At 33.6% G+C, this 144,179-nt stretch overlaps 5 protein-coding genes across 24 annotated transcripts in view; 2 read left to right on the top strand and 3 right to left on the bottom strand.

The window, feature by feature from the left end:
• LOC136276432 (neurogenic locus notch homolog protein 2-like) overlaps nt 1–44,477 on the bottom strand; it is an 85,141-nt gene extending 40,664 nt beyond the window's left edge. The window contains exons 1-15 of the mRNA XM_066088366.1: nt 44,335–44,477; nt 42,854–43,170; nt 29,766–29,915; nt 29,303–29,444; nt 17,494–17,664; nt 16,988–17,130; nt 16,650–16,814; nt 14,242–14,285; nt 13,801–13,832; nt 13,619–13,719; nt 11,878–12,045; nt 10,696–10,742; nt 10,096–10,209; nt 8,042–8,164; nt 7,130–7,240 (exon numbers count right to left, since the gene is read on the bottom strand). Of these exons, the coding sequence (XP_065944438.1) occupies nt 7,130–7,240; nt 8,042–8,164; nt 10,096–10,209; nt 10,696–10,742; nt 11,878–12,045; nt 13,619–13,719; nt 13,801–13,832; nt 14,242–14,285; nt 16,650–16,814; nt 16,988–17,130; nt 17,494–17,664; nt 29,303–29,444; nt 29,766–29,915; nt 42,854–43,170; nt 44,335–44,457 (1,951 nt within the window). The 5' untranslated portion in view covers nt 44,458–44,477. The remainder of the gene's footprint in view (nt 1–7,129; nt 7,241–8,041; nt 8,165–10,095; nt 10,210–10,695; nt 10,743–11,877; nt 12,046–13,618; nt 13,720–13,800; nt 13,833–14,241; nt 14,286–16,649; nt 16,815–16,987; nt 17,131–17,493; nt 17,665–29,302; nt 29,445–29,765; nt 29,916–42,853; nt 43,171–44,334) is intronic.
• A 12,532-nt stretch (nt 44,478–57,009) lies between these two features.
• Nucleotides 57,010–66,135, bottom strand: LOC105340612 (DDB1- and CUL4-associated factor 5). The gene is made up of 9 exons (XM_011446756.4): nt 65,777–66,135; nt 64,394–64,537; nt 63,975–64,011; nt 63,654–63,793; nt 62,038–62,170; nt 61,651–61,864; nt 61,194–61,260; nt 60,551–60,669; nt 57,010–59,808 (listed from the first exon to the last, which is right to left on the bottom strand). Exons 1-9 carry the CDS (start codon nt 65,973–65,975, stop codon nt 58,654–58,656), a joined length of 2,208 nt encoding a protein of 735 aa, XP_011445058.3. The 5' UTR covers nt 65,976–66,135; the 3' UTR covers nt 57,010–58,653.
• Nucleotides 66,136–66,228: 93 nt separating this feature from the next.
• LOC105340613 (vam6/Vps39-like protein) lies at nt 66,229–79,324 on the top strand. Its single transcript, XM_011446757.4, has 26 exons — nt 66,229–66,420; nt 66,900–66,965; nt 67,272–67,339; nt 67,450–67,492; nt 67,906–68,000; nt 68,277–68,348; nt 68,518–68,556; nt 68,687–68,779; nt 68,984–69,167; nt 69,469–69,589; nt 69,841–69,958; nt 70,384–70,513; nt 71,136–71,278; nt 71,477–71,611; nt 71,791–71,932; nt 72,059–72,145; nt 72,354–72,427; nt 72,720–72,818; nt 73,001–73,118; nt 73,316–73,441; nt 74,236–74,338; nt 74,428–74,473; nt 75,647–75,796; nt 76,205–76,339; nt 77,916–78,007; nt 78,139–79,324. The coding sequence occupies exons 1-26, from the start codon at nt 66,348–66,350 to the stop codon at nt 78,218–78,220; spliced, it is 2,634 nt and encodes an 877-aa protein (XP_011445059.3). The 5' UTR covers nt 66,229–66,347; the 3' UTR covers nt 78,221–79,324.
• A 156-nt stretch (nt 79,325–79,480) lies between these two features.
• LOC105340614 (spectrin beta chain) lies at nt 79,481–107,852 on the top strand. Of its 12 annotated transcripts, none has more exons than XM_066087357.1 (50): nt 79,481–79,636; nt 82,752–82,901; nt 84,400–84,551; nt 84,888–85,061; nt 85,243–85,415; nt 88,922–89,037; nt 89,412–89,524; nt 89,728–89,915; nt 90,101–90,283; nt 90,388–90,645; nt 90,759–90,897; nt 91,014–91,179; nt 91,322–91,566; nt 92,924–93,124; nt 93,254–93,370; nt 93,468–93,710; nt 93,828–94,030; nt 94,165–94,261; nt 94,345–94,473; nt 94,589–94,705; nt 94,815–95,090; nt 95,215–95,304; nt 95,455–95,532; nt 95,896–95,922; nt 97,294–97,466; nt 97,564–97,654; nt 97,889–98,035; nt 98,169–98,435; nt 98,541–98,671; nt 98,838–99,024; nt 99,167–99,367; nt 99,643–99,851; nt 99,975–100,179; nt 100,301–100,564; nt 100,653–100,763; nt 100,893–101,137; nt 101,235–101,373; nt 101,488–101,572; nt 101,820–101,911; nt 102,000–102,104; nt 102,202–102,311; nt 102,438–102,550; nt 102,943–102,990; nt 103,926–104,072; nt 104,367–104,504; nt 105,249–105,350; nt 105,654–105,747; nt 105,842–105,917; nt 106,122–106,268; nt 106,503–107,852. In XM_066087357.1, exons 2-50 carry the CDS (start codon nt 82,781–82,783, stop codon nt 106,656–106,658), a joined length of 7,389 nt encoding a protein of 2,462 aa, XP_065943429.1. In that variant the 5' UTR covers nt 79,481–79,636; nt 82,752–82,780; the 3' UTR covers nt 106,659–107,852. The 12 variants fall into 12 exon arrangements, with proteins under 12 accessions (XP_065943429.1, XP_065943432.1, XP_065943433.1 ...); XM_066087358.1 differs by lacking the exon at nt 79,481–79,636 and adding an exon at nt 81,200–81,471; XM_066087359.1 differs by lacking the exon at nt 79,481–79,636 and adding an exon at nt 82,356–82,377.
• A 1,229-nt stretch (nt 107,853–109,081) lies between these two features.
• Nucleotides 109,082–143,867, bottom strand: LOC105340616 (apoptosis-stimulating of p53 protein 2). 9 transcript variants are annotated; one of them, XM_066087349.1, is made up of 12 exons: nt 143,734–143,867; nt 142,278–142,484; nt 134,734–134,875; nt 133,222–133,626; nt 127,584–127,642; nt 116,359–116,632; nt 114,568–114,752; nt 112,264–113,964; nt 111,859–111,992; nt 111,436–111,602; nt 110,470–110,669; nt 109,082–110,264 (listed from the first exon to the last, which is right to left on the bottom strand). In XM_066087349.1, the coding sequence occupies exons 2-12, from the start codon at nt 142,278–142,280 to the stop codon at nt 110,220–110,222; spliced, it is 3,315 nt and encodes a 1,104-aa protein (XP_065943421.1). In that variant the 5' UTR covers nt 142,281–142,484; nt 143,734–143,867; the 3' UTR covers nt 109,082–110,219. The 9 variants fall into 9 exon arrangements, with proteins under 9 accessions (XP_065943421.1, XP_034324007.2, XP_065943422.1 ...); XM_034468116.2 differs by lacking the exons at nt 142,278–142,484; nt 143,734–143,867 and adding an exon at nt 139,493–140,498; XM_066087350.1 differs by lacking the exons at nt 142,278–142,484; nt 143,734–143,867 and adding an exon at nt 139,012–139,029.
• Nucleotides 143,868–144,179: the final 312 nt, after the last annotated feature.

The raw sequence follows: 144,179 nt of genomic DNA, 5'->3' as shown, positions 1-144,179 counted from the left end.
CGAAGTTGCAAAGGCGAAGAAGCAATATTAGTATCACTTCTTCGCCTTCGCAACTTAGCACTTTCGTCTTCGCATCTTCGCGCTTCGCCGTCGCATCTTCTATATTTTTCATATTGTTCATGAATTATACTTGCATTGATGATTTCCACAATACAAACTGCTGGGTATACAAGTTCATCACCCAGAATTAATGATGAAACCAAAATTATGAAAAGTTTACTCCACTGTTAGGCATTATAACCAAGCTGAAGTTAGTAGGCACTGACAGCAGCCATTACGCCAGTAGATGTTAACGACCAATAAGGAAAATCGTCAAAGTACTGAGAGTACTCGTACAGAAAATTTATTTTACTTTATCCTCGGCATACTTTAGTTTAGTTAATATCAAGATGATTAATGCTTCAATAGTTTGTATGAGCATTGGTAACTTTGGATATAATAAAGATCGTGTGATCAAAATCAAGCGGGATATAAACCCCTAACATATGGGCCATAACCTCTTATCTACGTTTTTAGAAACAATCTTTTCTTATTATAATCGATCAGTGTTTATTATCTATTTAGATTTACTATAGTCAGGTACTCTTCACAAATTTGCTTTAAAAGAATAAAGTCTATTCATGATCACAAAACAACATTACAACAAATGTTTAGAATATTGATGTTCATGTATTACGTAGAAGAAAACAAAACTAACGCAGAATGATTTTTTTAAAAATCACTTTCCCCAAGAAATGTAAATAAGAAGTATTTTTATTCCTACGTTACCTGCCCCTTAGTCTTTTTCCATAAAGATATATACATGTATAATTCTTCGATTGACAATTCATTCGCTTTATTTGCGTCATTTCCCGCCGTATGTCGACGAGAGAAGTAACGTAACTGTTAACAATCATTTGTGGCAATGTCAGAGTGTTTTGTGTGTGCTTGCTACGGATATCAAAAACTATATACAGCGATTTATTTACAAGTTCGGTGTTTATAAATTCAAAATCAGTTGAACAGAGTGAAAAATTAAGTAATTTCAAAGTCATTTCTTGGATACGGGGTAACCAATTTCTATTCATGTTTACGGGGGGGGGGGGCATTTTTTATGAGGGTCATTTTTCTTCATGTTTAACATGAAGAAAAATAACCCCTGGGTCTTTATTCTTCAGAAAAATCCAATTATTCTTCAGCTAGGGGGGTCATTATTCTACGTAGAAAAATGACCCCCGGTCTTTATTCTACGGGGGTCATTATTCTTCATTACACCGGCTTTAGATTTGCTTCTGTGTGCCTACATGCACATCATCGTGTAAACAGATTTAGAGAAGGGGTGGGAGTGAGGGGTCAAGACCCCCCCCCCCACCCCCTTCCCCATGAAAATTTATTTATATCAATAATAAAATTACCAAAAATACATCTTGGACCCCAATGCTCTTACAGACATGTAAACTATCTAACCCATTACGCTTCAATGTTAGGTAACATTATTTTGGGAGTAAATTTTATTTATACTTTGTTTATTTCAATAGGAAGTATACATCACAATATGCAGGTGTCATTTACCACCATAAAACTGTTATTTACCTAATAAAATAGTGCAAGGGGTTTTGAAGAATATGTGACAAAAATACATGCATGTACGTTACAAATAACTGATCTTTGTCTGAAATTACGTACACAACACAGGTCTGCAGGTCTCATTAGCGGGTATTAGTTTTACCCAGCTCTTCGATTAGATGGATTTCACGTGATGCATATATACTATTACTTATTAGGTTAGTTACTGACTCACTACGGAAATATATTGGGTTGATCAATCTCATAGATGGCGAGGCGAAGCCGAGCCGTCTATGAGATTGATCAACCCAATATATTTCCGTAGTGAGTCAGTAACTAACCTAATAAGTGTTTTGTTTTCCCGAGGACTATCAAGCGACATATTTATTCACAATTAGTGATGATCTACGCAAAGCCATGTACAAGATGCCTAACATCTCGTCCAATTTAACTCATTTAAAATCTTCAAAATGTTCAATCTCACCTTTCAAATACTCTTTAAAAATCTTTGCTTCACCCATGTTTACTTACAATGTTTTGTTGCTACTCAATTTTAAATGATTTCTCCCTTTCCTCTGCAGAAATTTGAGCAAATTTCGACGCTGCCATTTTGATCTGCACCAAACAAAACAATGTGACGTCAATATATTCTAAGGGCAACTACTCTAATTTTAAAGAATTTCAAAGGGCAATTACTCCAAATACTTTAAGAACTTATGGCATGCGGTTTATGTATTAAATACTATGAAATGTCGAAATGAGTAAACGAAACTTCGGCCAATGACGGCCATATTGCCTAATATTATTTCTCACCGAACAAATATAGAGATATATGAGGCAATCACGTGCTATGTTTAAACCAATGAAAGTGTGACATTTCAGTCCAAGGGAAAACAAATGTATGTGTTTTACATATGCAGAAAAGGATTAGTTAACATACATTAACATTTCTTTTCTGATGATCATCTAAAGGAATTCATTATGTTTTAATTGTAGTAGCACAATATAATGAGATGGCACTTCTAAATAAGTGATCTCCCTTTGACTGAATACTTTATCATCATCTTTTAATATTCAAATAAGCTGATCATCGTTACCTATCATATCTCATTTGTAAAGTTTCTTTCATTTTAATTGCAAGAGTTATTTTTTTCATTTGTCAGACTAACACTATTGAGTTGACCCCATATTGACCCTGTATAGACAATTTCGTATTAAATTTGTGTTTTACATGTAAGTAAGGGTAGATACTTATCATTTGTATATGAGTTATAATAGTAAGGAAGGAGAATTTCTTTCGTAATGTATTATAATGCATCAAATACAATGTAGGCCATGACTTTATGGGACTGTTATGACCTAATGAAACAGGAAAATACAAAATATCTTCTAATGCCATTATGATGCATCAAATGGTGTAAAGTACATGACCCCAAGGTGTTGTCTTTAACCCCCCCCCCCCCCCCCCCCCTTTATGATTAGGAAATGATGATACACTGTATAATTTGTTAACTTCTGAGATCCTCATCCCTAAACCATATAATTTATTCTTGCTCTTTGTGTCATTGTGCATCAAATTGTATATAGGTTATGCCCCCTTGGAGACACCCTAACATTCTAGAACTAGAAATAATGAAGTATTTCATCTTATTCATATGTAGTGCTTGGTCCATGTGGGTAATTTCTAGTCTAATGATGACACTGCTTTGTTTCGGAGACTTTACATGTCCAAGACCAACTTTGCTGTTGATATCGACGATATCGACACCAAAATGACGATATCAACATCGATATCGAATTTTGAAAAATGCTTATCCATTTATGATGTCGATATCGACGATATCGTACACAACTTGACGATATCGACATCAATATCGACATACACTGATGAAGATGCAAAATCAATTTTATTGTCGATATTGACGATATCGTACATAAAATGACGATATCGACATCGATATCGACACTAATAAGTTTGAAGGCTAACTATTTATAGGCGATATCGTTAACAGAATGACGATATCCTAATCAATGGCGATCTTTATAATTGCATTTAAACAAATATAATAATATTATTTAAAATGACAATATCAACCTCAATATTGACTCAAATGAAATCTTTTAAAATCATCGGTATTAAAAATTAATCAATAACAATGAGAATAACGTCTAAATGATGGGTTTTAAGGTTTGTAAAATTATAAAATTGTGATCGTCTAGATAGTCAAATCTAAAGATAAGCATGATACAGTTTCCCCACGTACTTGATTACATTCTGCACAAAAGCAAATTAATACCGATACAGGTTTTGTTGTGTACATATGTCAATGTCAATGTGTACATATGTCAATATCGTTACGATATCGTCGATATCGACGTCAAAATATGGTGAGTTGCAGTTATATACTTAAAATATGGACAACTTTAGTTGTAAACAAAAGAAAATACATTTTGATACGGTATCGTCGATATCGACGGTAAATATGGACAGATTGAGTTTTGTACCTATACAAATCGATATCGATACAATATTGTCGATATCAACGATATCAACGTTAAATATGGATAGCTGTAGTTGTGTACATATGCAACTCGATATCGATACGATATCGTCGATATCGACATGAATATGGACAAATTCAGTTGAGGACAAAGAAAATCGATATCAATACGATATCGTCGATATCGACTATATCGGCGTTGAATATGGATGATAAATTTGGACATCTGTAGTTTTGTACATATGCATTTAAGTTCTATTATATTGAAATCAGTGAATCGATATCGATACAATATCGTCGATATCATCGATATCGATACTACATCGTGTCTTGGACATAACTCAAATACGCGAATACCTATGCATATAACATTTTGTTTTTAAATCTTAAAAACCGAATTAAGCAATTTCCAAAATGTTAATGTGCATAAGGAGAGAAAAAGCAATCAAGAAATGATATAAAATTTGCTACTGTACACATGTAAGAATTAATCTTTAGCACCAGGTTTGATTGATGGGTGGGGGTTGATGTGGAGTATAAACATTTATAATTTGAATCATTTATTGTTATTAAATTTAACTTATCAATGAATATTAGTTATTGATCCCAAGGTATGAATATAACTTCTGATCATATCTCAATAGATCATTTGTCAATTATGCAAGGTGTAATGTAATTTTTTTAAGAATAACATTTTTTACTAGTTTATAAAACTTATTAGACCCCAAATTATATTTTGATTTTAATAGATCATTCGAAAATTAAGGGGGGGGGGCAACAGTTTATATTTGAGTTTGTTTGAGGGTGGGGGTTCCAAGTCATACATTTGACAATTTTTTAATGTAAATAAGCCATAATACAGTCATGAACATGTATACTACATGATAGGATAGAACAAAACACAAACTAATACATGTATATATACATAGGAAGTATTACAAAACATAGATGATTGATCTACATCTGGGTTTGGGTTCTTAAACTGAATCATATATCATGTACATATATTATTGTTTCTTTGTTCAAGGCATTTCAGATGGTATGTAGGTCATGATCCCGAGTGCTCTTCCTGAAATTATCAAATATCATAAAAACCATTGAGATCCCCACCTTAATCCAAAGATATTATTCCTCCTTAGATCATGGCGCATCAGATCATTATGGCATGTAAGTCATGACCCTAAGGGGTCATCCTGACCCCCTTAAAATCAGAAATGGTCAATTATCTTTAAATTATTGATGTTTGATGATCCAATCTCTATTTATTCTTCATTATTAAGCCTCCCGAATGAAATTTGAAGACTGTTTGTTTTTGTACGGTTCTTATTACATGTATTATTATTCTTCGTCTTCTTCTTTTTCTTCTTTCCCGCTCTGAAGTTGTTTCTCTGAGATGGCTGAACAGAATTGTACAAAACTCTAGGATACGATAGGCCTGCATATCTTATTGTACACCCTGGTTTGATTTTTCTTATTTGGGGTTAGACAACCACTTTTTTTTGGGGGGGGGGGGGTCAAAAGGGTGTGGGGTCTAACATTAAACCTTGTAAGAAGACTCTATTGTAAATGGTAAATTGAAAACGGACAAAGATAATAATATAGGGTTTTCATAATCATATATTGACTGTTACTGGCAATTTATAGGGTTTATTAGATCTGACCTCTGGGGTCATCCCCACCCCAAGGAAATGGAAATTACCATATATATCAGAAACTGTTATAATCATGACCCCTACACCATTTATAATCTTGTTTCTTATGTCACGGGGCATCAACTGGTATGTAGGTAATGGGCCCTGCGGGTGGTCCTGACCCCCCTCAAACAGCAAATCCCTTAATATCTTCAAAACAGTAAAGATCCCCACCCTTAAACCATATATATTCTTGTTTCTTGTGTCAATGGGCATCAATCAGTATGTATGTCTTGGGCCCCGGGGTTGGTCGTGACCCCCCTCGAACAGGAAGTGCACGAATATCTCGAAAACGGTTGAGATCCCCACCCCTTAACCATATATATCCTTGATCCTTAAAGAGCATCAAACGGTATGTAGGTAATAGGCCTCAGGGTTAAATTTAATTTTTCAAAACCGTAATGCACATCAATAGAACAGTCCCTATCATATCCAAAGATATGATGTGTCGTGTGTCTATCCATTAAATCATAAGAGGAGTTCTAGAATCTATGGGTTTTTTTTAGTAATAAACGTCAATTTTCTGCTACTATTTGACTCTCTGGATGAAATTTTAATCTGCACATCTATAGAACAGTCCTTATCATATCCCAAGATATGGTGTGTCTATCCATTAAATCATAAGAGGAGATTTGGGATCTATGTTGGGTTTTTTTAGTAATAAACGTCAATTTTCTGCTACTTTTTGACTCTCTGGATGAAATTTAAATTTTTAAAACCTTATTGCACATCACTATGACAGCCTCTATTATGTCCCAAGAGATGACGTAGCTACTCCAAAAGTTGAAAGAGGAGTTCTGGGAACCATACCTTTTTTTGCACACAAAAAAAACGTCATTTTTTGTTGCCCAGTGATCTCCTTAATAAAAAAAAAATTCTGGAACCTGATCACACTTCAATAAGACACCCCAAATCATATTCTAGAAGATCATTTGGCTACTGCCAAAAAATTATGTTTTTGAAACCAGGTTTTTTTTGTAAAAAAAAAAGAAGTCATTTTTCAGCCATTAAATGACCGCCAGGACAAAATTGAAAATTCCGAAACCTTATTGCGCATCTATAGGATACCCTAAAACATATTCCAAGAGATGATTTATGTAATTTTGAAAGTGTAGGAGAAGTTCGAAAAAGAGGGTTTTTTGTAAATAAAAAAAAGAAAAAAAAAAGTCATTTTTTACCAATTATTTGACCCCCCAGGACTACCAGTGAATTTTTGAAACCTTTTTACAAATCAACGTGACACCCCAAATCAAACTCCAAGAGTTCAGTTTGCTGGTTTATAAAATGTAAGAGCAGTTTGAGAAATTAAAACATGACAGACGGACGGACGGACGGAACAAAATACCCGAACTTTCTTTAGAAAGTGCGGGTATAAATATTGTTATAACTTACTAGTATTACAAAATTCCCCTGTATATCCATCCGTACAGTTACACAATGGTGTATCATCGTCTATACAGATGCCGTGCTGTCCACAAGGATGTGTAAGGCATTTGTCAACCTCTGTAATATAATTTGATTGTTTTGATTTATCATTTAAAAAGTTCTACAATTGACTAATCAAACGTTTTGTTATCAAATATCAAATGTTTTGTAAATAAGGCCACCTTTGCAATTTATTGTTTGCGCTGTCGGTCTAGTAGAGGAAACTTTGTATCAGTAGAAAAATAGATTAAATTCAAAGTTCGTGATAATGGAACAGAAACAAGATACGCAAAAAGTTAGATTGATTCAAAATTACGCTCTGATTATTCATAGAAATAACTTTAAGAACTTTTCATCAGTCGATCAACAAAACCAATCACTTTCAAAGTTGGAATAAAGTAACGAAATAATTATTTTTCTTTATTATGTTAACATTTGATTTTAAAAATATTCTTATCTACTATGCAAAACATTTAGTCATATATAAAGTACATTGTATAAGAAACGTTCCTGTTAATATTTTTCCGATAAAAAGTCATATTATATAACCCTCTTCCTAAGTTAAGAATAAATGCTGTGAAAAAGACACAAAAACAAGACACATACAGAGTATCATTTCTATAAATCTATTGTAACAAACTTTTACCCTAATCATGTTTAAATTTGATGTTTATTTTTAAGTTAATTTTTTGTTATCTTTTTTATCTGGCAATAATAATTAAGTAAATTTGAAGAAAAAATGACATAATTTGTTAAGTAAGATTTAGTGGCCCATTTTTTATAAAAATGCAAATTATAGAATAGCATTACAGAAAAAAACGTGTTTTAAGAGTATGTGCGATTGTAATAGCATTTCAGATATAGATACGTAATACTCACTGTTTTCACATCTGATGCCGGTATAAGAAGGGATACACAAACAGAAAAAAGGTCCATGTCCTCTACTTATACATGTTCCGTTGTTTAGACAGGTATTTTGGTGTTGACATGCATTGGGTGGCGCTAAAATGAGAAACATGCTTTTTAGAGGTTTTTATTTCTTCCAGCATGTATAATGAAGTGTGACTAATAGATTATTTAGAAGATAGAATTTGTATCTGGTATCATTTTTTTTATAAAGCCCTTACGATACTTGAGCATAACAACACATCTCATATTCAAATGGCAACGCTCAAATGTACCAGAGATATCATTTACAAATAGATAAATACATCAAAACAATGCTTGATGGCGTTATAACTGCTCGCGCTAGAAACTACGTTTGATTTATATCTTCTACAATTTATTGTTATTTATTAAACAGATTAGTCTCAATTTTCTGGGTTTTTTTTTTATAATAGCGCAACAACGCGGGTAGGTTAAGGCATCTCCGAGTTTAATGACCGTCAAAATTATGATCAATTTAAAAAGTGTTTATTTTAATGAAAACAGTGCGGAATATTAATACCAAGTGAATGTGTTCCCAAGATATTATTTTTCTACTTCGAAATCGACTCGATCTTTGAAGCTGCCGTGCCAAGGTATCACGTGACAGTTAAAAATAGATAACTTTTTTACCTTAACAAAAAATCAAAAAGTGTAACACTACCCCGAAGTTCATTGTATGTTTGCTACAATAATCCGATCGGCAATTAGTTCATGTTTATTAGTATTACTGCTATAATACTATTTTTAATCGCATAAAATAAATATTGTAAATAATTATCGGAAACCCTCTCAACTTCTTTAATCTTATTGAAAATACTATGCATTTTTTTATTTACAGCAACAAAGCACGGGATTCTAGCAGCACTTTACAAGTAGTTTAGGTCATATACCGTTGATATTTACCAAAGTCATCTTTCATAATATCCGGGGTACTGGGTGTTACACATTTGCCTTTTTTTGTACACATTGACAGAGGAAAATCGAAGATATATTCAGTTAGAAGATTTTCTAGTGATATTTTATGCCTGTAGTTTTTATAATTTAAACCAGAGATAAAGTTAAAATCGACATGTTTCTGAGTAAAATATGACATCATGCTGCTTATTGTGACGTCATATCGATCAGAAGAATTTGATCGCTGAGAGTTGCCTTATCATACCCGCGAAATTGATTAAATTTAATTTCAACATAATAAATACACATATAAACTAACCTCAAAGAGTTAACGCTTTTTATAAACCAATTAATAAATCAACAAATGCATAATCGAGAATCACTTTATTTAACAAGCTATTTAAATGGGAAAATATATATGGCCTGTTCACATTGCCATTGGACTTAACTAACTATTCAAACACTATTCTTCTAGCGTCATCCAAAAATTCAAAAGAACATGTTTTTACAACATGTATCTTAAATGAGATACGCTATGATTGTTATAAACATTACCAAGTCTGCGTTGTTCTCCAAGTGGGCAAATGTTGCTTACCATTTTTTGCAATGGTAACTATTCTGTTAACCATGGTTGGTGTATCCTCAATGTTTAATTAAAAAAAACTAGCTCATTGAATCAAGAAAAAAACCAAATAAAACGGTTGCTAAACCAAAACAATCTTTTCACCAATTTTGTTTGGATTTGTGATTTAAAAAGTGTTATTCAGTGCATAAATCACAACATAATAACTTCTTTCTCTGAACTTGTCGTAAAAATTACTTGTGGTTCAATATTTGTGTTAATAACATTTACATGTTCGAGATCCTCCTTTACAAATTACAGAAAAATATTTCACCTCTACCTGCATACCATTAATTTTTTTCAAAAGAAACACGCCTTTTTTATCCAACACTTTAAACATCAATGTAAAGATAAGGTTTATATTCATAAAGTTCGTTTAAGAAATAAGTGTAATAGCTAATTGTAAACACCCCTTTGTAAATGAATTTTCATAACATGATTCTTTTTGAAAAAAAATATACTAGTATGCAATTTTTCTTCAAATACAAACCTCTTTGGCATCTATTGCCTGTATATCCCTTATTACAGTGGCAGAAAAAGTCATTGTGATCTTTAGATGAAAAACATATTCCAGCATTGCCACAAGGATTGGCCTCGCATGGATCTAAAATGTCATCAGAAAATTATTTCAGCGGAAGAAGAAAACCATGTCCGCAGCTGTCACCCACGATGAAATCACATTATAACCTTATCATGTGATATCACACAAAATATATATATATGTTGTTGTGAGCGACGGCTGTGGACTCATTTTCCTCTTCAAAAAACTAAGAGAAAATGTGACATTTTTATCATTTTTTCGCCAAATCTTAGATATGTGCCAAAATGAAGTCAAAATTTCTTTTTAAAAACAAGATAAAAGTGTATAACTTGATACTTTATGTACACACATATCCAAGATGGTATTTTTGTGTTTTTATGAGAGTTAAACAATATTTGAATTTTATGGGCAAAAATTGAAAAAAAACGTTTCCTTCTCCTTCACATGAAAACTAAATATATGTGGGTATTCATAAATATCAAATCATTCTTTAGAAAAATTTATAAATGTATGTACAAGTTGTCGTATAGTCGTAAAGTGACCACTTACCTTTCTTCAGTACATTAACCAATAGACACTGCACTGTGCTCGAATCCCTAAAAGGATTTAATTAGCCATGACAATGCAAATTCAATATCAATAAATTCACATTCCTTATAAAGCTTGCCTGACTTTGGCAACCTTAATTGTTCTTAGTTGTGTTCCTAAGAAATGAAATAAACTTGTCCTTAGACAATAAAATGTAATAGTAAACAATATAACAACAAATCACACTTATGTAAAAACCATGACTGAGGCAGGTACTTCTTTTTTTAAAATACACACAAAAACAAGAGTCACGTGGTTAGTATTGTTAAAAAAAATTAACGTGAGGGCTTATAATTATTGAGACGACAGTCAACAGGTGGTAACTTACCAGGGATGAGGTATTGGTATTTGTAATGGTAATTGAGTGTAATTAATTACAAATTTTGATGTAATTGAAAGTAATGTGTAATTAACCATTTGAAAAAGTGGATATACATGCAAAGGAAAACATTTTCAGATCACATTTTGCATGCAGGAAATACTTTGATTAAGACATGATAGGTGTGGGTTAGGGGATATGGCTTTTAAATGTTTATTGAATATCAAGGTGATATGGGACACCTCCACATTGTGACTTCCTTCGTTTTGAAAAAAAGCAATAAAACCGAATTTATATTTTTTTTCTTCTGAAATTAGTTACATATCAGATTAGTTAGAAATTCTAAACCACTTAAAGTATTTAAACATGACATAATTTGAAAACACATTAAGGACGTACAGGTACCTCCTTAAATGTTCATGTGTTGTAGCTAAATCATGGTTTTAGCAAATTTTGATGACAAATGTAATTTGTAATTTAATTAATTACATCTGCAAATTAATTGTAATTTAATGAATAACATTTAAAAACTCTTTTAATGGTTATGGTAATTTAATTAATAACTTTCCATTTTTTGTAATTGACACACTCTCTGTAACTTACACATTTGCTTACATGTACAACATTTTTCTTCATTTATGCACAGCACGCTACTTTATGATAGCAAAACCTCCAGTTTTGTTAGTTTGAAATATTTTTCCCCAGCTGATACTAATTTGTTGCACTCTATTTATACAGGCATTATGCACAAACCAAAAAATTAAGTAAGGCAATTATTTTAACAAAATTCAAATCAATTCATTTTTATTTCAAATAAAACGTACGCATCTGTAGACTCAAAGCAGATTTTACGCACTCCGCCCGAATGTTCTTTCAATTGAATTTGGACCATTTTTGCTCCTGGTCTGTAGGTACTATTAACAGGCATCATTGCACCAATTATGGCCGCCGAAGGGGCGTCCGTTGACTGAATGCTGATGTTTGTTATTCCTCTAAAAGCAAAGCATGAACAAACATGTCAATAGTAGGGTGCCACGGTGACCACCTACATAGGCAGTGCTTACTAAATTCGTCCCTACGAATGATCGTATATTTCTTTAACAAAAACATAATTGTTAAATACAAAAAGTACAAAGTCAAATATATTACAGGAAAAAAATAACTGGCGAAGGTTTACGAGCAATACTAAATGTACCTAACTGTATAGGAAGTAAACACAACGTGATTCAACAAAATCACAATAAATACATATATTTACATTCTACTGTGTTTTTCCATTAAATTCCGTGATGGTTAAATGCCTCTAAATGCAACACCTATTCACTGCGTATGAATTTACGAGTAATTTACATAAGTAGTTCTCAAACAGTGATTTCTATGTTATCGGTTAAAAAATGTATTTCATTAATGTTGTCAAAACACCATGTTTTATAATTATTCGACAAAAAAGTTTACTTTATTGTAAAAAGCAACATTTCAAGAGTTATTTATCATGGATTATATTTTCATGCTCGTCGATCTCATCTCAACAGTCTATGTGAAAACCAGTTTAAACCGGTTTTACAAAACAGCTGTTCTTGCTGTTACTTATTCACTCCCTCCGTGATCTGCACTTAATATCGATTTATTTAAGTAAACAATTGATTTCTTCAGTAACGGAATGTAAATATAAGCATTAAATGATTTATTTTTGACGTCGTCGTGTCAATAACTGCCGTCAGGTGAACAGACAAATTATCATAACGCGCTAACGCGCGTTATTCAATTTGTCTGCTCACCTGACGGCAGTTATTGACACGACGACGTCAAAAATAAATCATTTAATGCTATAATAACATGTATATGATCCTCTAGTCTAATCATCAGCAGCAAAAATGATTTTTGATTAATGATCTATATCCTTAAAGTGTCTCACTACACCTTGAAATATTTTCTCAAATCAGCAGAAAATTGCTTGATTGTGTTAGATATCATAATGGATAAGAAGTATTTAAGACAAATAGCCAAAAATGTTCAATTTTGGATAAAAAAAAACATTACACTTCCGACAAATTTGATTCAGTAAAAATGAAAGAAAGTTCCAGGCGGATTCGAACTCATGATCTGCGGTTCAGAAGCCAAATACTTTAGCCAGTGAGCTACGACGATATACAACTTAATCGAACGATATAAACAGTTAAACAAAACATTTAAATTGACATCTTGTGACGTAGTGTCTTAAAAAGTGTAAGTCTGGGTGTACTGAGGTACCTTTAAAGGAGCATAGTCACGATTTTTTATCTTCTAATTCATTTTAAACATTGATAAACAGTTTCTAGAGCTTGTCGCGTTCATTTTAGGTCTAAACCTAGATTTTTTGTCAATATTAAAGGTAAACAAAAACAAGACCTGAGCATTGTTTACATAACAAAGAATTTTAAGCTCTGTATCTCGCTTATATCTCGACGGCTGACACCCAAGTTGTGGTTGACTTTTAGAAATGCTTAACTAAAGCATTGCACATATCAAAAACGAGGGGGGGGGGGGGTAAACAAAATCGTTGCCATGCCCCTTGAAAGGTCTTACCCCTTTGTCGATGACGCTGCATAAATCGGTAATTTGCAAAAGGAGTGCTCTGGAAAAACAATTTCTCCAGGCTGAGGGAAAAAGACGAAGTATGGCCGTGCCTACAAAATTAAAAATCAGAATTCGTTATGCATGTAATCAAAATATTAGTAAACACATAAAATGATAAATTTTGCGATTACCTGAAGAGGAAATGTCGTGTATGGAATGAACGCTACAATTTATCAAACATTTTTGTTAGTTATGTGTCTATATATATATATATATATATATATATATATATAGATAAAAATTAAATAAGAAAACACGAAAAACGTTCAATATAGCTTAAGCGCTTTCATTTTAAAATCTTCAGAAGCTATATAATGGTAACATAGTTAATTTTTATCTATAACTCGCCGACCACTGTGGATTTTATTGTGTTTCAATATATATATATATATATATATATATATATATATATATATATATATATATATATATATATATATATATATATATATATATATATATATATATACAATGTTGATTTTATTAAGTTAACTTCTTAAATGCAAATAAAGATTTAAAAAAAAAAAATACAGAATAGCATTCTCAATTTATATCTTACTATAAAAACGTACGTTTTATGAGGATCGTAAAACAGTGAAGATCAATGGATTCAAATCTAAACAAAAAATGAAAACAATATGTTTAAAAAGAGAGAGAATCTTTGAATCTTAACAGTCACGTGATCTAAAACACTTTTGTATCTAAACAGAAATCGTAAGACTTTAAAAATCGTTGCTTAGTTTTTGGTCAAGGTAGCAAGGGACAGTTTCATCTAAGGTACGCATCGCCATTTGAGTAAAAATGAGAGAAACTGTATTTTTGAATCTGTATGTACGATGAAAATTAGTGAATTGATTATAGATGATGATTTGATGGAAGCAGGGTCATTCATGTATTTTGATGTGGAGCATGTAGGTCCCATAGTGTTATAAGGGGGTGCTTTGGAGTCAGCCAAGAAACGATGGCTGTTGACAGATTTGCTCACTTTTTATGTAAAAAGGAAGTAGGGCAGACGGTAAGTGAAAAGTGCCAAATAGACATGGATTGTAGGTGGGGCGGTACACATTCGTAAGGGGGGATATTTTAAACTAAAGATTGCACCCTGTCCCGGTGGTCATCTCTCTGCAGCAAGCGCGGTAGGGTGGGATTTTAAATGGGGCAAAATGAGTAAAATTTTGACAGTCCACAGTGGGATCAAACAGATGTTTTATCTGAACAGAAAAGACGTTCTTGGTGTTATTTTGGTGAATTTCTACTCTTACTGCCCTTCCTTAAGTTCAAGAGGTAGTTACAATGTAGGTAGTTACAAGTCATTTTTTCCAGATGCAAATAATGAATTTCCCACACCACAGCGGTAAAGGGGTTACCCCCACCCCACAATTTCATGCATTGAAACAAACTGTCCTCTGCTACCTAATGTTCATTACTATGTAACCTTTTGGTGTTATATTTAGTCATGTGATATTGGGATGGGATGACAGTTTTTGCGGTATGAGAGTAAAAGAATCATCAGTTTATTAATACAATTACATTATTGACTAGCATATCTGATAATTTGTCATCCCCTTATGTGACGTGGTTATACACAATGTAAGACAGAAAAAGGCACCACTGCTATCTGGCACTGGACAAGCCGATCTCTGAACTTACTCCAGTGAAAATATATATGACATTTAAATTTAGCTCACAAGGTCAAGGCTAGGAAAGCGGTTGATTTAATTGGGCACGATTTATACAGTTTTAGCTAGAGATATCTTGTGTATCAATTACATTAATTTCATTTTTTTACCCAAATTTTCTAATTTTGACTTGTGAAATATTAGCAGAGAATAGATGAATATCTTTGCTATGCAAAAAGTATTCTCCTAGATTCCCGTGTAAAAAATTAAATGCATTATTGTGATCGATAAGGGCATACCTTACACTTCAACCACTTAACCATCGGTCTTTTTATTTCAGAAAATAGGTGAGGAAACGCTTATCATACCAATGCAATCATTTGTTTGGTGGGTGTCCAAATATAGAGAAATAATTTCTGAAATGATGTAGTAAATAGTTTTACAGCATGATCAAAAGATATGTCTTGGAGAAGAATCTCTAACTCAAGGTCAAGAATTTACTATATATGGACTTCTAAATTGAGTCATATATAGACGTTTTTAACTTTTCAAACTTTGGCATCCCCATTGAGCGCTTCCATATCAAGATTAGCTATATAACAAATATGGTGATTAGATTGGATAGATTGATGAACTGTGAAATATTTGAAACAAGAGAAAGTGTCAAATGAATACATTCAATAATTATTTTTTATAATGGCGTTTTAAAAGCAAACATAAATTAGAGGAAATGCTTTTATAACGTTTACTTCGCCTACAAAAATCATAAAGACTGTTTTCGATTACTTATAGCATATTAGATAAGGGTGCAAAATTGACATTTAGCAAATATTTATCATCTGTAAGTGTATTGTAATATTTTATGATTTTAACACAATCAAACGATTAAAAAAAAAAAAATTATCACGTAAGATCATATTTTTTTTATGTCTGCAATTTATTGAATTATTTGATCAACCATCAACCATGTAACAAAACAATACAACGAACTATTATCGAGTCGAATTCACTAAGCATAACTATTGTGTCCATTCAAAAAACGTTTTTATTTCTTTAAAAGGAGAAAAAATGTATTCTTAAGATATTTTGATAGATATTATTAAATATTCTACCTTTAAGTAGTTCTTAGACTTAATATGTTACAAACATGTTAATTAACTTAAAATATATTAACTTTATTCTTGGTGTCTTAAAGCTATTGACGAAAAGCAAGACATTTACCTTAAGAATAAATCATGAAAACTCTAACACCTGTTGGAAAGAGGTTTTTTTTGTCGAGCCCTAGCGGCAGTTAAAAAGCCGACATAATAAAGATCCTTTGCTTCAGAGAGCAACTACATTAGTAAAAACTTAGCACCAACCCTTCATTATCTTCCACTCTAGCACACAGAATATCTGTTCCTATATCTGCCTCGACAGGAATCCAAGACACTGTGATTTTTGCTGTACGGTCACTGGTGAACTTGATATCAGTGTGATTCGCTTTCTTTCCTCCTATTCTTGTCACGTCAAAAAGCTCTATTTTTCTATATTGGTAGAAATATGAGTTTGTGAATTTCAAACAAATAAATTCATATTACCTGTATTCATTTCATCGTCTAAGATTTTGTGTGTACGTTTATTTACCTTGCTTTATTAATGTAAGCAAAAAATAGCTTATCATAGTGACATTTCTCTTTTTATATAGTCTTTGAGATACCTGTTTGCGTCAAATGACGTTGGTCTTGCGTAAAAATCTACGGTAAACTCGACCCCCACATAAATAATAAACGTCTGTTTGTTGGGGTATGTGGGATCAACAAAGACTGGATCATCCGCGTGCTCAACAATTAATACAAAAAACTGTGAAAAAGCAAAATCAATGAGTGCTAAGGAAAACAATACATCGTTCGTCTTAAACTGCGTAATTCACAATATCATATCTACGTTTGCATATTCAATGAACAATTTCAGTTTGGGTAATTAAGGAAATCTAAAATTATCTGTTTACAATTGAAATTAGGATCATGACACACATCCCCCCTAAATCATTTAAAATCACCATTTAAAAGATATATATGATTCAGACAATGTTGAAAATATATGCCATACAATTCCATAATGATGCTACACGACCTTGATTTATAAGTATTAAGCTCATTTTCAGTCAATGTATGAACAAAAGTTATTTAATGAGCAAAATAACTATCAAAACATTTGGCTGACCTGAACTGTAATCGCACTTAGAATTTGTTTATACGGATGGATAAGTTTTTCCTCCTCTTTCAACTTCAGCAATTTTCTAGCATAGTCTTGGACAGTCACTGTAATAGCTCCTGTAGCGTTCTCATAGAACAAATTGCTGTCTGTGGTGTCTATATTAATCGTGCAGGAATCCTGAAATTTCATATTTTTGTTTCATATCTTAAAGTTGCATTTACATGTTCGTTTAAATTATCTGTTTTGCAATATTCATCAATATGGTTTTGTAAAATACAATTTATTAACAAATATACTCTTAACATAGTTGAAATTAGATAAATATATTATTTAAAATGAAATGAAAGATATAAGCATACTAGTATATATTTAGGTTTGCAAATATGCTTTCTTATGGTCAAGATGTAGTAAATGAAAAGTGCCTACAGATTTATTACATTTAAGGTTTAAATTCTTTCAGTGATGAAAATACAATGAAAACTATGTTATAAACTGTAATTTTCATGAAATATGAAGGAATTGAGGAACAAATTTCGGAGTTTTGTCCATTTTTTACTAATAAATCAATCAAGAATGCCTACAGTCTCCCCAAAAACGGAATTAAACAAGCTCTTGACCTCTTCTTTAAAATGATGTCAAACTGAATATAGGTATCGGGTTTACCTTTCCTATGATTTAACATAGAATGTCAAGAAATTCCTTTATTTTTACATATTTCCTTTAAAGCTGTAAAATACGGGAAAAAGATTCTACAAATCAATTATGACGTCATAATGGTTCTAGCACCAAAAATGACACTCTGGAATCATTCACTAGATATTGACCTTATATGAATCTACAATGCATAGAATGTCGAAAACGTCCATTATTGTCCATAACTTTTCATGACGTCAGTATAATAACCGCACCGCTTATCGTTTAGCGTTTGCATTATTGCAAACTTAAAAACAACACGGTTACAATAATAATTCTGAATGATTTGCCTTTCTCAAACGTAAAAATAAGTAATAAAGAGCAAGTTAAAAAGTTCCTCGAGATATGTTGGTCGTGTTTAAATCGTCTGCAGATGAGAAGCCTTTCGGCCTTTACATGATTTGATGACGTGACCAATCAAGCTCATATCCCGTTGAACTTTTTAACTTGCTGTTTATTTCTTAAAGGAACAATTGTTAAAAATTACTTAAATCTTACCTTAATAAAAAGCAACTTCAATATAGTGTTTATATTTAAAAGTTGGTTCTGCTTTTTCGTGTGTACCAATTAAAACTTCGAAAATTCTTAGTTGAAATAGCATTTCATTCTGTTTTTCAAATTATTTCATAATTTTTTAATTCTTAGTTTTCTAATTTTTGATCTTTATAAAGATCAGTGGGCTCAAGCAACATACATCTATTTTATGCTCTAGTCTTCAAGGCTGCGTTTAAGATTGTACCGGTAAGCCTAGCCGCTAGGTTGTAGATATCTAGCTCTATTGAACGGGACGCTAGTTTAGCTGCTAGGTCTCTGATTTGAAGTTGGAAATATATAACTAAGACTTATTACATCGACATTGTTTGTTACTATTAAACTGAAATTTACATGTTTAAATTCATAATAATATACAGGATGAAGAAAATATCACTAAAGATAAATTTTATGCATTTACAAAGTGGTAACTAAGGTAAAATCTAGAATTTGATGTTCGGACAAAGAAGTTATTTGTTTGGCCGAAATAGGATTTGTTTGGACGAAATAGCTATTTGTTCGGATGCAAAAGTTAATTGTTCCGACAAATCACGATTTGTTTGGATGAATAAGTTATTTGTACGTACGACTTATTTATATTTGTTTATAAAAACAGCCTTTTGATGAGGAATTTATTATATTTTACATCTGGTCTGGCAATGATGTATAATGATGAAGGGGGAGAAGGTCTGTGATAAAGCCACCCCTTTCCTGGAATGTCGTTTTTTTTCCTTCAAATGATAACGCTTGGATGTTATACATGTTTAGTCACAGTGACGTATGAAATGGCATAATGTGTTATACATTATAATTGTATTTGATCAAATAATAGAATATCATAAAACATAATACAATATATTATTATATGAAACAATATCATATTGCAATAATACATCATAACATTGAAACATATGATATTATATTGTATAATTAAGCATTGAATCATTATTTTTTTAAAGATGTGGTCTCATAACAACATTGTATCATATAAATGATACAATATCATGGGATAAAGTAAAATATTATATAATACAATCATATTATACATATTGTATCATATGATACAATAATATATATTTGAATATCATAAAATACAATTTCATGTGATATGATAATATATCATATAAACCAATATCATATTATACAATATCGTATGATACGATATTTTATAATATTTCAATATCATATATACAATTTCATGTTATATAATTCTATGTTACAGAAACTAATATCATATTACACAAATTGTATGATACAATATCATAGAATATACAATATAATATCATAGGATGCAATATTATATATTGCAATATCATATGTAATAGTATCATGTGATTAAATAATAATAAATAATACAATATAATATTATACATTGTTATACTTTCATGTTAAATACTGAAATCTGATTGGTTAAGACGCAGTTAATAATATTTTCTATTACCCTCAGCGTTAGTAACGCACTTAGCAACGGGTGACATTAAAAAATGTTACATGCGCGAAAATTATGCGCGTACGGTTCGCTGTAGAATTCACGTTATTCCTATATAAAAGCAGTAAAATTTTCTTTAAAATTAAGACATTCAGTATAACAACGCAGCACAGTTAAGGCTGTCAATAAACTCCGTTCAGACAAAAAGTACGGGAAATGTGCATTATGACATCACAGTATATTACAAACCTCGAAAGTACTTATTAATCTATTTATAAGTAAAATTAACTTATACTAATCTTTTTATTAAAAACAACAAATGCTATTACTTACAATTTTGATGTCCGTTATATCGTACACACTGAAAAATAAGCGAGATGTCGTTCTCGCTGTACTACAAAATATGACGTCATATGCTTCAAAATGACGCATTAAGTTAAATCATTGAAGGCTATCGTGCAGTTTTATAGCGAAGAAAAATAAATGTCATACATTAACGGAAAAGTATAAATGAATATTTTGTTTAAAAATATTACTAGTAGAATGCTACCTATATAGTCTTATTTTCATTTTGTTTAAAGTATGCATCGTATAAAGAAGCCACCTCTGTTTTGTATAAAATATCGTATATCTTAAATCTGAGTACCTAAATAAATCACTTAATTGCAAGGGCATACACTTACCTGATCCCGACAAACTTTTACATGTGAATTTGAAATATGCTATGTAACTTAAAAACTTCTACGATCCTTGTAAAATCTTACAAATTAATTATTTGGTAATGAAATTAACCCTGTGACCTTTAAAATTATTCAACATATGCATTATAAATTACGGTTTCTACTAACAAATATTCTTATCTTAAAAAGTTCGCACCGTTTTTCAAAATCTACGATATAATATCAAGTTATTTCATAATTCAGTTGTGAATTTTGACATGATTATGCCCTTGCAATATTGAATTTTTTAAATGACCTCAAAACCACAAATACATCTGCTTGTACCATGCGACTGCCATAACACGTGACCACTATGAACATGAAAAAGTGTACTGTTATATATATATTTTAGAAATATATTGCATTTGAGTGACTGTTATTGATTTTAAAAAGGACATGCCAGTTTAACTAAAGTATACGTGTTTTCATCACAAAAATTTGCCCATATTTTTATTGACCGCCTTAACTGTACTGCGAAAATAAATAGTGCCTGTTTGGGAGGATAACAGTTGAAATTGACACCCCTCGAAAACCATTGTCAACCTCCGCTTCGCGTCGGTTGACAATGGCTTTCTCGGGGTGTCAATTTCAACTGTTACCCTCCCAAACAGGCACTATTTATATAATATTGTATCATAATAATCAATACTATACCTAACAATATCATGATACAACATCATATCATCACTCAAGCCTGTCTGGTGCATCAGTATCATAAGACACACCATCCATGCAAGTTTGGTGAAGTACGGACCAGCAGTAACTTAGATATCGCTAATAAAGGGCACCTGCAACAAAAACTTTAACCTGCTCCAAAAACCTTAACCTCCTCCAGCATCTGAAAGTTAGGAACCAGATTCACAAGGTCCAGATGAATCATCCATGTAATTTTGGTGAAGAGAGGACAAGTAATAGCTTAGATACAGGAGCTGCAACTAAAACTTTAACCAGCTCCGGACGCCGACACCGGGGGTATAGCATATGCTCCCATTGACTTCGTCTCGGTGAGCTAAAAAGGCGAAAGCGCGAAGATTCGTAGACGAGAGTGCGAAGTTGCAAAGGCGAAGAAGCGATAGTACATGTAGTATCACTTCTTCGCCTTCGCAACTTAGCACTTTCGTCATCGAATCTTCGCGCTTCGCCGTCGCATCTTCTATATTCTTCATATTGTTCATGAATTATACTTGCATTGAGGATTTCCACAATACAAACTGCTGGGTATACTATTTCATCACCCAGAATTAATGATGAAACCAAAATTATGAAAAGTTTACTCCACTATAAGGCATTATAACCAAGCTGAAGTTAGTAGGCACTGACAACAGCCATTACGCCAGTAGAGGTTAATGGCCAATAAGGAAAATCGTTAAAGTACTGAGAGTACTCGTACAGAAAATATATTTTACTTTATCCTCGGCATACTTTAGTAAGTTTAGTTAATATCAAGATGATTAATGCTTCAATAGTTTGTATGAGCATTGGTAACTTTGGATACAATAAAGAACGTGTGATCAAAATCGAGCGGGATATAAACCCCTAACATGGACCCTTACTTCTTATCAACGCTCTTAGAAACAATCTTTTCTTGTTATAATCGATCAGTGTTTATTATCTATTAAGATTTACTACAGTCCGGTACTCTTCACAAATTTGTAACCAATTTCTATTCATGTTTACGGGGGAGGGGGGCATTTTTTATGGGGGTCATTTTTCTTCATGTTCAACATGAAGAAAAATGACCCTTGGGTCTTTTTTCTTCAGAAAAATCCAATTATTCTTCAGCTAGGGGGGTCATTATTCTACGTAGAAAAATGACCCCCGGTCATTATTCTACGGGGGTCATTATTCTTCATTACACCGGCCAAAAAATATTTTTTTTAAAAACTAAGACTGAAATATATTTATAAATGGTAAGGGAAACACGCGTTGTTGTTGTTTACAGTGTTTAACATTTATTTATAGTATATCGATTTCGATTGATTGATTTACTGATGAGTATACGGGATTATGTGTATTCGTGCGGAACAGGTAGTTTACATGTGTCCAGGTTTTAGAGAATTAAAGTCATTCGAGGTTTCGCTGCTTTACGTGCAACACGCCCTCCTCTTCCCTTACGTTTACTGAATATATGTATCTGATGTTCTATTTTTTATATTGGTGAATGTTGAAAGTGAAACCAGAAGATAATGAATGTACTTGTTGTTGTAAAAATTTGAATTAAAAATTGAGGTGGTATGGGACATCTGTCGATATTAATGTGGATTAAAGTACATTATTATTGAAATACTTTCACCGGTTTAGAATTTTCAAATTTTACAATATCTAACCAAAAAATAGCTTTTAAAAATATTTTGAAAATAATAATTGTAAAACTCAACGTGGAATTCGAAATCATGACTTACAGATTCGTAGTAAACCCTCTAACTCACTGCGCTACGCTGTTAGATGACAATATTGGGAAGAAACTACTTATATAACTGCACTTAATTTTATTGTTTATTTCGATAAACAATACGTCACAACATGGAAGTGTCCCATACCACCTTAAGTCTGTTGCACAGACGCAGGGGAACCAGTTCCAACATACACATGTATGTGTTTGAGTTTTTAATTTATAAATGATTTATGTTCGTTTGACCTGGTGAAAAATAATTTAAATTTAATTACGGCGATTTGTATTCATTGGAGTGGCGATGATAACGGCTATTTATCTTGATACAAAACATACGTCGTCAAAGGTAAGAAACAAAGATAAAGTACAACTTTGCTTGGTGTGTTATATAGTGCCATCAAATAAGCGACAATATAATAATAATAAAGAACTAGAGCAGAGCTCGTGGCAAAGCCACGAGTAGGTCTTCCGTTGTTGCTGCGGGTTGAAAATATATGTGATATGGTGTCAAAATATTATAATGACTAAAAAAGAAAGGAAGAAAATGTTTTACGAAAACTATTTGTCGAACACAGTTTGTGTAATCGTTTCAAAAATTCTTTAAAAAATGAGATGTTTAATGGCGAGTTAAATTTTCAAAGTGTAGCAAGCATTGTTATAAACAGTATGTACTCATGATTCATATCAGGAATTGTATTTTTTTTTAAAACCGAACCCGCCTACAAAACATGTAATCTTTTCTATGGGATAACTTCTTTATTTATCTAAATCTTTCTAAATTTTTGAAGACAATGTGCAAGTTTAGAATTATTACGTGCTGATACAATTTAGTAATTAGTCAAAATTGATGGCTTCTCTGAACTTTTCTACAGGGAAATGTGTGTCGTCTGATATTATTTAATGATAAGAGTAGACTTAGACATTCAAAATAATATATAATCAGCTAAAAAAAGAAGATCAGCGGGAGAATTTATGCAAAAGCGAGCATCTAAATTTTACACCAGATGGTGCTGTTTCATAGAGACACCGCTATATAACATGAATTAAATAACCTTATTTACAGAAATGAATATTACTTCTCTCGACAATGTAATAATATTCAAAATCCTTCTTTTATGTCAGTGGGTTGACTAATTAAATTGAAAAAAATTCAATTGCGCTTGCGTAAATTGGAATTCTGGAAAGGAATTAGACAGTCCGTGTGAGAGAAATTCGAAGAAGTTATGAAACTGGTCAGTTTCTAGATCAAACTGCGCATTGATGAATTAAAGGACTATCATGGGTATCGTCTGTACCCACGGTCCGAAATCCGTATGTGCAGTCATACATTGTATGTACATCGATACACCTTTACATCCCCACCTACAGCCATACAAATCAGAGTGCAACCTTCATATACACATGCATAGTGTTATAGTTCTGGAAATTATTTATCTTGTATTTTAATATATTGGGTATTCATTGTTCAGCTAAAATTAGTATTCCACTGGCTGTAGCTAACCTTGGAAGTAAATTAAGTTGCATTACAACCTCATAATACACAACTTCAATTAAAAGTTGTTTTTTTTTAATCAATTTTCAATCAATTAGCATTAAATAAAATCCTCAATAACGCACATCTATCCCACTTAAGTGTAACTTTGAGAAGCGCATATATTTTTGGGAGGCAGATATGTCGCTATAGTCTGCAAGTCAAGTGATTTATCATGGTCTTTCAAATCTGTCGACACTTGCAGTACTTTGATGATTTCAATGGCGATCGACTGCATTGCATAATGTAGTCGTATTTCCCAAGAACAAAATTTCCTTTGACTTCAAACTTTTAATTATAATACATTATGAATTATTCTGTTCATAACTATAGAAGTTTAGCGTGTTTAACAGGTTTATTAGCTACATTCTCAGGTTACGATTTCACATCTTCAATGTAAAGATGATTGAATAATAGTTTTATTGTTTATAAAAGCACCCTTTCAACTGTTACTCAATTACATATGTTCTGAGAAGCGACACAAGATTTTCGGTCGCACATGGCGATTGAATTAACACAGACTGACCGAATAAACGAACGGGTGGGAAAATGAAACACGTTGAGGAGAAAATGTTACACATAAGAAGAAGTCACCAAAAATTATTTTCGACAGATCTGGATATCTTTTCGCCAATTTAAAAAAAATCCAGCGCAAGGACTTGTCAGCGGGGCGGGAGGAGGGAGGGGGGGACGCAGCAATGAGTTCGCTTCCATACTGAAACGAACAACCATGTAGAAAAAACTACCGCGTGATTAATATGTGAACGATAGAACCTAATCTCAAGTTATTTAAAACTAATGTGAATATTCTTTAAATAATCATCAAATGCCTCAATTCAGGACAGACATTCTTTTATCGTGCTAGCAGCTACCGCAAACATGTAACATGGAACTTTGATTATAATTTGATTTGATTGCTAGCGCTCTCGAGCGCTAGCAACTACGTTAGTCTTTTTCACTGGAATACGCATGCTCGACTCCATAGTGGGGGATTATGGGAATACTGTACTACTGTAGATAAACTGTACCATTTGAATTTCGTTTTATCATCCTCACATGAAGTTTTGTTCAATTGAAAATGTAAAAAAGTAACAGTAGCTTAAGTCTTATAATGCAAAGTTATTTAAAATATCATAATAAATAGCTAGCTTTATCTTAAATTCCTTCAAGTTCAGAAAACAACCTCGGATATGTTTCTGAGCTTGCCGGAAAGGCCCGAGAAGATACGATTGCTACACAACAGTACCAATGGTTCTTGAAAATTTTCACCTCGATTCAATTGAAATAACAGTAGAACCATAATGATTTAGGCACAGTCAATGAGCTATACCATTTGCCGATGTGAAGCCCACTCTAGATTTACAATTCTCAATTGAGACCCCACTCCAGCACAGTTCTAGTACACCACTGTGCCTTCTTATTGTTAATTAATCGATTCAGGAATTTAAATCAATGATTTAGAAATCTGCTTCTGTGTTTTAGGATGGCTACGGCGCTAGCTCACCAATCTTTTTAAAAGATAAGCTTGTTTTTAAACTACCTTGTACGCTATCGTATAATCAAATCAATGCTTAATCAACTGTACAATAAAAATAAATTTATCTTTTCATCTTAAACCTATATAATAGTTGAAAACATAATAAAATATAGTTCTGTCCGTGCAAAATATGAAACATGAACGCGTGATAAGGTACATGTAAAAGAACACGAGCCGACCGCGGATCACTTGTCCACTCGCGCTAGATCTCCTCGGCCATGTGCGAGGGATGATCATCATTTAATATTTGTGGGGGGGGGGGGGGTAAAATTTTTTAGATATACAAACCAACCATTAATTTATGTCTGACGATGTTTCCGATTTGGAGTAATATCGTTCATTAATATTCACTAACACTCAAATTTTTAATAAAATAGATACAAGATGGACAAACTTTTAAAACATAAATTTAAAACAGTTCTTGTATTTACGGCTTTATAAACTCAAACACGTTCATATTCATCTAAGTGTGCGTCGCGGTGTGCGAAACTTGTGTATTAGATAACCGCTTACCGCTAGGTAGTGCAGCCGCGGCTGATCTCCTCGGCCGTGGACGAAGGAAAGATTACGTAAAGGTACAACGCACAGACACGCACAGCTCTTAACCCAGGAAGATTTGAAAAGTTTGCAGTATAATGACCATATTCTATCAAATAGAAGTTCTTTAAAAAATATTTTAAATTTGAAACCCACAATTGATCTATGTCTGATATTGCTTTAGAATATGAGAATGACATTGATTTTATTAATTAACTGAATGATTTCTTAATTGACACCTAATCGTTTAGTCCATAAACTTTTATGTGTAATCAAAACTAAAACAATTCTTTAGTTTGCGGCTAAATAAACTCATATTTGAGAGACGCAACTCTCGTGTATTAGATAACCGCTGACCGCTAGGTAGCCCAGCCGCGACCATGGTGACCGATTTTCTCGGCCGCGTTTCGTAAACTTGGCATGATTGCCTCCAGTACTGGTCAACAGGTATTACTTTTTACTCTCATATTATGCAATACCCGAACACAAAAACAGTTTTATGAGATCAATAAAGTCACAAACAACATTTTTTGCAGCGACGCCCATATCGAAAAATTTACCGTTTTAGAAGTATGAGTCAAAGACTTTTAAGGGATCTAGACCCCTTATTTTAGGGGCTAGCCCCTTTTTTATGGTATCAAATGAAAGCTCGTAATATTCTGCACAACTTTTGTTCTACATGTGACTAGACAAAATTTACAACTAAAAAGTTATTGAGCAAAGATATAAGCAAAATTTAACATTTTTTAAAACATAAATTTCGATGTAATTTTTTAAGAAGTAAACGTGGGTAAATCAAAGATGTAAAACTACGAGGACAACGTTCAAGATGTCTACATTAAAAATTTGTAAATTAAAACTACTTGCTACGGATGAACTCGGAGCCTTTGCAGGTACACGAGACCCACTAAAAAAATATTCAAAGGGGAATAACTCAAAACCGGAAGTAGTGATTTCACAATATTTTGTGCTATAGTAAGCTATTATCATTTCCAATAAACCCTGAAAATTTGAATAAAATCTAATGACAAACAAGCGAGCTATTACAGTTTAAAGAAACGTCTAGAAGAAAAAGAAGAAGAAAAATAATAATGAAGAATTTCCAACAGAATCAGTACAAGGTCTTCCGTTGGAAACGGAAGACCTTAATAATTTGACATGCTGTAGAATAACTACTTAAATCCGATCCCCCCCCCCCCCAAAAAAAAAACTTATTGATCAAATGCGCTGCCCCAATATTAGATATCTTTCGACGCCATAGTATTTATATAATAACGACATATTTTGCTACTAGAATATATGCCTAAGCCCAAGTCTCAAAATCACTCACAATTTTTTCATGTCGATAAAACAGTAAAAGATGGGTGTAATATAATTTGTCATAGTATAGCGCGAAATTTGCTTTTAGTTACTAAGTTACTTAAGAAAAACCTGCGTTGGCTAGAATGGGCATCTCCATTGGCATCTAAAGGCTGGTCGATAAGGGGGGGGGGGGCAAACAAAATTATCTTTCAGTCCCCAACCTGCCCCCCCCCCCCCCCCACCACCACCACCAGCAGGAACATTTCTGGATTTGCGTAAAATTTCGTAAAGTGATTAAGACTTTTGACATCTGCGTATCCATGATTATGAAATCTCTCTCTCTCTCTCTCTCTCTCTCTCTCGTCCGAATTTATTCATCCGAAAAAATAACTAAATCGTCTAAACAAATAGCTAATTCGACAGAACAAATAACTAATTCGTCCAAACAAATCCTAATTCGTCCGGCCATAACAATTAACTTATTCGTCCGATCAAATAGCTATTTCGTCCGAACAAATACTAATTCATCCGAACAAATAGTAATTCGTCCTAACAATTAACTTATTCATCCAAACAAATAACTTTTCGTCCGAACAAATCCTAATTTGTCCAAACAAATCAGATTTATTTATATTTTCATTTGGCCCTTCCACGCCGCCGTAGTCTGGAGCAGGAAGGTGGCAACATATCTAGCAGTTCAAAATGTTGGAAAAATCTTAGAATAATTTTCTTGAACTTTTTTAGGTGATGAGATTTTACCCCCAATTTATGCTGCAAGAAAAAAAATTTCATGGCATCTACAATAATATGACTATAAATGACTATAAAATCGTTTAAAAGCAGGTGCACCCATGTATATGTAACTAATGTGGTTAGTTAGTGTATCTTATTTTATATGGTGATATGCCAAACAGAAACTATTTATATTGGCTTTACGTCTTTATGAAAATTCAATTCAATGTTCACAGTCAAAATGGGAGAAACCATTGCTAGTTGAGTTCATGCAGCTTATTTATTGAAAAGGATTTGTGTACAGCTCTGCTTCAAGTGCATGTGAAAAATGATGAATCTATTTAAATAATACACAGATTAAGATAGTTTTAAACAAAAGATTCATTTATAGCAGGGTGCTGAATATACTCACAGCATCTACAATAGCATTGCGAAATCTATGGCTTGTGAGTGTTGGCCCAGCTTCTACATACTGAGAGGAGCGACACTTTATTGCGTCATCATCTTCATCCATTGCAATGAGTGAAATGGCATATGTCTTGTTCATGCCAAGTCTGTATTAAAAAAGATATTAAATTCTGTAATTGAAGGTGTATATAGATTTTCCAAAGTATCTCCTCTGAGTGTTTTATTGATTGTCTATTTGTTTAAGAGTTCTTTTTGGTGATAGAGAGATGGCAATTTATAAACTATCAAAATTCTGTAAATTATTTTTTCAGACAATGTAGAAGGTTCTGAAAACGCTTATTTTGCATTTACGTGTAGATCAGTATTTATATTCTAATGTTTATTTTTTTTAATGATAAAATATAAAATGATATATAATATGAACATCAACAATGTAGTCTCAGATAAGTAGAAAGAGAACAACTTACTTAAAAAATGGTTTCATTTGAACTATCGGACTTCTATTAGGGCGAAGTGTATCACTTCTTTTGCGCGGGTTAACCTTTACTTGTAAGTGCCATGGCGGTCCCATTGTCAGTTTGTTTACAGTAAGTTCCAACCAAGAATGTCCTTCATAACTGCAATTCGATTAATCGAGTCTCTTGTTAAATTTACAGTTTAACGCCAAGAGGAAAAACTATTACATTAAGAAAATTTCAACTTTAAATACACGATATGACATCAACACAAAAGAACAAAGATTTTGTATTAAATAATTACAAAAATGTTTTTTCTACATATGTTCTTATGCCTCGTAAAATGTTCATAAAAAACTACGGATTCCTTCACAAATGTCTATATTAAAATAACGATGTCCTGTTATGTATCATTTTAGCAAAGTTTTTACAATCCGCCACTTTTATATTTAATTTGGGACGGATCCGCTTGCAATTGTCTTTTACCCCTTTGGAGGATTGATGTGAAATTGTGAAAAAATCGTAAATGTGCCTCGTCGATTTTTAGGCTTTTATCGTATTGAATAATTATCTTTACAACTCAATTATCTTAGAAAGTTATAGACATTCACCTATTAATGGCAGAAGCGGTTTTTTCTAAATGTTTAAATATTTAAAGCAAATAAAAACAATTCTGTATAGGAACACAAAAACTCTTGGCAAATGCATCATGGGCTTGATAAGAAAAGGAATTGGTTTCGGATCCGATTGATTGGGTTTATTCAACACGCATATCATGCATCTATTATAAACAAAACAAACTTCAGAAAGATAGTAAAAAAAGGTACACAGGTTTACTTTAGATTTTGAAAGCTTATTTCCTTTATTCATAGCGAATGTCAAGTCGTAATACATTCATATGTCGGGGTATTATTACTAAGCGGCAAAATAATCCTTTTATGTGAAGTTTGTTTAGTGAACAAACTTTAAATATAATTATACCATCCTCTTTATATTGCATCTCCCAAATTCTCCATGAGTCTACTCTGCTATGTTTTTTGCAAATATAAAACTTAAAACAGATTATGTTGAAAAATAACATTTATTAAAAAATGCCAAAGTATTGAAAATTTTTATTACACAATGGTCACACTTGGTAGAAAAAATTATACAGCATCTGCTACCAATAAAAAGTAAAAAATAACAAACCACCCATGTCTTCTTTGGCATATCACAAAATAATGGATATGAAAGCATATACAACATATAATTGACTAGAAATGGCAAAAAAGATGGGGGTATTTATGTGTAAAAAATGCCAAAAACCTAAAACAAAGATGGTTTCAAAGAGTACTACAAATAAAACAGAGATGAAAAAGAGGATTTTATATTACAACAAAGTAAGTTGAACAAAGAAAGATATAAACTTGACATATAAAATATTGGCGGTTGAAAGGGGAGGAGGTGGGTCAACAATTTTTTCCTTAGTAAATTAAAGCATGCTTGTGTGAACTACTAAATGCCGAGCAGTAAACAACTTAATGTATGTGGCTCAATAAATACCGGAAACTAAAAATGAAAAATCGAATACTTAACAGTTAATGATAATCCGGACAAATAACAAAACAATATATAAGCTACAAAAATATTCGAGATGGTATAAATTCCTTTATGCTGCACATAAATACAATTTTCTCTTTGAATTATGGCTTAATTAACCGGTAAAATATCAGCAATGTCTATTATCATACTACTGCTAGTAAACAAAACCATGGTTTTAAAGCGTCTATAATATTTTATTTAAAATCGGACCACGCAGCTAAAAAGTCTACATAGCTCTCAGATTTATGACTGTAGGCTACTTGAAAGTTAAAAGCTAAATGTATCCATCTCAATTTCAATGTGACATAAAAAAAAAAAAAAGCTATCTTCAATTTTGGAATTGCTTGTGAAGTGTGTTGAAAGCTACAGCAGTTATCATAGCATTGAATCATGATTTTTTTTAAGTATACAGTCTCATAACTGCAGCGGTGTGTGCATACATATTGAGTAACGCGTTATGAAAATTTGTATGGACACATCGCTGCAGTTATGAGACTGTATACTTCAAAAAATCATGATTTAATGCTTATATTTACATTTTTCTTACTTCTTGCCTTGTCTGCAAATGTGATTTATACCTTAAAATTCCTATTTTATCCTAAGGGTAAGTTCATATTAATGGAAGAGCCACAGTAACAGCCGCAAGCGTGAACTTTGATTTTCACTTGTGACGTTGCAGTTAACAGCGTTCGACGTTTGTGACGTCATAATAAAACTCGTCATTTTAACCTTTGAGTACCCTGTGTGCATTACAGTGTTATAACTGCCGTAGCTTTCAACACACTTTATAAGCAAAAAATATGTGGAATGTAAATATTTAAGAAATAAACAACGTTATTTAGTGAACATGGCGTTATGAATAGCAATTGCTCTGTTGGCATATTCCATGATGCACGCTAGCGCATCATGGAAAATATGCCAGCAGAGCAGTTGCTATTCATAACGCCATGTTCACTAAATAATCGTTGTTTATTACTTATATTTGCATTTTACCACTCGCAAATACCCTATATTAGCCTAGACCTGACATTTAGCTATTACATCAAAAGTAAACATTCAGACTGTAATGTATCTTTTTAATTCACATAGATTTGTTAACAGAATCAATGATGTGTTATAACAGTAATTCCTTTAAAATGTTATCAAAAACATGTTTTAATATTACATGTAAATACGTCAATTTTAATCGAGTTGGAGAAAAGCACATGATGTATCGTATAGTGGTTTAAATCTATATGTCGTCATGGAAAAGTATATATAACGTTACACCTTTATGACGTCATAGTATACTGACAGAGCAATTGCGATTATAGAGAAATAATTGCAGCTCCTCCGTATGGGCTTACAGTGGGAAAGAACAATGGAAATGCAAATATAACACTGCGCAGCACAGTTAAGGCTGTCAATAAACTCCGTTCAAACAAAAAGTACGGGAAATGTGCATTATGACATCACAGTATATTACAAACCTCGAAAGTACTTATTAATCTATTTATTAGTAAAATTAACTTATACTAATCTTTTAATTAAAAACAACAAATGCTATTACTTACAATTTTGATGTCCGTTATATCGTACACACTGAAAAATAAGCGAGATGTCTTTCTCGCTGTACTACAAAATATGACGTCATATGCTTCAAAATGACGCATTAAGTTAAATCATTGAAGGCTATCGTGCAGTTTTATAGCGAAGAAAAATAAATGCCATACATTAACGGAAAAGTATAAATGAATATTTTGTTTAAAATTATCATTAGTAGAATGCTACCTATATAGTCTTATTTTCATTTTGTTAAAAGTATGCATCGTATAAAGAAGCCACCTCGGTTTTGTATAAAATATCGTATATCTAAAATCCGAGTACCTAAATAAATCACTTAATTGCAAGGGCATACACTTACCTGATCCCGACAAACTTTTACATGTGCATTTGAAATATGCTATGTAACTTAAAAACTTCTACGATCCTTGTAAAATCTTACAAATTAATTATTTTTTAATGAAATTAACCCCGTGACCTTCAAAATTATTTAACATATGCATTATAAATTACGGTTTCTACTAACAAATATTCTTATCTTAAAAAGTTCGCACCGTTTTTCAAAATCTACGATATAACATCAAGTTATTTCATAATTCAGTTGTGAATTTTGGCATGATTATGCCCTTGCAATATTGAATTTTTTAAATGACCTCAAAACCACAAATACATCTGCTTGTACCATGCGACTGCCATATCACGTGACCACTATGAACATAAAATATTGTACTGTTATTATATATTTTAGAAATATATTGCATTTGAGTGACTGTTATTGATTTTAAAAAGGACATGCCAGTTTAACTAAAGTATACGTGTTTTCATCACAGAAATTTGCCCGTATTTTTATTGACCGCCTTAACTGTACTGCGTGTAACACATACATGGTACTCAAAGGTTAAAATGACGAGTTTTACTATGACGTCACAAACGCTGAACGCCGTAAACTGCAACGTCACCAGCAAAAATTAAAGTTTACGCTTGAGGCTGTTCCAGTGGCTCTTCTATCAATATCATTTTACCCTTAGAATGAAATACGAATTTTAAGGTATAAACCACATTTGCAGACAGACAAAAAGTTAATAAAATTTAAATATAAGCATTAAATCATTTTTAAAATTATAACGACGTTTCTATAACGTCGTAGTCCTGGGCTTACCTAAGAGTAATGTGCCGCACTCACCGTTTGGTCTGAGCGAACACTCGCATACTCCATCAAAATTTCTCTTGTGTCACTTGTGCATAAGTAAACTTGAACTATTTCGATATTTTCCTGTTTTCTCCATCGTTTGTTTTGTTATCATCGGTGTTTTACCTCAGTCGACACAATTTGATGCAGGCCAAGTTCGATACCCGTGATCGACAGTGGTTGTATGTGATAGGGTATGGCGGTCGCCCGCTTGGACACGTGGGTTCTCTCCGGGTACTCCGGCTTCTTCCCACACCAATGACCCCCTCGCGCTAACATCCGTGCCAACGAGAGATATTAGTATAAGTTGTAAAACTTGCTTATCAATCGTTGTAAAATAAATAAAGTTCAGTTTTAGTTTTTTTTAATGATCAAAATTTTGAGATATGGTGTCTTTCATCGTTTTTAAGCATTTTTCAATATTTTTGTAATTCGTGCCATACAATTATTTTAATAAATTAGGTAAATTCAACAGAAAATATGCAAAATCATAATATTATTTATTAGGTTAGTTACTGACTCACTACGGAAATATATTGGGTTGATCAATCTCATAGATGGCGAGGCGAAGTAAAGAAGCAAAAAGTAAAGTAAGGAAATAAACTTTGCACAGAATGAATTCGTGAATTCTTTGTTGAGCCGAGAAAAGTACGGCGATCTGTTTTCAATTACTTTCAACCCAATATATTTCCGTAGTGAGTCAGTAACTAACCTAATAAGTGTTTTGTTTACTCGAGGACTATCAAGCGACATATTTATTCACAAATAGCAATGATCTTCGCAAAGCCATGTACAAGATGCCTTACATCTCGTCCAATTTAACTCATTTAAACTCTTCAAAATTTTCAATCTCACCTTTCAAATACTCTTTCAAAATCTTTGCTTCACCTATGTTTATTTACAATGTTTAACATCTTTATGTTAATTCTTAGGGGCGGCGGAATATCACCAGTGACCGTTTGATGCTGAGGATATTTTGGAAATAAACTTTGCACAGAATGAATTCGTGAATTCTTTGTTGAGCCGAGAAAAGTACGGCGATCTGTTTTCAATTACTTTCTTAATTTTGGTTTGTTTCTTCATATAACGAAACAAATGTTGACTGTGTTTTCGGGCAACATTGATTATATTAGCCCCCTTGGGACGAAAGTATTGCCCTCCGCTTCGCATCGGGCAATATTTCGTCCCTCGGGGGCTTATATAATCAATGTTGCCCTCAACCCCAGTCAATATTTGTGTGATAGTATCAAACATATTTCTATATGTATTTATTCGTTTTATCTATTTTATTATCCGTATTTGTTAAACACAGTCTTAAATTTTAAATAACCGCCAGTTACACTGCGCAACTGGATTGAGTTGGCTGAGTAAAGTCTTTCGTTTTTCATTGGTTCTCTAATTTCATTGGTCTTTCTTATTTTCATTATCCAATAAATTTAATTCTCTATTTGATATAAGTAACCGTTCAAATTAAGTAAAATTAGGCAGTATTTCATTTTCAACATCGTCAGTCAATCCAGCGTATATCTGCTGCATCTTGTGGTATGTTAATATTATATTCAAGGTCTTCCGTTTCCAACGGAAGACCTTATTGTTTTCGTACTGTTTCTTATTATTAAGGTCTTCCGTTTCCAACGGAAGACCTTATTGTTTTCGTACTGTTTATTATTATTATTATTATTTTTTTTTTCCACAAAATTTGTGCACGCGATATCTCGAAAACTATTCGGCCAATTTCAACCATTTTTTCACAGATGATTGCCAGTGGTCATAATTCTAGAAGTTTTTTGAAATTTTGAAATCGTCACTTCCGGTTCCGATTTACGGCCGATTTTGTAAGTTTTTACGACCCATTTTGTGCAGACATAATCTCAGAGACTATAAGAGATATAAATATGAAATTTTCAGGATAGGTAGACCATAGTTTGAAGATGTGCCGAACGTATTTTTTTTGCGCCAGTGGCGCCATTCCTTTGAGCTCGCCTAGGCTCGAAAATTGGATACGAATTTTGCATCAAAAACTTCATACATTTTGATCTGTATCTTTTTATCAGTTAATATTTTGTTAAGACATATATAACAAAAGTGGTAGATAATCAAAAGTTCTTTCCAACAAATTTAAAAAAAAGGGGCTGGCCCCTTTATTTAGGGGCCAAAACACTTATAAACTCTAATATAAATAACTTAAAAACGATAAAGATTTTGTAATGCATTATAGAAGCAAAGTTGTTGATCGTACCAATATCTATTAGAAAAAATCATTGCCACGCCCATTTATTACGTAATTAGGGATTTTTAGGGGCCAGAGTATTTAAACTTTGACGCAATATAACTAGAAAAGTAAAAATATTTTGTTAGACATCGTAGAAGAGAAAATGTTTGAATTTATGATTTAAATCGATTCCACTTATCACAACACGAATTTCCGTCCCCATTAGGGATCTAGAGGGCTGGCCCCTTAAATATTCAAACATTTGTATCTCAAAAATGATAAACAATTTTTAATAGATGTAAGAACAAAAAATGTTAGAATTTGTAAGACCTTACGATTGAATTCAAGAAAAAGGGGCTGGCCCCTTAAATTAGGGGCCAAGACACTCGTTAACTCTATTACAGATAACTTAAAAATGATAAAGATTTCGTAATGCATTATAGAAGCAAAGTTGTTGATCGTAACAATATCTATCAGGAAAAATCATTGCCACGCCCATTTATTACGTAATTAGGGATTTTTAGGGGCCAAAGTACTTAAACTTTGAGACAATATATCTAGAGAAGGAGGCATATTTTGTTAAGCTTTGTAAAAGAGAAAATGCTTGCGTTGATAATTCTAATCGATTCCTTCAATCAAAACACCAACATCTGTCCCCATTAAGGATCTAGAGGGCTGGCCCCTTAAATATTCAATCATTTGTAACTCAAATATGATCAACAATTTTAGATACGTGTAATAACAAAAAATGTTAGAATTTGTGAGACCTTTCGACCGAATTCAAGAAAAAGGGGCTGGACCCTTAAATTAGGGGCCAAGCCACTCGTAAAGTCTTTTTCATATACCTTAAAAACCATAAAGATTTTATTATGCATTACAGAAACAAAGTTGTTGATCATAACTATATCAGTTTGTAAAACGCATTGCCACACCCATTGATGACGTAATTATTGATTTTAGGGGACTAAACTCTTAAATCTTTAATATGCAAAATGTGAAAAAGCAAAACACTTTGTTTTGCATTTTAAAGGATATTGACAATCGTATACATTATCTGAAAGGGAGTGTTTGAGGTGGAATTCAGAAATTTTATTGATATTTTAATCGTATCGTTTAAAAATTGAACGGAAGACCTACTCGTTACTCGTAACGAGATCGTATCTAGTTATTATTATTATTATTATTATTATTTTCCACGAATTTTGTGCACGCGATTTCTCGAAAACTATTCGGCCGATTTCGACCATTTTTTCTCAGATGATAGCCAGTGGTCATAATTCTAGAAGTTTTTTGAAATTTTGAAATTGGCACTTCCGGTTCCGATTTACGGCCGATTTTGTCAGTTTTTACGACCCATTTTGTGCAGACATAAACTCAGAGACTATCAGAGATAGGAATATGAAATTTTCAGGATAGGTAGACCATAGGTTGAAGTTGTGCACAATGTAGTTTTTTGGCGCCAGTGGCGCCATTTCTATGAGCTCGCCTAGGCTCGAAAATTAAGTACGAATTTCGAATCAAATTTTTCATACGTTTTGATCTGTATCTTTTTATGAGTTGATATTTTGTCAAAACATATATAACAAAAGTGGTAGATAATCAAAAGTTCTTTTCAACAAAATCAAGAAATAGGGGCTGGCCCCTTAAATTAGGGGCCAAGACACTCATAAACTCTATTACAAATAACATAAAAACGATAAAGATTTTGTAATGCATTATAGAAGCAAAGTTGTTGATCGTACCAATATCTTTTAGGAAAAAAACATTGCCACGCCCATTTATTACGTAATTAGGGATTTTTAGGGGCCAAAGTACTTAAACTTTGACGAAAAATAACTAGAGAAGTATACATATTTTGTTAGACATCATAGAAGAGAAAATGTTTGAATAAATGATTCAAATTGATTCCACTTATCAAAACACGCATTTCTGTCCCCATTAAGGATCTAGAGGGCTGGCCCCTAAAATATTCAATCATTTGTATCTCAAAAGTGATCAACAATTTTAGATGGATGTAAGAACAAAAAATGTTAGTATTCATGAGACCTTTCGTATAAAATCAAGAAAAAGGGGCTGGCCCCTTTTTTTAGGGGCCAAGGCACTCTTAAACTCTATTACAATTAACTTAAAAACGATAAAGATTTTGTAATGCATTATAGAAGCAAAGTTGTTGATCGTACCAATATCTATTAGGAAAAATCATTGCCACGCCCATTTATTACGTAATTAGGGATTTCTAGGGGCCACAGTACTTAAACTTTGACGAAAAATAACTAGAAAAGTAGAAATATTTTGTTAGACATCATAGAAGAGAAAATGTTTGAATTTATGATTTAAATCGATTCCACTTATCAAAACACGAATTTCCGTCGCCATTAAGGATCTAGAGGGCTGGCCCCTAAAATATTCAAACATTTGTATCTCAGAAATGATCAACAATATTACATGGGTGTAAGAACAAAAAATATTTGTATTTTCAAGACCTTTTCAAACAAATCAAGAAAAAGGGGCTGGCCCCTTAAATTAGGGGCCAAGGCACTCGTTAACCCTATTACAAATAACTTAAAAACGATAAAGATTTTGTAATGCATTATAGAAGCAAAGTTGTTGATGTTCCAATATCTATTAGAAAAAATTATTGCCACGCCCATTTATTACGTAATTAGGGATTTTTAGGGGCCAGAGTACTTAAACTTTGACTCAATATAACTAGAGAAGTATACATATTTTGTTAGACATCATAGAAGAGAAAATGTTTGAATTGATGATTTAAATCGATTCCACTTATCAAAGCACGAATTTCTGTCCCCATTAAGGATCTAGAGGGCTGGCCCCTAAAATATTCATACATTTGTATCTCAAAAATGATCAAATTTTAGATGGGTGTAAGAACAAAAATTGTTAATATTCTTAAGACCTTTTCAAAGAAATCAAGAAAAAGGGGCTGGTCCCTTTTTTTTTTTGGGGGGGGGGGAGCAAGAAACTCGTAAAGTCTATTACAAATTACATAAAAACGATTAAGATTTCGTAATGTATTATAAAAGCAAAGTTGTTAATTGTAGCAATATCTATCTGGAAAACTCATTGCCACACCCATTTATTACGTAATAATGGATTTGTATACATTATCTGAAAGTAGGGGGGGGGATAATTCTAGAATTGTATGGATTATTCATGGTATGATTTAAAACAGAAATCGCAAGGAAGACCTACTCGTTACTCGTAACGAGATCGTATCTAGTTACTTATATATTTCTTTACTACCATGTTAGTGATTAGGGCATTTTATTTTAATTGCAAAGTTTATACTTTATCGTATTTTTGCAATTAAACTTGTCATAGTATTTTCTAAAACTTGTTTGTAAGTTCAAATGTTAAATTGTTACAAAACATGTTTTTATATTATAAATGAATACTGGAGTAACGGTAGCTTATTGTCAAAGATTTCATAAATGTACATGTAAAACTCTATTTTGTGTCTAATGTATTATTTCTTTGTTTATAGGTCAATGCTTTATTCATCTACTTAATAAATCGACTGAAATCACCATCTGCCTCCTTTCTGCTCGGTTACATTTGTATAATATTATTTATCACAGAACAAATATAGAGATATATGAGGCAATCACGTGCTATGTTTAAACCAATGAAAATGTTACATTTCAGTCCAAGGGAAAACAAAGACTATTGTTATATCCAGTAGTATATTCTCACTATATAACTTTATATAGACGAATAGTCAAAAATTGTAATATAAGCTCGTCCGAAAAATATTGACCGGTTAATATTTTATCTAATATTGACCGGCTAGGAATAATATCTAGAGGATATTCCCTATATTCCAATTAATCGCTCTGATTTGTTGATTCGTAAACGGTGACGTAAATAACTCTTCGCGACTCCAAAACAAGGTGACGTCATATTAGACAATAAGTCAAGGCAAAGTAAACAACGGACGCGCAATGCGACGGTTTGCTATCATAAAGGTTATTAGGATGTGCGAATTACTGTGAAGTAAAATCAGGTAGAACATCTTTATGTTAATTCTTAGGGGCGGCGGAATATCACCAGTGACCGTTTGATGCTGAGGATATTTTGGAAATAAACTTTGCACAAAATTGATTCGCAAATTCTTTGTTGAGCTAAGAAAATTACGGCGATCTGTTTTCAATTACTTTCTTAAATTTTGGTTTGTTTCTTCATATAACAAAACAAATGTTGACCGTCTTTTCGGGCAACATTGATTATATTACCCCCTTGGGACGAAGATATTGCCCTCCGCTTCGCGTAAGGCAATAATTTGTCCCTCGGGGGCTAATATAATCAATGTTGCCCTCAACCCCAGTCAATATTTGTATAATATATAAAATCTTAACTTTTAATATTAGAGTATTGCCGAAAACGTTTGAGCGGAAAACAAAATCTGCAAAATTTAGTTCGAATTTCCTCTGTTTGGCTAAAAGTCTTTTTTTGTTTGGGCCTAATTCCATAGTATAGTAGAAATATCGAATGTTATGTCAATAATAATTCATTTCATAATTGCTTTTTGTGTTTAGAACAAATTTTACTCATGATATTGAACTTTATAACAATCCGAATTTGAGAACTCAAACCCTGAGTAAACAACACCCTTAAAGGCATGTTCTTGCCGTAATATCTTTTAAAAGTCCTCTGATAGTTTGAAAATAGTAGCATAACGGAGATTCTATCGAAATTGTTAAAGTTCATGCGTTATATAGATAGCGTATGTTTATTTGTGTTCATGGAGAAATGTGTTATTAAGTCCAGTAATGAGCCTGTCGACGCCGGGTCAGAAATCTAAATAAAATGCTACATGTACTACTGACCACGGTGCGTCAGATCATTGGTATGCACTTGATCGCATGTACTTATTAGGCGGACAATGTTGTAGCGCAGTGTCCGTGCGTATACAATGGGGGTGCAGGAAACTCAGCTTTCCAGTACTAGTAGTAGTCTGGAAGCTGTCTTTCTGCCTCCTCTTTTTATACAGGTAAGATAAATTATAACGCTTGCGCACATTCTCAATAGTAAATAGATTCAGAGGGTTCAACTAATATTTTTTTTCAGAGATTTTTGTAATGAATATAAATGTTGATAAATTTTATTGTAATTAATATTGATATTTGTTGTTAAAATGTCATATTAAATTGTTATATCTATATAAAAGAGTAGTCGTCTGAAAGCTGGCTTTCTGCCTCCTTCTTTTATAGAGACTGGGACGCTACTCCCCATGTAGAGGGGGGACATTCCGGTAACACCGTGGCTAGGCCCCCGCCAGGTGTGGACATGTTGGAACAAAGATATCGAGGACCTATATAAATTGAATATCATAACACTCCAAATAACCCCTAGTGGACTTTTATAAAATACTGTAAACGCACTACATTTAGCGGTGTATTCTATTTAGCGGTTTTGGCGGAATGTGGCCTTCAGCTAAATCAAGTACATCGCTAAATGCAATACCTACATGTATAAGAATAGTCATATCAGGAATACGCTAATTCAAATCCACGCCAACTTGTTCGAAAACTAATTTCCGCCAAATATCGTACACGCCAAATAAAATACGTTTACAGTAGTACTGGAGTCGTTATGAAAATAGCTTCATATGATGTATGAAAATACGGACACCATACAGACTTCATCACAATAGAAGATAATGAAGTTTTGAAATGTTTCATAAAAACTGTAAAATTCAATATTCATATCTAAAAACTCAATTACAAAGTTTGAAAAAATTTTACGCTGGGCCGTGCGTACATTTCACGACCTTTTGATGAATTAAAATTTTAGTTTATTTCTACGGAAAATTCAAAACCACTTTAGTTTGGTTTGAAAGTTAATGATAAAGAAGGTATACAATATGTATATACATAACATATAGAATATGTATATACAATATACAAACCCAATTTAAATGACAAAAACGCGATTGTCCACGAACTTTTTGGACAACCCTCGTAAATTGTTTACAAACACATAATGACTTAGGCTTAATTATACCCCCAATTAGGTTAATGTACAACATTAAGTAAATCTGTTCCGCCATTTTCGGATTTTTTAAATTTGAGAGCGTGTTTCAAGGAACATATAGCACAGTCTTGAAAAACAAAAATATTTCCATCGAAGACTTATCTATGCAAGGCTTTTAACTGATAAAAAATATGCTTGTTCAAAGTCTCGCTTTATAATTCAAATTTGAACTCAAAGTACAAAACAATGAATAGTTTAATATCCAATTTTGATTCACTTCTGTCGTTATATTCTGTCAGTACAGGAAAATAAATGAAATGCAAACTTAAAGATGAAGAATACATCATATATCAATTTTTCTAAAAATTAACAAAACGATATATTGTAAATGAATCAATATTTAAAATGCCAAATATGTGTGCGAAAACCATTCTACTTTGAAGTCAACTTGTGTGTTTCACCAACACCACCCCCCCCCCCCCTCACCCCAAAAATAATACAGAGCGGGTGTTTCTGTATAATTAAGTATAATACATTGTATCAGTAGTTAAAGATAAAAAACTTATGATATAATAAACTTACATTATATCCACGTATTGAACCTGGTCCGGAATAGGTACAAAGAGATCAGCAGTGTCGAGCTCCCATTCCAATCGTGGATTCACGCTTTTCACTTGTTCCGTTAGGTTTGTTTTGACAATTGTCGTTAAGTTTTGAACGTATGTGTTACCGCTAGACTTGCTACCTTCCAATTCCCAGTTGCCAAAGTAGCCATCACCTTTTGCATCCAGCATGTTTTTCCTTGACTGTATGGTACTTGTTCTAGTTCGACTTCGAGGACAAGATCTACCGCATGGTCCAGTGCCAATCTTCCATCCTGTCAGAAGTTTCAGGTGAACCTAAATTGACAAAGGAAACAACACAATGTTTAAAAAAGAATAAATTATCCACTTAAAGACTAATTGATCGTGTGACTATTATGATCTTTTGAATAAGACGCCGCAGAAATGCAGCGATACAGAAAAATTTGACACTATTCGAAATGAAAGAACGTTTGTTGCAGTGCTTTAGTTATACTCTGAAAAACAGAAACATTTTGAATTTCAAAACAAAGCATTGTGAAAATTTGATAAACCATGGTCTACGTTTTTTTGTTTTTCAATCTGCAGTCAAAATATATTAATCAATAACAGAGAATATTATAGGAAAATAAGGTTTTCTGTTAGGAGATTAATCCTTAAAAAAATTCCCCATTGGAAAAATGCTTTTTTTCTCTAGAATGATATCAAAACATTTACATTTATTAAGTTAATTAAGAATAATTTTATTGATTAATGACATTTATCTATAAATAAATTAACACGATGAAATCGAAGTTTTAAATACAAAGCAGATACGTACAATATCATACAAAAATATTATTAAATATTATTAAAAGGCTTACTCTTTGAAATTCTTTATGGCATGATTCAATAAAACTATTACAATTAAATAAATTATCTTCTTAAATAATAATCGTACATGAATAAATATGTCCTATAAAGATTATTTAGTTATTAATCAACATTTCCCTACACACCTACATAGATTAATGTTTTTTTCTGTTTATCTGTTCTCTCGTATCTATTTTATTAAGATTACTAGTATTTGATAGAATATTTATTGACCATTTTATAACAAAAATATTATATATATTATATGAATAAGAGTAAATGTTATGTAATTCAGAGTAAATTTTATGTAATTCAGAGTAAATGGTATGGAAATCAAATTGACTCTAAGATATTAGAGGGAAAATGCTGAGTGAATAAAGCAAGTATGTGAAGATTTGCTTTTACATGAAAATACTAAAAAATATACTTTTAAGAGGATGGGAATAATATATTTTGACAAAAAAAGATACAAACTGTCATGATCTACCTTCATATCAACCGAGAGCAAGAAAGGTGGGTCTTCCTAGATATGACTTATTGGCCAAATTGAATAAAATATGAGAAAAATCTTATTTCACAAACAAAATCTTACCGCAACTTTGAGTTAAAATAGTACATGCATTTTGTTACCTTGACGGTATTGTCTCTGTCGTCATGGAAGGTTGAAAAACTCATGGATCCGCCATAAAAGATTGGATTATCTACGGCCAAACATCCGCTCAGGCTCAGGAAAAATACCAATAGTAGCGACATTGTCACTCGGACATGCACTTACCTATATTGAGTAAACAATAAACAATTACCATTGAAAGAATAAGTTTACCTACGGTGCAAATTTGACTTCGTGATGATTAAACAATTCAGTGAATAGTATAATTTACTTTTGAAATTAATTAAGCTGACACTTTTTCCTTCAAAACAGATGTAAATGATGCTTAATATTTAGGTACTTTTCTATTCTTTGTCCAACATTTGTAATACGTACCGATTCCTTATTTCCCACTGCTTCGAATCTAACAAGGGATGTACCGTATATGAACAAAACTTGGCAATTTGATATTTACATAATTCTTCAGATCATGCGTACTGTTGTTTTTGACTTCGTAAATCAATTTTTATAGACAATTTCAATTGATTATTTATTATCAGCAGTTTTTGGTGCAATGAATCTAGAGATTCAAATCAGATAATCCTTAAAGGCGTTCTACGATAAAATTCGATAAGATTAGTCCAAGTTTAAAGTAAATAGATTTTAAAGACTTCAAATTATTTATTAGTGAATTCCTTTGGTTCTCCAATAATTCACTCGGGGGGTTGGGAGTCGTGCTTCTGTGAAACCATTGTGGTTAGGGTAATTTATACGGTGGAATTAAACCCGTATTCCATGTCACAATTAATCCCGTATCCCAGTATGTTAAAAATCATGATGTCAAAAAAGGTGTTCATGCATTTAATAACATTAAAGTCTGTTTTAATCTTCAAAAGAATCACGGAGTATGGGGGGATCAACACAACGTGTGCAATTTACTCTATTATTATCTTTTATGATTTGGTGTATATCAATTTGTCTTTGACGTAATTTATGGAATATAATCATTTTTTCCCATTTTTCAAAAGCTTTTCTGAAAAAATTAGAATTGATTTGGCTAACTTATAAAAAATGAATTTATTTTTCTAGATATTCGTTTTTTGTAATGTCCAGTTGTAATTTCATATCATTGTAAAAAAAACTTTTATCATTCATATAATCATATATATTTAATATAACACGTGATCTGCCTTTTTTGATTTTAAGAATGAATGATGGAAAACAGAGAGTTCACTTCATGGTACGATTTATGAAGATTTCGCGTTAATCCTGAAACTCCTCATAGCAACGCTGTCAGATTACCTTATATATTCGGCTTGTCAATATAAACAGCAGGTATATCTATTTGCGTCTTTAGACAAGACAACAACTCGTTTGCAAGGCTCAACCATGATTAAAATCAAAAGTCAGGGGGCTTTGTAAACATCCCTAATGATGCAATGATATTAACAATATTTAGTTTACCATCATGCACGTTAAGGAACAAATTGAAAGGGGTCGTCTTGTCATAATTTCCTTCAGTTGTGGTCTAAGAGGCTAGAACACAATAGGTGTAACTAAAAACACAAGAAATTGTGTTTTAAAAATGTTATTTGTTTATCACTCAATTGTGTGTACAATTTTTGCTTTTTATACAAATAACCGGATATCAAAAGTATACAAATATAAAATAGCTGGAAATTTTAAAAAAAAACCATGCCCTAATGCTTTGTTTAGCTAATTTGATATCAACTTTAATTCAAATACGTGTCAAATATGAAATTTACCCCTCTCGTTGGTGTCTTCTTTTTTTTAACTTTTGAGATTGACTTAGCGTGTGGATTTTTTTGTGATTGATCAACACTGTAGTTACGTTAAAAGCACGGTCAGAATTCTAAATAGTGATAGCAAAGTTTCAAATTCATAGAAAATTGGCTGTTCCTTCTATGTAGCGTGATAGGGTCGAAAGAAAATTAACCATCTCTTTTGTGCCCCGGCGTGATAGGGTCAAAAGAAAATTAACCATCTCTTTTGTGCCCCGGGCCATACGGCCTGTGTACCCCTAGCAAAAAACTATAATACCAGCAATTGTTTCCATGCAATTACCACAGTTGCTTGAAGACAGGATTGACCCCATTCCACCCCCACCCCAAGTATAAATATATATAATACATGTATAGAGGGCCTGATTTCTTTAAAAATGTTTGTTTTAGGTAATTTTAGTCAATGAATGAATTAATTATATTGGAAATATGTCATAAACGATAATTTAATTTAAAAAAAAAAATAAAGTCCCGGGGGTCTATATACTTGGGGGTGGGGGTGGAAGGGGGGGGGGTAGATCCTGTCCTCAAGCACCTGTGGCAATTACTGCTTCTTCATGACCGTATATGATAGACCAAAGGCATCATTAAAGTTCTTCAGTGTGTTTCCTAATGAAGAGGATGAGAGAGAAAAGTGTGAAAAAAATATGTTTTTTAATTAAGAAATGATAACTTTCATGAAACCCATCAAAGATTCCTTTCTATTTACGAAACAATAATTCTATTGAATAGTTGCATATCCATGAAATTTAATAAATTTCTTTGATTTGGAAAAATTCGTATTCTTGACTCTCGTTCCTTACTTTGGGTAGACGACTCACTCAGCGTGGATGAAAATAAATATCTTTTTTTTTTCAATTGTTCAAATTTATATTCAAGGTACTGGAAGTTTGAATAATCACAAATCTGAGTATTTTTGTTGATAACATTTTGCTTATTTTTATTTATTTATCTCGTTCATCCTTGCATACATGTAATACTAATATTAGATATCATAAACTTGCTTAAAATTACTACATTTATCAAATATCTACGTACTGGTGTAATTTATTATTGTATAAGTTTTTCAACATGTAGGGAGACGGCGAATTAAGTTTATTATAACTTATGCCCAATCCCATTGTAATATATAATGCAATAAAATATATTCAAATCAAATCCATGAAATAACCATGCAGCGAGTATAATGGCTAATAGTTTTAAACAGAATTGGAATAAATAGCGATTTTTAATTGACAAACAATTTGTAATGATGAATAGAAGAAAACATTGAAATATATCCACTATATTATATAATCTATATAATTTGGATCAAGAAAATACACCCCCGTAACCTCCTTCACTTGCTGGTGTACCAGTGTTTTATATCAGAACCAAAAATTGTTTTAAAATCAATACCCCACCAACCAAAGTAACAATTTTGGTTCGTTAGATTAAACTATCCTTTCGTGGCACGAACTGTCCAACTGCAAGTTTACATCTGTAAAAAGATTATGCTTGATAATCAATAAATCTAAATTAAACAACTGACTTTTGTGAAGCGGGGTGAGTTGGCCTGAAACTAGAAATGCCTGCAGCGATAGGTTCGGTTAAGGTAACACGATACGCCAGGTAAGCGCAATATTCTAGCACCGAAAGAACAAAAAAAGACAGAAAGAAAAACAGTCTCCTTATATTTTTTTATATTCATTTATTATTTTTAAAACCTGTCTTCATTTTGAATTTGGTAAATTGTGTTGAAAAAGGTTAACTTTCCACATTATATACTTGTCAATATGATTTAAAAATTAAAGGAAAAAAAGTAACATTATTCTAATTTAATTTCTAATTTAATTTTAAAAAGGTTTATTTTTTTGGGGGGGGGCGTCAAACATATAATTTGATATGTGATAAATGTGTGTTGATGGCCATAGCTCAGTAGGATGTGCACATTAAAGTCTTTTGTCCTCTTTCCTGACCTTCATTCAATACATGTACCTTTGGAACTATCATAATTAAATAATTACACAAATACTTGCTGATCCAAAGTAAAGAAATTCACAATTGATCTATAGAGCATCATTATGAAGCTGCACAGGCAGTTTGAGATCAATTTGCCAAACCATAGCAAAAAAAACCTGGAAAACGGAGAAGAGACAGAATGAATAAGAAAAATTGCGAAAAAGACTGTAGTCACCCACTTACCCAGGTTTAACTGGTAAGGGACTAAAAATGAATTTAAGAGAAAATTGTGCCCTTGTATGATTTCAACTAACTCTGCAACTCTGCAACTGAATCGTAATGCATTTTATTTTAATACATTTTGTTATAAAGTGCGGTTCAATCGTTAAAATCAATCAATCTCTATAAGCATTATTATTATGAATGAATCATGAACAGGTGCGAATTGTGCAGAAATTCCAATAGATCGTATTGCTCATAAAAAAAACCCGTCACTTAGTCAAAAAAATCTATAAAAAAGAATTTATTCATGAACTATGAATGTCTGGTCTAATTTTCAATGCAAGAATGAAGAGGAAAAAATATCTATAAAGTAATAGCAAGAACGAAATAAGAACACTATTGAAATTATTGGAATATATTATCATGAATGTTAACTTATTATACACAATAAAGGTAACTTGTTTAAAGCTATAAATGAACCACCATGTTGTTTATTTTTCAATAACTATTCCAGTTATCTTGGTTTTTTTTAGAGCACAATTTGCTCTGTATAATCTGTTTTCTTTATTCTATGACTCGTCAATTTCCTTTAGATTTGATCTCTGTCATTTGTTGTGAACATAAAAAATATTTTCAATCAATGTTTAAAACAAAATATAGTTGTTAGATATTATTTATTCGGATTATATATCAAGTCTCTCCTTGTCATAAAAAGAGGCCAATGGGCCACATCGCTCACCTGAAGAAAAAAACCATGTAAATCTAAATTACATCAATTGACAAAGTACTTTGATCCTAGGTTTCACGTTGCTCTGCTCCTGATTTTTGTATTTTTCCTTTGGATTTTTTGATTTAGAACACTGTTCGTTATCGCCACATTACATTTTGCCCAAGAAATATATCTGAAACAATTTGATTGTGAAAAGCAAAATTCCAAAAGTAGGTCACGATGATCTTTTTTAAGTAGGTACATCCTCATGCAGGACTCAATATTCATGAACCGACAAAATTTGAGTTTACAGTATATGATTATGTTTTCTTAGGAATATTAAAAATTGTATTAATGTCGTTCTCGAAAAGATCATTTTGAAAGATTTTTTTAGTATGTTTTATTTTCTTGCTGAAATTTGACCTCCTTCTCCTGGAACACCAGTAATGATCCAAAGGTCACAGTTTGAACACTTTATATTTTGCACTACACATTGAAGCTTTGATGAAATATCAGCATTTTTGGAAAGAGGTTTTTTAAACAAGAGCAGACACCCTAATTTCACAATTTTGTGATTATTCCCCACTTTGGAAAAAGTTTGGCAATTTACTCTGACAACCTTAAGTTCCCTAGGAATGCATTGCACCAAGTTTGATCGAATTTGACCCAGTGGTTCTATAGAAGATTAAGAAATGAGAAAAGCTTACAAAGAGACGGACAGTCGGACGACGGGCAACGTGTTCAGGGAAGTTCACTTAAACCCGGTTCAGGTGAGTCAAAAATCAAAGTCCCGAAATTGTTTACAAAATATTTTGTGTGTTTTGAGTCTTCTCTTACATTGGATCCTTTCATCCGACATAACATTAATACACACAACCAACGCTAGAGAAGGAAACATTTGTCTGGGATTCAGACTGAAGCTAATTGAATAAAAAGATCCATAACGGTATAGTGCTGACGCTGACTTAAAGGGGCATGGTTACGATTTTGGTCAAGTTTTATTTTTCGATTTCTATTGTTTACAATGCTTAAGTAAGGCATTTCTAATAATCAAATAAAATTTGAGAGTGATTCGAAGAGTTATAAGCAAGATAAAGGGCTCACAATTCTTTGACATGTAAACAAGGCTCGTGCCCTATTTTTGTTTACATAGTCAATATACCAGTAAAAAATCTTTTTCTAGGTTATTTGTCTATCTTTTTATTTATTTTAGGCATGGATAAACAGTTCCAAACGTTTAACACATTCGTTTTAAGTTTAAAACTGAAATTTTTACTTCAACGTTCAAAATGAAAACAAAAGCTTTGTTTACATAGCAAAGAATTTCAAGCTCTGTAACTCGCTTATAACTCATCAAATTACACTCAAATTTCGGTTGCCTATTAAAAATGCCCTTCTGAAGCATTGTAAATATTAAAATCGGAAAAATAATTTTTGACCAAAATCGTGACCATGCCCCTTTAAAGTTAACGTTTAATGTTTGTGACTCTTCATCCGAAGACGCAAGGGTAGCTTATATAACCCTAGCTGCGTGCATTTCTTTGCAAGAAAACACTATTTTGTCATTTTTTTGTATATTTTAGTTATATATGTTGTTAATTGCAATTAGGATTTTTCCCAACACCTTTACTACCAATATACCAGCACGAACATTTTTTTGCCGTTACAGCGGTGTGGCAACGCACTTTGAAAAAAATACGCACTTTGAATTTTTTTTTTCAAAGTGCGTTAAATTTGCGACCAAGTCAACGCAGGTCAATAAAGGTACATCATCATTTTTTAGTATCGAGACTCTTAACGCACTGTGAAAAAAATATGTATAAATCACAAAGTCTGGAATTGAATTTCTAATTTGTTGATAGTATGACGTTTTGTTAACGCTAGTGAATCTAATTTACCGTCTTTGAGAACGGGGATGGGGATGGGGGTGAGGGTTAACCAAAGATACAGGTCAATTTCCAGTGTATAATTTAATTGATTACAGAAAGAAGGTCCCTCATTTTTCCTTCCAGAACATATGATACTCAGCAACTTGAAGTAGACGTTTAAGATCGGAAAAAGATATACGCTTTGTTGTAAGTTAAGTACAGTGATATTGAAAAAAGGAGCTGGCCAAACATAATTTCTCCAATGATGTGTTAAAGAATATATAAGTGTTTCAATATAAACCCTCTTTTTATATTCTTATCAAATAAATCACTTCAATATAAAAAAATTAAATTAACAAACATATTATTATAAACTTTAAACTATGCATTTGGCTGTGTTTTTTTCTCTCGCATAGATCTTTTAAATGATCATATTGTTTTTGAAAAATATAACTAACGTATCCTTTTTGGCGTAGGAAAATATCATGTTTCGCAATACAGAATTGCTGCAGATTAATCAGTCTGTTTTAGCATTTAAAAAACAATAACATTAATGTTGGATTTTTTACTAATGTGAACTAATGATATGATTTGATATGATATGAAATGCGGGCTTAGCAATTTCAATTTTAGTATAAATATGTACTCCAATTTAGTAGTATAAGCTGATAGACATTCTGATATTCTATCATTTCATTGAACTTCAAATCTTAAACAAATATCTACAAAACTACAAAGAGCTACACTTATTTTAACATCCTTTATGTTGAGAAAAAAGGTAGTGACCTTGACCTGACCTTTATGCAAAAACAAAAAGGTCAAATTTGATTAAACTGATAGAATCATTTGGTTATATGATCCGTTTGACTGTGTCAAAATTTCATGAATTTCTTATTATAAGAAGTATGTTTGATTACGAGAAGACTCCTTCCTTAATGTCATATTTGAATAATTCAAATCTCCCGAATTGTTCTTTATGTGTAATTTGTCAATATTGTCTTTTGAGAGAAAAAAAAATCTAATCGAGAAACTGTTTATCAAGTTAGCTGAGAATACATTCAGATTGCGTTCTTTTTTTAAATATATCACATTGAGTCAAATAAGGTTAAAATAATCATTTATTGTATATAAAGGTATCAATTATTTTGACTTAACTCTGAACAATTTTTTTCGACGATATCAACGCACTTTGAAAAAAAAAGTGCGTTGTAACACAGCGGTCACTTCAAACAATTTACATAAAGTTTACAATTTTAATTTAAACGGACTGGAAACATACATATCAGTTTATTGTTGCTTCTGATGTTTGACAAAAGAAAAACTAAGTTTCAAATCTTCTCGACATATATAACAATTCACCGCTGTGCATCTCCGCACACTGGGGGGTTTCAATGTTCATACAAAGAATGTTAAATGTTGATAATTAATCAAACAGGTTCTTTAAACTATGAAAAAGCTTAACTCGAGGCAAACAAATTTATTAAATTTTGATACAAAGGCAGGAAAATGTAATACAAAGGTGTTAGGAATTATTGATAAATTCCAAACAATCAATATCTCCGGGCTCATATCTATGTACATTATCCGGGTGATGTCTTTTATCCCTGATAGGTAAATATTGTATGCACAACATGAATCATAATCGCCATGTTGTTTAAATTTAGTGTAAATAAAAAAACCAATGTAGACTTAAGCCGCGACTCTATGCACGCATTTTGATATTTGTTTTTCTAAAACAAAAACTAAAAAGCTTAGCAATCTATTTTTCAGACCCAGCGTAGAGGCAAAAGAGTACTTTATGTTCGTATACATATTTTGTACACAACTAACCTAGATCTTTAAAAGATGGCCGGGTTAAATTCAAATAAAAAGAACCGACTTGTAATTTTAGTAGCTGTGGTCATAGTAGATGAATTAGGATCATATATCTATATTTACATCTACCAAATATGATTTCATCTAATTCTTACGGAAACATAGTTAATTCATAGCCATATAGAAACAGCAAGACTGAAATCTACACGCCAAATCGAGAGCGGCTGAAACTGACAGGCAACTGCATGACAAGACTGAAATCTACACGCCCTGTTTATCGATTGGTCGAAATCGAGAGATGACCTTACAAAAATCACGGACTGCACGAAATAATCATGATGATGTCAGACTCAAATATGAGTGGTAAAAGGCGTACACTGTACGGCATAAGCGACGTTTTCGTTATCAAAATAATATATTTACATTTATCAAGAATTATTCCCGTTATTTCTTACGGAAACTTATAGTTAATTCATAGCTTTATATAAACAGCCAGACTGAAATTGACACGCCCTGTTTATTGATTGGTCGAGACCTACAACTACCTAAGAAAAATCACGGACTTCACTAAATAATCATGATGATGTAAGACTCGTAAGATTTAGTGAATTTTACTTACTTTTTACGATAAATTTATTAATTAGTTATAAGAAAGATGTTAACATAAACAATAAAAAGCTTTCTTTAATGATTCATGCGGGTTATGAAGGTAGCGATCATGGCAGAAAAAATTTACATAACCCGCGGGTTATCTATTTTTTCTCCAATGTCGCTACCTTCATATTCCTAATGAATCACGAAAGAAAGCATTTTATTGTTTAAGTAAAATTATCATCGATTATAATTTTACGCAATATTTTGAAAATAATGTAAATATAACTATCAAATAATCATTAAACGACTTTAATGGGGGTGATCATTACAGTCGTTATTTGATCAAATCTATCAGCAGCATCATTATGACGTATTTGGTCAGGAGTCCGACTGTAATTATCACACCATAAAAATCAAATGATGATTCCTTATTCCTTAAATATATTTTATGAGTTTTTAAAAAGTCCAATTTGTATTCTGCATTTCCGAAGTCTACAATTCTTTGAATCTATAATTCTGCATGACAAAAATCGGAGTTCATCAGAAGTTGTCTATTCGTCTTATTTCACCCAGTTTAAGACTATGAAACTTATATCGTATCAACGTCTTTAGCACACACATATTTATCAGGCATAGTGACTTAAACATTTATCCGACCAAATGAGTTGATTGCATGTCAAATGCATGTCAAAATTCTTATATTTAGGATAGACCAGCTCACATTTTAATAAATTCAATACTATTGTACAAATATTGATATTGCCATAACGTTATTAAAATTAAGACACCCACATTCTTATCCTGCTACCACCACTTATATTGACTTAATTTAGTAATAAGGAATCATTCTTTGAGTATTGTGAGGTGAAAAATTTTGTCGGGGCGTGGTCAAATCCAATAAAGATAGATTTGATCACGATCCGACCGAAATTAACATGATAAAGAGATTCACTTAAAATATATTTTTTGTTGCTTGAAATTGGTTTGTTTTCCACTCGAACTTATTTAAACTTTGAGAAATATTTGGAGCAAAGACCCACTCTATAAAAAAAAAGGCATTTTAAGTTCTAAAAAATGACATTATTTATTTGGAGGTGTTGATACGTACTCGCTTACACAGTTCGAATTATCACATTCCAAATATTGAACATATTATCGATATCGATGATATGTTAAATCAATCAGTCGCTTAATAAGTCAAATATCAAAAAAGTATACCCCCTCTGTTTGTATTTATATGTAGAGGGGGTAGAATTTTTCGATATTTGACAAATTAAGCGACTGGTTGATAAAAATTCAGGTGCCTGTGGTTAAAAAAATAATGTTTTGAACGATTTTTTGAAAAATTATCAGAGTTGTTGATATTTTAATTTTTCAGTATTTTATACGTCCTTGTATAGGCATTTTACACGCCTTATTCGCCTATCTTTAAATTGAATATATAATTTAATGGTTAAATTTTGATGTAATTTTAGGTTTTCTTGATAAGGTGCTTCAATTGTTATAAGCTAGGCATGGATAAAGTCCATAATGTGTACTTTATCCAAGACTAAATAAGTATCGTGACTGATTTTTTTTCTCAAATGTGACATTTGTTGGTAAATTTTGTTAAGGAACATTTCTATTTATATCAGGGTTTTGATTAGGACTATATGAATTGTTTTATATCTTATATAGGAGCTACACAAGCAGATGAAACGCTGTCGGTGATTTATCCAGCACATAACGTTCATCTTTTCCATCATATAAAGCATTACGGTGTGGCATCAGTTCCTCGAAACAATAACCATAATATAAAAACAAATTTTTAAAAAAAGCGTTCTTTGAAGTGACAAGTCTGGTTGCTCTCGCTGCATGTTGCAAACTGTTAATTCCTCATAAAATTTCGCAGTTGCACATGCTGTTTTAAAACATGAAAGTCGTGAATTCAAACAGTCGATCATGAAGTTACCATGATCTTCTTTACATGAAGCAACTGTAAACTACAGGTACATTCTTATAAGATATAAATTCATGGAAAGCGTGGGCGAATCCTCTGCAACTTTTCCAGCATCCCATGTCAACGAATAGTCCTCATGCACAACACAGAATCAGCATTAAGATCATTAAGATAGGGAGCGCTAAGGCTACCTAATGTGGTTATGGTTAATTTGTTTCATGATAAGATGACACTTTTTCATAGCATGCTTTGGTTAATGTATGATAATATTGTTCTTTTTCATAACATGCTTTGGTAATCACGTGATAAGGTGGCGCTTTTTATATGATACTGCAAGAAATTCATAGAAAGGTGTGCTTTAAATTTTAATTTAAGCTGTACATTTTATGCTGTTATTACTTTATGTGAAGTTGGTGCTTTTAAATATTATGATGTAGTTACCAGTATTTCATGTTAAGATGGCCCCAAGACGGTGCTAATACTGGTTAAACAGTTTTTTTCTGCAATGCTGGCTATACTCATATTCGCATGAAATGCCAGAGGTGCGTTCAGAGTTGTAAATTTGGTGAATTTTAAATCCACCGCTGGCAGCGTTCGATTGCCATCGGTTAAAAATTCCATAATCAGTAATCACTAAGTGATGCAATTCGCATCAATTTAGAACTATGAATATTTTTTTGGTCAAATTAAAAAAAACGTAGTCTTTATTTAACCTTGGTAACCAGTTGTAACCTTCTAAACATGCAAAATGGGGAAAACAATAAAAAGTTACTATCAAAAAAGTAGTTTCAACTATTTTAATTTATAGTTTCAACTATTTTAATTTATACCTATCAGAAAATAGACAACAACTGTGAGTGTTTTAAAGCAGTGTCAGCACCATTGCTGAGACAAAGTGATACCTGATAATGGTCAATCATTGTCTGGTTATATGAACAATATGCAATTGTATCGTGTAATACAGGCTCCCAGAATACACATGTAGTATCATGTGATACAATTTTTACTGCCTGATATAAAACAACAATATGCAATGATATCATATGATGTAATATTGTATCAAACATACAATCGTATATCATATGATAAAATATTGTGATAAATGATACAATATTGTATCATATTATGCAATACAATATTGTATTCTATGATACTATATTAAAAATATCAAATTAAAACATGCGATGTTTTATCATATTATGATAATATCGTATTGCATCATATCATAATATAGTACTTGATCTGCAAAACAACAACTTCCTATCTTGAAAAGTGTAGGAGCAGTTATCTGCACAATAGGGGTATACCCTATATGCAAGATTTGCAAAACTGTGACACTGGTATTTTTTTTATTTTCATAAATCATCAGGAATCAAATTACTAGCAATATGCACACCTCTGATATATGTACAATTGATTTGCAACAGTATAACTTCTTATCTTGAAAACTGTAGGAGTAGTTATCCGTTCAATAGGGCTACCCTATATGCATAATTTTGCCAAAATATGACTAAGTTCAACAGTTTGTATATTTTTCATAAATACCGGTAGTCAGAAAGCAAAATCCTAGCAACATGCACACCTTTGATATATGTTTGATTGCGTACAATTGATCTGCAAAAGAACAATCTCTTATCTTGAAAATTGTTGGAGAAGTTATCCATACAATAGGGGTACCCTTTCAGTAGCCACTTGCCTGCCTGCCCGACCGACATTTTCACCATTTCAATAAAGGATTTTTTCTTTGGAATTCTAAAGCGCATTAATTTATCATAACATAAACTATGCTACAATAATATAGAACTTCAAATAAGAAAAATAAAATGTTGTGAGTACTATTTAATAGTGATAATTTATCAGTAACAAATCAACATTGCACTCCCATGGTTCTGCAACTCAAAACTCAAAATTAGCATATGTCACATTAATTACAGTAAATATATATTACAATGTATTTTTCTGTCCTTAAACCACCAAAAATTATCCGAAAGAAATTAAATAATAAACAACCTTGCAGTGGTCTTCAAAGTATGTACGTCATGTAATATTATCAATAAACGACAAAATCAGTAAGGTATATTATAAATTTATGGCAAACATGAAAATGCATGCACTTCTAAAAATTACAACTTTATCGACTCCTTGTAGCTGTATTAATATGATAATTCTGTAAGTAAATTATCTGTAACAAATAAATGTGAAACATAAACAAGGCATTAAATTTAACATGCATATATATATAGAACTTAAACTAATTTCTATTTTATATACAGAATAACAATAATATAATTTTACTCAAGAAAGGTTGAATATATAGGTTTTTTACTACACAATTATGAATAACAAAATTTTTTTAAAACAAGTTCTTGCAGAATTTGCCCCTCTTCTCAAAATAAGAACAAGCAAACATCAAAGTATGTAGTTGTTTGAATATGTACACAATTAAAGAAATCTGAACAAGTGTTATACTAATAGTGTACATAGTTGGTATCAAATAGTTCCCAACCGTAAATCTGTAAATTATGATAAATTTAAAATTGATGAGAAAACATCCATTTTTTTTTCAATTATATGTAATACTATTTACATAATTCATATGAACTTAACATATCTAAAAATGATAATTTCAACAATCTTTTTGAAGTGCAAAACAGAGAAATTGATAAACATGATTAGTTCAGTCAATGAAACTAATCTAGTATATAGCATATAGATATGAACACCTAAAAGTACAATTTTTAAAATTTCTGGAAAAATTAGTAATAAAGTAAGGTAGCTAACTTTATGAAAATCAGAACAATATCGGACAGCTAGCCTTTCAAAATTTTAAAAAGTCTTTGTATGTTTCTGAAAAAGCAGTAAGACAGTAACTGATTTCTCCAAAAACCAATATCACACAAGTATCTTATTTTCTTACAAGTTTTGAAAGAATACTAGACAGTAAAAATTAATTACACGTACATGCTTTATATAATGAACACTGTATACAGGGAAATATTCACCCCTGTTTAATTTTCGCCCCTTTCGCCCTTGTTGTCAGCTGGAAAATTTAAGACTGAGAGAATTTAAAACAGTTTTTAAGTAACTGTTTTAATTAGAAAGGGTAATTATTTCTATCTGTGTCTGGGCGAATTCAAGACAAGTCAAAACTGTTCGCAAGAGTAAACGCGCAAAACAAACACGGAGCAAAAATAACCGTATACAGTATATGCTTACAGCAATATCAGTGTCATTCCCCTTGTAATCTTAAAATGTATACCTGTAATTAATCGATTATATTTTTAAAAATTACTTTTAAAATGAATCAAAATCAGTCGTCCCTGGCACTTAATATCACAATAAGAGTGGGTTTTTTTTGTGCTGCTTTATACTGGCTACTTTTTAATATATATCACAAGTATATATGTATGTTATTATATAACATAATAAAACCAATATCAATTTCATAATACATGTACAGCAAATTGCCTTTACACATCATCCCGGTCACTGTTTTTACGATAAGTTCTCTTATTCTTTTTTGATTTGTTTTTGAAACATTTGAATTCTGTCCATTTTCTCCTACTACCCTCTTCCTCACTGTTTTCATCGTTGTCATGACTACAACCAGGTTGCTGACTGTCACCATGGTGATTCTGAACACCGTCTTTTGGTTGCTGGGTTACTGAACTTGATGGTCCATTTTCACTGAAAAGTTTTTCTGCTTCTCGGCCAGTGTCAACACAGGAGTTATAATGCGAATTGTTTTTACCGTTTTCAGATAAATATGGACCCAACCCTGGATTTCCTTTTGAAGTTGAAGGCTCTGAATGATTGACAGGAGCAGAAGACACTTGGTTCTCATCATCACTGTTATCTTCTTCTGTCTGTAGCACATTATTTCTGAGTTGTCTGAGTCTTTTGAGTTGTAATTGCCTTCTTTGAGTTTGAGCAGCAAGAATATTTGCAGGATGACCAGAAAATTTACCAGTTTGAGGCTGCTCATCTTCACTTGAGTCTGAAGAGTCAGTCTGATTTCTCCGTCTTTTCAGTAATTTGCCCTGCTGAACTCGTTTTTTCATTTCATTCCTCTTTTGAGCAATAAGATCAGAAATATTTTTTCGAGAGCTTTCATTCTCTCCATTGTTATTTTGATGATTACTATCTTCAGATAACGCATTCATAAGCCTGCTGGCTGTTTGATTAGTATCCGTAGCTTGGGCAGCCATGACACTTGCAAATGCCAAAGTAAAAGGACTAAATGCAGGGTCATCAATACTGTCCGTGTCGCTCTCTGGCTCAAGTCTCTCCACAGACGACCCACCATGTCTTTCAACTTCATCTTCTGAGGTGTCAGAAATATCTGACCTAGATAACTGAATAAACCTCTCGTATATCTCCTCTTCTTCACTCAACATTTCTGGATCAGAGCTGTTTCCTTCCAATTCTCTCTGAACTAAAGAATCAAAAAAAGCAATCATGCGTGGATCTTCCTCCACTGATTGGTTGGAGTAGTCATGTGACATAAACTGCCCACTGTTCAGAATGAGGTTGATGTATTCTTCATGACTGTACACTGGGCGCTGCTTATTGCTCGTGAAGAGCATTGCTGGAAAAGTGTTTGGAAGCTGAAATGGACTCCACACCTATCAAAAAACATAAAAGTCAATATGATCGAAAAATATGACCAAAAAAAGATCTGAAGTTTTCAATAAAAAAATTAAAATTTGTTTGACTTACAGTATATTTAATTTTCATTCAATTCATGTAAAAAAGCAAAAATTGAGAGCTTTTCATTTACTTTTGAAATGGATTCATTCAGAAAATGGAAATTATAGATCATCAAAATTTAGACTTCAAGTTAAAAAAAATTGTGTATTATAATCTTCAGCAATATAAGCTGCCAATTTTTGGAATTCTTTTTGTCTTTAATCTTTAAAATTGGTCATTGTAAAGGTGAACATTTTGTAAAATAAAGCTCTTTATAGACAATGGGATGGAACTCATGTGGTAATTTTTTTCATAAAGAAATTTAGTACTTAGTATACTATTTCATTGTTTTTAAAAACAATTTCTTTTGCCAAATAAAAATATAATAATTTCATTTTGCTTTAAAATCATTAAATGGTGTTTTTGTCCCTGTTCATATTGTTCTTCCAACGTTATATTTGACTTCTCATTAGATATAATAAACATGTATCTACAATTTTTTCCCCCAAAAGAACAGAGTATTTGACTTTAAGAACAATCTGTGTATCTCATTATCTTAATTTCAACAACTTTAATTTTCCTGTCCTTACACAATGTGGTTTCAACAGAACAGAAAGAATGTTATATCCAATACAAACTGAAAATATAGCTATTTCTAAAACACAATATAAATTTTACCTTGATCATTTTTTCCACTCCAGAAGATATGATGATGTGATTGTCGGGGTTGAAGCGAACTTGATTCACTATTGACCTGTGCCCATGAAGCACCATATGAGCCTCATTCACATAACGCCCTGTAAAAGTAGTCAAGAACAATGTCAACACCTATAGTCTTATTATAATTCTCCTTGTTTTGACATGAATCTCAAGATACATCATAACTTAATGGTACTCAGATTTATTCCTGAACATCTCATTATTAAGGTACCTCACTACACCCAGATATATACTTTTTAAGACACTACGTCACAAGATGGCAATTTAAATGTTTTGTTAAACTGTTTATATCGTTTGATTTGGTTGTATATCATCGTAGCTCAGTGGCTTAAGTATTGGGCCTCTGAACAGCAGATCATAAGTTCGAATCTGCCTGGAGCTTTTGTTCATGTTTACTGAATTAAATTTTCGATAATGTAATTTTTCATGCAAAATTGCACATTTTTTTGCCTATTTGACTTAAATACTTCCATTATGGTATCTATCATAATCAAGTAATTTTCTTCTGATTTGAGAAAATATTTCAAGGTGTAGTGAGCCACCTTAAATGAAAGAAAGTATTGTACATGTATATCATAAAGCTTGTAAACAGAAAACTTACTTGATGACAAATCCTCCGGAATTTTCCACATATATAACCGGAAGTCATCAGATCCAGACAAAACATACTGCAAAAAAAAAGTTACCAAAATCCAATAAATCCTGTGTGCTAGTGTCCAGAATATTGATCATATCATTCTTATGTCAATATGAAATCAATTTTTTCTTATTTTTTAGAAGTGAAATTTTTAATAGCTTTTTAGAACACTGCTATATTAAAAAAAAATTTTTTTAGTTATCTCAACAAGGTTTACATCAAACAAAAAAGAGTCTGGGAGTTCTTTAATTATCAAGGAATTCAACTGTTTTGGACTTGAAATAATTTTTCAAAGTTACTCTCGTACATATTATGACATGATTATAACAGTTTTCTGAGGAACTGAGATGGACAAAATGCCCACACAAAAAAAAATAAGGGCAAAAACCAGAGAAAATATCCAAACATCTGTAACTATTACCTGGTCTTTGTCCCCTGCAAAACAGCAGCTCTTCATGGTACAGGAATTGAAATATCCAGTGTGATCAAATTCACACAGAGGCTTGTTGCTATGAATGCTGTACAGAATTGGTGGAAGTCTACGGCGCAGGGCCAGAATCTGGTCACCCGAGCGATTTATTCGGACACTGTTGGCACTTTGTTGAGCAACACTGGTTCCATATCTTAACAAACAACTGTAAGAAAATATGTACAAATTAATTTTTAAACATCAAATTTACTGTTATCGTATAGCTAAATGTGTGCCTCTAACCATATTCTGTCTGTTGTATTCAGATGCAGAATATATTTACATCTTTGGATTTTATTTCTTATCTATATTTTCCTTTAAGTTACAAATTAATTTTACCTTTTTGGTTTCCTCACATCCCACAAACCCAATCCTTCTTTGGCATTGGCTGTTGCTAGGAGACGAGGTTCTGCTGGATTGTACATCACAGCATGCATGGATGATGTGTAACTAGCCAAACAAATTGCATCCGCTGAAATTGAGAAACAAACCAATGAAGTACCTCATCCACTACTAAAGTAAAGTTTTATGAATAAAATTTTATAAAGGGCTTACTTTATAAGGAAGCAAACAGGAAGGGGTTTCTTTTAAAGAAAGTGAGCGCACAAGATGGTAAGTTTGCAGGAATCCTCGTCAATTGAGATTTAAATGTCTATAACCTCGAAAGGCTATGTACAGGTTTCAACAAAAATATATTATGTTGAGAGTCGAAGTACATGGCTTTTCAGGTTATTTAGAAACTCACAAAGCTTTCAAAAAATGGCAATGAGAGGTAAACCGATAACTAGTTGGAAATGTTAATGCAGACATATTTTAATGAAGTTATATTGTGTATATCCTAAAAAACTAGTAATAAGAATATAATGTTTTAATAGTGGTCATACAGCAGATCTAGAATTCAATAACAACAAATTAAAATATACCGGTATATTATAATTCAACATCATGTTATAATAACAAACATTTAAAACAAAAAAGTTTAATTTTTTTTTAAAAAGACCACCAGTTGGATTTGAACCCAAAACACTGAATGTCTGTATTCACTAATCCAGGACGAAACCACTGAGCCATGCGAGACTTGTCAATATACATGATATATGCTCTATAAAGTACTGTTTGAAACAACACTGTCATATCAATGGACTTAGTTTTTTATCCTTCAAAAATAATTTGAAAAAGTACATAATTAGTCATCTCTGGGTCATCTCTCCATCTTTTTTTAAAAAGCGACATTTTTAATGTTGAAATATGTTATCTTTACACGTTTCAAATTTGTGGAGAGAAGACCTAGAGACAACAAAATCATTTAAAAACAGTTGTAAATGAGTAGGATTTTGCATACATTACATCGTGTTGCTATATTTAGACCCATATTATAATGAAACCTTTTGCATTTCAAATATTTTTCCACTCATTCCACATCCAACAGAAACCAAATAACAGTTTTAATTCAAAAAATATTCAAAATTAATTGATAAAATGTTCACTCTCCTTGTGCGCCCAGATTCCTGCCGAATCTACATATTAAGCGCCCACAAACTTTGTAAAAATTACTTTCACAGAATACAACATTCATAATGGCAATTGTAGTGAGTGCAGAGTATATATCATAGGTCTATGAGTCATTACCAACAGAATTTGTGCCACATAAGGCACTTACGGTAGTTAAAGTTGTTACACTAAATTATGACTGGTAATAACATACATATAAAGGACTTCTATTTCTTGGTATGACTTTGCGTTATATTAATTATTCTTTTTTCATCAACCTCAGACTAAATTTCAGGAGATACAAGGGGAAAATAAAGGCACAAAACTCTAAAACAATAACTAATTTAGGGCATCCGTTAATACATGTAGAATATAATTGGTAACTGTGCTAATGTGAGAGACATTCAAATTTAAATCTAGTAATTTCTCCAAAATTTTTTAATAGAAATGACATGATAATGTACCTGTAGCAGGAGGCTCTCTCATGTCATACACCAAGACCCTCCCATCATCACAAGCCGTGGCGAAGACATTCCCATTCTCTGGGTTCACAGTGATACCATACACAGCATCCTCGTGTAGAAACACATCCAATGTCTCTCCCCTGAAAATCAAAGCCAAGAGAAGTACAGTGAAAATAATTTTTATATAAGGATTCTTGGAATAGGAAAGAAGGATCTATCCTTATTTATTTATTCCAACTTTTTTAAACAGGTAGCTCGATCAATTCGTTGGATAATTGATAGACATTTGTACATTATTAATGATAGTTAATTCATACGTACGTTTTTAAATCATGGACAATTACTTGCTCATCGTTTCCTGTAAATATATTATAACATATACCATAAATATTTGAAAAATGCCATTATACCAGGGTACACACAATTTATGTGATTATATATTGGTATGTACATCTATCAGGTTTTCTTACAATATTACTTCAAAGAATTATAGCACCAGGGTTATATTATTAATGCATCAAACTTTTAAATGAAAAGGTTTTTTCTTACATAATTTAATTTTTCAAGATATTCTCTGATTTTGAGATTCTCATTATGCAACAGTCTGATTAAAACCACCCCCTCCCCTCTTAGAATTGTCAGGCAGACCCTGACAAGTGTAAGGAGAAAAAGGGGAAGGGGTAAACAGACTGATTATGTAAATAATGTAAATAAAAAAATTTGGTTTTTTGGGTAGTTACCTCCTGAGAAGACCTTTGTGTTCTCTGAATCAAAACCTAGACAGAAAATGTTGCTTGTGTGTTCTCCTTTAAGTGTCCAAGGCTTGGAAATATCTGACAAGGCTTTCTCTACATTCCAGATCAGAACCCTTCGGTCATCTCCACCTAATAATAAGCAAATACATTTCAAAATTATCTAATACTATCAACTGCTGTATGCACATTAATTGATCATATGGAAATAGAGATGAGTTACTAGTAAGAGTTAGGAATTTTGTATGAAACTAAAGGACAAAGTGAGTCTCTTATTACTTACTAGAATCAAGAAATCTGAGTATAAGTACATGTATTATGCATTCTTGAGAGAAATATATTAATATGGTTCCAAGAATGCAATTATATATGGACTGTTTAGTAGAAAGACATCACATATCATTTTGGGCCAAGGATATAACCTTAATTTAGTGACCTGATTGTTATGGTATGTTAATACATTCAACATTATCAAGAACAAATCTGGAAAAGGGCTCAAACTGCCTAGAATATATAAGAATATTAATGAACATCAGCATTATATATCTGTGAAGATGGGACACATTGTATTCAGTGATTCAGGGACACCTTGACCTGTGTTATATACTGGTTAGCAAATCTAAGAGTGAATTGTCTATGATGGTCAGACCACTTTGAATACTGGCACCGGATAGCTCAGTTAGTAGCTACTCTAGCAGCTGACTAGAGATTCAGGGGGGATCGGGGGGGGGGGGGGGGGGGGGGGGGGGGGCAGACTTGAATCCCTGTTTAATCCATCGTTATTCCTCTCATCCTGTTACATTAAGAGCAGTTTATAACCCCTGGAACTTGCCAGGGAAAAGAGCTTGGGGTGATCTTCGAGGATTAAGATCATTTAAGGGGGAGGATTGTGATGATCAGACTTATTTTAATACCAGCGCCAGATAGCTCAGGTGGTAGAGCACCTGACGAGAGATTCATAGGGCCCAGGTTCAAATTTTGGTTCGGTCCGTCATTAATTTCCCCATCCCGTTACGTATCAATTAACTCTTTATTTCAATGATCATGTAAATAACCCTGGCGTACAACAAGTACAATCGTATTTGGGAAATTCAGGGATCCCATAATAGACTTTGAATATGCATGGTGCAATATGTATTACATTCTCTTTTTTTTTATCCATAATAAAATATATATTTATATTAAACAATATTAGATCTATATTATAGTAAACTTGTGATACAAGACATAAATGTACTTGAGATAACGAATATAAGGAAATTTGCAGTGTTTTTATCTGTTTATGTTAATAAAAAGAATAAAATGTGAAGAAAAAAAAATCAATAAATGGCCAAAATATGTGTATGCTTATGAAAAGATGACTGGACATGCCTGAAGCGATGAGTTCTCCGCCTTGGTTGGAAAATTCAATGGCATTTACACATCCAAAGTGTTCTTTCAGATCTTTGAAGAAGAGATTTTTAGTGTTTGATATTCGGTCTCGCAGTATCCTCCTACTAGTAACTTTCTCAGACAAAGTTCTGTCATGTATCACGTTCAAAATATTTCTTGATTGATGTTTCATCGACATGTTAATGTAAAACAGAGAAAGCAGGTGCTCTTGCGTCTTCACTTGTCAAGCTGACATTTTCGATGGAACAAGAGTTACCTTCCTTCCTGTTTTTGATCCCAATGTTATTTTTTATTTTTAAAAAATTACATTTCAATTTAGACTGTCTCATATCTTATTAATCTTTGTACAAAATTTTCACTTTCAATATAAAATTGTAGAAAATAAGATAATCAATTCGGGATCGTAAAACTTTGCGGCTCTTTATTATTGGAGATAAATTCGGTGTGTGTCATGTGAGAAAGAGAAACTAGAAGTAGAACAGTAGAATTATTTTTTTATTTTGGGGTGTTTAATTATGACTTAGATTAAGACAACTGAACAAATGACAAGATGCATGATGCATATGAATCTACAACCTTATTGGAAAAGCTGCCTCTGAAAATTGAAGCCATAGCATGCTACGGTAATGTATATTGATTTAGTTCCTGACTTGAAAATGTTAAAGAGAATATGTTGTTCTGTAGTCTAAGTGATATCTTGGTTTTACCATGACAAAACGTCAACCTATTTTGTTTTATCAACAAGCTAATTGTGTGACCGTTTGATCGAGCGCAGATTTAATACAGTGCAGTTTTATTTTTTTGTAAAATAAATTATATTTGAAACACAGAGTACATTATTCAGTAAAATTTGCCTGTCTTCTAAAATCATTAGCAAAAGTTAAATTATACGATGCATGTTCAGTCTACATTATGACGTCATGTTTCATATGTAAAACATAAAAGTTTTTTTCTTTGTTCCACAAATTTTTTATATTTCTTTCAATGCTTATAATTTTCGACCTCTCGCTGCGCTCGGTACAGTGTATTACAATTTAATGTATAGTTTTAAATTGAACAACATTCAAGCAAAAGTAATAAAATTTCACATTTTATTTTTTAGATGACATTTTGCTTGTTGGTACAAAGGAAGGACATTTACTTCAATATAAAATAAAAAGGGGGACAGGTATGTCTCAATAGCATACTAGTATACCATTTCAACTGTAATTACTATATTACCAAAGGGAATTGCATATTCTTGGTGTTCGTCTTGGTCAGATTTTTACATGCAACATTCATTGTCGATGAGAAAGAATGTTTAAATAAGTACATGTAACTTGATTTTACTTTATTGGTCTAACTTAAAGACTTCAGTGCTACTTGAAGAGTTTGTTTAGATTCCCAAAGTCAATTAAAACACTATCAAATAAACCAAAGACCTTTTATCATCTGTTATCATTATTTTTATGTCAAGTTTGTTTCAATATTTTAGGGGATAATAAGTATGATGTAGTGTTGGAACGTTCAAATAAGAACTTTGGAAAGAAACCAATCACCCAGGTATGACCAAAGAATAGATATGTATTGATTAATCCACCACTGAAAGAAAAGTTGTTCATTTATTTTTTATACTTTTTAATAACAAAAAAAAAATCTTTTTTTTTACACAGCTATATGCAGTCCCAGAACTCTTCTTATTGATAAGTCTGACTGGTAAGATTTGTTATAGCTCTTCATATTAAATTGCAATGCTTTATTGGAAAAGATTTTTGAAGAATATACTAGCTACAATGCACATAATCAAAATAAGACATGTGAAATTTAAAGATTTGTATGGAGAAAATGGAACTGGCTTATTTAGCTTATATGCAAGACTTGACTGAGGTTTTCAACAATAATATTTTTAAATATTCGGTTTATTAGCTAAATAGAATCAGAAACTCCCTTGAAATGTTATACCAGAGCTAGTCTTTTTTTTTATCATGTTTTCATGCTCATTCTGTTAGATATAACTGTATCTTTCAAAGAGGCTTTTGATTTACATTGTGTAAAAATGTTTATAAAAGTTGGGTTGGGTGGTCTGTGTGCAAGACCCCAGTCAATACTTTTAACAAATTTTTTTTCAGAGAATGTGTTAAGTGTACATGACCTGAAGACTTTCCAGTTAATAGTATGTCTTAGCAGAACAAAAGGGGCCACATTGTTTGCAGTAGATGTAAAGGTAATTACATTGTACATTGCATTTATAAACATGGAATGAGCTTTGTTATCACCAACACTTTAATTACAATGCTTTACATCTGAATTCATTTACCATGATTACTTCCATCAATGGACATACATTTTACTTCATTGTGGTGATTTTTTTGAGATTCAGAAATTATGATAGTGTAAGACAGTAATAGGTCTAGAATTCTATATTTCTAGATAATTTAACAACTTAAGATTTTCACCTCTTAACCACACTATAATTTTTTACTTTGAATTTTCTTTTCAGAATGCAAAAACTCTTTCAGGGGGTGACCAATGTATGTTACGTGTGTGTGTTGCTGTTAGGAAGAAATTACAGGTAAATGTTTGGTTGTGTCATTCAGAACAATAAGCTCTTAATTACTTATCATTTTTCATGTTTTTAAATATTTGGCATGAATATAAACATTTTCCCATCATTCACACAAGATAGAAGTCATATCAATTCTTTGTGTATCTCACTTCCAAATATTTTCTTTTTATTATAGATTATGTTTTGGAAAAACAAAACCTTCCATGACTTAGAGGTATGACAAACCACTTATAATGTTGACCAAAAATATGATATTTCCAGAAACTTTGAAACTCTAATGTTATTGTATGAAATTAACATTGGATGCCATGTAAGATTACTTAACATTTAATTTCAATTCTTAGGATTTCACATTGTATGAAGTCCCAAAAGCCATGTGCTGGTGTAAAGATTCCATATGTGTAGGATTTTATAAAAGAGAGTACTTTCTAGTCAAGGTATTTCAGAATCATATATTCATGCTACTTAATTCAGGAAGTTAAACGTTATGCACAAAAATTAAAGTTTCATTATAAATGAAATTAAATAGGTGTGAGGAAAGCAATACATGTTTTTTGAGTTGGTTTCCTTTTGTATTTCTCAAAAGTGGATAATGTAAATGGTTTTGATAAGAAAATATCTGTGGGTTTTTTTTTCTTTAGGTCAATTCAGGTGATACCAAAGAGTTATTTCCCTTGGGCAGTAAACAGCAGGACCCAATCATAGCTCGTTTAGATGATGACAGGTTGATGCTGGGGCGGGACGAGTCCTCCATTCTGATCGACTCTGACGGCAACCCGACACAGAGGTACCCCATCAGCTGGTCTGATCTACCCATTCAAATTGGTAAGTTGAAAATCACTGACTGTTTATACAACACATTTGTACTACTATTGCTTATAAACAATATAATCTCTAAGTAATCAGGCCAAAAGGTTCAAACTATAATGCTACAGGCAGGTATTTTATTTTTGGATTTATTGTGGGAAATATTTCAATTTTTGGTTTAATTTGAAAGATGGAGTCATTCCCCTTTTCAATAATATGGTAATAAAATTAACCATTGTGTCAGCACTTGACCTGATACATTATAACAGTGCATGAACATGTAGATGTAAAAAGCCACGCTTGCCATCTTTCGTTTTAGAAAATAATCCACCGTATGTGATTGCTGTGTTACCAAAGTATGTTGAAGTTCGGACTGTGGAACCTCGACTGATGATTCAGAATATTCCACTTTCTAAAGCTCACACCATTTGTCAAGGGAGGTAAGGAAGGCTGTTTATATTTAATCTAATCAAATCTTTATGCTTTGTATTTTGGGAGGGGGGTTGTTATGTACAATATGAACAATATTTTAGATTTATGTTTATTTATGTTCAAACACCCTCTAAAACTGTACGTAATTTTGATAATTATGTGCAGGCAAATTGAATTCTGACAAAAGACAAGAAATCTGTTGATGCACTGGGGGTAAATATTTTTGAGAGATGATAAGTATTTTTTTGTCTGTTTGCAGTGGACATATATACATCTCATCTCAGACCAGTGTGTGGAAGCTTACCCCTAGATCTCTAAATTTCCAGATCAAGCAACTCTTGGAGAGCAAAGAGTTTGAACTGGCCTTGAAATTAGCTGTAAGTTTAAATAACAAATATGTGTTTCAAATATGTGTGATAAATAAAGACCCTAAAACCTACAGAAGCCTCAACAATATTGGAATAAGGGTGAAAAAAAACTACATTACCCGCCAAAACACAAAAAATGGTACAAAAACTGGTTTAAAATTTTGCTTTACATAACTCGTGTTAGAGGATAAATTTCCATAAGAAATAAAGGAGATCATACTTGGTAAATGTAAATATATGACATTACAATCTTCCGCTCATTAAATAATTATATGCATCTGAATTTATGAATATATGAAGGAAGGAAGGAGTTGTAGCATGTAGCTGTATGAGTGATTTAGTGTGTACAGGCCAAGAAAGAGATATCGAGAGCTTATTCTACATTTCTTTACTTCTAAATACATGTCATTAATTTTTTTTTATTTTATTACTAGGACATGACAGAAGACAGACCAGAAGAAAAGGACAGACTCATACACAGAATTAGGACTCTTTACGCATTTCACCAGTTTTGTCAGCACAAGTTTGAGGAGTCGATGGCCATTTTTGTCAAACTTGGAACAGGTCAGATGCTGTTTAAATATGAATCATAATTGTTACAAATGGAAAAACTTCATTTAGTGCATCACAAGTATATTTATCATCCACAAATGATTTATGGATTAACTCCAAAAGGAATTATTCCATATTATGAGTATCAACTGTGAAACAGGATCTATTAGTTATATTAGATGTTACTCGAGTGTATATTAAAACAGTTACAAGTTGCTGATTGTTTCTTCAGGTAATTTAAAAAGGCAGGGACATTCTGACTTCATTGATCCTTTGTCAGAACGACCATTTCCAATTTAAAGCTAGATTATATTATTTGCTACTTTTGTTTTTGCATCTCAATCTAGAATATTAGTCTTCTAGAGCAGCTACATGTATTGAAACATGGGTATTATTTATAATAACAAAAAAGTTTCACTTTGATTTGTCTGTTTATATGTACATTATAGTTGCAAATAAAAGTATTGCAGCATGGATGGATTATGATTTTAGTAGGTTATGAATTTAGACTTTTTAAGATACCTTAGGTACCATGAAATTTAGGTACATTGTAAATCACAATGGGTTTATTTCATGCTTTAAACAAAATTAGATATATATGCATGATCAAAAGACTGTTGTTTAAATATTGTAGATCCTTCCCATGTCATAGGACTATACCCAAACTTGCTCCCCCAGGAATTTAGGAACCAGTTAACCTATCCTGAGAGACCTCCTGACCTAGAGGGAGGGGAACTAGAAAAGGCATTACTGGCATTACAAGATTACCTCACTCAGGTGAGGCTAAGATATGTGGATATAAGCTGTTTTATCGTATTTTTGCAACATGCTGCTTATAATAATCATATTTTTGGTCCAATTCATTTAAAATTGTAAAACCGCTCTTCTATGATATGCATGATCAAATATCATTCCATACAGTATATGAACTAATGCACTGATAATGCCATTAATGCATCTTGAATGTTTGAACAGAAAAGGAAAGAAGTTTCAAAGGATATCAACAAAGAGATTGAGACCACTGCCATCAAAGAAGGAGATGTGACAATAAAATCTAAGAAACAACTGAGTCAGATTATAGACACAACTCTTCTCAAGTGTTACCTTCAGGTACTTCTAATGAAAAAGAGCGAAGTTAATCGTTCTTTGGCTGTTAACCTAGCTTTTTATGCATTTACTCAAGGAAAAAATTGTACATTTAATATGATATTTGACTAAATATTCGATTTTCTTCTGACTAATGACTCATGTACATTTAAGTGTAAGTATTTTGCCTCCATGTATTTTAGACCAATGACGCTCTTGTGGCACCATTGCTTCGCCTCAAGGACAACAATTGTCATGTTGAAGAAAGTGAGAAAGTTCTCAAGAAGAAAGAAAAGTTTAGCGAACTCATTATATTATACGAAAAAAAGGGTTTACATGAGAAAGGTAATAATGCAACATTCTCAGAAATAACATTTTTTATTTTTTTTGTCCTCAAGAGAAACCAATCTACATGTATAATTTATCCATTAAAAAAAATTAAGCCTTTTTTTTTTTTTTTTTTTTTTTTAGCTCTCCAGCTTCTTGTGAAACAAGCTGCCAGACCTAATTCTCCACTAAAAGGGCATGATAGAACTGTCCAGTATCTTCAGCATTTAGGTGAGTGAATATTAAAATTTTAACTTGCTCAAGTCTTCTGACTTCATTTGTAAAAACAAATATAAAAGATATACATGTACATGTATTTTGTTATAAATGAATAGCCTACTTGTACATTTATATGCACCTATACATGTACATATGATATACCGGTAGATGAAATTTAATTGCCAGACTCATGGGATTGACACTTTGATTATTCCTGTAGGTAAGGAGCATCTGAAGTTGATCTTTGAGTATGCTGAATGGGTGTTAAAGGAGCACCAAGAGGATGGACTCAAGGTTTGTGTGTTAAACATAAGGAGAAAAAGATAACATGATAGCATAGGAAATCTAATTTATAATGAATCCAGTGCAAAAAGTTTATTTAATTGGAAATTGGTTTTCTATTTTGTATGTTGCTAAGGTACATATAGGGTTAAATTTCATTTACCTGGTACATAGCGTAACATGTATATTTAGTGCTGTTCTCCTTCAAATGCTTTGTAATTTTTGTCAAGAAATGTACCTCATTTTTTCGTAAGCAATGTAATGGTGTTCTTTTTTATTTATTTTTTTCTCATCTGATCTGCAGATTTTTACAGAGGATTTACCCGAAGTAGAAAATCTCCCGAGAGAGGAAGTTTTAAATTATTTAGAAAATATCAATAGTGAACTTGCCATTCCATACTTAGTAAGTCTTGTATACACGTATGTCTGTATAATCTAAATAAAATCATTATATAGACTATGGATAGATAGATCACTACATGTTTTTTCAAATTCCATGTAATCCTGTGATACATTTGTTTGAGTAGCTAACCAAGCAGAGTGGTGTTTTGTGTGTTATAATACTCTGATTTAAATCTTATATAGGAACACATCATTTGGAAGTGTGATGACAAGTCACCTGAATTCCACAATAGATTAGCCCAATTACTGCAGGAGAAAGTTCAAAAGCTCATGAAGGAATACCTACAAGGGCTTCCAGAAGGTAATCAAACATAGAAATATTTGGTATTTTTTTAACAAAAATTACCATGTACTGGTGATATATGTTGGGCACCAGACCCTCACATGTGAAATTTATATTCTAAAGTTTTTATTTCTTTAATAGCTTACTGTCTTTGTTATAATGACTTTTTGGAAATGTAAGTAACTGACAATAAAAGTTTTCTACTGATTGTGTAGGACACATTCCAAAGCGAGCGGGGCAGGAGCCAGGGGAGCTAGGCCAGGTCCGCAGTACTCTCCTCAAGTTCCTCAACATGTCGGAGTTCTACATCCCAGAAAGGCTACTCACCAGGTTCCCATTGGGTAAGCAGTTAGTTCTGTGATATGCTAGGATTTCTATTATGCATACTCTATGATCAGCTAAAGGCTCAAGTGAGAACTTTTTGTGATACATGCTCTAAGGTATTATTTGCTCACCTGTACTTAAGGGGGTATGGGACACCTGTCGATATTAAAGTGGATAAAAGTACATTATGATTAAGATAGTTTCACTAGATTAGAATTTTCGAATTTAACAATGTTTGACCAAATAGTATGTTTTAAAATTTTTTTGGAAAGTTGAAAAATATAAAAACCCAAGCGGGATTTGAACTCTTGACTTACAGATTCGTAGTTAATGCTCTAACCCTTGCACTATGTTGGTAGGTGACAAAATTGAGAAAGCAAAAGTTATCAAATTATACTTGATTATATGATTGTTTATTTCAGTAGTAAGTACATCAAAATATAGCTGTGTTCCATATACCACCTTAAAGTCAAGTGATTTTTTCAGATCAAGATTTTTATTGCACCAGTTGTTTGTATTGAAAACTTTTCACATATTCGTCATCTTCTCAAGAACATGTTTTGAATATGAGAAGTTATGAATACACAATTCTGTTGTTGTAAGTAATATAGAATAAGAGTGCAGTAGTTACACAGACATAATTCAAAATATTGCTCAGGTAATGGATGTTGCCCATGAGCCTCTTGTATTGAAATGTAAATGACAACTTAAAACTTTTCATTTATTCTTCTTTTTCTTGTTTGTTTCATTCATTGATGTATTTTAATAAAAAGCGAATATAAAGGAGACCTGTGCTGTTGTATATGAACAGGTTTCTATGAGGAGAGAGCCATCTTGTTGGGTAGATTAGGCAGACATGAACAAGCTCTCGGGATCTATGTACATGTTCTTCATGATGATCGACTGGCAGAGGAGTAAGATGCACAGTGTCTGTTGAAAATTCAGTGAGAAGTTCAAATCAATATGAATTCATGCCTAAACAATTTCAATTTACTAATTTCAGATACTGCAAGAAATATTACAGAAAAGATAAAGACAGCTTAAAAGATGTAAGTTTGAGATTTTATTGTGATATATGAATGCATCTTCAGATATAAATGAAAAAAAATTAGAGATTTTTATAATAATGAAAATTATTTTGCTATGTTAACCATCATCTTTCTAAAGTATTTTTAGCAACTATATATTGAACATTTTAAGGTTTACATAAGTTGTAAACTTATAAAGTGAAAGAATGCTTTCTTTCTTCATATTTGTCTATATGAAAGTAATAATGGCAGGCATTGCAGAAATTATGTCACTGTTTTAATACAATATATTAGTTGCTTGAACAATCAGTCAGCAATTTTTTTTTAATATTTAGGTCTAAAGATTAATGTCAATATTTTGGCATCTCTGTCTTACTGTCAAAGCATTAGTTATTTTTCTGCCATGAGTTCAATTTGTCATGACATCAGCATATCACTGTCTTCACTTCAATGTGTCACTGTCTTTACATGAATGTGTCTCTAGCTTGAAAGAATATGTCACCAACTTGACTTTAATATGTCACTGAATTGACATCAATGTGTCACTGTCTTATCATTGATGTGTCACTGTCTTTACATCAATGTGTTACTGACTTGACATCAATGTGACACTATCTTGGCATCGATGTGTCACTGTTTTGACATTGTTGTGTTAGTGACTTGACATCCATATGTCACCAACTTGATACCAATATGTCACTGACTTGACATCAATATGTCACTGGCTTGACATCAATGTGTCACTGCTTAACATTGATGTGATACTCTCTTGACATTGGTGTGTCACAGACTTTTAATCAATATGTTACTGACTTGACATCAATATGTCACTGGCTTGACATTATTTCGTCACTGACTTGACATCAATGTGTCACTGACTTGACATCAATGTGTCACTGTCTTGACAACAATATGTCACACTCTTGACATCAATACATCAATGTGTTACTGACTTGACATCAATGTGTCACTGTTTTTACCCAATGTGTTACTAACTTGACATTAATGTGACACTGTCTTGACATCAGTGTGTCACTTTCTTGACATCAATGTGTCACTGAGTAACAGTCAATGTTACTTTTTCAGCTTCATTTTTCTGATTTTGTCTCATGTTATGTCTTCAAAGAATGTGAACCTCTGCTTTATCTACAGGTACTTGAGATGCACTGTTCATGGTTTCCGTTCATTTTGCAGGTGTATTTCTTTTTACTTAAAATGTACTTGGACCCTCCTTCCCCTTCCACTTTGGGCGTGTCAGCCAGTCAAGGAATTGTTCCAAAACCCAACATGAATGCTGCTTTGAGACTTATGAAGGAACATGCTCCAAAAATTGACACTAGCAAGGTATGTTTTTTAGTGAATTAATGTTATGTTAGTACAATGTACTAATGTACATTTCTGTTTTATAATGGAAGTATTCCAGAGGCCTGTTCAGCAGAGATATTGCTCACAAGTGTTCACCAATTTCTCTATACCTCAAATACAAATTTTGGCATGCACTCCTGAGCACTCAATGTGTTCAACATGCCTCTGGTGTATTAAAATGAAGGGTTAATCAGCTTATTGTAACTATGTAGTCTAAAGCTAATTCTTTATTTTCCGAACCAGTTTTTTTTTCAATTCTATTAAGTGAGCTTATTTGCTATTTTACATGTACGTGTATTTTCAACTGTTACTAAGTACAGATAGAAGAAAGATTGATTTCTGCATGGATACCAGAATTTAAGTTAAAATTTCTTATTTCATCAACAGTCACTTGAACTCTTGCCATCTACAACCAAAATGTCAGAAATTTTGGCATACCTAGAGAATGTGATGGAACATCAGGCCATGATTAGGAGGAAAAACCAAGTGTTGAAGAGCATGTTGTATGCAGAGAACCTCCAGGTATACTCTTATACTGTTTGACTTAAAAGCAAGGAAATTCATCCATATTTTTCAGTGTCTAAGTGTCTGGAATTTTACTTAATAAAAAGCATATACTTAACTTATTCATACCATCACTCCAGTGATGAGTTCCAAGGAGTAGTGAAAAGTTTCAACATTGATCTCTCAGGGAAAACATCTTTTAAAATCATTTGAAGAACTATTGTGGTACAATTTGAGTGATTGCTTTGCAAGTATTCTGATATGCCAGGTAGTATATAGTTAAATTTGTGTACACTATGCCCCCCCCCCCCCCCCCCCCCCCAAAGAAATGGCTCTAAGATAGTTACAAAGTTGAACATACAAATATACAGTATATGTTAAGGGAAAATCCTTAAAAGTCTTTTTATTAAGAACAACATTGTTAAAAATTGTGATATTATTCAAGCATCCTGGTATAATGAAGATTTCATTTCATTCTATGTAACTATTATAATCAAAGTACTGAAGTACTGACGGGAGTTGATTTTATCGATTATCATTTATTTTAAAATCAACTTATCTTGCATGGCAATTAGTTTCTGGTCTGTATTTGAATTACGCACTTTTTTATAATATGAATTTTTTACTTTTCCGACAAGAATTTCTAGAAACCCATATGAATCATGTTGTGTAATATTTAAAGATAGATTTCAAACTATGTATTAGTAATCAAAGCAGTTCTAAAAATTGGATCCAAGCACTATTGATATCGAACTCTTAGTCTCATTCAACCAGACGCTCGGCTGTCTCCGTTAATCTCCGACAAGCAAGAGAGCCTCTCTGCTTGTCGGAGATTTACGGAGACAGCCGAGCGTTTGGTTGATATATTAAACTCTGGCGTAAGAATACATGAGACTGTAAAAATATCTAAATTGTTCGTATTATGTAAAATTAGACTATTTACAAAGTGTTTATAGATAAGTTTCCTTGAAAAACAATGCTTCGAATTCAGCATACATTACATCAATTTTTTTTAATTATTTTCAAGAACTACCGTAAGTCTTGTCAGCGATGATGATTTGTGCTTAGGTCCAAACACTGTTTCACTTTCGGTTTGCCAGTGTAACTGCATAGGAGAGTTGATTAGAATCAACTCCCAAAAAGCACTGAAGTGTGAATCAAATTATGCAGTTTGTTTTCTAGGAGTGAAGGTTTCACTCCTATGTTGAAGAAATCTTGTAATATTAATTTTGTTCTTGTCAGTAACAGACTATATTATTGCCCTCTAAGAATAAAAGTACATGTATATATACACATGTTCATGTAAATCACCTTCATATATGGCTGGTTTGTGTTTACACAGGGACATTTTTTTCTGTAAATACAGAATGCTTTTTCTGATGTGTCTAACACTGTCTGTTCAGACCTGTTTTGTCTTTCTTAAAAATGTTCAGTCGTGTGTATTGACAAGAATTTCATCCAATTTTGGTTAGAACCTTCATACTTTTTAAACTACCGAATTCATTCTTATTTTTCAGTGTTATGAATTTTATGGTATTCTATTAGTAAGTTGATCATAGAATAATTTATTCAGTTTGACTTTTTTGCTTTGCAGGTGCATGAACAAAGAATGTTTTATGAAAAGTGTAAGGTAACCATCACTGATGAAAAGATGTGTCGGGTCTGTCGCAAGAAAATTGGAAACAGGTTTGTCAGATTTGTTTTTTATGTAGACTTGTATTTTGGAATTTTTCCTGCTAAATTTAAAACTATATGTTCATCATTTGAGGATTTAATATTGGTTTAATATTAAGAACCATGTTTTTTTTCTGTTTCAGTGCCTTTGTGAGGTATCCTAATGGAGTCATTGTTCACTATTACTGTTGTAAAGACCCCAAAGAGTGCCCAGTGGAAGTCTGAATAAAGAACCTGAAAGCATAATTTGTTTATCAAAGTGACAGCTGTGTTCATTTTGTTAGTGTCTTGTTCAGGCTTAATCCATTGCTATACAAAAACATCACTGACTAGAAAGACCAATATGTATACATTAACTTTTTATCCCTTGGTTGCTCTCATTATGTCAATGTAGTATTGTTTGATAGTATATGAATCAGGTGTGCATGTTTATTTTTATTATTATCAGTTAATTGTAAGTTATTGAAAGTTTATAGGCACAATTATATCAACAAAATACCAATTCTTGTGTATTGAAATTAAGGTCTGTTTCAAAAGAAGTGAGGGAGATGAAATATTTGATGCACTGTTCTAAAATAAGCACACTTAATCTATATGCTTATATTTAGAACATATTGTTTGTTGATATTGTTATAAAGTGCTTAATGTACATGTACATATAAAGTATTAAATATCAATATAAATGCTATTTTTAGTGTCTTTGTTTGGATAGCAGGTAATTAAAGCAATGTGAATCTTATGAACTTGCATGCACTACATTGGAGAAATAAAAAAAAATCAGCATTTTGTAAAAACTCAAAGATTTTCTAAATTTATCTACATTTATTTTGTAAGTATTATTTAACAGCCTGTCATGGATTAATATCTCTGTCTATTTGGCTTGATATTCATAAGTACATTTGACGTGTCCAATGCTAGCAACATTCAATCAATAGAGTAAAAAAGTTCCACAAATTCTGTTTTGAAATAATCCCACTAAATGCTCCAGGTTTCAATATATAGCCATACAGCCACAGAGTTAGCTTTGCAAAAGGTATAAAAGTAAGTACTGGTACCTGGGTTATAATGTTTAAAAATTATTTATATAACAATGTCTCTGATTGTATCGGATTATCAATTCCTCTTATAAAAAAATAAGAGCTCTTGCATTTATAAAGGGTATTTTGTATATGTTTTTGTTGACATAATTTATTTGTAAATAAGTATTGCTTATTAAAAAGAGATCTACAAATAAAAATCCAGGTGAGCTTTACTGCCTGATGTGTAGAATTTCTATTTTTAGATGCAGATGACATCATATATGGACTAATTTTGTATTCATACGCATATCAGCTTCGTCTGCATACAAAATAAAAAAATAAAAAGTATTGTAAAATTGACCTTATGTTTATTTGTTTTTGCTTTCATACTGTAAATACTTGAGTATGATTTGAATTAAATTACATTTAAAACGAGTCTTAAGCAAAAGATTTACTGCTATCGGCGAACTATATTTTACATAATTAAACAACAAAATCGGCCGGGTTGGGTTCCCGCAATCTTCAGCAGCCAGGACCGGTAGCTTGCATTTTTGATACCGTAAAATTGGAATTAATTCAAGGACACAGAAAAGAAAAATAGATATATAACTTATTGATATCGGTAAGTATTTTCAGATCAGATGAGGGGTTTATAAGTTGGAACACTTCACAACTTCTTGTATTTTGGTGTGAAGTCGGTTCAACATGGCGCGTTCGCTTTTTATTTGAACTTCAAAATATAGAATTAAAGGCGTACAAGAAATGACTGAAATTGAAGTTATAAATGTTTTTTAACTAGTCAAGAAGTTTTTAATCGTCTTTGATTGGAAAATAATTAATCTTCTGGTCTTGCTTTCAATATTCAACAGTAATTCGTACGACCTTGCAGATACTGATGCCTGAAACGTCATATCTTGGGGTTCCATTTTTCTAGGATTATCGATCGATTTCTGCATAATACATTGTTGTGCACTCTCATTCATTTAGGGCAGATAATAGTGTGTGTTTAATTATTGATGTGGTATGAAAGTTGAGTTAAACGCGTGTCAAAGTTACAGTTTCAATTTTTTATGTTCACAATTTTATAGATGTCCTGAGGGTCAGATTGTTTTTTAAGACTACCCTTTTGCAGATTTTTCTGTCATTTGTTATCAGTGTCGGTATGAGTTACAATGAAGAAAATGACCCGTCATTTGTAGTACTGGTGCCATTTTTATTAGGCACATGGTAAAGTAATTTATCAATGATCAATGTCATTTTTGTCCCTACATTGTAAAGTGTTTATCAATGAAAGTGAGGAGGTACACATCAACTTCTGGTTCATTAAGTTTAATGACCAATGAATGCTCTCTTCTCTCAGGCTCGTTTTAACGACTCACCCCCCCTCCCCCCCCTTTACATTTCCTGCTCCATCTTCTTGAGCTAAAGTATTTGGTATAGTTGCAATGTATACAGATTGGGTTAATTGCATTGAACTTAAGATTGAAACTATTTGAATAGGTTTTGCTTTGTATAAGACTGCGATGTGCAAAGTAAGACTCATAAAATATGCAGTGTTGTATGGAGTTGTTGGATATTTGTGAACTCTATTGGGAAAACAAACAGACAGTTTTTACTGGCAGGAGGTTTGCTTCATTCCTAATTGCAGAGATAAATGATCAATGTTAATGCGGCACCTTTGTTTAGTAATGGTAAATCAATGAGTCTGAAAACAGGCTACCACAGATTGATTAACGGAAAATTCATATTTATTTGTCCTAGTTAATGATGAGTGTCCATCATCGACCCTAAGTGATAAGAGAGGAATGTTTTAATTGGTGATTTGAAGATGTGGGCCAGTTTCAATTTTGTCTATAACTCTATATTAATGTTTATTGTTGAGTTGGCATCACATATTACTTTTTATTTAATTCATGTAAGCTTGCACTTTTGATACTTCTCCAAGAATCAGAGGAGTTTGGCTGACATTCAGAGGAATGAATCACTTTTATTCGACTTGAGATAATTGATCAAAGATTCCGATAAAACAGTATGATAGATCTGTATGCTGAGGTAATAACTTGGTATTATTGGCTCAAAGTTGTTGCCCATTGTCGTAATGATGGTAGAGGAGTGTTTGTCTGTACACAGGAGGTATTTGCCTAGTGGTGACTGTGTTTTGTGTGTAGTAGTATACTGTTTGCAGATGTTGGGAGCATCATCCAGGAGCTCAGCGTGAAATCTGACCCGGTGGTAATTAGCTCCACAGCCCTCCCTATCTCCCCCTCTCTGTGAACACTGTGAGCTTGTGTTTGCTGCTCAGGATGCTTCAAGGGAGAGATTCTTCTCTTCTGATATTTTGTGATTTAGTCTAAAAAAGCTGGATGTAAATTGTTAATTGGATTTTGTGTTTAGAGTCAATTACCAGATTCTGTTTTTGCCTCTGCGATATTTTGGAAGGATTAGTCTCTTGAAGCAGTAAGTTAAATTTTATGTTTTGGATGGTTATTTAAAAAAAAAAAAGACTGAAGAGGAATCTGATATACCAAAAAATAATTTCAATGAAAACAAATTAGAATATTGATATGTTTATAGGGTAATTTGAGTGTGTTCTCGAAAAAAAAGGACCTGCTACTACAATATGCAGAGTTGTGATTGTATTTAAAAGTAGATAAGAGGGAGAGGATTGTAAAGTTAAGAGTTTGACTGTGGAGTATAGTACGTAATCTTGTATGTACTTGTCAGATAAAAAAAGGACTTCATATTGAATGACTGATGTTATCAATTAGATATATGAGCAGTTTTATCTATCCAGCCAGATGATCAGACAATCATTTGCATTTGTCCTGAGCAGACAGCACACACTCATTACATAATATGCATATTTTCATCACAGGGCCCAGAAGGCTGTGAGACTAGGTCCATAATTGTGATTAAATTAGTTTAATAGCTCATTGTTACTTCAATGGTAGCACTTTTCAAGGGGCAATTATCAGCAGTTATGCATACAGGATGCAAGATTACATTCAAATGATCTGTAAGTGGGATAAGTACTTTATCCGCTGTTTTACACGGATGATCTTCTTGAAGGAAGAGGGAGGATGTTTTAAAAAGTAGTTGGAACTGCAAAGGTTTTTTTAGGGGGTTATTTTATTGTCTGCCACTTCATGTATTACTTGTATCAATAGGAAACCTGTGATGTAAATTCTTATTTTCTGCATAAACACATTTCTCTCCACTGCATAATATTACATTTGTTACACCATCAACAAAAATGCAGATCAATATTGTGTTCTCTGCCATACAACACTTGTTGACGGATCACTTCTGCATTTAAACTTTCATTGGGGACTATTCGTAGCACCTTGTGTATGTGGAAAAAAGGTGACTCATTTGTTTACTCAAAATTGTATGCTTGTTGACTTGAAAAGGTATCGAAAAGAGTTTTGCAAAGAGAAAGTTAAAATATTTGCTACACAGGTGATTATTTCTGAAGATTTTATTATGCATGAAATGTCACTTGTTAGTTTACTCAGATTTTATACTTGTAAAAGCAAAATATATTATCAATCAAATGCTTTTAGAAAGATACTGGTTCATTCCTCTTATTTTTTGTATGATATTTATGTGAATGTATGACAATTCATCAGGCCAATAAACAATGTATTATTTAGAGAACTGGTTGAAAGGCATTGATGTGAATATCTCTGGATTTTTAATTTGATACTTACCGGTACCAATTGCATTTTGTATTCCAGGTCAGTTGTGGCCAGGCTAAACAGCCGCCATGACGGAGATAGAGCAGTATAGTAATGGAGTCCGATGGGAGTCGGGGATGGATGAAGACTTTGATCCGGGAAGCAACTCCTCCAAACTCTTTGAAAGATCCAGGATCAAGGCTTTAGCAGGTACATTATATTGAATATTAGTATAAAGCATTAACACTTAAATAAGAGCATGGGAGTTATAATTAAAAACTTGGCTGTTTTGTGTCATGAACATTTTTGATGAATTTGAATGTTCGTGTGGTAGAAATTTTGAAAATTTGAGCCTGATTTGGACAAACGAATGATGCACGTTTTTTTATTCACTTCATTGTTTAAAGTTTTATTGAACATAAAGTAGGTGCGCAAATAAACTTGGCGTCGCTTTAAACTTTACAAATGTAGGTCAGGTCATGTTCATTGACTGACCTGTCATTTGTACTGTGTACTGTAATTACAGACAGATAAATTTACACATGGCTTAAAAGGCTATGTTTTTATTTAAAGTTAAATTGTTTCCTTTAGCATTCCTTATAATTGTTTCATTGAGAAATTCAGACTTTTAAATGCAGTAACCTCTTAGAATATTTTAAGTTATACCTTCTACAAAGTACTGGTACAAATTTTGACAGAAAAAAAATAAGTGACAATCTCATTAATTTACATGAGATTGTTTACGTTCTTTGCATATTTTTCTAAATAGTTTAAGTTTTCAGTAGAAGTCAATTAAAACACTATTGCAGTGTTAGCAACTGAATATGCTGAGAGCAGTACTTTGTTCAAATTGTTTCCCTAGTGGTTGTGCATAATGTCCTTGCTGTGTGCTCAGAGGAAGGAAATTGTGTCTAAGCTAGCTGTTCTTCTCACTCAGTAATGAAAACACTTTACAAGACACTAGTATGACATTCCGTATACACTATTATAATACAATTACATACAAAGGTCATTGTTTCATTTGTAACACAGTTAATAAAATGACGGATGTACTGTTTCGCTGATGAAAATTCATGGTCCCAAGTTATGGTTGTGAATTGTGTATTCATTCATTGAATGATGAAATGATCATCATTGCTGAACCTGGGGAATAATCTTGCAATTGATGTGAAGCAAGGAGACCAGCCATTTCCTGTCAAAAGGCTTTCCACTGATGGCTTGTTTATTGATGGCAGCCATTGTTAATAAACTGTGTATAGCAAATGTAATGAAATCTAATGAAAGCTGACCTCAGAACCATGCTGAAAGATATAATACTTTTGATATAGTTAGTTGGAATGGATGAAAATGACATCCTCAAATGTTACATCAGAGTTACAAGAAAAGGAATTTTTTAAAAAGATTAAAAAGCTTACAGGTAAAAATTTGTACAGTCGTGTGAATGGACTTCTAGGTTAAAGAAATGCAGTAGAGTGGAAATACCAGCTGTTGTTCTGATGGTGTGTAACACACTGTGTTTATGATCGATCCTTTGTGTATTTATGCAAGAAAAAAGTTATACATAATGTGTGTTACGTGCAGTCAGTACACACAAATATTAGAGATGTTTTCTTTCAAGCATTTATGTTTATTAGTCTAAACAGATTATCTTTATTGAAAGAATAACATATGAAAAAATAGAAATGCATTCTCATCACTAACATTACAGATGAACGAGAATCGGTACAGAAGAAGACATTTCAAAAATGGGTGAACTCGCACTTAATTCGAATGAGCTGCCGAATTCAGGACCTCTACATAGATCTCCGAGACGGCAAAATGCTCATGAAACTACTGGAAATTTTGTCTGGGGAAAGACTGGTATGGAAACTACGACAATATTTCTCTTCATCTCTCATTATCTGCAGACAAGACCCAAATTGTCCAATATTGATTTTGCTTATTGCTTATAATGTTATTTATGTATATATCTATACATGTTTATAAATAACTCAGTAGAGATCAAATTAAACTAGAGGAAGATCCATATCTTTCAAGTTTGTGAACTGATTGTATTTAGTTCAAATCAATCAAATTTATCAGTTCCCCTTTCTTGATGAATGACTTTGCCCTTAATATATAATTACATGTTCATTATCAATTTTGATTTTTCAATTGCAAGAACTCTATTGTCACGATTTTAACATCTAATTACAGCCTCGCCCCACCAAAGGAAAAATGAGGATTCATTGTCTGGAAAATGTAGACAAGGCACTACAGTTTTTACATGAACAAAAAGTGCACCTTGAGAACATGGGTGCACACGATATTGTGGATGGCAGTTCACGTCTCACACTGGGTCTCATTTGGACCATCATTCTTAGATTCCAGGTTAGTATGCCAAATCAATGTCCACATGCAAATTCAGAACCTTTTATATTCAAGCATTTGTAATCATCGTACTTCATCCATACTACAATGTGTACAACTTATTTCCAAAATTACCAAACGTTTCATTTAGGAACTTGCAAATAAAGTAATGTTAATCATACATAATTTACTGTAATTGTAGATCCAAGACATTACAGTGGAAGAAACTGACAACAGTGAGACAAAATCAGCTAAAGATGCTCTGTTACTTTGGTGCCAGATGAAGACTGCGGGATACCCTAATGTTAATGTTCGTAACTTCACAACAAGTTGGAGAGATGGCCTGGCATTCAATGCCCTTATACACAAACACAGGTTAGGCAGTAGTTATGTCCCCTATATCAGTCTAGATGTAGACTAAATAATTTATTCTTTTATAGAATAGAACTGATTAGAAATTCAAAATCCTTCAAAGTTTCCTCAATGCTTATATATCCTTTGAGTCCCTGGAAACTAGAAATGTTTGCATAAGCTGTAAGCAAAACATGGAAGAGAGAAAAAATTATAAGTGGCTGAGATTCCATCAATGTGTGTAGTCTGGAAGACTGGAAAAACAGCTGCCTTGCTTGTACAGGTTCTTATAAGTGATGATGTGTCAAGATCTGTAGCCAAGCCAACAGACTGTATAGTGGACATGCTTCATGGATCATGTCAGCCAATCAATACTTACAGATTACCCAGACCTATACTGCACTGTAGTCTGGGGAAATAACAGTTATTACTGAGAGGTCAAGAAAGAATGCCTTAAGATAACAGGGAAATTGTCTTTTGAAATGATATAACAGTGTGAACTGCGATTATGATAATTCATTATTAAGTCAGCCAATGTAATATATATACTGTAGAGAATAGCATGCTCTTCTTTAGTAGAGGAATGCAAGGACTGCTCTAGTTGTCAAGATCAAGAATAGATGAAAACCTAGTAATCAGAAGTGTGCAGTCTGTGTTGCAATTTCTGAATCCTGTGTAACAACTGCAACAACTGTAACAACTGCCCAATTTTCTATTTAAATGAAGAATGCAGATAAGGGATGTTTTAGTTTCTAGACAAAACAAACTGTCAGTGGAAATGAACACTAAATGGCTGAAGCTATGACTAATGCATTCCCATTGAACAGATTAGACAGTTTGGAGTTTGAGGTGCTTCAGCAAAAAGTGTAACGTGAAAACAGGGTGTAGACTCTGAATCAATTCATTCTTCACTGCTATTCTTGTCATGTTGCATTGTAGAAAAGTGGAATCCAAACAAGAACAATTTAGATATTGCCTCAGGGTATTAAACACCATTCAGACAGAGAGCATTGCTATTGATTTTGTTTCTGCAATCATTCGTGGAGGATGCATTGCTTTGAACACTGTAGGTTATATACTAGTATAAATATCATTCACAGTTTGAGTCTGTCTATCAGTGTACAAGATATTGCACAAAAGTAATGACTGCACCTTGGCAGGTTTCCTGCATTTTCTGTATGGCTAAAAATAGATTGCCAATGGATGCTTGTAACTGGTGATTCACGACTGGTCATAATCAAGCCCTGCAGGCTAAATCTTGTTCAGACTCAGTCAATAAACCAGTCAATCTAGCAATCCAAGGTGAAAGATCAAGAGATTTTTTTGTGAATTAGATTACACACTACATTATTGTAATGAGGTTAATTTCATGCTTACAAGTGTAATGATTTTCAGTTGAATGTTGTTACTATGTTATCTCAATATCGAGGGTAAATCTATTTAAAGGAAATGAAATCTTGGTGCTTGAAATGGAGCCTGTATGCTAGTATACACACATACAATTATTAATAAAAAGACCCCTCCCAAGCACTAAATATATGTGTTATACAGCTTGTGTTATCTTTGGAATGTGGCTTATCTGGAGCACTTGTTTTTGTTGGAGTGAGAAAGATAGACTCAGCATTTGGCACATCCGGATTATAGATCAAAATAAGAACAAATTACAATTTAACTGTTACAAATATCAGAGATGCAAAGTCTGCATGGATCTAAACTGATTGTATATATTTTGGCTTTATGTTGAGTGTAGTATGATAAGTTCTGAGGTTTTCCCCATAGGTAGATGTTTATCATTTCCACCTGGTGTTCTGCCTCTCAGAGTTTGGTACTCTGGAATGTGGGTTACAGCTTGCCATGTAAACCCCCCTGTTTCTGTGGTAACAGGTTATGAAGGTATTTGCCAGAGATGTTATTGTGAACTTGACTATAAGACAATGAATTGTCTCTCAAGCCTTTTTGTTTAAGCTCACAATTATCTGGGTTATCTGTAAAAAGAAGAAAAAAAATAGTAAAGTTGAAAAAATTGCACGTTGAAATATCAGAGAGGGATATGAAAATGAAAGAAGCAATGGTGGTTCTGGAAAGAGAATTTGCACATGAAAATTCTTAAAGGGATGTGAAAATGAAATAAGAAGTCAAGGGAATTCCCATTTGACCTGATTAAAACATGTTTATATTTTTTATCTTGTTAACCCAATATAAAGGTTTGGGATATTTAATAACACATTCCAGATGGCAGTTCAAGCTTATGTTACAGTATTGTTTATGCTGTGAAATGACCCATGCGGAGTCATTATCAGCTTTCAGGCTCCTATTCAGTTTGCCAACACCCATACCTACTTCAAGTAAGCATTTGCAAGGAAAAAAAAACAATTTGTCATTGTTCATTTAAATCTGAGTAAACAGGCAATGAAACAGGTTCAGGGGGTTTAAGGTTTATTGACTGATGATGATGCATGTGAATAAGAATTATGGATGAGTGTACACATGCATGACCTTGAATACATTTCCTCAGTAAGGCATTTCTACACTGTGGGTTGATAAGATCTGATAGCTTACATGTCTGATGGCCTGCAGAGAGACCAATTTACTCTGACTGGCTGGATACAACCCAAGGGACAGCATGCTAACACCTTGAATGTTTAGTTTAAATTACCCAACAAAACCTGATTACATTATTTATAAATACTCGACTGAGAGTCAGAACATTTTGTCAAAACAGACCAGCCCTTTAATAATTTTAGATAAACTTAATGTTGGTATGTATAGATGAGTTATGTAAATTCTAACAATTACAGTTTCACAACAATATTGATAGCTTTCTCTGCCTGTGATTAACTTGATAGTTATGTTTTGTGTGGGTATGTTGTGTAAAGACTTGCCTCTTGTCGCAACAAGTGAATTTCCAGTTCTTGTTACTTGTTACAAAAATAAATCGCACAAACATATTTTTTTTCTGTTATGTTCCATCATGAGGCAACTGGTGGTACTTGATGCCGCAGCTTTTATTTTCGGTTGTCTGGAATCGATCTCGTGATCGTGTTCATATTGCATTCAACAAGGATTGAAAACTCACTCAGTGGGAACTTATCAGTATTCATAGCCTTCCCAGCCAAGCCCTACAGATATGTAATGCTATACCTATGTCTACCTATGTTGTAGTCTCCACCAGGTAGATAATGTCTGAGCATCAATGAATGGGGTAGATGTGACAAAGCATCTGTCATTGATTAAACCAATGTGTGTAGATATCGGGGTTTCACAGACGGTTTTCTATATAGAATTGTTGTTTTCTTTGGTAACATCTATCAGGACTAGGGTGTAGATGTTTCTATTTCGAGAGAGATCTTGAGAGATTACTTGTTGAAAGGTGTTAAAAGTTCATCCTGCTTTGTTTTCTCTGTTTTTTCTCAAAATTTATTTTAAGAATTCATTTGTGCACATTGCCATATGCTTACTAGCTGAACAATGTATAATAAAATATGGAATGAGCAAAAAATTCTGAAGTTTTTTTCTGTATTTGATTTCAGACCTGACTTGATCCAGTATGACAAGCTACAGAAATCCAATGCTCTGTATAACCTTAACAATGCTTTTGAAGTGGCTGAGGAGAAACTGGGGCTCACCCGTCTCCTGGATCCAGAAGGTCAGTACTCAATAGTGGTCACCCTGTCAAAAAGGGGTCAAACAATCTCCAAAAATATCGTCAAGACATTGCCCCCCCCCCCCCCCAAAAAAAAAAGGGGAGGGGGGTATCAAAACTTGCCAAATCTCAAATGTCAGCAAATATCCCAAGACAATTAAAAACATCTCTAAGTCTAGAGATGTATAAGTGGCTAATTGAATTGTAATTTCATTGTTGATTTCCATTGCTGATATATCATTGATGACAATAAAATGGTTCAATGGTTTTTCAATATTGAAACATTAAATGTACCTTTTGGGGACATGATTTTAATAGGTATTACATGAACACACTTAGGCTACTACTTACATTTTGAATGTACTATACCTTTGCAGATTGTAACGTTGAATTCCCGGATGAGAAATCCATCATCACCTATGTTGTCACATATTATCATTACTTCTCCAAGATGAAGGCAGAATCTGTCCAGGGCAAAAGAATTGGAAAGGTATCAATATTCCCAAGATGGACAAATAAAGCTTTCATTTGTTTTTAAATTTTATATTCATTGATAAACATGATAAAAGTAAATTTATGGATAAGAATTGGAGACCAATTTGATTGAAAGATCAATGGTTATCAAAGAGGTTGTCTATATACAATAATGATTTAAGTGTATACTGTTGTTAATGTTCCTTTATTGGTTTACAGGTTATTGACCATGCCCTTGACTCCGATAAACAAGTCCAAGACTACGAGACCTTCACCTCTGACCTCCTAGAGTGGATCGAACAAACCATTGTCATCCTGAATGACCGACAGTTTGCCAATTCCCTGTATGGTGTACAGCAGCAGTTAGCAGCCTTCAACTCTTACAGAACCAAGGAAAAACCTAAAAAGTACAACATTCTTTTTTCCCCGTGGATGCAATTCATTAGGAATATCTTTTTTCAGTCTTTTAAGTCTTAAATAGCTTGGGTTAAAGGTCAACTGATAAATTGTTTTTGAATTGTAAATGTTTTGTTAGAAGTGATGGAGTTAAAATTAAAATGTCTTTTCATTGTGCATTCAATTAATTTTACAGGTTTGATGAAAAGGGCAATCTAGAAGTTTTGCTGTTTACTCTGCAAAGTGAGATGCGTGCAAACAACCAAAAACCATACCTGCCGAAAGAAGGAAAATTGATTTCTGACATAAATAAAGCTTGGGATAGACTAGAAAAGGCAGAACATGAGAGGGAATTGGCCCTCAGAGAGGAACTTATAAGGTAGAGGACAAATTACAAAAAGATAAAAGCAAAGCCAATTAAAATTCTTGCTTAAGGTTCAAACTATCAGAACAGGTGGTTGAATTCTTCCATTTTGCTTACAGACAAGAGAAATTAGAGCAGCTAGCTGCCCGATTTGACAGAAAAGCTGGCATGAGAGAAACCTGGCTGAGTGAGAACCAGAGACTGGTGTCACAGGACAACTTTGGAGAAGACCTGCCCGCAGTGGAGGCTGCCACCAAGAAACACGAGGCCATCGAGACCGACATCAATGCGTACGAGGAGAGAGTCCAGGCTGTGGTGTCTGTGTGTTTTGAACTTGAACAGGAGAAATACAATGACGTTGAGAGGATCACTGCAAGGTGTGATAATAAATTATGATAAAGTTTTGGAATCTACATACATATGGTATGTGTATGTATTGAATTGTTTACATGTAATTCATGAGTAATGATTCCTTTTTACTGTGTTGAAGGAAAGACAATGTCATACGGCTGTGGAACTATTTACTGGAACTTTTGAGAGCTAGACGAATGAGACTAGAAATGTCCCTCAGTCTACAAAAGATCTTCCAAGAAATGTTGTACATCTTGGACTGGATGGAAGAAATTAAGGTATAACTCTAAACTTTAGTGCTGTTCTTCAAAACTTTATACTTTAGTGCTATTCTAGCGTATATAAGATTTTCTTTATCTAGTTTGGATGATTTTATGTATTGTTTTGTTCATAGGCTCGCCTGATGTCTGAGGACTATGGTAAACACTTGATGAGTGTGGAGGACCTGCTACAGAAGCACAGTCTACTGGAGGCAGATATCCACGTCCTGGGAGAACGTGTCAAGACCGTCAACACCTCAGCCATGAAGTTTGTGGATGGCGATGCTGTGGAGGCTGGAGGTAAAAACCATTTTAACTGATTTTGTTAAAAAAAATTAACATGTAATTGATATATGTTGGGAAAAGAAAACAGTTTCAAGCTTACAAGGGTATTTTTGAATGATTTAGTAGTAAAGTTTTACTTCAAATTACTGTTTTAAAGGCTACCACCCAGCAGATCCTAAAGTTGTGCGTGACCGCATGAAGACCTTGGAGGATGCGTACGAGGAACTTGTTCGACTGGCGGCTGAGAGGAGGGACAGACTGGAGGACTCGCGCAAACTGTGGCAGTTCTACTGGGACATGGCGGACGAGGAGGGCTGGATCAAGGAGAAGGAACAGCTCATGTCCTCGCCCGACCTGGGCCGCGATCTCACCAGTGTCCATTTGCTGCTCAACAAACAAAAGGTAGAATTTGTGAAAGGAAAGCTGTAGTGTTTATGTCTAATATTCATGAAGTCTAAGATGAGTATTATTCAGCGGTTGACTCACATGTACCGTAATCCGGTGAATATAATACGCACTTTTTTCCCAGCATTTTTTACCGTGAGAAAGGGGTGCGTATTATACATCCCTATAGGATTTGGACATATTTTTTCCCTAGCTGAAGCACAGGGTATCATACTGCCGTATTACCTGTTCACAGACAGGACCGATACCCCGCTATACATCGTAACATTACTTCATTATCACATATATATTATTATTTAACCCTTAGGAAATCATTGTTATAGCATGTAATTAAAGAAAATGTATACTTTAAGTCTGTTAATAAATAAACTGTTTCAAAATGGCCTTTAAAAATTAATTTGAACTGCCTATTCTTTATCTCCGTGTACGCCGCCATTACAGCTGTTATTAATAGAATGCGAACTTGGATGGCCACGTGCTATTTGTAACCTAACTTTGAAAACAGCTTACAAATCATTTGGCTCACTTTTAACCATTTTCATGTAATGCTAATTAATTTATTGCAAATAATTATGAATATAAATAATTCTATAACTTATTCCGTTAATTGAAGCCATTGAAACAGTACTAGTTGTGCTCCCCCACCGCTAACGCTTGACACCTTGGGTATCTCAGACACCCCCCTTAGGCTATGTGTACTATACACAACACAACTATTTGTGCATATATTTCATTATGTTCCAGGCCTCTAATCGATCACTTTGATCAGAGTCATTTAAGAATTTAATAAGGTCCGTTATCTCCATACCTGTACATCGTCCGTTTTTCACTTCACAGGGTTTGTAATGACTTAACAATTATATAACGCTTGTTTAAAGTAGTTGATTTTATTTACGGTAGAATATTTAATACTAGGTCTATTTAAAACACTGATTATGAATTAAAGATATTACCGCGATGTATTAGTTACTATATATCCGTATCTAAGAAAATATTGTGTTTTTCTTATTTCCCACAGCGTATTCCCGCGATGAAGTTGAGCATGCATACAAAGTATTACTGCTTTGTTGATACTCTGGATTACCGTTTGGTCAATTTTTTTGATGCGTATTATACATCCCAACAAGCTTTTTTTCACCATTTTCAGGCCCAAAGTGGGGGGTGCGTATTGTACACTACTGCGTATTATATTCACCGGATTACGGTAGTTAGGTAGTGATTTTAACATTACAGATGATTTTATATACTTGTACTTTTGGAATGAATACTCTTCTGATTTAAGATAAGTGGACAGAAATTGTCCACTCAGTAGTTAGAACATAGAAAGTGAAGTTTATATTTTTGCTATTTACAGCAAATGGAGGATGAGATGACAGCACGACACACACATCTACAGTCAGTGCTGCAGGTTGGTTACGACCTCATCACTGCCGGAAACTTCGGAGCAGAGAAGATCCAGGAGAGGATTGATGAGATCAACCAGAAATGGGAGAGTCTCATTGACCTGGCCGCCTTCAGGAAGAAGAGGCTCAATGAAGCAGTCGACTACTATCAGGTTAGTAACCATTGAATCTACAGAATCTATATTGATATTTTTGAACTGATGATAAACATCTCCTTCATTCAATTTTAAATTATAATTTTTGGGGGGTTTGCTTATTGATTGTCTGGTTGTACATTGTAGTTCTTTGCTGATGCTGATGATGTGGATGCCTGGATGTTTGACATCTTCCGCATTGTTTCCAGTGAAGATGTTGGCAAAGATGAGGCCAGTGTACAGTCTCTACTGAAAAAACACAAGGTGAGATCCAGGTCTTTTATAGTTGATGCATGCTTAGCATTTTCTGAAATGTACTTGCGGTATCAAAGACCAACATATTTTTGCATTATTTATGCAGGAGGTTACAGATGAACTTAAGAACTATGAAAGTACCTTGGCTGCACTTCATGAACAAGCTGCCAACTTGGGAGAACAGGACAGAGAATCTCCTGACATACAGAACAGACTGGGAAGCATTGACAACCGTTACCAGGAATTACTGGAACTGGCCAAACTCCGCAAACAGAGGCTGCTGGATGCCCTGTCCCTCTACAAACTCTTCAACGAGGCTGATGGTGTTGAAACATGGATAGATGAAAAGGTTTGTGTGGAGTTGTTTTTGTTGTCCAAAATTGAAGATGAGGTCATTTTGAATTTTTTTTCACAATTTTGTAATTTGTATGACATGTTAAAATATTTTTTTTTTTTTGGAAAACAGGAGAAATTCTTGACCACCATGATCATCACTGATGACATTGAAGAGATTGCCATCATGAAGCACCGCTTTGACAGTTTCGAGCATGAGATGAATGCTACTGCCTCCAAGGTGGCTGTTGTCAACCAGCTGGCCCGTCAACTGCTGCAGATCGAACACCCAGGAGCTGCAGAAGTTATTAGTAGGCAGAATCAACTTAATGGAAGGTCAGTGTAATGAAAAGTAAAGTCTGATCAATGCTCAATTATTCTTAAAATGGAATGCCTGTCATAGATATAAGCAATGTTTGTTTGTTGTACTGTGTTGTGGAATAAGGTGAAAATCCTTACATTTGTTGTAGCTGGAACAACTTGCGAGATCTTGTTGACCAGAAGAGGGAAGAGATCAACATTTCCCATGGTCTTCAGAACTTCCATATTGAGTGCAATGAAACCATTGTAAGTTGTGTAGATTTATATTTTGTTAAGCAGCTTTATGGCAATATGTGGTAGGATGACTAATTTTATGTTTATGTGTACAGAGCTGGATCCATGAGAAAGCTAAAGTTATTGAGTCCACTGATGAACTTGGCAATGATCTGGCTGGTGTCATGACTCTACAGAGAAGACTGAGTGGAATGGAAAGAGATCTAGCTGCCATCCAGGCTAAGGTAAATTCTGCTGATGTACCATATCAAACAGTGAAATAAAACAAAAAGATGAACGTTGTACAAGTGAAATATAAAAATCGTGTGAAATACACTGTATGATGTTTTTGTTTTGTAGCTTGAGTCTCTGCAAGGAGAGGCAGAGAAACTGCAAGATACCAAGCCTGAGGAAGCTCAAATCATCCGAGAGAAGATTGCGGAGATTAACAATGTCTGGATGGATCTCAAGGACATGGTGAGCTCTCGTTATGTTTGTCCTTGACTTTATTATGCATGGAAGAATGTTAAAGATTTTTGAAGGGGATTTAGAATTTCAAGGTTCACATAAAAATCAATTTTTTTAGCTGAGGGAGAGAGATGAGAAACTTGGAGAGGCTGGAGAATTACAGCGTTTCCTTGGAAACTTGGATCACTTCCAGCAATGGCTGTCTCGTACTCAGACCACGGTGGCCTCAGAAGACATCCCCAACAGTCTGGCCGATGCCGAGAAGCTGCTCAACCAGCACCAGCAGCTGAAGGACGAGATCGACGCCTACGCCCCCGAGTATGCCAAGATGAAGGACTTCGGAGATAAGGTCACTGAGGGACAAGAAGACCCCCAGTACATGTTTCTGCGCCAGGTATACAAACTTTCTACTTGAGTCTTGTATATCTTTCATGACTTAAAACAATGACCTGAGATATTTCATGAAAATGTGTGAGTGTTTACCAAATATATGTTTTGTTTTGTCCTGATTTCCACAGAGATTACAAGCTCTGGACAGTGGATGGGAGGAATTACTTCAGATGTGGGAAAACAGACAACAGTTGCTCTCTCAGAGCTTAAACCTACAGGTAGGTTCATTTAGTATTTACTTTTGCTTAAGTGAATTTTAATACTTAAACATGAACAATGTACATATTCTATGTAAGCCATTAATAAAATTTTGATTTGAGGTATACTTTGTTATCAAATGCACATATTAAATCATGATTGTCTTACAGATGTACTTGAGAGATGCAAAACAGGCCGAGGTGTTGCTTAACCAACAAGAAAACTTCTTGTCAAAGGAGGAAGTACCGGTATGTATTGTTATGTTCTATAGCACTAATTCTTGAAATCATGATTGCATATTCCATATTGCATGCATTTCCATGCATATGAATCTCATCTTTTTCTCATATGCTTCAATCTGTTATATAAATACTGTATTTTTAAAAATGATATTCATAGCATTCAAAGTAGACAGCCAAAAAAAAAATGGATTACAAACTTTTCAATTTTTTCATGCACTCTGAATATTTAAATATTGAATGCAAATGCACAGAATGAAAATGCACATCTAGCCAGCATGTTTGATAGTGTGTCATGTGAATCAAATGGCTGACATCGACACAGCGGTCAAGTGTTTTCATTGGTAATGTGTTATGTCATGTTTCCTCTAGTCTTCTTTGGGACTTCTTGATAAACAGGTAATGTTGTTCCATTGGTTGTGTCAATTGCTGTGCGTGTCTGATGGATAAACCTTTATTTTTGTCCCATTTTTTTTATTTCTTCTCATTTTGCACACCTTGCAGTCAGACAGGAAATCATTTCAACCAGGAAATTATTTTCTGTATGACATCAGCTTTGTGACCTGTGTCCCCAAATCCACTTTTAAGTTCTTTGTTAGAGTTAAATCAGATTCTCCTTTCAATGTACATGATAAGCCTTTTACTTTTTGGTGGTATTTTGTTTTATTTTGATAGGAAGGTAGATGTTGTGGTTTTTCTTGTGTTTTTATGAAAAAGTATGAATACATAAACAATCTTAGTTTTGCTTTAACATGATAACGTGAAGATTAAAATATCTAGTTCTGGACAATAATATTGATGTGTCTTCTAACTTGTACATTAATCTTTTTTGCTTGAATTGGCATGTACTGTTTGTCTAGATATTTTTTTATTGTATAGTAATGAAACTTAAAAGAAAACAAAAAGTTACAGCAACCTTAAGAATCTTTTACAGGATTCAGTGTTAAGAGGTCCAGCAAATGTTATACCATAGTTTGATATAGGGAGAAAAGCATATTAACATCTGGTAGGGGGACTTGTTTATGTCATTCTGGCAGCTGATTAATTGAGTTGTGGAAGATGTTACAGCTCATTAAAGAGGGTTACAAGATGTTCCTCCTCAAAAACACAGTTATTTATCATGTACTATTTCTGTTGGTTTTCAAATAAATCCCAGAAAGAGAAACAAGCATTTCAATTAACCTGTCACTTATTTCAGAGGTTTATAATTAGGTAATGTGTAGTTTGTAGGTAAACAGTCATTAATCTGGAATTTGGGATATCTAATCATAATTTTTGCACTTTAAATACATGTATATTTTTGTCAAAGAAATGATTTTTATGACCAGATTATACAACTTGTATATTAATATCAGAGGCTAAACTTACATTATTTATAAAATTGTATACCAGTATATAACCAGATATGCTTTAGATTTTTTTTCAAATCATACAGCACACTTGATATTCCAATAAATCAATGAGCACTTAGAAAAACAGATGTTAGAGAAATGAACATGATCTTTTTATAAGTCCCAGTAAAAATAAACTCATCTATTTATGTCAAAGTTGAAAGTTGTGATAGAAGTAAAAGATTTAAATAGATTTTATAGCCTTTCTTTTTAACCTTAGGTTCAATGCATGTAGTCAAGATTTTGAGAGACAGACTGACACTGAATAGTGATTCTGTGTTCTTCAGTCGTAGTAAATGTCTTTTTATTGAAGATTTCAGTATTTTTCCATCTTTCCAAATTTTTGTGATTACCGGTAATTATGTGCCTTGTCTATCAGAACACTCTGGAAGCAGCAGAGAACTTGATCAAAGCCCACGAGGCATTCATAACCACCACGGATGCTAATGATGAGAAGATCAACGCAGTTCTGCAGTTTGCTAACCGCCTCATTGAGGACCAACACTATGCTGCTGACAAGGTTCACAAGAAAGCAGAGAACATCAGTGAGAGGTATGTCGAGTCCCCTTGTTGACTTGTTCTTTGTCTGTCATTGTTTGATGTGGAGAAACTTTCAGAGATCCTAATTTGTTACATAACTGTCTTACAGACGTGATGTGAACCGACAGAGAGCGTATGAACAACTTGAGCGTCTAAAGGACCAACTGCTCTTGCAGCAATTCTTGCAGGAATGTGATGAGGTATAATACATGTTAATATTATTTCACAAGCTTACTTGAAACAAAAAATTCTTAGAAAGTCAAGTGTCAATAGCTTTTGAATATGAGCAATAAACTTTTTTTTTTTAAGAGTCAATAAAAAACATTACCCCCACATTTTCTTTTCTCAAATAATTTGAGATATGGTAATTATGTCTTGTGATGTCGAATTGCTTTTGCTACCTACATTTTTGTAACCTTCAATTTGACTTTCAGCTTCGAGACTGGCTGCATGACAAGATGGCAGCAGCACAGGATGAAACCTACCGTGATGCTAAGAACTTGCACAGCAAGTATCTGCGCCATCAAGCTTTCGAAAGAGAAATTGCTGCCAACAAGGAGCGCTTGCAGCGTCTCATGCAGGTAAGACTTGTCACCACCTTTCTCTAAAAACAATTTCGTTTGTTTGTTTATTAATGTTTTATTTGTAGATTGAATGTGTTATATGTAGACTGAATTAACTATTTTCAAATCTAAGTATTTTTTGTGGTTGCAGTCTGGTGAAGGTTTAATGCAAGAGAAACCAGAATGCAGAGAACAAATTGCACCTATCCTTTCGAGCTTGCAAGAGCAGTGGGACGAACTAGAAGGAACAACCAAGTCCAAGGCTGAGAGGTTGTTTGATGCCAACCGTGCAGTGATCTACCAGCAGAGCTGTGATGACATCGATGGATGGATAGAACAGCTTGAGACACAGATTATCACAGCAGAGGAAGGCGCTAGAGATCTGACCACCGTCAACCTTCTTATGCAGAAACAACATGTAAGCAAAAGCAAGCTTCATTCAAATTGGTGGTCAGTTCTTAATTTTGTCATAGATGAGAGGAAATGTCAATCATTTATTCTATGTTTCTGTATAATTCACCAGCAACTGGAGTCTCAGATGAAGATTAAAGAAGGACAGGTAGCAGAGCTGGATGAACAAGCCGTCATTCTGAGGAAGGTAGATCCACACCAGGAGTCCATGATTGAGGCAAGGAAGGCCCTCGTGGCAGAAAGGTAAGGGAACACAGCAGTCAGATTCTCACATTGAATCAGAGATTGCTAGACAGAGCTTAATAGATATTTGGCTTGTCGAGAAAATGAAGCACAATTTTCTCAGAATTTTCTTACAAAGTTTGGTATAGAATAAATTATTCTTTAATTCGTAAATTTTTATCCCCAGATTCTCCAAGATTCAAGAGCCGCTGATCAAGAGGCGAGAACAGTTGGAGAAGGTGAAGAGAATCCACCAGTTTGTGAGAGACGTGGAGGATGAGAAGTTGTGGATCAGTGAGAAGATGCCCCTCGCTACTTCTAATAGTTTCGGAAACAGTCTTCTTAGTGTTCAACTTCTGACTAAGAAGAACCATGTAAGCTTATAAACCAACCATTAAATGATTACTCCATTCTGTAACTAGATACATTTGTTGCTGTGTAACCTACAAATCTGAGGTTTCCTAAGTTAATGTAGATAAGAGAGATAGATTTTTAACTTGTGAACCTTTGTTTCAGTCGTTACAAACTGAGATAGAGAACCATGAGCCAAGGATATTCAGTGTAGTAGAAGTAGGCCAGCAGCTGATAGATGAGAGGCACCCTCAGTCCGAGGAGTTCACCGCCCTCATTGACGAACTAATGAAGATGTGGAATGACCTGCGTGCAGCCATTATAAAGCGCGACGATCGGCTCAAACTGTCCGACACAGCACAACAGGTGGGTGTATCACAGAATGGCACCATATATGTCTTTGTGAAGTTGTTGATTTATTGTTTTTATCGACATTTTTTCAAATGATAGTTTTATTTGGCATTTTTTAAAAATCTTTTTTATGTTTCAAGATATAAACTACACAAAAATTCTATTACGTCCTATAAAAATCTTTCCAAATCAGAAAAAAATTAATAAGTTTGCTTCATCTTTGCAAAATATACGGTATGGGATTGTTGAAATGTTTGTTGATGTTTACATTAGTAATGATGTATTTACAGTATTATTACGATGCCTCTGAGGCTGAGGCCTGGATGAGTGAACAAGAGCTGTACATGTTGGGAGAGGAGAGAGCGAAGGATGAGATCGGGGCTCAGAACTTCCTGAAGAAACACCAGGCTCTGGAGAACGCTGTCGTTGACTACGCTGATGTTGTACGACAGCTGGGTGAGAGGAGCAGGAATCTGATCGCTGATGAACATCCAGAGAGGTAAGGACTTCTTGTTTGCTAAATTTTCCAAAATCAGTTGTCAACTAACATTCAAAACAGTTAAAAACAACACATTTTTAAACTTAATTTATATTAACAACACCTTTTGTCTCTCCCTTACAGTGACCAGATAGCTGTCAGGCAGTCCCAGGTAGACAAGCTGTATGCCGGTCTGAAGGATCTGTCTAACGAGAGGAAGAGCAAGCTGGAGGAAGTGCTCAAGCTCTATGTACTGAACCGTGAAATTGATGACATCATGCAGTGGATCGCAGAGAAGGAATTGGTGGCAGGATCTCACGAACTCGGTGCTGACTTCGAACATGTCTGTGTAAGTACAAAAAAGCTTTGGAGTACAAAGCAATAGAATATGAAAATATTTTAATGTAACTATATGTTATCGATTAATAGACAAAGGACATTATTTAACACATTTTTTTTGTATGTTGCAGATGTTACAAGACAGGTTCAGGGAGTTTGCTCGGGAGACAGAGAGCATAGGAACCGAGCGAGTGACCGCTGCTAATGACAACTGTGATGCCCTCATCATGGCGGATCATTCAGACTCTGCCCAGATTGCTGAATGGAAGGACAATCTCAATGAAGCTTGGAATGATCTGTTAGAGTTAATGGACACCAGAACACAAATGCTTCAGTCTTCCTGGGAACTGCACAAATTCTACCACGATTGTAAAGACATCTTGGAGAGAATACTGGTATGTTACCTATGGATGATGAAGTTAATGGCTGTGTGGCTTTACCTTGAAATATTTGACAACCTTTTTACCATTACATTGTTTGTAGGAAAAGAAGAACTATATTCCTGATGAACTGGGCAGAGATGCACAGAGTGTTGCTGCTCTTCAAAGAAAACACAACAACTTTGAAAACGACCTTGTCACTCTTGGAGTTCAAGTAGGCATTGATAGGATGAAATAAATTAAAATTAGAAAAATTATTTTCCATTCCTCAATTATTGACACACCTATAGATGTTAATTTTGCTTTGTTATAGGAGTTTAGATCTGTGAGTTTGTATTTCTAGGTCCAAGCCATACAGGAGGACTCTGGTCGACTACAGACTGGTTATGCCGGTGACAAGAAGGCCGAGATTCAGAACCGCGAGGCGGAGGTGGTCGACGCCTGGAAGAACCTGAACTTGATGGTCAACTCCAGGCGAATCAAGCTGGCCGACGCCCATGACCTGTTCAAGTTCTTTAACATGGTCCGTGACCTCATTCTCTGGATGGATGACATCATAAGACAGATGAAATCGCAAGAGAAGCCAAGGTACAATGTAACATCATGTTGATCTATATGATATTTGTTGCAAAACTTATATTTTTATGAGGTTGAATTTTAATTTGATATTTTTATTTTAAAACAGAGATGTCTCTGGTGTTGATTTGCTCATCAACAACCACCAAAGTCTGAAGGCAGAAATTGATGCAAGAGAAGAAAACTTTGCTATTTGTATTAACTTGGGCAAAGCCTTACTGGAAAGGAATCACTACAGATCTGATGAAGTAAGTACATGTATCAAGTCTTTATACTTTTTAGTACATTGTAGATTGAACTCTTTGTTATGAATTCTGAGCCTAGGTAAGCATCTGGATTTAAATTGTGTTTGTGTTCTACAGGTGAGAGAGAAGCTGATACAGCTGACAACGGAGAGACAGGACATGACCGACCAGTGGGCCGACCGATGGGAGCACCTCAAGCTCAGTAAGTCTGCCACAGAGCCTCATCATGTACAGGTCTAATCACTCTGTGAACTTGTTGATCTGTTGGTGTAAATAAATTGAAGGGTAGAGAACAAATACATGTGTATTATCTGTGTTAAGTTAATTTGTTAGTGTTAAGCTTAGTTGTCTGAGAATTCAGTCTTGAAAAGTAACAGTTACTCACATTTCTGTTCAAATTTTCATTGGAGAAAACCCCAATTGTAATGGTAAATGTTTGAATTTTACAGTCCTAGAGATCTACCAGTTTGCCAGAGATGCTTCTGTAGCAGAGGCTTGGTTGATGGCTCAAGAACCTTACCTACACAACCACGACTACGGGGTAAGTTAATTGGCTAATGCTTTTATCATTGAATGTTGATGTATTTCATATTCTATTTCTAAACTAATTTGCTCGTCATTTTTTGTAGGACACTCTTGATGCAGTAGAAAACTTAATCAAGAAACATGAAGCTTTCGAAAAGTCGGCGGCAACACAAGAAGAAAGATTTACAGCATTAGAAAAATTGACAACAGTAAGTGACTAGATTTGTTGAAAGCAAATTGATACTGTTATGCTCAGTGTGTAGGTACATAAAATTCTCTAAATTGGAATGTTTTTTATTTACATAGTTTGAAATAAAAGAGCAAAAGAAACAAACCGAAGAGCAAATAGATATTGTTAAAGAAAGGGAAGAGAAACGTAGGCAATTAATAGCAGAGTTCTTACCACCAGAAAAACCGTAAGTATTGAATCAGACTGTATGCGTGTTTTGTAAACTGTGATTAGATTGTAATAGTGATTAAACTTGTATGCTTGTTAAGTCTGTGTTTAAAAATGAACAGCATGGATTTGTCTCTGATTGTAGACCTACTCCAGAACCAGAGGTTGTCGAGTCAATCCAAGTCCCTGTCCAGGAGACGCCTCAACAGGCCGAGGCGGTACAGGGTGCCTCAACCTCAACAGAGGAACCTCAAGGAGGTGGGTAGCAACAGAATACTAATAATCTCTTTCAGGTACAGAACAAAGGAGAAAAATGTCAGGTTGAGGCTCAGGGGAATAGGTTTTCTTATCACATGTAGTGCAGCCAAATGAAGGCTTGGTTCATGTATCCATGTAATTTCTTTTTTCTAGTTTTTGTTGCTGAATGAATGTCACAACAAATTTTTCAGTTTCTAGCTTATTTGTTCTTGTATAAGCATTGTCAGAATATTTCTCTAAATGTTCATGTTTAGAACAACGTTTTCTATAAAAGCTTGACTTTCTTTTCCATTTTTGCTCTTGATGTGAATTATTTTCTCAGTATTGTAAGCATGACATAGCTTTACTCTAATGTATCAGTGAATGAATATTAGCTGTTCATTTCAATACAGGGGCGTCAGAAGATGGATCACACACACTACCCAAACCAAAACGCCGAGGTGATTAGTCTTGATTCTTTACACTGTATACAGTTTGGGTTTGGAGTCATTATAACCAGACACATCAGTCATTGCCACATACAAACTTATACCTTCACTCATTGATAAATCGCCGCATTGATTACAGACTGCTTGCTCAGGGGCTTCTTGTAGAACTAATATGCATCCTGCTTTCATCCATGTGTAAATTCACTAATGTTCTCCCTCTCATTCATAAATTTTTTGCAGTGAATATGATTTTTGAGTGACGATTTAATAATGATTTTAATAATCCTCAGATCAGACATTATTGGAATAAATCCAGAAAAAAATAAATAACCAACTCATTTTCTACTCAAAAAATAAACTGAAAGATTCTAATATGTATTTTGCACATCCTTTTTGATAATAAATATTTAAAGAGCTAGACATTAAAGCTGATTTCCTTATTGATTCAATGCATTTAAATCATTTCTCATGCATGGATTCACTAATACTGATCTAGTTTCACAACAGCATCTATCATTTTAATACCTTTGTTTTGTTTGTGTACTAATAAGAACAGTTGTAGTATTTTGATAATTGTTTTAATTAATATTTTAATTTTTTAATTGCTGGATATGTTAAAATCCTTGATTCAATGTTTTTGGCAGAAGAATAAGGGGATTTTAATAAAAAAAAATTGATGCTTCTATTTATCAGGGAGAATCAAAATTGTAACTTCCAGCAAAGTAGTGTTCTGTTATATTTTTTTTCGGTAAACTGTCACTGTTTAGATACAATAAAGTGATAAAGAAAAAAATTATTACAATCATATTACCGGTATATTTTGAGATAAAGAATATTTAAAAAAAAAAAACAACAGCAAAACAGTGACAGATTATCAGTAGACTGGTTTTTGGTTATGGTTATTTTGTTTAGTTTGTCTGCATGTATTTGTGTTTTTGTGTCGTTAGATAACTCATCCTTAGATGATTCAGCCTTTAGTACGGACTCAAATAATGAGCAGGCCTCTGAGAGTTCGAGTGCACCAGAGTCGCGGGCGGACCGGCCCAGACCGAGGCCGCGACCCAGTAAAGGAGAGTCACCACCGTCCACCTCAAGTAGGTCAAGGTCACAGAATGTACCCTCATCTCTGCATCGTTCTCATATCAAACAGGAATCTCATATCTCTATATCGCTCTCATTTCAATCGGAGAGGTCATATCACAGCATCATGTATCGGAGAATGCCTTATCATCATAAACATGGAAACAGAATAACCTTTTGTACACTTACAGCTTATAGATTGTGTGTGGCATGTGAAGGTTGATCTGCATGTAAATAGTAATCGTTTCAATGTCATGATGTAGCATGAAGTTGATTATAGTCACAAGTAGTTACTAACCTGTTTACAGAAGTGCCTGAGGGTAGGCCAACTGACTTCCCCCGAGGTAAAAAACCAATTGGACGGGAACAGTTGAGTGAAATAACACGGGAGCCTTTACGCGGGGCTGAGATGGCTCGCCTCAGTCCATATGACTTGTCCATGTCTAGTAAGAAAGGCAGCTTCTGCTTTGTACCCAAGCTTTAGGTTCTCTATGTACTACATTAGAAAGCTATCTGTGCCATTTACATAGCTTACATTATATATATATATATATATATATATATTTGTACTATAGCTATTTAAAGGTTTTGATAATCTCCTAGAATCTTATTATTAAGGTAGAAGATTAGCAATGAATTTTTAAGGAATAATCTTGATTAATCATCATAAATGATTAATGTAAATTTTTGCAAAATGCTGAAAGTAATATAAGTTTATGTACTGTAATATCATATATTTTTGTATTTATAAACACCATAGTTTTTCACTTAAAGATTACATACATGTATTTCTTGTACCTGGGTTACCTACCCCTTTATTTCTGTTGCCCATTTCAATAAAGGCTTTTTTTCCCTTTGGTTTGCAGTATCAATCAGTTGCCTTCAAGTTCAAATAAATGGGTAGTTTTCAGTTTGTGGTTCAATGTTACAATGAATGCATTAACATTTTGTATGAGCAAAATGTCCACATAAATAGCATATCCCTGCAGTTTATTTCCTTCTTGGTTGAGATGGTAAAATAAATGTTTTCTTCGTCAAATGATAAGGTGGAAGTTGATCATGTATTCCAATGTATACAGGTTTTTATTTGGTTGGATGACTGGTTTAGACTTTAGTGGAATGAAATTGGGTACGGTTTGTATGGAGTCAGATTCTACTTGCAAAAATAAAACTCTAATTGTTTCCACTAGCCAAAGACAAGAGTCGGTCTCGTTCTCTCTCTCCCTTTCGGAAACTGTTTTCTCGAAAGCGCGACAGGGGCCGTAGCAAAACGGATGTGATTGTCCTTCAAGGTACAGAAAGCGCAGTGCTGCATACACTACTCGTGTTGCCAGATGATTATTTGTTATATATTTATATCTATTTATACGTATATTTATCTTATTTATATGTACATGTATTACTGTTAACAGCTTAAAATTCTTTACTAATATCATTCATTTGTTATACTATTTTGCTAGTTTCAAGTTTATTTTATTTATCATGATACTCTTTGAAATGTAGTATGATGAATGATTTTTTTTTTGCTCTTTTTCATTTTGATTTACTGATGAAATGTAATAGATGTTAGACTGAGATTTGACTTGTGTTTGTAGAATTGCCATCCACTAGTTCTGAGTCTATCCGTCACGAGGGAACTCTTACAAGGAAACATGACTGGGAGCATGAGAATAAAAAGGCACATAACAGGTAAACAATTGCTCATGTTAAAAAAGGATAAAGTCGTACCATAAACATGCATTGAGATTGTGTGAACTGACTGTGTGATGTGTTCAATTCGCAGATCTTGGGATAAGGTGTATGTTGTACTGAATGGAAACTTGTTGTCTTGTTACAAAGACAAGAAAATTGCCAAACAGGTAAGATCCTTACGTATGTGGTACATGAACAAAACATTTAATTCATTTATGAGAAAGAATCACTAAAGAACCTATTAAAAGATAAGATAAACATAACTGGTGAAGTACAGCAACAATGATTTTACAACAATTTCTATCACATTCTTACAAATGTTTTAACAAAATCAGAGAGATGTAAACAAACTGTGTTTTGTGTTTTGCTAGGATCCTGGTAGTTTGATTCACCATGAACAGCCAATCAACTTGTCAGGAGCCGCGTGTAGCAGGGCCACCGACTACACCAAACGTCCTCATGTGTTCCGACTCAAGCTCACCAACGGAGGAGAATATCTATTCCATGCAAAGGATGACGTAAGAATTTAAAATCATACTTTAAATAGCAAACTGAATTCAAAACTATTCTTTGTACAATTAACTTATTATTTTGTCAATTGAAATAGTACAGATTATTGATATCCTTAATATATGCATATTATATTAACATGTATATTCTTGTGGAAAGGACTGACTGAGGAGGAAAATATTCTTTTACCTCTTTTGGAAAACATTACATCAAATGGAATATATTTTTCTTTCATTGTTTAGGGAGAAATGGACTTGTGGATTCAGAAAGTGAATTCAGTGACTGGAGCGGAAGGCACAAGTGTTCCCTCCAAATCTATGACTCTTCCTGCTCGTGTGGAGGGGGAGAAAGAGGGAAAGAAGAAGAAAGCAGGCTTCCTTACACTGAAGAAGAAATAGAACTACACTACAAATCTAGGACTTTTATCTATTGAACAATTGAATCTCGGAGAGAAAGACTTGCAGAAATGGAGGTTTTGGATTATCGTTTAAACTTTTTAAAAGTGTTGAAAGGGGATGTAGTTTTAAAAACTGGAGTTTTTAATTTATTCGTATTAACATTTTTGTACACTTTGTTTATATAGGGAAAAATCTTTTTAAACAGATTACATTAAATCAAATATTGTAAACAGTTTTCATGAAAGGATATATGTGTATTGTGTGTAGTCCATTTTAATGTCTCGCTAAGGTTGCCCTGTCTTCATTATGTCACTGTCGCTCTCCCATTGGAGCAGTTGTACCTGCAGTTTGGACCAATGAATATATGGTCTGAACGTTGAAAGGTTGATCATATTAAAAGGGGCATTTTAGATGGTTTTTGTGTTGTGCTTATATTGCAAATTTCTCGATTGAAGATTTGTCATAAACTGTGGTGTATTTCATTCAGCAAGTGCCATGAAGGATGTCATGTCTGAGAAATGTCCTCTTCTTCAATGGCCAGAGTTAGCATAATTAGGAGGAAGACTAGTTGTAGGGGATGTAGATTCATACCATGTATTCTGGGACATGTGCAGTATCGATGTCTTCATTAACATTTTAACAGATGTGTCTTTAGAGTAGGGTCAGAAATATTCACTTATGCGGAACTTTTCTGTTATCACAAATTTAATACATAAAAACCTGCCTTTACCATGTACCTTTGCATTATGTATAGCACCTAATTTCACAGTATGTACAGATGTTGTTAAAACTTCTATTGAATGATTCTGTTATTTTCAAATAAGTGATTATTTAAAGGTTTTCGCTTACTATTAACTAAAAATTGTTGTGCAAATAATAATCAACAGAGCAGCTAGTTATTATTATTTTGAAAAATATGTCTTGTTTGTAGTTGTTTTTGTTTGACTTGATTCACTTCCCTGTGTATAGAAGCAGGCCTGTAGCGTTAGCTGTTTGGAGTTGTAGCCCTCACCAACATTCTGTTAACTATTAAGACTAGCATGAAATAAGTTTGCTTTATTATACAACTGTTATCCTGTGTATCCCTGTTATCTTGCCTGGCCCCCTGCAGATAAATGTTAATAAGTGATTCATTATGTTCATTTGCTTGTAAAGTGATGTCACATACAGACTTTATGTTATCATTTACTTTTTTTTTGGCATTCAAAAAGAGCCCCTGGTTCTTAACTTGCTTCAAGGAAGGTGACAGGCTTCTACGATTTTTTTTTTTTAAATAATGCTTAAATCATGAATCAGTTGAAAATAAATTGATTGAAAAAGAATGAAATGTTTGTCATTACTAACGTTGTTTGTTTTCACATTGATTTTGTAATTGTAAATGGATAGATATCCCTTAACAATGTCAGAAATATCAATGCTGTTAGTTTCCCCTAGTTGTCTTGTTTTATCTTATGAGTTCAAACATTTTATGAATTAGTTGCTATGTCTCTGCATTGATAGAACATCTACAGTAGGATTTAGATTTTGGCATGCAAGCATTTAACTGCATGAAAAAAGGCAAAAGTAAACAAATTGCATCTATATAAAGGGAAAACATTGAAGAACGATATAAAAGAAATCACTTTTCTGGCAATATGATTAATGTTTATAAAGGCCATCAGCATTTACTATCAAACTTTTGACCTAAATCCAAATTACCTGGAGAAGATTTGGAAAAGTATGGTATATGCATTTTTCTTCTGGCCAAAACTGAGCCTCCAATTTGTGGGTTGTTTTTTTTTGATAACTTAATAAAGCCCTTAGAAATGGTAAGTGACATTGGCCAATGTAATCTATTTTACACAGAAAGGATCTACTTGTTATAAATAAAAAAAAAAATAATACTCTTCAGTGCATAAAAATTATATTCGAAATTTTGTTCTTGAATAAAAAAATATTACTTTTTCCCCTCCAGTTTTAACAAGTTCAATTCAACACATTTTAAGATGGGGTTAGCCCATGGACTTCAAGGGAATCGATTGACTTTCTTTGTTATCTTTCATTTAAAACGTGGTTGAAAGGATTTTCTTGTTAGAATATATGTATTTTTTTCAGCAATTAAAATACCTTTGAAACACATTGGTATATAGATAGGAAGTTGTATCGTAAAAATGACATGTCTTACAGACCTGTTTTAATTAAGCTAAGCGTAGCCTGGTCACAGTAAGATTAATCTTACTAATTGTCATATTACCCAAAACTAAAATAATGCCCTTGTTGAAATCTGTTAAAATGTCATCAGAATTTAAACTGAAACATGGGTAATATATCCGTACATTTTCAAGTGTGTGCTTCAACACACAGTAGTCTCTAGCCTATACAAGTCCATTGTTTACCAATAAGTTTACCGAATCAATTTTTCATATAAAAAAGACAAAGAAAAATATATGTAAATTACTTTTATTTTCTTGGCTTCATATTTTTTTTCCATGATACATTGCATAGATTGCCAAGATATTGATGAAAATGATGGATGTAATTGATGATAAAAATGTGAAAGAATATAATCTATTTTAATATATAAATAATAAAAACTGTACAAATTTCAACATTTTATAATACATGATTTACAACAAACAGTTCACAAACAACATATCATACAGATGACAACTTTCTACAACAATTAAATGCTGGTACTCTCCCTACTGTGTGAAATCAGTTTAAAAGTGTTTCTTTCAATCAATTCTACATGTATTTCATTTTGTTTAAAAATGTATCTCTTAAATTAGTCTTCATTGATAAAAATCTTAAGATATAAAAAGATATACATGTATTGTATGCATTCTTTAAAAAACATCAATAAGTTTTGCTCAGTAATTTTAATTTATTTAACAACAAATAATCAATGTTATATCTTGAAAATTTAAAACACAAAAATGTCAGGATAATTAATTTTGCAATTTGGATTATGCTGGCTTTAGGAGAGGATTAAATGGCTTTAACCAACTCATGAATTGATATTGCACTTTCTTGGGCTCACCCATTCTTGCCCTACTTTATGCTAATGAACATTCATAATTTAAGAGAGAATTAACAAGTTTTATGATAAATGAAGATCTAAGAATATTCAAAACTAATGCATTCTTAAAGTATCTTGTTGAAAAGAAATTCTGATAAATTCTTGCAAAAAGTGTGCAACCTTCAAAGTTTGTTAAGTTGTATTCCTTGTGCCTAAATGGCACAGATCATGATCCAGAGAAAGCTTTAAAATATCTTCTACTATATCCATAAAAATTTAAAGCATAGTCTCAAAAAAATATACAATTATCTTGGTTAAAATAATTTGTTCATGTGTTGAAAGTGGATTAAAAAAAATATACAGCATTCAGATCTAGATAGGTGGGTCTTTTGTACATAGCACTTCTTTTCATTATTGCAGGGGCTACAACATTTTTACGAGACAATTGTCTTCTATTTCCTTGGGGGGGGGGGGGGAGGGTCTCTTTGTAGCTCAGGCGGGACAGCTATCTATTTGTAGATGCATAGCACTGCAGAAAAAGCACAAGGGATGGCTCGCATGATTCAACAGTCTTCACTTCTGATTTTCGGTAGCACTCGTGGATACAACTGAAAATATAACAAATAGAAATACAATACATGTGAATAACAGATTATAATAATTTCTTTAGTAAGAATGCTTAAAATATAAACCCTTTAATACTGAAATTCAAAAATTAAAAAAAAATTAAGACCTTAAAAAATTGGAATTTATAGTTTATGTTTTAATACTTTCCTTTTCTTTGATAAAGTATTGTTAATGCCTTCAACCTACCCCTAATAGATTCCTAGGAATGTACCCCTCCTTGTCCCCGAGTCGAGACCACCACCATTCTTTTTCCTTTTCGTCACCCTTCCTTAGAACCGTGATCTGGTCGTTCAATCTAAAACTGAGTTCATCCTCATTTTTGGCATCGTAATCGAACACAGCGTACACCACTCCTCCATTCAATATACCCAGTTTTTCTTGCACACCTGTCAAAAACAAATTACACAATTTAATTCATATGCCACTACCGGTACTCAACACAATTTTGTAGATTTTGAAAGATTTAAAGTACATTACTCTTTGTTCATTATTCCGTATTCTTGCACAATAACCATGGAGGAATTGATTTAAAGAAAACTAAACCTTGGCAAAAGATCTTTATCTCGAGAGGAAACAAGGGTGTAAAACATTAATCTTGTTGAAAAGGAGGGGGATCTTCTACTACCTGTCAAACTTACTGCATGTTATTTAATCACTACATGACATGAAATGAATGAAAAATTGTTGTTTAGAGTTACACCCCTTATTGAATTTCAGGATGTCTGAAAGCTATTATCTTTATAGTGCACCAAGCAGGCCTATGTGGACTGGCAGTTTACCAAAGATGTGAACTGCTGACTGTGCACACTGATTCTTCTAAGAGAATGCACCCAATATACTGTCAAAGCAACTCAATGGGAGCTTGGCCAGAAACCTGATGTAATAGCTTTTCAATTGTTGAAAGATATGGTTACTTTAAAAGTTAGGTTGTTACTTAATAAAGGTTAAAAGGTGCATAAATCATAATCGATTTGATTTTATTACAATGTGACCTTTCATTTGCCCTGACAGAAATTCTTGCAAATGCAGGAAAATTAAATCGGTACAAGTTAACTCCCTTTTCATCTTATGCCCTGGTATCGTAATCAAATTTAATACACCACTAGATGCACATTTACAGTATTCTTTACACTGAATTAGATCTTCACTTACTGTAGAGGTAGTCAGAGCAGCCATCAAAGCCCTCCTCATCTTCCTCACATTTCTCAGCTGCCGTTTCTTGGTCGCTGATCGTCGTAGCGAAGATACATGCGCCGTGTTCTACCAGGAAAATGACCATCTGTATGTTGTTACAGGACGCTGCACAGTGGAGAGGGGTCCTACAAGGAAAAGAGGATTTTAAGCTTTTGTAATACCTTAACTCAATTACATGGTATTCATAATCTATTAGGACATTTTTCAACCTTTTTATTAGAAAATTCATTTAATTTAATTATACATGAATCATGAAAGTTAAAGAAAAATATAAATAACTTTTCAATATTGCATTTACACTACCATTGTTAAATCATGCATAGATTACCAAAGTAATTTCTTATATCAAAATGAGAAAAAATCTTAAGCGAATGTACTAACCATCCATCACTGTCTGGGGAGTTGACATCACAACCAAATTCCACCAGGAAAGTGACGATTTCGTAATGTCCGGCACAGATAGCGTTGTGTAGAGCCGTGATTCCTTCATCATTGGGCTCGCTTACATTGGTAACCTGTACACAGAGAAAACCCAGAATTACTTTAAGCATGCTTCATAGTAATATGTACAGTCACCAGTAGGCATCTTCAGGTACATTTATGTATATCCTATCAGTGGAGTCGTATGGAATAAGTTTATCATATTCTTATTTTAATATCTAAAATTTACATGTAACTGTCAATGTAATAACCTCAATCAAGGAAGTTAGTAATAGATAATACATGTACATATGACTTATTTCAAGGAAGCTAGTTTCAGATAAAGACTACGGGAACTGTTCTCACCTGTGATGCACACCTCTTGACCATCTCTACCTCTCCTTCCAACGAAGCATCCAGAAGGAGAGCTAATGGGTCGAAACTGACACGGTTTCCTGAGCTCCTGGAATGCTTGGTTCGTAAATTGGTCTTTTTTCTGGGCACCACCTCAGTGTTCACAACCTCAGGAGAACTCAAAGGCTGGTCGTTCTTGTCTTCCTCTTTCTCAAAATCTTCCACCAGATTTCCCATGCTATCCACAGGAACATCTTCCGGAACGCCTCCTATGAAAGAGGTAGCCTGGGTGTTGTTGAGAATGTGGTTCTTATCATGTCTGTCCACATGTTTGTGTAAAAGTCTCACCATTTCCTCACTATCACTACTGTCCGAGGGACGGCGGTGAATTTTCTTTGCGGGGCGGTTGTGGCTAATCTTGTCCGATGTCAAATCTGGGTACTGATGCCCTGAAGGATTGAATGAATGAATGTGATCAAGATTATGAGGTTGCTGAGATGCTGGCTCAGAAACTGGAGGTTTCTGACCACTTTGTGCCCTATTTTTGTCATTCTCTGACTTTTCCTGCTGTGCCTTTTCTGCCTCATCTCCCCTGGCAAGATTTTTATACAACATGTCCATATTTTTCTGATATTTCTGCAAAGCATCTGGCCTTAATCGTCCCATGTATGTATTAGCTATCTGGTTTTTGGAAGCGAAATTGATAGTTTTCACAGGATTATTAGCACCATTGCTGTCCACTGGCTTCACAGAATTCACATTTGGTCCATTCACATTGCTGGTCCTAACATTAGAATCCTCCTGTGGCTTTCTCACAGGTCGTGAGGAATCCACCTGATCCTCACTTTTAGACTGTGGGGGAATGTCTTTGGTATTGGTGGGTGGGGGTGGGGGAAGTCTCCGTGAGGAAGGAGCACCGTTACTCTGTGAGGTATTATTGTGTTCTTTGGTTTGATCGTTTCGGCCGTTCTGTGACCCTTCACTTGACGCTGGTGAACTCTGCCCACTCCCCCCTTGCCGGATCTCCTCCTGAACGTTTATCGTTGGCCCATTGGCCAGACCCTGATTTTGTGCCCTATTTGTTAATACTGAGGAACTGTAGGTTGACCCGTAAGGCCGAGGAGTGAAATAGGTTAAGCCAGTGTTTGCTGACCGTGGGGGTGGGGGTGGTTTCACGGGATGCCCTGACGATGCCGATACGGCAGGTTGATACCTCTGTGCCGCTTTGATAACAGACTCTGACACCTGCGAGCTTGTGACAGGTCCATTACTATTTCCTGTATCCAATCTCGGTGGTCGCTCAGGAGGTTTTGGTTCCTGTTTATTATGTATGTTATTGTTATTTTGTTCACTGTCTGATTTGGTGGGGGAGGTGAGCTTTGCATTTGAAGGCAAGGTCTGATACTTGGGATCTTGTTTTGCAAAGTTTGATTTGAGGTCAGCCTCATTATGAATAGCATCGGGGGATTTCCTTAACTGTATGTAAGGTTCAACTTGAGCCACATTGCTGGGCCGAGGATTATGATTGGCGTCCAACTTCTTGTTGTCAAGGTTTTTCCTCTGCTCAGCTTGCTGTGCTCGTTTCTTCTTCAGCCTCTCTTGCAATTCATGAATGCGATTGTCCATCTTGGAAATCTCCTCCTTGCGCTGATTCAACATTTCTCTGTGCTTGTTCAGTTTGGAATTTTGTTGTTCATTCAGCTTATTCCTTATCTGCAAGGAGAAACATCCAACCATATAAAATCTTGGCATAGTTGTACTTCTTCACATTAAATAGACCTTGCTTTAAACCCATCATGCAAACCTTGCCATTGTTCGATGATCATATTTCAAATCCTATTTACATATTTTGAAATTATTCATCAAAAGGGTCATTTTAGTAATCTGATGCCTGATTTAAACCTTTGCCCTCTATTTCTACCATTTATACTGACAACTCATTTACAATGGAAAAGTGAATCATCCAATGCATGACAAAAACATAGCCGAGGCTTTATTCACCCCTCATCCTTAATAAACATTCTTTAATATATAGACTAAATATCCAGACAAATGGTTCTCTTCACTTAAATTCCATATTATATAATCCGCATCAAGTTACACTTTTCTCATAATAGAAGGCTTTTCTGTATAGGATGCAAATTAACACGGCCAGAGATTTTTTTACATACTTTTCAGAAGATTGATGCCCAATTACATAGCTTGTGATGTTGCAAGTAAAATGTCTTTAACACTGTTACCTTATAATTAAAATCAGTGAATCTTGAATGAAAAATAGAGTATATATTACCAATCAAGAAAATTTCAGTAGCTTACCATTAGTTCTTTCCTGAGTTTCTCCAGCTCCAATGCAGCAGGATTTTGAGTTCCGTTTTTAGCACTGGATCGATCATTACGAATCGCCTCAAGTTGTCTTGTCATTTCTTCTACTTTTGCGACGGCCATCACAAGTTCTTTCTCCTTTTCTGTAAACAGTGCCTTCACACTCTCCAGCTCTGTGTCTGTAGAGGAGACAACAAGAAAAATGTTATTTCCTTCAGTGTAAAAATATTATTCTTGTTTTATCTTTCATTATCAAATGAGAAAAAATATTCAAGTGCCTCTCGAAGACAAATGCTTTATACTTGTAAAACACAGAGAAACTTTATAAAAAAAAATTAATACACAAGGCCATAGCTCTATAGCATTCAAAGATTTGATGTCAGTCATAAATTGTAATAACATTAAAAAAAATTCAAAGTAAAAAGGCTTTCAAAACCCTATAATTCAAGGGTTCTTATGCCTGCCTCAAATATCGGACGATATACATGAAAACTTTCTTCTAAACATTTTAAGTTAAAGAGTTCTGTATTTGATCAAAGTCAATGCAGCCCAAGTTCTTACTTTTTAATGCAAGATGAAATAATTGTACATTGCCCACGCAAGTTGCTCATAAAAATATTTTCTTTTTTGTTTGCCTTGCATGATGTTGTTAAGGTTTATTTTTATCTTTATATATGCAGATTTTGACAGCTGGAAATGGCCAAAAACTGCAGAAACTCATGTTTTTATTTCATGAAATTAACCTCAGGATGAAGGTTTTTCAGGTGTGTTTCTCCCAAAATATTGCCCCTGGCATAGTATATCAAAAGTATCAAGCCTTACAAGACCAAGATATTTTTATTTTTATGTTTTGCCCAACATAAGCACCACAGACAATGAAGGTCACTGAGAGCCATTTCTGACATACATCAATCCACTGTCTCTTAGCTGACTACTGTTTTACTGTCAAAACAATAAATAGAAGGGTTAACCATACTTCTCTGGATTTCATTTCATACCAGGATGACTGTAGAGAAAATTCCATTCTTTTTAATAAATAAACTTATTTTTTCAGAAAAGGAGGAGGTGTCCTTGACTCATGAGTATAAATTTTATGAACTAGATCACCATTTTCCTGGTCCCCCTACATCTACTTCCCCAATAAAATCTATTTTGCACTCTTTCTCTTCAATATTTTTGTCCAGATCTTGCTGGTTTTCCATTTCTTTTTTGTCTGACCTCTTGCTGTTCAGAGGGAGCTTTCCTCTCCATCTTGTTTATAGAACATGACAGTAAAACACATAAAATTGCCAGCGAGGTTGTCAGCCCCTCTTAAACCTGACACAGGAGATGTTGAACTTTTTATTCATAAATCCAAAACAACTTATCAATACATCTTAGAGGGATTATAGAAGTTCACCAAAAGTTAAGGGACTGGGTTTTTTATATAAATATTTGCCATTCACATCTAAGGCAGCTCTTGCTGTAGAACCTATTGTAAAGGCTTTGAATAGAGAGCCGATTTCTTGAAATTCTTGCTTGTTTAATTTTTGATGGTATTGACTGACATTCAAAAAGTTTCTTGTTTACCCAGACCTGTTTTGATTCAGAGTTACAAACAAGCTAAAAATTGTTTTCTCAAATCTGAGAGGGTAACGAAAAAACATTCATATTTATAATTTCGAATATTTGTTCAGCACAAAAACTTTGAACGGTCAACCAAAGAGCTCTTATTTAATTCCTGCGACAATAATGCATACAAGGACTTAAGGAACATATTTTAGTTTTTTTGTTTTCTTTTCTTACTGAGAGTGCCGTTGGTGTTTCGGTGTTTGTCCACCTCCCCACGTAGGGCTCGTAGCTTTTTGAGCTTCATTTCCTGTGATTCGACTCGATCTCTCAGCTTTTTGAGCCGGTCGCCTTCCGCGACGATGTGTTGCTGTCGCTGGTCCTGCTGCTTCAGGTACTTGAGCCGTTGCTCCTTGGCCACCAGGACTTGTTGCTGGTTCTCGATTTGTTGCTGTTGTCGAGCAGCCATGTCCTGAAGCTCTGACAAGGTCAGGTCAACTCCGCCTGGCAGCTGAGGATAAACAAGAAAAAAAAATCAATTAACGAAATTAATTAGGCAAACTCTCTTCTTTTAAATAAATATAGCTCTTATACTTTTTCAGAGTCAAAAGTATAAGGCCTACGCAGAGGTTTACCACATGCCAAGATAATAACCATCTTGTGCTGTGTTACATGTACTTTGGTGTACCTATGTACTAGAAGTCAATAATCTTTACACAATTATATGAAACAATTAGTTTCGTTCAATCATTTTAACCAAAAAGTATAAATCATCGATGAACTTCCTTTCCTCTTGTACTTTTATGAATGTTTTTTTTACTTCAAGTTAAACATACAGCAATAAAAAATGCATATGTAAATCACCATTCAGTAAAATTTCATAAAACTGTTTTGTAAAGAAATCTAGGTTACTTTCAAATCTGTCACCATTTTATCGTAAATATGTAAATAAATTCTTTTCCCTCCCTCAGCAAAGTAAAAGAAATCTATTTGAGAGCGGCAATTTTTCTTTTCATAAATGCATATTTGTCAAAGCTCCGATATCAATCAGAAATTAAATGCGTGTCTCAAAAAACAGTTTCATTGGTTGCTTACTGTACTGTATAGAACTGGAATGCCTCACGATGGAAATTTGTGCAAAATATTTAAATTATCACTTAACTATATCAATTGAATGTGAAAACTTCTATTTGCTTGATCAGGACAAAAAGTGTCTGATTACTCAAAGTATAAAACCGTTAACATCTTTCATCAGTGACTCAGGATTTTTTTTGTACAGGGTTCCTTATAATTGTTTATTTTAAAAAGAAAATATTGAACAAGTCATGTGTAGCTTGGAGGTTTGATGGAATATTTTTCACCCAAATTCATCCCATACTTTCATGTAAATATGCTCTATGGATAGAACATTTATACAAATTAAATCAAAGCATAATGGCTTTGTTTTACAGTGATCTCTGACTAACAAAGCTTATTAAACTGGGGTGTCAAATGCTTTGACAATTCATCCTCATCAAAGTCCACCGAAAAAGTTTGCTTTAAAAGCAACCACCATCACAGGTATCTGACCGACCACAATAGGACTATAAGTCATTAAGTCCCTTATACAAGTATACATTGTATATAGATGTGTAACCAAAGGATCATTAAACTATCAGCTTATGCAAGTTTACAGCTGGATTTATCGCCTGTCTAAGGGAGATAACTCATCCATCAGCTGGGGACAATAAACACAATAAAAGACAACAGAGGACACACCATTGTTGTGGTCAGAGTCGCCTTTTGGTCAGTCAATTAGTACCAGGTACTGTCGGTCTGTTTATTAGGACCTGGTATGACTATAAGTGTGTGTATTGTTATCTTGGTGTAGTAGCTGACATAATATACTTAGTCTCTTTACAGTAAATCATAAATGAATTGTACAGCCTAATGAAGGTTCACATCACATAAATTGTTCTGCTGTTTGAAAGAAGGTTTCTTTTTTTTCAAGGGGGGGGGGGGGGGGGGGGGGTTAGGCAACAACATAAATCTCAAGGCTGACCATGGGAATCTGCTTGTATTTATAATGAACATCTAACATCCATTATCCCTAATTCCAATGTTGTCTTTAAACAATCATTTTACTGTACAATTTACAGCTATAAATACCAAGTGAAGTTACCCCCCACTGGTACTAAATTGGAGTTTGTTACAATTCTATTAGCAGTTACACTCAGATGTCATCAAAAGCACATTCACTTAAGAAATAAATAAAAACTCCCAAAACAACTGATTATAATGCATTATTCAAGATAAATCAACATCTGATTCATTAACTTTACACACCTGTCAAATACATCTCTAATCTCATTAGGCGGCACTGTATGGTAGAGTGCATACAACAAGACTTTTATTGGTACAGAGCAGTTTGTCTAAGAAATAAGGGATAGTACATGTCTACCTTTATTGTTCAAAACTAACCCTCTTAGCCTAATAAAATCTGTATCTCTTTGACATTATAGAAATAAGGTGTGATTTCTTCGCAAAATCAGTGAAACAATCATGGAGAGCGTCTTCAAACACACACAACCACGGTCTTTAATTTGTTTTGGGTTATGGCACGATTTGACGTAAACATCTGCCTTAAGAACAAAATACAACAAATCGCTTAAGAAAATATACACCCTTCCCAAGACAAAATTCTGCAACATGCTAAAAGCTGGGCCTTTAACTTGAAGCATTCAGTCAAACACTCCCGATACATCACTAGACCAAATCTGACTATCTGTGTAGATAATCAACATGTGTTTCTGAAACAAAAGACAGTGTTTCCTCTCCAGAGATCCTATCTCTTTGTACCCAAGTCCTTTAAATTACATCCAACAACCTTGAAATTGTATCAATTCAGTTTCATTTCACACTAAGAAAGACTGCCAAAAGACAATTACCGGTAGTCAAAAGATGCTCTCACTATTTGCCAATGAGTGCACAGAATTTTTGGGAGGGAAATCTTGTACTTCGCACTGGCTCAACTTTTTTTCTTGAGGATAGTAACCCTTAGCATTTAAAATCTCTTCAGATTACAGTTTTCTAGGGCAGGAAATATCCAGTGTCAGGATTGAATTTCATCAAATATAAGATTCTAAACATTGTGAACTCACGAGTTGAATTCATTGGTCTCCTTGAAAACTTATTTTTTCATTTAGAGTGCTTGATGAAGCAAGCATGGTCCCAATTATTAGTGGAAATATTGCATGTAAAGTTGTCAGATTTTGTTGATCTTACCAACAAACTAAGGCCTCCATGAATATAATTTATAAACAGTTCTGTTGAGTAATTTTTGAGAGGGGGGGGGGTCCTATACAAATTATAATTTATCAACAAAAATGTGAAAAATGTGTCCCCTGAACCTAAAATATTGGTACCCACAAATAGGATTTATCAGTAATACAAATTCCTCAGAAATAACATGTATGTCTGGCTGTCAGCTATAGACTAGCAATTTGTAGGTGGTAGAAATGACTCCGAACGAGACTCAATACAAAGAGGAATTCCATGTTATCTGTCAACAGAAAATTCTGTGACACCAACCAGTCGATTTGGTCAGGGCGTGTTAATCCTAACAGATCATGAAATCATTCACAGATTTCAGGAACCAATTAATATACATGACTAGAATTAAGATATAACATGCAAAATGAGGCATGTTTAACAGAGGATTCTGAGGAATTAAAGGACCAAAGTATTCAAATGCCTAAAATATTGTCAAACAATTCTATATAGTTGTCTCAAATATATAGATAATTTTTCCATTCTACAGCGTAATGGCAAGGTATGTAACCATTGTACCATAGCTTGGCGAGTTTTCTATTGTTAAAATTGTGGGTTATATGTACATACCCAACACTTTTTTTTTTATAACTCCGCCCACTTTCTCGAGAAAAAACAACATCAACAAGTTGTTTTTAGCGCGTCCATAATATTCCACAGTAAGAGCTTCCTCCAGATCTAAATTGCCAAAACTCAACACGGATAAATGACTCGACTTACTTACATGTAGTTCGTCGAATAAATCTCATTTTTAGCTCGAGACAAAACAATATCGGCAATGGTTTTGTCAGAAAGACTCTATTTTAATATTCCTCTCCATGTGTTTGGACAAGCAGAGAAACGCGTGTTAAATGTAATAGGGGTATCCCGTTTAAAGGTTTTATATAAAGTCAATCACGTGATAGGAAAGCGTTTGAATAGAAAACTTGTTTTGTGGACAGAGTGAATAGCGGTAGCCAATCGAATTCGACATTAACCATTCACGGTTTCGCGGCATGCATTTCTCAAATAATTTTTTTTTTGCTTATTGATTGATTTTGATCAAAATATATATGTACATGTTTTTTCAGCCACTTTAAAAAAACATACATGTACATTGATACAGAGTATCAAATAAAACTTTAAAAACTAATTACCTTCATCAATTTAAATTTAATTTCAATTGTTTAAACAGAAGCACTGCACAATTTACGGTTCGTACATATGAAAGTGTGTTAATAAGTTTACTTCTTTGAAGCAAATATCGATACTATAAGTCGGAAAATGAATGAATATGAAATAAAAATATAACAAGGAGAAGTCGATATATATTTATTAGGGCTATAATTTTTTTTAAATGAAGAATGATTAATCTTTGTCGGGGATAGAAAGTCATTTTGGAAATTCACGCAGTAAAATGTACATACCCCGGTATATAAAGACCAACGCATTGGCACCGTATTGTTAAGAGGCAAATGCACTCCCAATATTACAATGATAATAAGATATAATGAATAATCGTAAACTATGGTACAAGTAACTTACCCCATATAATATTGTTGATTATGTGCAGATACCCGCTGGGCGTGGTCATAACGACACTCGGGAGCTACGCTCCCTCGTGTCATTATGACCACGCCCATCGGGTATCTGCACATAACCAACAATATCATATCGGGTAACTACTACTTATCCTAATATCTATGGAGCCAGATCAAATTGACTCTATGATTGGCACTAATTTGATACAATTCCTGCAAACACAGGAGAGAATGGCTGCCAATATATAGACAAACACGCCACCTAGGTACCATTCATTTGTACAGTCAACACCTGACTTTTTCTGTGGGCCCCAGCCTATTGTCTCTGTCTGCCTGGGATATGAACCAATATAACACAGCCTTCTAAATGACTCAGACAAACTGACCATCAGTACATTTGTATAAACAGGCAAGGTCAGGCATGTACTGCTGATAATAAATGTTTGGATAATCAACCATTCTCATCATGAAATATTTCCCTGACATTTATAATATGTCACCCTGTCTCTTCAGATATATATAAACTCCATTACTCATGTACATGCAAAATATCAGCTGTCCATTGAAATAAATATCAAGCCCATTAATATAACTCTTGAAATCATGAAATTCAAATTTTTTAAGATATCAGCGGGTAACCGTTGAAATGTTACAGAATTTTAAACTTTCAATTTACCCTGGCATCGTCTTCACCTGTTCAATCTCGAGACACCTGTATTTTTTTTTTACTTAATGAGACCAGGTCCTTACCATGTTGAGGTACTTTTCCAGTTGTGAATTCACAAACTGAAGACTTCTAATGTCCCAGTCTTCTTCACCACTATCATAAGAGAAATGTGAAGCCATGTTCCTTCATCAAACATGATTCATTTATAAATCTCAGGTATAAACACACAATCAACAGGTAACACAAAAAGTCCCCAGCTCTAGCTTCCTGTATAGACCACGCTGATATCCAGCTACCTTCCCCTTTACTTCTGAACACAGTCCTCCACTTAACGAATAATTCTTTCAAACATGGAATGTTTCCCTCTATTAACACATGCCCACATATGAATCAAGCTATTTTTGGTGTGACCTCAGATTTTCCAAGATGGCTGACACCTAACAAACCAGTTCGATCAAGCGTGAATCTACCTGTGCCCCCAGGTGGGAAGAAAAATGTCGGCCTTACATCTCTTTGAATGGAGAGGATTATCAGCATGTTGATATTGTGGTTCTTAAAAACCTTGCAACAGTTTAAATAAAGGAGGAATTAAATATCCTAATTACCTCAGCAGACAACTTTGATCATTTCAAAAGGCCAGCGAGAAGTATTATTGACTAAACCGCAGCACCAATCTCCTCTGTCAAATATAGGTATTAAACACATCCCTTTCATCCCTACCTATTGAAAGCTCAGAAAATGTTTCGATTTTCCTTGTTAATTATTGTCTATTTAAATCACAAATCAATAGCTAAATAGTAGGAATGATTAGAGAAAAAATACTTCTTTCATATATTTTATATCAAATCTTGAGGCACTAAAATGTTTATTACTATAATGCTACACAAATTAGCACAACCTGAATAAAAAGGTCTTTAAATTCAAATGCAGATATGATATTAAATTAATATTTATATATATATCTAATACATTCATATACTAGTATGGCATATGTTCTTAACAATTGTACTGGTAATTCAAAAAGCGGCTCATGGAAGAAAAACCAGTATACAAATGCCACAAAAAATGTGGTTTTGGAAACAGTTTCAATACATGTACTAGACCGGTAATAAAAGACAAGGAAATGAAACAGTCCAGAGAGAAACAGTCTAAAACTCCACAAAAAGGGGGACAACTCCAACACTCCTCACAATTTCCAGGTAAACACAGCACCTGCTGGAATTGAATAGCAACTATTCTTTCCCATTCATACATCAATTTTACACACTTTCCAAAAAATCAATATTTTATGACATAGAAATTCTATCTAAAATCAATATAACTATTGTTCCACAAGGCCATTATATCAAACCAGAATTTCTTGAAAAGCGAGGGCTTTTATGAGAAATATATAATGGGTGACATGCCCCGGCCTTCTAGCCATGACATAACCAGTCTACATGCACAGGGATCAAGGCTATAAACCTGTTTGTTTAATACAGCAATCCGCAAACTCTGGTGTTGTAATATGTGTAAAGTTAGATTAGGGTGTTTTATTGTGTGTAAATATTAATGTCTAATAGCAGTAATAAACTATCACATTGAGAGCACTTGATGAACGGAATAGTTGCACTAATGATTTGAAGAAATTGTACAACATTATAATTACTTCCATTGACCAAATTAAGATATATTAACATTGAAATACCTGTATTTAGTATTTCCACTTGCACATTACCTTGGATAGTGAATTTTAATTCCATTAAAACATCCAAACTCAGAAAGTCCAATACAACAAAATCTTTTTTTATGACAACTTCAAAATTTAAAACATCAGCAATGTAAACCCACTAAACATTTTATAATTCCCATCAGTGAGTAGTATGTGTTCAATGCTGGCTATAATTTATACCTCAACATGCATGGGAAAATCCATCGCGTTTCCACATGGATGGAGTCTTGATTTGAAAGCATATATCCCAACTGTTATCAAAACTGTTTATCCTATCAGCAGTGAATTATGGCCAGAATTCAGGTGAATGACATTCTGAACCTCAAGGTCATTGGAGAAACTGTCAGATAATTCTATCAACAGATTGAACCTTGTATTGTAAACACATTCTGCATCCGATTCCCTAATTTTCTGGTTGAGCCTGGAGAATTAATCATTCTGTAATTCAGCAGATCGTCAGCCAATCAGGAAGCAGCGATGGTGAGTTGTCCATGAGGGTAATTAAGATCGGCAGGTGATGGGAACCACCTGAGACTCTAACTAACATTAACACCTATTATCATCAAATTTCAGACCAGACTTCATGAATAACAGAATCCACATGAAATAATATAATTTGTTCTAGCATTCACAGACAGTATGCCTCGCACAGACAAATATTTGATCTCCTTTGCTCTCTTAACCTAAAACTCTTCAGTTTTAAGGTCTTCCAATCAATAATATATCCACATATCTACCTCCTTCAATGCATTCTTCCCATAAACCTATATATAACCTGTTACGTTAAAATGTTCAGATAAGGAAAATTATTGATTCCCCAAATCAGCCATGAGAATCAACTTAATTATATATACCTTCAAAGATTACTGGGTTTGCCAATGAATATATATTCTTAGGTATATGTATCAATCTGCAAAATATTTCAATAAACTTCCCAACATAAAAGATTTGAATATTTGCTAAACCTTTTTATACTCAACGGCCAATTTTTTGTGGAGGTTGATTTTAATTTCCACTCATGAATGCCTATAAACCCCGAAATACATATATTGAAAAGATTTCCCATTGTACCACACATGTTCTGTAAACTATTGCTTTAAAGACACAATGGCACCTCAGTATTATGGCCTACAATACCAAATATTTTGTCCCAGACTCTGTCAATATTTGGACACCGTGGCCGGTCGGTGACAGGCGTGTAAAACCTCAGCCCCCTATCAGACTGGTCGCGGATTAAACCTACAACAATACACACTAAGTGACCCATAGCTCACTGCTTAATCCAGCAATTAACTGTTTGTAGTAGAGGTCTACTAGAGATTGGTGCTACCATTTACATTACTCCGGAGTAAGAACTCTTAAATTCAAAGCTGAGAGAGCTAAAAACACACAATTTGCTAAAAATACACAATTTACCTCCATAGGATAAGAGGATTACAGTGAAAACTTTTCTTGGTCATAATCAAAGAAAACACCCTTTCTGTGTAGTATTTGGGTAAACAAATAGTGGTTTTAAATTATTTGTACTAAATAGCATCAGAATTCCTGATAATGTGATGTGTCAGAACCATTTAAGAAACTCAGAGTCAATTCTAGATGTTTTGTTTAACAATGATAGAATTCAAAACAAACAGTACCTCTTGACACTCAAACCAACCACCATAGAGACCCCTGACCCTTGAAACAATAGCGAGGGGGGAGGTCTGCACCCACTTTAACATCCCGACAATAGGTCCCGCCAATTATAACCTCCAGAGATATTGCAGTTAAACTTGTCATCACGTTACTACATACACGCACATTTCTTGTCGGACAATCTACAGATCAAACACACAAAATCAATAGAAGACGTTCCTGATTTTTAACTAGTTGTACAAATTTTTCAATACTTACTGATCATGACGCTAACAGAGAAAGAAACCTTCCATCTTGTAACCACTGCACAAGAGCCAGTAATTATGTAGGTTCCATATGACACAGCCATATTATATTTGGATCCACATGATGACTACCACATTGCAGTCTCTGTATCTTTTGTGTGGGGGGTCGGGTTAGGGAAATTGTTTATCAGATCAGATGAACGGAGCAAAGACCACAAACATAAAGAACAGTGCAGGCAATCAACTCTTTCTGTAAGTCAGCCATCAGTTGAAATACCTGGTGGATGTCGCATCTGGTGAAATACAAATCGCTTCCATGTTGAATTTAGAATTAAAAGGAGAGAGCTGGTCTTACAATGACAGCTGCTACGCGAGCATAAAACACAATCATGGGTGCCTAATAATCAACAAATGCTTTCTCCTCGACCCTGTGATTTATATTTCGAGTGAACTGGTCAAAAGGCCTAATCAATAAACTGTAGTGTTTTTATTACCACTCTCCCTAACAAAGCTTTGTATTTGTGATATCGACCAAAAAATAAAATGATTTTCCCTCCTTGTTAAATATTGGCAGTGTCCATTATGGTTGTTTCAACCCCGAAAGATCTAAATTGTCACCTAATTAGCTTAATTTGGACCCCTTACAAATGCTTATCCCAGGCACTCAATAAATTCCGTTAATTTAGGAATTGATTTTTTTCCGAGTAATAAGTCTTACGATTCAATTGACACAAACTCCAAACATTCCTTTTTTCTTTGATAAAGTCCACTTAATATTAGATAGCCGTTATAGACGAATAAATCAACCCTCATTTTAAAGTGCCCACTCAGTAATTGAAATAACTACTGTAATTTAAAGATATTTGCACTGTATACAAGTAATGACTATGTACTGTATGTATGTCGACTATCTTGAACTTTTTGTACATTGTAAGCACACAATAACATATTGAAGCTATAGAATTCTTAATCCTAGGAATGTGTACCTACTAATCATCCATGAGAAGGCAAGACTTGGACCAAATAAAACATACATACGGTAAACTCTATCAGTGATCAATGAACCAAACCAATGCTCATCATTTCAAACAAAATCATAGAGAAGAATCTTGTCCTGTTAAAAAAATATGAGGCTAATCCATTATGAAAGTTTTATATTAGCTACACCTTTGAGGAAAACCTTTCAGTGTTAATTACACCAACTATCACTGCCCCTAGAGATTAGCACTCAATCCCGGAATCAATGACCTGTGGCTGGTTCAATTGAATTTCTTTCTCTCCCCTCTGTCACAATGCCTCCCCAGGAATGGTTCCACATGAATCATCCTGCATTACACACCCCCAATCAGCGAGATTTCTAGCATTCCCTGACAATATGGCCTCAGCTGGAACCATTGTTTGAGGGCTGGGTGAATCATACTGGGGCTGAAACTTCATTAAATCGGAGAACTTCATCAAATGAAATGGATTTTAATCAACACTGATATTAAGCTAATCACAATCAGCAAGGTTAGCTGAAGTTACATCTTGTTAGCTTATTAAGTTGTAAAGGATAAGCCAAAATATTCACAAAACCAAGATGCGTTCATAATTTTTACAGTTTTTTTGTTTTATTAATAGCCCACTAACCTAGCTTATTAAAAAATTCCAAATTGAATTTACAGCAAAAAGCTGGAAAAAAAACTTTGTTAAAATCACATAGCAATTCAACATGAAAAACTCTCTTCCACCACCAACTATCCGATTCTTGATCTTAAGCAAAACTAAAAATGTACGTGTTCAAATTTTTCAATGACAAACTGATCTTGACGTGACAACAAATTTGATTCGTATTTCACGTCAGCCATTAATGTCAGAAATCACGACCCCCCTTCCTTGTCAGTAACTCTCAATAAATCACACTTTGATTAAGTTCCTGTGTTTTAATTTCTTGTGGATAAAAATTCTCATTAAAACTACACCCCATGCTATGCCGTTTATCTCGGACAATTAAAATCAAATTACAGTACAAAGCAATATACTGGCAAGACCATTATGCCTCCTTGACTTCATCGCTGAGGTATGGACCAACAAGCATGAGTGGCCCCAATGCTTTAATTTTTCATACACGTTTAATTAACATGGAATAAAGCATGCCATCCCTAAAGTGAGACAAATTCTTGTCTGGTAATTTCTCTGCGCCATACTTTATCTCTTCAAAACATGCAACAGTGTAACTAGATCCCTGCAGAGGTGCAAGCTGATAATTGACAGCCTGTGTCATTTTGTACACCTCCTTGCGACACAGAATCTGATATTAAAGTATAATTTTAATGCGATAATATCGTGCCCAGTCTCCTTCTATTGTTCTGTATAAAAAATCATGCACTACCTACCCCATTGACAGGCGATGGTACTATATCTCCCACTCCATTTCTCTGCTGCGCTCTCTGACCTGGAAAACACAATTTAAGATCTCCGTTAAAATAACGAGCACAGCTTACACGAATGCACTCAGGTAATCGCATTCAACTCCCCTCTCACATAAAAAAACAAAAATAATCTGAAGCTACAAAACATGTTTTGAAACTGAACACAGCATCAAATTAGCCATGTTAAGAATAAGACACAGTTCAAAAACAAAGCAGCAGGGATGGTGCATCTATCACTTTGCTTTTTATCAGTTTGTTCTCCTCCCCCCTTTTGCTTACACTGAAGTAACTCCTCTGGGTCATAATGAGCTATTACTTTAATGATCCAGTCTCCTTGTGTGAAATTAAGAACCTCCATTTAACAGCATACTACAAAGAACTACTCTTAGTACTGGACTCCCAATACCTAAGTCATGACTTATAACACTAACTGTTTTTAACACCCAGGGTGTTAATTTAGTGGACCTATACCAAAGAAGCCCTGGGGTCCCGAAAAAACTTTCACTTCCCTACACAATATTACAGAATGAACAAGAGGTTTACCTCACCACTAACAACTTTATGACTGATACATCAAAGAAAAATTCAATGCTTGTCCATCACAACATGATCCATAACTCATTTGTTCCAGGTCTGTGATACAAGCACAGGTCGTAACAGAATTTATCAGCATTTATCTACATGTAATCCCCTTTATCAAAGAAAAGAGCCACAGTATTAGCTTATCCTGGTATATTTTTATTACCCTGAAATTCGTGTAACCTTGCATAGATTTAGAGTTCTGATAAAAGCTCAGAGAACATCCAAAAAAAATCTGTCAGTAAAATCAACTCTTCACAAACCTCAAAAACACAATCTAGGTAGGTATTTAATTAATATCTGCAAATCAAACAGAATATAGGTGAAACGATTTATTCACCAGTGGTTTGACACTTCAATCTACTCAAGCCAAAATCAGATCTGTCACAAACATTTCTTGTATTTTAAACTGACAGGTACAAACAAACATGTTACCTTGAGAATAACTCTTGAAAGTCGCTTACCTGCTCTCATATTAAATTCGCATCACAAGGTTTTAATTTCCTCTCATATGAAAACCTTATCTTAGAAACTCTATATCCACAAAAAAGATTAAAAAAACAAGAAAAGAAGAATCCAGATTACATCAATGTATATAACTATGTTCACATTGCATGGAAAATCTACACTTCTCACTTGTATCCTTTGAAAACGAATTAAAAAGATTCCTCAATGTATCGTAATTCACCGGCGATATGAAATATCAGGCGGATTGGTATTGACAGCAGTAGATATGCACTCAGTGGAACTTTTTATCTGATATTACCGGATTTTATACAAACAATCACTTGGTACTGTTCCAAAACGTGAACGATCTAGTGCCGATTCAAAACTGCGTACACTGCAGCCAGTGTTTACCTGTTGCAATGACAAGGACTATAGTCAAACACAGGAATATATAAGGTCCGCTAACACTTCAGCCACATTAAGTACACTTGTTCCAATCAACCCCTGACAAACTGTTGTTGTGGTTCAATTAAAATCCACATACCAGTCACCAGATGCAGTAAATCAAAGCCATTCCACATACAGGAAGGCTCCCTTCACTGAAATCCCAACTGTCAATCAATGTAAATTCTGAAGCCGTTGTTGTCAGTGTTTGTAGTGAATCAATCTCCCAGTGTAATTCACTATTATTTTGGCCCCTCCCAATTGTAGGATTTCTGTTATCAGAATAATTACAGTCCTTCAACTTGTCCAGTACTTTGGGTTAGGTTTTTATGTATCCCATGTGGTGATGAGGAGGATAATTAAGAAACCTCGAAACTTAATTCCTTTACAAGTGGACTTCACAGTTTTGATGTAAAGTCTGTCAAAAATTACCACAGATAAGAACCATCCACTTTGAAAGAATCCACAATCGTAAGTGACAAAACCAAATCTAATTGACCCTAAAATTCTTAAACCTAAACTTTATGCTTCCCCATAAACCAAACCTCTTCATCGATTTTTCACCTAAATTCCTAACCCTCTCACACGCAAATAAACACAATTAAAATTTTTTATTTCTGTACACACAAATGGGTGCTCCGACAAAAAGAGGATTCGTATTTGATCGCACAGATTAAAGAGGGTATTTTCTGGTCAACCTATCCGAAACAGTCTGCGGGAATTAAGTCAGAATGTTACATTGTAATCCGTGGTCAACACTCTGTGTATGTATTAGATGACTAAACCTCGGTCGAGTCCAGTAATTCCTCTTACCTCACTCCCTGACCTATTGTTATCAGATAACTATCACAAGATTTGTCAACAGCTCACCCAGGTATTGCCAAACTTCAACACACAGATCTAAACAAATTTCTCAAGTAACAACAGTCTCTACACATTCCACTGGGTGTCCTAAAGTTTCTGTAGTCACTTTCACATGATTAAAAACAAAAAAGGAATTTGGTCTTGGCAAAACGGATTCTTTTCTTCAAAACAGCTACCAACAATGATTGTCCTCTTTTCAATTTCCGAAATCCAGCGTTAAGTAAATTTGAATAACAAGATAAGAATTTGGTTGGTTGGGGAGGGGGGAGGTATTCTGGTATTCTATAGAGGGAAAAAAAGGAAGATCTGATATGGACCTCAAATTAAAGCAAACTGATTTTGAGCTGCCCGTGTCACTCACAACAAAAGCATTTTTTATCACCCCAGCAATCTTCCAGCCCTGGGTTAAGCTTTTTATAATGGCAGCTCTAATTTTCTACAGGGCTATAGTATGTGACAATAAAAATGCACTTAATTCCACATTTACAAACTCCAAGCAATAGATTGAAATTACCTACACTCAAAAAGACATTGATCAAAATTTGAAGGATTTACCCATTAGATGTTGAGTCAGGAAAGTGAATTTTGAAAATCAGAACATAAAAAATCTATTTTTTTCCTCCAGTAAACAGGTGTAACTGAAAGCTATAATTGAAACAAAAAATTATCGCCTACTTGATCTAAATTGCATGAGAAATGCTTGTAGCATAAACACTTCAAATCAGTAGCTACCAGTCTATGCAGTTCAAGATTGGTTCTAGATTGGTAAATAAATAGTTCAAGTGTCAATTATTTTTGTCACTTGAAGGAGAAAAATGTATTGCTTTGACAGGATATGTTGATTTTACGATTAGTGCATTTGTGACTAATCAAAAGTTTCACAGAAAGCAAAACTGCCAATCAAAAATATTATTCTCCTATAACTGTAAATATAGGACCTAAGGGATTTTGTATGCCATATTCTTTTCAACAGATTTACCATTTTCACTCAGAAAGTTCTTTTTTGACCCATAGAATATAGATAAAGTAAGGCAAAAATTACCTATTAGTGATCGCAGTTTCCGATATAAATTCCAATCAATTTCACAAGGTTCGTCCTTCACAATTTGATATGTAAAAAATCAATACACTTATCCAAAAATAAAACACAATTTTTTCCCCTCCGGAGATAAGTCAGCTTTGTTCCTGATAGGATAAAGTTAAAGAAAAGATTTCTATATCATGTCATCCGTATGATTAAAGACCAACCAGTGGAAAAGAAAAAATTTGACCTTGAAAATAATACATTTCTCATTCCTAATAGTTTTTTCCCTCTTTGCATTCAGTAACAAACGTATAGCTTTCATCTGATCTTGACTTCATGCAGTAAAAAACCTAACCTCCAAAATAAATCATTTGAAAGATCTTTTAATTTATATGATGTTAAAGATTTTCTATTAAATAGAGTTTAAATGTAGATCTGGAATGCTATTTCGAAAAGTGATTCGGCACAATCTAAAGATTGACATATGAATAGAATTCCGTGCAAGTAGTTAAAATACCCTGATTTTCTCAAATATAAAGTCTATTAAAAATTCTGTGACCCCTCGTGATTTTGTGATATCCATGATCACTGGACCGGTACGACGGATACCCAGTATTTATGACAGGAAGACATGGGTTGGCATAATTACCCTACTAGTAACCCTGGATCTAAATATCCCCTACTCAAGAATTAAGTAAAAAAAAAAAACCTTAATACATAAAAAAAATTCACAGAGAACAGTTATTCTATAATATAAAGCTTCTAAATAACTTAGAAAGCAACTCTTGTTGACATTTCAATTAACCAAGCTATATGTGGGTAAAACTTTTGACACTGGAGAAATCTTTTCTTAAAGTTTAGTGTTACTTTATACATATATTTAAATCTTTTCAGAGGCAATCTTGGGAAAAGGACACCATTTTTATCCTTTATCCTACAAAAGCAAATTTTGTACAGGCTGGTATATGCTGCAGCTGTAATGCGGTACATTTTTTTGTGTGGTTTCTGTCAATTAGATATGGTTTAATTTGTTGTGTCTAATGCTGAGGTTTTCAGCATCATAAATTTCTACTGCACTTGAATATGAAATTTAATTATTACACCCAGCAATTCATATTGAAAACCGCATTCTAAGCCCTGTGTAAGGTACTTGAAATCAAAGCCAATTTAGCATGATCATTCCTTTTCAATAAAAATATCAACTGATACCATCACACCCAGCACAGGTCTCTTTATGGCTCTGATAACTCATTTCATCTATCATATCTTAAGTCATAAACAATTTGCCTGAACCCATGCAGGTTGTAAAACTCTACCCTGCATTCCGACAGCAATGCCTGTATATAAACAGGGAACAGGGAGTTCCGTGTCCTAGCCGAAATAATTGGGTCTCTTACAGGTAAGAACTTCACACAGGATATCTTCCCATCGAAAAACCTGTTGATATTCTCCAGATCTACGTTTATCACAATTTAATGAGTAAGAAATAGATATGGTGGAGAGCTGGTGACCGATTTTGTCAACTTGGTTTGTCTGAATGCCAACCAAAATCACAACCAATTCAGCAGCTAGATCTTGATTCATAGCAAGATCCTAGTACAGGAAAAAATAGGGTGAGAATAGCTAATGCAGCATCAAAAGGTGACATAAAATAATTTCATGAGCCATATATCTTTTATATCCAATTTGATGTTAAATGAAGATAAAGTTATTGCCCAATTACAAATTTCAATTGCCCATTAAACCCTTTATCTAACAAAGCCTCCTTTGTCCACACTAGTAGCTACATACATGTATTGCCATTGATTATAATTTTTATGGTACCTGTATTTTCATTGGACATATGATTATAACAGTTCATCTGAAAATACAAATGTTCACGAAATCTTTGCAGGATTTAAGTTTTCAGTCCATTATGTGCCTCGGTTTTTGGTCCTCTCAGCTCCCCAAAAACCATTGGCTAGTGAAGATGTGTTCACAGAAAATATTAAGAGTTTTTTCTTCAGAACATGACCTATCTGTTGTAACCATGCATTTATTTAAATAGAGTAAAGTATTCAGCCCTTAAGAAGTTCGTGCATGTATGAAAAATGGCCTGAAGATCTCTATCCACAAGGAAAGAATGACAAGTTTATAACCACTTTGGATTTGATAAGCACAGCAAAGGGGCAAAACTCTTATTCTTTCCATGTTCAGAAGAAATGTATGATCAATTTTTCACATACATGGATATTTTCTACATACCATAATTATTATCTGGTGCTTGAGAATCGCTGACAGCCCCACTGTGGAGGTCTTGTGGAGGGACAGGAACCGCCCACCTGTCATAGATGGACCGGTCACCCCCCAGGTTCCACCTCTGGGTGGGCTCTGGGTCGGAGTAAGCCCCTCCCTCGCTGCTATAGCCATCCACGTACACTACATGGTGGTGACCATTTGGGTGTCCTAGATGTAGGTCAGTTGGACTGTGAGATAACTCCTCTGGGTGGGGATGGGACTGGGTTTGATATGGGGACAGAAGTTCCTCTGGGGGGTAGGGTGGAATCGCTGGAGGGATATGATCCCTGACAATGAATTTCACTTCTTCTCGAAAGTTCTCCCATCCCCTCAGTATTGCATACAAATTCTCATGTGGATCCAAAGCTTTTTCTAAACAAGAAAAAAATGAAGAAAATAAAAATTTACGATCACATTCAACTTTTTTTTGTGAAATAAGAATTTCTCACATTTTTCTGTCTCTTAAAATATGTTAATTAACATGTTTGCTTGACAGCAACATTAGGGAATAAATTGAAGTCTGCTTCTCTTGATTGAGATTTGTATAACTTCAATGATGCTCTCAAATATCAAACAAATACCGGTACACATAAAGATCCTGTACAGGTAACAGCTTGGTGTAATTCACATGGCAGCATGTAAATATCTAAACATTATCGAGATGCCTCAGATTCCTGCTAAACAGGATTTAATTTCTAAGGAAACAACAGAAGGCAAGGGAGCAACTGTGTGTGGTGCACTATGAATAATTCATTGCCTCTAATTTATAATTCAGACATTTTCACTCACTGCAATCATTTGCATGTAGTAAATGTATTTCAGTGGCCTTGAAATAATATATGGTTTACTGGTATTTAAAAGAATCTCGTCTTTCAAAATATTTTCTTTTTCAAAGTCATTTTTCCACAAGACTGAAATTTAAGTGCTACATATGTAAAGTGGGTGTATACTACACAAAATTTGATATAAAGAAAAAGAAAAAAAAATACTGTGGTTTCATGAATGTTTGTTGAATACCAATGTTTTTATGTTGATCCACATTGAAATTAAATGTTCAATGAAGTGCAATTTCTACTAACTTTTTGTATTGATAGGAACTTTGACAACAAATTGAACTGTGTTTTTTAATGAATCCACCAAAATTAATACACAAGAATATTAATGAAACCACAGTAGGCTTTACATGACATTCAATATGAAATATCTTTCACACAAGTAATGCTCTCAATTCAACAATCATATATCCATATATCATATAATCAAATTTAAGTTTTCCTTATGATATTTGTCAGTAAAACATAAGTTGGAATGCGTTTTTTTTCCCCCCAGATATATACCCGTTACATGCAATATGCAGTATTCAAAATCTAAAAATCCACTGACTGGATCAAAGGAGGACACCAAACTGATATTCTAATGTAAATTATAAATGTAAGGTATGAATTTTATTTTTTAAAACCAACACTATCTATTCCTGACCTTGTCCATTCCAGAGCTGGACCAGATAGCTGCTGTCCTCTGTGGAAATGCAGGCCACTACATCCTGGCAAATGGTTTCCGGGGTAACTGGGACCTCATAGCATTTCTCCGAGTCATCACTACTGTAAACCTTCAATATAATCTGTAAAGAGAGGCAACAAACTCATAACTAACGACACAGGACATTTTTATCAAGTTGTCATTTATTTTCTTTCCTTTCATTACTTGTTTCCTATCAAGATGTTTTGCATCTATCTCATTCATATTAGACCTTAGATGAATGAAGCGCTTCAGACCTATAATTTTACGTACCTCACAGTAAACTTTTTTAATGCATAATGAAAATTGTTTGTTTGGATCTCTACATTTGGGTGTAAATCAATATATCTATTAATATTACAATTTATGTAAACTATATTAAAAGACAAAGAGTATTTAAAAATTAAACAATAGTGCTGGGGAGTTGATTATATCTTGGAGGTAATCAGTTAGATTCTGAGATATATTTCAATTACATTATCAATTATGCTTATGCAGTTCCCGTTTTTTTTTTTAATTTTGCTACAAATATAACATTTGGGTGCCTTTGGTATGATTATTTTAAACACCAAATGTACCTTGTACATGTATTAATAGTGTCACAAATTCTGAACCTACTAAAATGTCAAAGAGTGTGTAAAATGGGAGTTAACTCATACATCTTGTAGATAAAAGCAAGTGGCTTGACTGAGCATGAAATGTGAAAAAGAAAAGAAATGACATAAAAGTGTTCAAGTAAGACATGGTGGCAACAAACACAATGACAGTCACTAAAACAATTAGAACTCTACCACAGCCAAAACAATGACTAATTGTGGGTACGACACAACATGGCATCAATCATTTCTCAATCTCCTGTTTAAAATGCAATCTCTATTATCATTTTTCATTCTGTCATTTAATATTTTAAAATGTTTTTTAAAAATTCAAAATGCAAGATCAAGCATGTTTATTTTAAGGTAAGAATGCAAAAATTTTCCTTGCATGAATTTGTAATTAATGTATTAAACTATGTACCCCCCCCCCCCCCCCCAAAAAAATAATTAATTACTAACTTGTTGCAAAATGTTTTTAACATGTAATTCTTGTCATATCTGACAGCATGTGATGTGTAATTCTGTCTCCATCTGAGAATCAATAATACCTTAATGGTCAGCGCATGCCACACGCTAACTAATGCACATGCAATTTGACAGAGTTGTAATTAATCAACCTGCAGCATAATCACAGGTAATGTGCAAGCTTCCAAGCTGACCGGCCAGTGCATTGACCCCTGACCTTTGTGACACTGCATTTACAGGCGTAATGTAACATCTTCCTCCACAAACAACGTAGGTAAACAAACATTTATGACAACAAACATACATAAATTGTTATGACACATAAATATTGTCTTGCAATTTGAAACACTAAGGCTTATTGCAGCAAAATATTTTATAACAGTTTTGTATTGTATTTGAAAGATTCTAAGATAAACAGGGAAACTTTAAGATAAAGAAAGTGAAATTGATACAGAAAACAACACATTTTACTAAATATTATGTCAGGAATAAATAAGAAAATATTATTTTGATACAACAAAATTTTCCTCACCTGCACATGAAAAATATTTTAAAAATGAATGCATGTATTAACAGTTTTTCATTTTTGTTTCAATTCAGCTGGAAAAAATCAATATCAAAGCCACAGCATTTACTATTACCCGGTACCATTCATTCATTCATTCAATCATGAAATAATCTATCAACCATATATATTAGATAATAAACTCCCCCAAAAATCTACTTTCAAGCATCTCTACACATTAAAGCTATATCACCAAATCACCCAACTACAGCCTTGGAGTATGGACAGTACACTGTACCCTAACCCAGTCCCTAGCCCACTCACTACACCATCAATTTACAATAATTACAATCATTTACTTTAATCTAAAGGGATGATATTAAAGTTGTCTATATGTAGAGTTCACATGAATTTATTCTACCTCTTAAAAACCCCTATTTATGCTGATGGTGTGACCAATGGTGCAATTAACATTGATACAAAAGAAAAACCTGTCTCGATCATCTTGCCCTAAAAGCTTATTGGGCTGAACGTACACGTCAAATAAGATCAAGCAAGAAATAAAATATAATAAACCACTCATCACCAAAACAAGGTGCTAATGGTCATTTTCAGGATAGTTTAAAAAAAAAACTTTTAATAACTTGTGTAATCTCAGAGGTAATATCCTATTCATTGTAATTATCATTTTTTTCAATTACACTAGTTTTCATTTAACCAACTTCTCATTCTTAAAATAATTTCCACAGTATTATAAAAAGCCACATAAAATAATAGAATTACTAGGTACAGGAAATATGGTGACACTGCATAATTCAACAAAAGTCAAATACCACCAGGTAACCAGGATCTTAAACAACAAAATGTCACATCAGGTATTCATGAGAAATTCTTTTCCACGAATCACAAACACAAAGTTGACTCTGGAATAAATTGCGGTACAATATCATTACTAAGCAGGAATTCATTGCCACTTGAAGCAAGCATTATGCTGGGTACTCCAGAGGCATAAATCATGCACTTTGATACATTACTTCTTTATGAAGCTGTTGCTTCCTCTATAAAAAATCACCAATTGGTGTAACCCCCCACCCCCATAACACACATACACCAACTATTAAAAATTAAAAAACAAAACCCAAAATATTCATTACGTTTAATAAATGTATAATAAACCTGCGTATCGAAAATTTCAAATCATGGACCCTGCGTAACAGTAACCTAATTTTCAAAGGATCAAAACTATGTAAAATATTTGCTGAAAACACAGGTAGAGTTACCTGGTTACTCTCGATATACCCACCTGATTACTAGGCACAAACAACCCGATCAAAACCATCCTCTACATAGCGTGAACACACTCTCCCCTATAAATCACAGAAACTACATCCAGGAGAACAAAAAAACAATTGCATATCAGTACACTGTTTTAAAACACATTGAAAATTTAGAAAAAATCCTTGACAGCTTGGCAAGGTCACTTGACTGCTTTCCTTTTTCTCAAGGGTAAATATTTGTGTGTTATAACTGGATTTACAAGAGAGGAGGGGGGCTGATGGAAACAGGTAAACATTGGTGCGACTAATGTACTTGTGTTACTCTCTGTCGCTTAGCCATAACACAGTGACTGATGCCAGACCTCAGATACTCTGACAGTGCAACTAATTTACCTGGGATGAGATGTCGATACACACCAATTACATCAGAGCTATTTATAGTTCATTCACCTCAGAGCTCGCATTTTTGGCAGCGTAAAAAATGGCCAACTACCACGACAGAGTAACAATGCATTACCTGTGGTAAATGGAAATTCCTCCCAAAATAAGTGTCTTCTATGCAGATTAACTGCTTGTCTCCATCTTTAAATAGACAAAATGGCCCCAGGCATATCAAACTTATCATAGTTCAAGGAAGAAGACGCAAAAGCAAACACATTAGGTTTAAAGTAATCAAGTTCCTATTACTTATACCCACCCGCAATACATTAAACCTTATGTCTTAAAAAAGATAATCTTGCGACTACTCGCCCAACAAATGGAAAGAAATGACAGCTCTCTTGAATCCAATTTATCTAATTGCAAACTTTAGACTTGTTTTCAGTACTTATTCTTTGCAGAGATAAGGTTAAATATTTTGCAAGAGCTCTTCAGGTGTATATTTAATCTTCAGCTTAAAGGTGCATTGCAAGCAGGCAGACACTTCAAAAACAGCTCAAGTTTTGACGGATTAAAAAAATGGTCCACTTAGCCCTTTTGTATTTTGAGTAAGGCAGAGAGAAATCATTTCTATGATTAGCTTGAACAGGTCAACCTTGCATGTGCAATGCAACTGAATATAAGTCACATCCTTCAGCAACCATAAATTACCAATGATAAAAACTTTAACTATGGATTCATTAAAAAATAATTGGGGGATAATTTTATGGATTGTAAAAAAAAAAAAAAAAAAAAATTTCAGCAATTTAATAATCCTTATTATTTCATGGTGAATAAACATTTCTGAAAACAAAAAATCATTTAATAATCAGTTTAGAACAATTCCATAAAAAACAAAATCAGCATTGTAAATTTGTGTTATTGCAAACCATTATGTTCAGAACTCCCTAAAAAAAGAATGATTCCTCAGCAAAACACTATGAATGATCATTTTTTTATCATATGTTAATGTTCTTACCATTGATATTCTTATGGCAGTAAAGTAACTTCCAAGAAACACAGCCACATGACAGAAAAACAAAAAACTGTTACAACTGAGACAGAAATGGTGGAAATAAAAGAGTCTAAACCAACAGCGATAATCCTAAGCTAGAACCTGTTCTTAATGTCATTAATGAGAATTACAATGCGGTTAAAACACTAATACCCAGGATATTTCTTACAGGTCTACTTGACATGTAAACTTTGCTCTTAGGAATATCATTCTGCCCCAAGCAAAAAAAAGGAGGTCAAAATCATACCTCAAGTCTCCCCCTAAAAAGTCCTACCAAAGGAATCAATGAAAACATGTCTTCTCAAGATAATAAAATATCCTATACTATACAACGGAGATTCATACTATACAGTCAACGTTCATCAAGACTATAAAAGTTATTGATAAAACAAATACATTTTACTAACACTCTTGATTGACACAAGAGAGCACTTCATAAACTTACATGTTTTGAATCTTTGGGAGATTCCGGTTTGGAGAAAACAGCAAAGTACATCCGAACAAAATTTCAGTAGTGGAACGCACCTAAGACAGAGAAATCTGCTTATTGGTAATTAGTGTCTATGATACTTGGGAGAGCTGTCATTCCATCACAAGCAGACGTCAGTTGAGCCGAGCAGACGGCAATAGCCAGACAACCGTCCTCACATGATCCAATCCGGACAGGTGTTACTCCAGACAAGTCCACAACGCCAACAAACTATTCCTTTCATTGAGAGCCCAGTCACATTAAAGTCTTTATCATATTGTATATAATGTCTAATTTTAAAAATCCAGGTGTGTCAGATTTCATGTGTGTCAATAAAGCAGATAAATGAACACCGTTTCCTGATTGTTTCACAGGTTCATCCGTTCATGAAAACAACAACCATGCAGAAATTAAATCACTTGTGTTGATGTCTTGATTTAAATTAAAAAGAATTTCCTGTGAAAATGAATGAACATTTTTTTTTACCTGTAGATCAATGGCTCTCCAGTGAGCATTTAAAATATCCCTTTACATTTAAATTGATAGCCGACAAAAACATGCAAAAAATCTTATGTAATCCCTTAGATATGCACTTTTCAAAAGACTGAATGGAGAGAGACATCAGAGAGAATCTGTCAATGTCTCAAACAGACTTAAATTGCCAATAAAGATAATTTCATCCTCCATATCCCACGAACAATTCACACTCCAGAGCAAAATATAAAATCTCTGCTGTATTTTCTTTCCCTCTGTCACTTGTGTATTGAAGGCAGGGTGAAAACTGTCACATGTAGTGTCAGTCCTATTCACTTCCCCAAATGAGTTATGTACGGGCTTCAAAGTGGTATAAATACATGTTCTCACTGGGCGACGTGGTTTCTCACAATTCCGACTGGGAGTCAACCTTCGGTCCCTCTGTCACCTTACCCTTTGCATGTGTCTGCACATTCCAGTTCACTCACACCCATATCTTTGAGTACATTTAACTTTTATTTAATTACAACATTGTTCTCTGGAGCGTGGCAATGCGCAAGAATTAGAATTGTAAATTGGCTAAAGCGTTAAAACAATTCCTGATATATTTCATGAATGTGTCATCTTGTACTCTGATCTTTTGATTGCGCAGTGTTTGCAAAAAACTATGGTTACCCTTGTTAGGTCTGATTTTTATCAAAAATTTTGTGCAAACTTGGATTAAATTTCACTTTCTTGGTTTGTAAACTTGGTGAAATAAGAATCAAATTGCCAGGTACCTAAAAGAAAATTAACACTTATGTTGAAATATAATTCTACACATCAAATTCTTTTCAAAGAAAATTAAATTCATAACAGCATTTTAAAAATTCTATCATTTTTGTAAAATCTGTATATATAAATTAATGTCTCCAAGTAATTTTTTGACTTACATTAGGCAACAATAACAAAAGATGACAATCTCATTCCACATAAAGCTACCAGTATACCATAAGAAACCCATAAAAAATTGTGCGAGCACCAACAACAGTCCCATCATTCCAAAGTCATTACAACCCAATAAAAGGCTGTAACAATCACGGGCAAAGTTCAAAAGAATTTGCCCTTTAAAAATCAAAACAAATATGTGCTTTAATTACACCTTAACACCATAATTACATGCTATTTGTAAACAAATGGGTCCTCTCCTTTTGCTTTCTACATTTTCTCAAAACCATGATAGTTGTTTGTTTGATGAAAACTGGGTTAATATGTGTAGATTATACAATGAACCATAAGCTAGCTTACTTCAATACACAGAGGTTTCTTACATATTGACACTTTTCTTTACATAATAAGGTTTAGTTTGAAAAACAAAGATATTCTGATTTAACAAAATTGCAATAATTATACAGAACACTTTTAAATATAATTAAATAAAAACTTGTTTTTCATAATTGCAGTACATATGTACATGTATATTGTAAATTTCTATCATTAAAAATCAATCATTGGATGTGCACACAGAATTATTTTTAATTTTTCAAGCTTAGTAGTTGGTTTGGAATTTTTGTTTTAAAAGAGATAAAAAAAAATCCACAACTGATAAAAGTTTTTATTTGATGATGCTATTTCATAAAACACCACAGGAAGTGGATTGATCACGTGACCAAAACGGCAGAAGGCACGTGCACTCAGCATCATCCATCAGTGGGGGTTTCCCCCAGCCCACTAAGCAGTTGATACTGTATACCACAAACAACACTTGGATTTATCAGAAGGGATAAGCTTGATGCCATATGTTTTTACAATTCAATCTCATAGATCATTCTTTGAAAAATCAACTTGAAGATGAGGCACCTTTAAACTATAATATATAGCTAGGGGGAGAGAGGAATTAAGGTTAAAGGTTTAGAGCTCTGTTATTTTACACAAAAGCTTTATGAATTCCACATACATTATAATATTTAAAAGTAGACTTAATATATTGTATGTTAGCAATTCTGCATCAATATAACCAGTACTGAGGTCAGTGAAATACTAAATTAGCATTAAGGATTAATAAGCAAAGAATATGAAGAAAATATCAGTATCTCCATTATGTCATAGTCATTTTAGTACAATTCATAACCATATTACAGTTAAGAATTTTGATTATACATACATGTAAACACACACACCTTGAAGAATGAATGATAGGATTGGGGAAGACGGCGTGAATGAAATGACCCATAGCACCAGGTAACACTGACAAATAACATTTACATAATCTCATGACAGAATTACATAATACCACATTAGTACTTACCATGTTGATTATATCAATGAAGCTCACCCACGGTGAAAGCCCAATTTTACCAATCCTTTATTATTTTTTGTCAATACATGTTCACTGTCTCACATTTTCCTATGCATAATAACAGGTCCAGCTTCAAAGGAAAAACTTTTTGTAACAAACATCAGTTCAATATTACTTGGCATCCTTCCACTCTTCATCAAGATTATGAATTGAAACCTGAAGAAAAAAAAATGCACCATTACAGGGTTCAACAGCTCTGTATGCTGGTTAAGTGATTATCAAAGAATTGCAGACTATGTTAATATTACTATGAACAAGTCTGAATATTTCCAATCTTATTTTTCAGCAACAGATGATGCCTCCTACCATAATGATAATTTCCTACTCTTCTCTAAAGAACTCTATTATCTATCAACATATATCTAGAGAATATTTAATAAATCTATAGTAGCCTCCTTGCACAGTGCATTGATTGCCCCCTAGCAATATGAACAGCATAGAAAGATAGCATTTACGAAGAATTAGAGAGATGAACCGGGGCATTTGTGGGATGTATTTTTTAGATAAAAGTTTTTTTTTTTAATGGTGTACTAATAATATGAATAACATCACTCATAAATATGCCTATGAAAAATTATTTATTCTTTGTTAACTTGGATACTATAGTCCAGGTCCCAAGATATTTATGCAGCACATTTGGTCGATTTTTGATAAAAAAATACACATACCAGTGAAAGAAGTGCAATTGAATTTGAAATAGTTGAAAGGGATAATTTCCAAGATAATTTCATTTTTACATTATCATCTTTCACTCAGAAAAATTCACAGGTACGATAACAGATTTCTTACGGAGATTTATAATGGGGAATGTTTACATCTTTTCTCCATTCCGAATACACTCTGAATACATCGCACAATTTTTCAACATTATCATCCGGGCTTGCTGCAATACAAAATCCCCGTAGACATCACATTTTTTAGCATTGTATTGAACAGTTGAAACCTGATAACTAACAGGGGCGTTTTGACTGAGAAAACTTGGACATTTTTCATACTTTTGAATGAACATCGTTTGAACCCTGAAGTATTTAATTAAGCCAAATGTGAATCCAGGATATCTTGGGACAGCTAGAGTATAATTAAGCTACAGGTGTTTATCGAAATTATATTCTCAATATCAATGATTAAAGCAAAATCAGAAACATAAACAGCTGATAAATAATGTTATATATGTCTCTGAGCAAAATTAATCCATGTAATTCATTACTTCTCACGACATTGAGTAACAAATATACTGCTGTTCATAGTCTATAATCAGAGATATAAATAACATTTAAATCATAAATTTATGTCTCTGTCTATAACATGAAAACTACTGCATACTTTAGCATATCTGGGATTTACGACGAGATCATCTTTCTGTTATTTGTGCTTCGTGAAAAATTTGATATTCAATTGAGCTAACTTTTTCTCACATATCCCAATTCATCGTTCTCAGCTTCAAAAGAGATTTGGTGGCAAAACACATAGGAATTGTCTTATACCGTGACAAACAGTTCCCGCAAAAATCCCTTTTTTCACCGGACTCTGGCCTATCTGTGTAAAATAAAATATATTGATAGGAACGACAAATTCCGGTGTTTTTTTATTAATTTTTTGAAGATAAAAAGCTAAATTTTGAAGAACAAAAATTGAATCGTAAATTATACTTCAAGAATTAAATGTTTAAATAAGATTAATTTCCCTCTACATTCATTTAGAACAAATAAAGTTCAATATTTTGTCCTGAAACATAATTTCCATTTCTTGCAAGCGCGGTGGGGGTCACAGTTGGGTGGGGTTCCACCCAAACGCACTTGTTTCTGCGATAAAGTTTAAAATAGGGTGAACTTTTATTACAAAAACAGAAAA

This window comes from Magallana gigas, chromosome 6 (assembly GCF_963853765.1).
Source record: "Magallana gigas chromosome 6, xbMagGiga1.1, whole genome shotgun sequence".
NCBI classification, from domain to species: Eukaryota; Metazoa; Mollusca; class Bivalvia; order Ostreida; family Ostreidae; genus Magallana; species Magallana gigas.
This window is presented reverse-complemented; position numbering and strand designations above follow the sequence as displayed.

What these genes read in the sequence shown, in the direction of transcription:
- LOC105340614 (XM_066087357.1), top strand. Translation starts at nt 82,781, where the DNA reads ATGACGGAGATAGAGCAGTATAGTAATGGAGTCCGATGGGAGTCGGGG. An exon ending in ATCACTACAGATCTGATGAA is followed by an intron (nt 101,374 to 101,487) that starts GTAAGTACATGT and finishes TGTGTTCTACAG; the next exon opens with GTGAGAGAGAAGCTGATACA. An exon ending in ACAAGAAAATTGCCAAACAG is followed by an intron (nt 105,918 to 106,121) that starts GTAAGATCCTTA and finishes GTGTTTTGCTAG; the next exon opens with GATCCTGGTAGTTTGATTCA.
- LOC105340613 (XM_011446757.4), top strand. Translation starts at nt 66,348, where the DNA reads ATGCATGATGCATATGAATCTACAACCTTATTGGAAAAGCTGCCTCTG. An exon ending in CTTATTGATAAGTCTGACTG is followed by an intron (nt 67,493 to 67,905) that starts GTAAGATTTGTT and finishes ATTTTTTTTCAG; the next exon opens with AGAATGTGTTAAGTGTACAT. An exon ending in AAAGGGTTTACATGAGAAAG is followed by an intron (nt 71,933 to 72,058) that starts GTAATAATGCAA and finishes TTTTTTTTTTAG; the next exon opens with CTCTCCAGCTTCTTGTGAAA.
- LOC105340612 (XM_011446756.4), bottom strand. Translation starts at nt 65,975, where the DNA reads ATGTCGATGAAACATCAATCAAGAAATATTTTGAACGTGATACATGAC. An exon ending in TTGCAGGGGACAAAGACCAG is followed by an intron (nt 61,261 to 61,650) that starts GTAATAGTTACA and finishes TTTTTTTTGCAG; the next exon opens with TATGTTTTGTCTGGATCTGA. An exon ending in GAGTGGAAAAAATGATCAAG is followed by an intron (nt 59,809 to 60,550) that starts GTAAAATTTATA and finishes GTTTTTTGATAG; the next exon opens with GTGTGGAGTCCATTTCAGCT.
- LOC105340616 (XM_034468116.2), bottom strand. Translation starts at nt 139,543, where the DNA reads ATGTACTTTGCTGTTTTCTCCAAACCGGAATCTCCCAAAGATTCAAAA. An exon ending in CTCCCAAAGATTCAAAACAT is followed by an intron (nt 134,876 to 139,492) that starts GTAAGTTTATGA and finishes CTCTCTTTACAG; the next exon opens with ATTATATTGAAGGTTTACAG. An exon ending in TCAAGAGGTGTGCATCACAG is followed by an intron (nt 111,993 to 112,263) that starts GTGAGAACAGTT and finishes CTCTGTGTACAG; the next exon opens with GTTACCAATGTAAGCGAGCC.